A 143,645-nucleotide genomic window follows, 5' to 3' on the forward strand; every position below is an offset into this window, starting at 1 on the left:
GCCGTAAAGTAAAAGCAAAAGCAAAAGAAAACAAAGACCAATCCAACGGTAAAGAGAGAGTTCAAAAGAAATAAAGGAAAAGAAGGAAGGAGATAGGGTTGCCACGTCATTGGCTGGACGCAGTGCATAGGATCTTCACTTCCTTGGCTCCTAAGCATGTCAATGAATGTTTCCAAGTCGTGAACCAAGCGGGAACGAAGTGGAGATGCACTAGAGTTCGCTGCCTCGTTAAAACGCCTTCGGTAAACCCATTGGGACAAACCAGAAGTAGCAAAAAGAGTACAGCTCCTTCTAATGACTTAGAGGTGTTTTCACACTAGCGCGATGGTGAAGACACGCGAATCAAGCTTCCCAAAGCTGGTTGCACCCAAGGCTCTTCTTTGGTGGTGCTAGCCATGATTCCTTGGTGTAATGGTTGGAGCTTGGCCTGGAGCTGCCCATTGGATAACCTTGTACTGCTCCTCCTTGATGATCCTTGGGGACTGAATGATGCCACGTTGGTGTTCCGGGTCAGATACTTGCCGCCTATGCTAGCTGCTGGACGCTACTACTGATTGTCCCAGCATCCAAAAAGTGTTCGAGTGCGGCTCAAGCGGTCCTGGCCGAGTGTCTGAGAGGTGTCTGATCCCGTGCTCACATTAGAAACGGTACCTTCTTCGGCTGAGAAGACGAAGAGTCACACGCATCGTGATCAACCTCTGTGACCGGGGGTGTGATCACATGATTTCTAGGAGCCTGAACCGATGTCGTCTGTTCCTCAAGAGGTTCATAGACCACCATTGCAGTGGTTGAATCAATCGGTACATCAGTCGACGGTGGAGTCGGTGACGATATTGGACTTGGGAGATCCTCCTCCAAACTCGAGTCATACATCGGGTGTACCAAATGAGCATTACACTAAAGATTTATTTCATGGTGATTAGAGGTTAGAGAAAGAAAACAGTTGTGATGAAGCAATAGAAGCTTAAACGATAAAGGATTGAAATCGCAAGTGAGGAGAGGAAAACTCCAAAACCCTAAATCCTCTTTTTATATATTTCCAATCGACTTAATGGGCTGTGCGAACTGTGCCTAAAAAGATATTAAAACCCTGAAACACTTAAATAGCCCATTAGTGCACACTTAACTCGTTTTTAAGAACACGACTCTATGGCATTTGTTAAACCACTTCATCTCATCAATGATAAAGCACTAAGAATTCACACATTTTTTTATTTTGAAGTTTAACAAGTTCATGAACAAGACTAAAGTTACGCACAGCCATTTACTGTGAACTCGCATAAGGGGATCCAGATCAAATATAATCACATGCGAGCAAAATTTCATACATGTGCTGTGTCAACCACATGTTCAGAACTCTTGCCAGAAGCTATCACAACCTTTTGAATTGTTTAAGATCAAGGCCCTGATGTTTGTGGATAGTCTTTCACACTGGCATGCCTTTAGTCTGTAGACTCACCCCCAACATGTTAAGGTAGCTGGAGATTATCTCTTTGAAGAGCACATCCTTTTCTTCTTTTTTTTTTTTTAATTCAGCTATAACTCAGCCTTTTGTTAGTTGCCTCACATCCTTGTTGTTCAGTGACATCACTTGACTTTTCAATCACTGATTCCAGACCAACCAATCCAACAAGAAATTATTCCTGATGGTGTATGTGCATGTCTCTACACAGCTCTTTAACCTCCTTAAATCCTGACAACATTTAACAGGGTGGACAGACCGGCATAACAGGCAGCTATTTACCACAGTTGCTTCAAGAGTGCTGATCTTCTATATATTTTAGGATGTCCATGATCTGTCCTCGCATTCATTCCTGTCTCAGATCAACACAGCTCAAGCAAAGAGGTTAGAACTCACAACCACCAATGGATTTTCTTAGGTTTACAAATCTGTTGAAATCCAAAGGCTTAGTAAACAAATCAGTTAACTAAAATTATGTGCTCACATGGTCAATCTCAATCAGTTTCACCTCAACCAGTTCACGAATAAAATGGTGTCTAATATCAATATGCTTAGTTTGTGAATGCTGAACAGGATTCTTTGATATGTTAATTGCACTAAAATTATCACAATGAATTATAAGAGTATAAGAATCCATACCATAATCAGAAGACATTTGCTTCATCCAAATGAGCTGAGTGCAACAGCTCCCTAAGGCAATGTATTCAGCCTCAGCTGTTGATAGGGAGACACTGTTCTATTTCTTGCTATGCCATGATATCAGGCTGTTACTAATGAAAAAAACATCCTCCACTTGTGCTACGGCGATCATCTACTGAGCCAGCCCAATCCGCATCACAGTACCCACTCAGGCTGGTGTTGGTATCCTTGGTGTAGTAAATACCAAAGTTCACTGTCCCTTTGATGTACTTGATGATTTTCTTCACCGCCAGTAAATGTGACTTCTTGGGCTTAGCTTAATATCGTGCACAGATCCCTACTGACAAACATATGTCTGGACGACTTGCCATCAAATACAGCAAGCTACCAATTATCCCTCTGTATAGTCGTTCATCTACGTCCTCCCCCAACTCATCTTTTGAAAGTTTGTCATTTGTGCCTATGAGAATCTTTGCTTCTTTACTTTTGTCTAATCTAAAACGTTGTACCAACTCTTTAGCATAGGTGCTCTGAGATACAAATATTCCTTCAGTCGATTGTTCTACTTGCAGACCCAAAAAATATATCAGTTCTCCCACCATACTCATTTTAAATTCCTGAGTCATGCTTTCCACAAACTGATTCACCAGAGGTTGACAAGTTGAACCAAAAACGATGTCATCAACATAAATTTGGAAAAACATCAGCTCGTTGTTGCCGTTGAGAACAAACAATGTTTTGTCTACACTTCCTTGAATATATCCCTGATTTATGAGAAACATCGTCAATCTCTCATACCATGCTCTTGGTGCCTGCTTAAGACACAAAGCTTTCTTAAGTCGATACACATTCTCAGGATGCTGTGAATTTTCAAACCCTTTTGGTTGCTCAACATAGACTTCTTCTTGTAATATTCTAGTCAAGAATGCACTCTTTACATCCATCTGATGTAGAGTAAACTTGAGAGCATAAGCCATTTTGAACAGAAACCTGATAGACTCCAACCTTACTACTGGAGCAAACATCTCATCAAAGTCAACACTCAATTTGTGAGTATCCTTGAGCCACTAGGTGTGCTTTGTTTCTCAAAATGCATCCACTGCCATCACTCTTATTTTTGAAAATCCACATCGTTCCTACTACGTTTACATCAGCAGGTCGTTGAGTGAGTTCCCACACATCACTTCGTGCAAATTGTTCCAGCTCATCTTGCATTGCAGTAACCCAAAATTCATCCAGAAGAGCCTCCTTTTGATTCTTTGGCTCAATAGTTGAGACAAAACATGCAAACTGAACAACATCAGAATCCTGAGCTACAGTTTCAGGAACAGCCTTCTGCTTCTTTCCAGCCAACTGTGCAAAATCAATCTGCTTTCTTCTAGTAACTCTACCCCCTGAATCTTGCCAATAATATCATTAGGGGAGTGATTCCGATGTACCTGAGAGGATGGAGAAAGAACATCATGCGACGACGACAGCTCGTCCGATGCAGCAGGACTTACAAGTTCTTGTGGAGACCTCTCATCATCAGTTACCAGATCCTTGTCTGATATGACAGGAACCATTGTTACTCGCTGGAACAAAATATCATCAAAGACAACATTGACAGTTTCTTGAACAGACCGTGTGCGTTTGTTGTATACCCAAAATGCAGTGTTATATCCGGAATAACCCAAAAAGATTCCCTCATCACTCTTGGACTCAAATTTTCCCAATTGATCCTTATCATTCAGGATATAGCAGAGACATCCAAACACATGAAAAAGCTAACTGTGGGAGAATTCCCTTTCCACAGTTCATAGGGAGTCTTATCAGTCCTTGGTCGGACATACACACGGTTGATAATAAAACAGGCTGTGTTAACAGCTTCATCCCAGAAACGGTGAGAAACTTGGTTCTCATGCAGCATAACATGTGCCATCTCCTGCAAGGTCTTGTTCTTTCGCTCTACAACTCCATTTTGTTTTGATGTTCTTGGTGCAGAGTACTGATGAGCAATACCCTGATGGGCACATAACTGATCAAACCTGTCATTCTGGAATTCTCCTCCATCATCACTACGAATAGTCTCGATGGGCCACTTCTCACTTTTGATCTGCAAAGCAAGTATTTGAAAACACTCAAGTGTGATAGATTTGTCGCGAAGAAATCTCACCCAAGTGTAACGAGTGAAATCATCAACCATAACAAACATGAACCGCTGTCCAGACACACTTTGAACTTGAATGGGTTCCATCAGATCCATATGGACTAGTTGTAATGCAATGCATGATTTGTTCGGATATCTAATAATGACCCATGAGAGATTTTGATCTGCTTTTCCTTGTTGCAAGGACCACATATGAAATGTGGATCACACCTCAGCTTTGGAATTCCTCGTACAACCTCTCAATTTGCTAGTTTATGCATTGTGTGAACATTCAAATGTCCAAGTTTCTGGTGCCACAGCTCGGTGTCCAACTCAGCATATGCGTTGAAGCATTGACTTCCAACTTCCACATGTAGCAGTTATTCCCAGACTGTCATCCTCTAAATTTTACAGCCCCTTGCTGATCAACTACTCTGCAATCCTTCTTAGTGAAAGTAACGTCCAGACCTTCATAACACAGCTGACTGACACTGATCATATTTTCCTTTAAACCATCAACCAAGAACACATCCTTCAGATGTGGTTGAGATTCACCACCACTCGTACCTTTGCCTCTGATTGTACCTTTTCCCCCATCTCTGATAGTAACTCTTCCCCCAGCAACATATTCTACATGGGATAAATTATCAAAGGCACCAGTCATATGCCTGAAGCATCCACTGTTAAAGTACCATTTAGCCTGATCAGCCTCTGATTTTCCAGTTGTGTAAGCCACATGACAATAGAGATCATCTTTCCTGACATACACTTGATTACTTCTCCTAGAATTTGAATAAAACATATCATGTTGCATCAGATTCGAGACTCGATTCTGTAATCTATCGCACTGAGCCTTGTAGTGATTAAGGTGAACGCAATACCAGCATCTTGTTCTTTTGCTAAGCCGAACAGGTCTCTGTGTAGGCTGCTGATAATTGTTCGAGACATACAGCTGTCTCCGTCAAATCTCTCTAAACGTATCCCTGAAAGTAGATTGATATCCATTATGAATATGCATACCTCTCTGTTTCGTATCCTGCTTCCTTGGGACCCTACCAGACTGACCATTTGGTGTATGCATTCCCTTTTTACTTAGCTTTGCCCCAAACTCCAACCCTTTGACAAATTGAGTGGGCTTATCAGCATCAACACCTTGATATCCTAGACCCCACTTCACATTGCTTGATCTTCCAGTACTGAGTAAGGTGTCTAGATTTTTAATTCCTTTATTCAACATCCTGATATTCTTCAGTTGTTCCTCCAGCTGCTTCTCAAGCCTTAGGGCATCTCCAATCCCACTCTATTTTAGAGTCAAATCTCTATTATAGAGCAACATTTTCTCCAACCCTACTCTATATTTTACTCTAAAATAGAGAAAATAATAGGATTGCTCTATATATAGAGCAACTCTATTCTCACCTCTATTTTTTTACACTAACTTTATTATAGAGGTGAAAATAGAGTAATACATTGGAGGAAAACAGTGCTCTATTTTTGAGTTACTCTATTTTAGAGAAAAAAATAGAGAAATACAATGGAGATGGTCTTAGAGACTTGGCCTTCTCTTCACTCAGCTCTTTAGAAAGCATCGAGACATTTATCTGCAGAGTATCCCTTTCAGAAATCAGATCGTTGTTTTCTTGGGTTTTCTATAACATTGTTTTGATGAGAAGTTATATCTGATCGTCAACTGACAAGTCTGCTGATTGCTCGAGTGATTGCCCATTACACTTAACCGCAAGGCAGTATATACGGGGTCGAATCCACAAGGACCAATGGTACACTAAAGATTTGCGAGAGTCGTAAGTAGCTAAAGCGAACGAAGGATAGTTTGTTTGGTTTCAGAAATTGTTAATAAAAAATGCAAGGAAGAAAATGATTAAATTTACGGGATTAAAAAATTGGGCCATAGGGTATTTCAGAGATCAATGACTAATGAGAAAATGAAATATGAAATTCAATCACTAAGAACCGTTCTAGAACATGAACACTATAATAGACTAACCCTCTTTCAAGGCATTAGAAACTAAATTTGACTATTAGTTTGCTAAACTTTTATTTGCAACCTTCTAGCTAAATTTGCATTACAATCAAGTTCATTAAGTTCACAATGCGTCCTAACATCAACTTTCGCAGGCTAGAAATACAATGCTCAAATCACACTCAGTCAGACATTTTATCGAACACTTTTGATGCATAGAAAAACCTAGAGTCTAAAACAAGGTGATCAGTCCTATTTTAGTCTAAAACAAGGTGATCAGTCCTATTTTAGTCTAAAACAAGGTGATCAGTCCTATTTTAGCATTAAGATCATGTGAATCAAAGAACCTAAGGATTAAGAACTCCAATAAATAATTAAAACATCAATTCATTGAATCTCCTAATTGGAATCCTAAACCCCAATTGGAGAACTACTCACACATAGCAAAAGAGAAAACAAAAATCATAGATGAAGAAAACATGATTAAATTGCAGAAATAATAAAAAAGGGTTAGAAATCTTCTCCTAATTGTCAGTGAGGATGAATCTCTAGAATCCCAAAAGAATGGCTTACAAAAAAAGTCTCAGGTTGCAGAAAGAAAGCATAGAATAAAACTTAGGGTTTTTCTCCCAGAAAATAAAAGGTATTTATAGAGTTCTCTAAATAAGGTAAAAAAAGGGTAACGGCCTAGTCAACACATTTCTCAGCCAGACAATTTTTTAGGTAGGCGGGTTTTAACGTGAAACTTACCGGTTCATACTATGTTTCATACTACTTGTCTACCCAATTGTTCTAGTAGACAGTGCATCGTTATCCACCCATCCGTAGATATATGCACAAGAGACTTAGCAGCTAAGGTTTTCAACCCATTTCCGACATCCAAAACACTTTCAGCGAGCATGGTTGTCACATAATCAACACTTTTATGGTTGAAGAAGCATGCAATATGAAGAAACAGATATTGATGTTTCTCCAACAACTTGTCATATCCCACTCTCAAGACATCCTCAACTTTTCTATCAAGATTAGTTTTTATCCCATATAACTGAAGCCTCCACTCATCCTCGCTCTCACCATAAAAAGAATAACCCACAACACAAAGGCCCAATGGAAGATAACCGCAAAGCTTTGCTACTTTTTCTGAAAGCTCTTCAAAACCATCTCGTGGAGTACTTTGTTTGAAAGCAGATAGACATAGGATCTCAAGAGCTTCTTCTTCGGTTGGAAGATCTACATGGTAGATATCGTTGATCCCATGTGCCTTCAAAATCTTCTTATCTTCTATGGTAACGATGATCTGACTTCGAGGACCGTATCAAGAAGTTTCTCTAGCCAACACCTCTAGTTGCTCTAGATCATCCACATCATCAAGAACTATGAGCACTCTTTGGTTATGTAGCCATTCTTTTATTGCACCTAAATGGTGTATCTTCATATCATTTTGGTTCAGGATCTTGGACAGGAGCTTTTCTTGCAAAGAAATCTTCGAATTATAGTCATCAACACGAATCTTCCCCATGAAACATTTAAGTTGAAAACTACTAGAGAGTTGGTTGTATAAAGCTCTAGCCATGGTAGTCTTACCAATCCCTGCAGGACCCCAAATTCCAATTATCTTGACTTCATCACTTTGCACGCGTAACAAAGAGTTCAATTTTGCCAAGTGAGCTTCAAGACCCACCATCCCGTCAAAATCCCTTGAAGTTGTAAGATTAAGTTTGTTTGAAACATCTGTAGCAATCTTTTGGATCATCTCTGCTTCGTTAGCCCTAAGAAAAGCAAACAAAATCATGTTGGTGGGTCTAATTAAATGAGAGAAACTCCTCCGCTAAAGCATGGATTAAGAAAGATAAAAGCATTATGATTCATGAATCAAAAGAAACAACGAACCAGTTTAGAGAGTGTTCCCCAGCTATGGTTGCTACATCACTCAACGCATTGCTCCATCTCTGCTTCACTTCGTTGGTTTTCCCTTCACATGTTTTCTTGAAAGTACTTCCGAAATCTCCCGGCTGTTTTCGTACACCAGACGGATCCACTTTGTAAAAAATAGTCAACAAAGCCTGCCCTGATGCTTCTTTGCACTTCAAGATCTCCACCAACTCATCTAAACACCAGCCAGAAGAAGCGTACTTCTCCGAGAGCACCACAATCGAGACTCTAGATTCACTAATAGCTTGTATGAGCTCAGGTCCGATCGTATGGTATGGCCTCTCTCGATCTCTTGATCCTTGAACGTAGTGATCCCTTTGCTTTCGAAGTGACTGTGTAAATGAGATAGAAATCCAGTACGGACGTCTGGGCCGTGGAAACTCGAAAAGACATGGTATCTCTTGATGTCCGATGACGAAGAAGAAGTTTACGAGAATTTTAAAATTCTACCATAGAGCTCACATTTCTAAAAGTATCATCAAAGCTAATTTGAATTCGATGCAAACTAAAAAACCGAAGATTAAAAAAAAGAAGGCACCTAAAATCATTTGCTTTGACTCTGAGACTTGTTGAAACTGTGCTATTTCCAGTAAAGCTCCTCCCCATCTCGTCAAACTATACAAAAAAAAAAAAAAAAAAAAAAAAAAAAAAAAAAAAAAGAAAAAACCACACATCACACCATAGCAATTGTGATTATATTAGCTGATGAGGATTTAATAAACCAAAATAAAACAACATACAATTTCTTTCATTTGACTATGAACCAGAACTTGATTTAAGCATCCAAAAGTCGGGTTCTTCGTTATCGCATCTTGGTTTGGTTACTTGTGTGTTTTGTCGGTCCTTCCTTCCGCTTGATAGAGGTTCTCTTTCCACTTGCTCAATCAAATTTACTATCAACATCAACACATTGAAAGCCATGAATTACGACAAGCGGAAGACATAAGATTTATAAACAGATTTCAAACTGGGGTCAAACATTATATCCAAATAACCAATAGATTCTTCTTCTTCTTATTATTATTATTTTATGTTCCACACCATAATTATTACGTCATTACCAAACTACATCAGACAGCATATCAGTTGTGATGTTATAGCAGAGGATTTTAACAAAACAAACAAACAAAAAAACAACAAGATAAATTATGTCTGCTTGAAACTTGGTAGGAACCATCGAGCTCTGGCGAGTTGTTGCTCGGAGGAGCAAACAAACTTGTGGAGTGGCTCCTCCATTTCCTGTGTCTCTAGATTAAAGACACAAATTTGAGTAGTGTTATTTTCATAACAAGTAACATTGTAGTAGATAGAGTTTCTCTTAAAACCCACAATGTCATCACTAGCGAGGACAGTGATGCCTAGATCAAAAAGCATTGCCTCGTCGCCCAAAGAATCAACTTGTTCATCATACTTGTTCAAGAAACCTGCCTTGTAGACGCGGAAGGACCAGAGCTGTACCCGTTGTCCAAACTTGACCAATTGTTCAACCTTGAGGACATCTCCGGTTACTGTGACTACAATTTTTGTGGCCCTAATCCGCCATGAATCACTTGGTTGATAATCAAGTAGAGAGGTGCCGCAAGTAACACCACAGTGAAATGTTTCTTGCGGAATCTCTCTGGAGAAATCGAATATTTTGATATAACCACTAGTATCACCAAAATAGTTATTTCGGAATCGGAAGTAGTAAAGCTTGTGATCTTTGTAAACCATCTGAGAAGAACAACTAGAACCTAGGGGAATTTGAAGCTGATTCCAGAACGCATCTCCTTTCTTGGAATAAATCACACTGCACCAATGGCCAAGTCCCCATACAACTACATACTCTTTAGTTTGCTCGTCAATCCAAAACACAGGGGAATGCATAATATCTTTAATACCTTCGAACCTCATTGGGAAGGGGTGATCGTTTCCGTTTGAGATACAAAACCCACCTTCCGAGTTTCGCTCCAGCTTTGTCGTTCCAAGTTGTGACTCCACCGGAGGTAAATAGATCCACTCGTTGGTAAACAGATTCAAAATGTAGAGATCAGACCAATGGTCTATCATAAGGAACCAGTTTCCACATGTTGCTAAACAATAGCTCTTTGCGAATATGAACACCTCAGCTCGCATTCTGTAAAGCTTGCCTTCTTCCTCGGGATTGAACAGCATGCACCAATGGTTGTCGATATTGTCGTCTTCGTCTGGCAAGAGAAACAGCCAAGGGATCTGCTTTTTAGCCAAGCATCGTCTCGCAGCGGAGTACCAAGACCGACATACGGATTCCACTCGTCGTGAATCAGCAAAGCCAAGGCGTTCGAACACTGAATTAAAGAGATCTGAAGGAAGCTCCGACCAGGACCTGGATGAATTGCGTAACTGCTTCATCTCCAAGGCAAATTGACAATATTCTGACCCGACTATTAAATTAGGGTGTGTGCCTAAACCCTCAAATAGTATATTCAAGCCCATTACCCTACCATAAGGTTTTTTTTTTTGGACAAAACCATAAGGTTTAATATGGACCTGAACAACCGACACGTGATTACTTGAATTTTTTAATCGTGTCGGTTAAATATGGCTGTTTAGGCCCTGTAAAAGCTTAGAGATTAACACGCATCTTTTCTTAAGTGTATCATATATACGATGAGGTTACCATCGTTCATCCAATCGATATTATTGAATTGACGTTTGTGATGATTTCTTGTTTGTGTAACAGATTCCACATGATGAACCTCTAATAATTTGGTCCACTATAAGTAAAGAAACCAAGTCACTAATCCATTTGAATATGAACATTACTCGCATTGATGATCTTCCCACTACAATTTGTTGGTTTAAAGAGGAATGATATATTTGCTTAGATCCAGATGTAACTCAACACACAACGATGACAGAGACATGTTTTATGTAAATCATTTTTTTGTTACATATTTTAGAAATGTTTATAACAATTAAAATCCTCTGCATTGGCTCGGAATGATCCATTGCGGGTTCATATTTTTCCGGCCTTGGAGAAATAGCTTTAGGTAATGCACCTTACTCTTTGTATTATTACAACAACTTGCATGTACTGTAGCTATCTCGCTTTGATTTTGTGGGTTTGGTTGACAAAACCTCCCAAAGTTAGCATCATCCAACAAGGTTACTTTCATACCAAGGGACTGGATTACATCGTTGCGCTTGACAATGTCACACAAGGATTGGTTTCCAGTTGCAGGATACAAAACCCTCTCTACGTTCAAGGTCTTGAGCAATGCTATGTTTATATCATTGGACTTGGCAAAGAAGAATCCTCCTGTGTTTTCCACTGATAAATGATTTTGTTGATGTTGATCACGCCCGCAAGCCACTGAGATTGGATTTTGTTGGTGGCAATGCATTAGAGGATTTCTTAGCCACATCACATCTGCTTCCTGAAGCCAAATTCAGAAAAAATAAATATTAATCTGTGTTTTCAAAACTGTTAAAAAAAATTAAAAAACACAATAATCATCAATCAACTCACGGTGAACATTATGTTGTAGCCGATTTTTAGAATCTCTTCGACCAAAAACTTCTTGCTCCAACCGGTAACGAGACCATCCGGATCTAAAGATTCTGACTTTTTTGTCGAGTCTCTATAAAGATAACAATGTGGGTGGGCACGAAGACAATATCTAAGAGCTTGATCATCTAAAGCCACAACGATCAAATGGTTCAGCAAGTGTTTGGTTCTTTCTCCAATCCGAAATCTTTCAAGGAACAGATCAAGAATGGATTCAGGTTTTGCCCATTCTTGATCCACCATGGTAATAATCACTACCCTGTCTTCGTTAGCTACTTTTTTTAGTAGACTCGATAGGCCTGGAAATTCCTATGACCAGAATTACCAAAATCTATCAATAATAATGTTAATTACATAATTAAAAAAGCATTATAAATGGGATATTCATAATTTTGATCTTACAGGTTGAAGATGTGAGAATTCTGGTCCTCTGATAGTATTCATGTATGGAGCACAAGAGAGATGATGAGACAACAACCAGAGAATGATCAAGAGAAGGCAACATATGACAAGGTACGGTGACTTCACTATCCTTGCAATCGTCATTTTTTGTTCTTCTGAGTTTTGACTGGCAAAATCTTACAATATTAAAAACCTTGAAAGTCCAACATACTGTATATGTTCTTTTGTTTTGTCATATTTGCATTAATGGTGATTACTATGAATACTTTGAATAGAGAAGAAGGTGGATAATGCAGAATCTGGTTGTAATCATTTCCTTTTGCTTCCAAAACCATATTTGTAAAGTAAATAATGGTTAGATTTTACATTAAATTGGGCTTCTTTCTTTTATAACAAATTACTGCATTTTGCACCTTCCAGAACTTATCACCCAAACTTTTTTTTTTTTTGACTCAATTAGAGATTGTCAATAGAGATCTTTTCTCAAAATTTACTTTCACTTTTTAATTATTTGTATCATGTAAAACTTTTTATGATATAAAATATTGGGTAATATTAGTAGATAGCACAAATATGGAGTAAAATTAAGAAAATACCACAACAACATCTTTTTATAGGAAAATACCATAGGCCCCACGTTTTTTTAGAAGTAAAAAGACACAATCACCCTTTTTTGTTTTTTTGTTAGATAGAAATAGTGAAAGATGTGAAGTGACCTTAGTGCAGTGGCAGGAGGTAAGTCCATTTGTAGAAGGCACCATCACACCCGGGATCGAGTCCCGGCTCCTACGAATGTAGGAATTTGGCTAATGGGCTGGCCAGTTGTGGCCCAATGGTTGACAAAAAAAAAAAAAAAAAAGTGAAAGATTTGGTGTGATTTTTTAAAATAGCATGTAATATTTATATTTTACATGTTATATTGAACTAAACAGCGTTTACTTGTAAACCCAAACCGACAAATAATCTCGTTTTAATTGTAAAATCTAAACCCTAATCATCTCATATGTGAACCCAAACCGACATATAATATGTGAACCCAATATGTGAACCCAAACCGACATATAATTTCGTTCTAATTATAAAATCTAAACCCTAACCATCTCATTTGTGAATTCAAACCGACATATAGTTTCGTTCTAATTGTAAAATCTAAACCCTAACCATCTCATTTGTGAACCCAAACCGACATATAATTTTGTTCTAATTGTAAAATCTAAACCCTTTATTTGTGAACCCAAACTGACATATAATTTTGTTCTAATTGTAAAATCTAAACCCTAACCATCTCATTTGTGACCCAAACCGACATATAATTTCGTTCCAATTGTAAAATTTAAACCCTAATCATTTTATTTGTGAACCCAAACCGATATATAATTTCGTTTAAAAAACAAAAATGACATGATATTTAAACAAATAACATGTAATAACATGTAATGGGTATAAAAACAAAAATTACAGTAGACTGTGGGTCCTATGGTAATTTCTTAATTACTTTTGATTTGTGTGGTATCTAGTGCATATTCCCTAAAATATTTGATTTGTCGAAAAGAAAAAATCATTTGTTTTCTGATTTTCAGATTTTTTTCCAAATATGTATTAAATTACTTTCTACATTAAAGTGGGTTGACTATACCGACCGCGTATAGTCAAATTCCCTCCCAGAGTGGATTTATTGACTTTTTTAGATTACACTGAATGCACCCTTTAGAATGTCTCTCTTATGTTTTAAATAAATTACACCTTGCAATATATAAAAGAGAAAGTGACTTATGGCAACCCACAGATAGCCAATAGGGAAACAAAACCAATCATTTGGACTTAAACCGAAATATATATTTAAACCGGTGATGATGTCTCAGTAGCAAATGTTTAGAACTTCGATTAATTAAAATTGGTTGATAGATAAGCAATGTAAAAATACTACGTAGATAAGATTTGACATGTCAGACCCAAAATATATCTGATGAAAATGGATAAGAACACTGTATATATATTAATGTAATAATGTTGAAACTTGAACGCATTCGTTTTCTTTTAAAATGTTCTCGACCTTTTGTTTCTTTATATCAAACTTGAGTTTTGATATGACTCACATCTATAGACAACGTTACGAATATATACTTTTTTCTTTAACAATGAAGTTCTAGCGACATTAGGTGCTATATAGTATATAACATGTTGGAAAAAGTTTTTTCTTTGCTGACGTGGTATGGGTGAAAAAAAAGCGACTAAGGTTTTTTGCTTTTTCGTCAAAATTGATGCTGCCGGTGGGTTCTCCAAGTCCTCCTGCAGTGGTTCTCCTGTCGAAGGAGGGGGGGGGGGAAGATGTGCAGGTTTGTCAGAGGGTTTGGTGGAGGCGTCCACCGGTGATAATCAGGTTGAGGAAGTTTCAAAGGGGGTTTCGTCATCGCTTCAGCCTACGACAAACGGGAAGCACTCCTTCCTGCAACGTATGTTCACTCAGCAAAAGTTTGCGGTATCAAAGGTTGATGGAAAGGAGAAGGTTGTAGTGCCGAAGGAGGTGTTTGTTGGTGCAAAACCTCTGTGGGAAGATTTTGTCATTGGCAAATTTCTCAACTCTAAAGGTCCACATGTAGGGAAGATTCACATGATCATGAATAAGATATGGCGGTTGGAGGAACAGACGTCATTGGTTGATGTTTTTGCTGTCAATGACTCTACAGTGAAGTTTCGCATCAGGAATGAGGGAATGCGACATCGAGTGTTGAATCGGGGAATATGGAATATAACAGATCTATCTATGATTGTCTCCAAGTGGACTCCCTTTGCCGAGGAAGCTTAACCAGGTATGAAGTCGGTTCCATTATGGGTTACCCTCAAAAAAGTTCCTCCTACCATGTTTACGGACAAGGGCTTGGAGTTTCTCTCCAGTGCATTGGGGAAGCCACTTAGGCTGCATCTCAAAACAGAAGTGTGTGTTAGTTTTGATGAGGCCCAAGTTCTAATAGAAGCAGATTTGACTAAGGAGTTGCCTCGGGAATATGTTTTTACGGGAGAGGAAGAGGAGGAGCTCGACTCTGTGATTCAGTATAGCTACCCTTGGTTACCGCCGCGTTGCACTTGTTGTAAGAAATGGGGACATCTCGCTACAACTTGTTTAACCTCCGATGCCTCAGTCGGTTCAGATAAGCAAGCTCAGCTGGACTCCCCTACTAAGTTTGTTAGTGAGGAGATTAGTTTAGTCAATGATCAAGCTTCTGCAAATTTGACAGTTGTCGTGATCTCGTGTACCGATACTTTTGACACTTTACCGGTCTTAGAGGAGGACACGATGGCAGATGACTGGATCACACCAAAGTCTCAGCGAAGCAGTCCGGGGAAACGGCGAGAGGCGCCTATTGTTGGTGATGCCTCCCTTTTCAAGAATTCATACTCTGTTCTGGGAGAGGAAACAAAGATGTTGGACGAATCTGAGACGGCTCCGGATGAGGCTGCAGGTGAGGTACCTATAATGACTTGTTCAGAGGGTAACAATTTCATTATACGCCAACCTGCTAAACGAGGTTCCCAATTGGATGTTCCTCTGCGAATAAACAAGGCTCAAACCTTCCTGCTCCTTTTGCTAGGGATCCTCCTAGAGATCAGAGTAAGAAGTCTCAATTCAAACATTAATGCCAGGGTTCTGCTGGAATGTCTGTGGTTTAAATAGATCCTCAAAACATTACGTAATAAAGCAGTGGGTGGAGGAAAATAAGTTTCAGTTTGGATGTTTGCTTGAAACTCGAGTTTGGGAAAAGAAGGCTTTATGGTTGGGAAGTCATTTGTTTCCCGGTTGGTCTGTTCAAACAAATTATGAGTATAGTCATCGGGGACGCATCTGGGTCCAATGGAAGGACAGTGTGAGGATGGAACCTTTCTACAAAATTGAGCAGTTGATAACATGCTCAGTGAAGCTTGATGATCAATCAGAGGAGTTTTTTTGCTCTTTTGTTTATGGTTTAAACACAGCCAAGGCTCGTAAAGTGCTATGGCAAGAGCTTAAGGATCATCATGACTTGCCTATTTTTCGGAATAAGCCATAAATCCTCTTTGGTGATTTTAATGAAACTTTGGATATGTAGGAACACTCACAATTTGATGTCAATCCGATGCTAACAGGAGGCATGAGGGATTTCCAAGCCGTATTTAATCAATGTTCTCTCTCGGACATGGCCTCTCATGGTCCGCTTTTTACCTGGTGTATAAGCGAGACAATGATTTAATACTTAAGAAACTTGATCGTGTGCTGGTGAATTCAGATTGGGAGAGGGTGTATCCGCAAGCTTATAATGTCTTGGCAGCTGGGGGTTGCTCTGATCACTTGCACTGTCGCATCATGTTGAAGGGCGATGGTGATAATATTGGTCCAAGGCGCAAACCTTTTAAGTTTGTTAATTTGATGACTGAAATGGAGGAGTTTAAACCGTTAGTTGGTTCGTACTGGCAGGACACCCCCCCCCCCCTCTGTTCTTGTCAACTTCCACACTAGTCCGGTTTTCGAAGAAGCTTAAAGGTTTGAAGCCAGACATACGTTCTTTTGACAAAGCGTCGCCTTGGTAATTTGGTTTTAAAGACGAAGAAGGCTTTAGAGGTCCTATGTTAAAAACAAAATGCCAAATTGACTAATCCATCCTCTCAAGCGATGGAAGAGGAGAATGCAGCTTACACTCGGTGGGATTTACTGGCTGGGTTGGAGGAGAAATTTCTTAAGCAGAAGTCAAAGTTGCATTGGTTGAAAGTAGGTGATAAGAACAACAAAGCTTTTCACAGAGCGGCTACAGTTCGGAAAGCGCAGAACACTACCAAAGAGATACATTGCCCTGATGGTCGAGTGGTTGTAAGGGATGAAGATATTAAGATTGAGGCAGAGAGACATTTTCAAGAGTTTATGCAGCTTATTCCGCCGGGTTTTGAGGGTTCTACGGTTGCGGAGCTTGAGTTACTGTTGCCATTTTGTTGCTCTATTGCTGATCAACAAGTTCTAACTCGAGTTGTCTCAGGAGAGGAAATCAAGCAGGTTTTGTTTTCCATGCCAAATGACAAGTCGCCTGGGCCTGATGGATTCACCTAGGAGTTTTTCAAGACCCCTTGGGAGATTTTGGGTGCTGAATTTGTCTTAGCAGTGCAATCTTTTTTGCCAAAGGATTTTTGCCGAAAGGAATTAACTCCACAATCCTTGCTTTGATCCCCAAGAAAGTTTCTGCCATGGAGATGAAATATTATCGACCCATTTCATGTTGTAATTGGATCTACAAAGTGATCTCAAAGATCATTGCTAATAGATTTAATAGGGTGTTGCCTAAGTTTGTCTCTACGAATCAGTCTGCTTTTGTGAAGGATCGTTTGTTGATCGAAAATGTGCTTCTTGCTACTGAAGTGATCAAGAACTACCATAAGAACTCCCTCTTTGGACGTTGTGCTATCAAGATCGATATTTCTAAGGTGTTGATTCTGTCCAGTGGTCCTTCCTCTCTAAAGTCCTCTCTGCAATGTAGTTTCACCCTATGTTCATTCACTGGATTATGCTCTGTGTTACCACTGCCTCGTTCTCGGTTCAGGTTAATGGTGAGCTTGCGGGGTTTTTTAGGAGCTCTTGGGGGCTTTGTCAGGGTTGTGCTCTGTCATCATATTTATTTGTAATATGTATGGATGTCCTCTCCAAGATTCTTGATAAGGCGGCTGGTGAGAGGTTGTTTGGGATTCATCCTCAGTGCCACAATCTCGGTCTTACTCACCTTAGTTTCGCAGATGACCTAATGGTTCTTTCTGATGGTAAAGTACGATCCATTGAGGGTATCATAGGCGTTTTTACTAAGTTTGCCAAGATGTCTAGTCTATCTATCAGCATGGAAAAGTCAACACTCTATGTGGCAGGCAATGCAACACCTCTCCCTGATTCTGCTCGGTTCCCATTCACTATTGGTTCTCTCCCGGTTTGCTACTTAGGCCTCCCCTTAGTCACTAAGAGCCTTACCAATGCCGACTGTTTTCCGTTGCTGGAACAGATTAGACAGAAAATTGGCTCATTGACGGTTCACCATCTCTCATTTGCGGGTCGGTTTAACCTGATATCCTCAGTTCTTTGGAGTGTGTGTGATTTTTGGATGGCGGCTTATCGCTTGCCTAGGAAATGTATTGCGGAGGTCAACTATATGTGTTCACCTTTTATTTGGTCCGGGCCAGAGATGAACACTCGCAAGGCGAAGGTCGCTTGGGAGGTTGTTTGTAGACCACGGAGTGAGGGTGGTCTTGGGTTGCGATCACTACAAGAAGCTAATACCGTTTGCTGTTTAAAGTTGATCTGGCATTTGGTCTCTCATGGTGACTCTTTACGGGTGAAATGGGCTCACTCAAATCTGTTGAAGGAGGCGTCGTTCTGGTCAGTGACCTTAGGTTCTTGGATCTGGACTAAGCTCCTAAAGTACACGGATATGACTAAACCTTTTTGTACGGTTGAAGTAGGCAATGGTGAGCAAACCTCGTTCTGGTTCGATAATTGGTCTGGTATGGAAACGCTCTCGGAGGTTGTAGGTGATCGAGGTGTTCTTGAACTTGGGATACTATGGCAGAGCTCCCTGGCGGAGGTGTGGGCTCAACGTCGACGTCGACGACGACACCGTTCTGACAACCTAAATGCAATTGAGGATGCTCTGCAGTTGTCCAGGCAACAAAGTCAGCAGAGACCGGACAGAGTACTCTGGCGTGGTAAGAATGATGTGTTTCGTCCCAAGTTCATCACTCGGGATACTTGGAACCATGTTCGCACCACATCTAATGTGGTTTCGTGGCACCGAGGAGTTTGGTTTGGTCATGCTACTCCAAAGTTCTCTTTCTGTGTGTGGTTGGCGGTTCTTGATCGATTAGCAACCGGTGCTCGTCAGGTTGCGTGGAATGGGGTGGCTGCGGGCGCTTGCATTTTTTGGCAACTCACCATGGAAACCAGAGACCATTTGTTTTTCGCATGTGATTTTGCTTCTGCTGTGTGGTTGGCACTTGCAAAGGGTCTGCTTAAAACGCAGTACACGAATGTTTGGTCTACTCTCATTGCTCACATCTCAAACCCTCAACTTCCTCTGGTCGAGGATTTCCTTATCCGTTATGTGTTCCAAACTACTACTTATGCAATTTGGAGGGAAAGGAATGGGCGGCGGCATGACACTGCACCGACGCCAGTTTTAACCATCATTGAGTGGATTGAATGGCAAGTTCGAGACCAGCTCCTTGCAATAGGCCAATTGGGGAATCGAAGATATGATGAGGCTTTTATGGTTTGGCTACAATCTCGCTGTTAAGGGTAGTTTTTAAGTAGTTTTCTAAGTTAAATGTTTTTTCAGCAAAAGTTGCACAAGTTGTAAAACCATTTATTTTTTCTTTGAATATAATTTAACATTAAATTCAAAAAAAAAAAATATAGTATATAACATAAATCATCCCTTAAAAATTTGAATTAACAAAGACTCTAATTCCCTCCCAAAAGAGTTCTTGAAACCAAGTAAGCGAAGTTATTACAATTTGGTGTTACAACTATATATTAAAAATATTGTACATTTTCTTGAAACATTATATTAGTCATGTCATTCTAAAAAATAAAATCAGATGACTTATATAAAGTTAGTTCTTTATATTTCCAAATTTCTTTTGAAACGATCATATATATGTGCGTGGGATGATTGTTTAAAAAGGTGAGAAGATGGCAAAATCATGACTAAGTGGGTAGTGTATACATATGTTTGAAGAAAATAATGTGAAATTTGTGCATGTTTTAATAGCATGCTATTGAAAATTATATTTTTATTATCAATTATGCGTAAAACCTCATTTTCAATTATTTAAACTTTTGCCACCATATAATTTCTACAAACAAACCTCTACCATTTGATTATTTAGCAAATTCACCAATAATTTTTTTATTACAGTCTGACTGATTGCATATATTTACAATATTGTCACTGCCATTAATATATGGTCAAGTTTTCAACACACTATTATCGTGCATTATCAATTAATTAACTATATTTTAACCCAAGATACACCGTGGGACAATTTTTTAAACAAAAATTTTTAAATTTTAAGTTTTTTATATTTATCAATTTTCTGTATTTTGTTTAGTGTTTGAGATTATATAGATGTATTTTGATTGTTAATTTTAAGATTGTATAACTATATTTTGACTGTTTAAGATAATCTAATATTCAAAATAATGAAATGATGATGGCATAACATCTTTCGTTTAACTTGTTGTATTTTACACTAAAATATTTTGTGTAGACAAACCCGTAAAAAAAAATCATGTTAATGTAAACTCAAACTTGCTCTATCACATCGGCTAGAATATAAATTTTCTTTTATAAAGTTTATTAATATTTTGAATATTTAAATTTTCAATATTTTTTCCAAAATCTTAAACAAATCAAAGATTTCAGCGTCAAACGTTTTTTCTATAAAATATTATCTAATATTGAAATAATATTCAGTAATTCCTTTAGAAAACTAAATAATGGGATTAATTTTGAGAAAATATTTTCGGGCTTGTTGAAGAAGCCTTATAGTGTAGAGTATAATCTATATAATCTTTTGTTTTTTTTTAAAGCTGTTATTTGAATGGTAATTTCTTTCTTACTTAAATTATTTTTAAAGATGTGTTATTTTTTAAAAATAGAAAAATAACTTTATTTTGTAAATTTATGTAAACCCACGTATAAAAACTTAATAGATGATTGGTTGGGTAATGAGGATTGGCATGGGTTTTACCCGAATTCGAAGGTAGAATACTTGGAGATGATTGGTTCTGATCATTGTCTAATTTTGACAACCTGTCTGAAGATGGATAGGCGATGGCTTAGACAATTTTGTTTTGACAAACGTTGGTTGGGTAAGGAGGGTATCGTAGGTGCGATTGAGTCCGGGTGGAATCGTACAAGAAATTTCCGGATTCCTGGTTTTGTGGATAAGATAAGGAATTGTAGGAACTCGATTTTTTGGTGGCGGAAGAACAATATAAGTTCTGGTCCCTCGCTCATTTCTTCCTTGAAGGTGGCTCTGCACGAGGCAAAAATGGATGATTCGATTTCACAGGAAGAAATTCGGGGTATTGAGAGGAAATTAAAGGAGGCGTATCATGATGAGGAAATATACTGGCAACAAAAAAGTAGGAAGTTCTGGCTAAGGGTTGGGATAAAAATACTAAATATTTTCATGCCTCCACTAAACAGAGGCGGGTAAGGAATAAGATTGTTGGCTTATTTGACATTGATAATGTCTAGAACGAATCGCCTTCGGGTATGGAGCATATTGCTACTAAGTACTTTGAGGATCTTTTTAAGAAGTCGGCTGGTAGTGGTATTTCAGAGATGATTCAAGAGATTAATCCACTGATTACGGATAGTATGAACAGAGATCTTACGAGGAATATTTCTGAAGCAGAAGTCCGTAAGGCTCTGTTTGCGATGCATCCGGAGAAGACACCAGGACTTGAGGGTATGACAGCTTTGTTTATTCAACAGTTTTGGTCTTCTTTGAAAGGGGACTTGGTGGCCTTGGTTCAAGATTTTTTCGAACGGATCGTTTTGACCCTCGTTTAAATGAGACTAATATCTGCCTTATTCCTAAAGTTGATAGACCGCAGCGGATGGCAGAATTTAGACCAACCAGTCTTTGTAATGTGAGCTACAAAATTATTTCAAAAGTATTGTGCTTTCGGTTAAGACGGTTTTGCCTCTCCTGGTCTCAGAAACACAGTCAGCCTTTGTCTCTGGTCGCTTAACTACAGATAATATTCTCTTTGCTCAGGAGATGTTCCATGGGTTAAATACTAACCGACAGTGTCAGACGGAGTTTCTGGCATTCAAGACGGATATGAGTAAGGCTTATGATCGAGTTGAATGGGATTTTTGGAGGCGGTTTTGGTTAAATTGGGATTTGCCATTAAGTGGATTTCGTGGATAATGTGGTTTGTATCTTATGTGTCATATCAAGTTTTATTGAATGGTCAGCCTAGGGGTTCTATTCTCCCACAAAGGGGTTTACGTCAGGGGGATCCCTTGTCACCGTATTTGTTTATTCTTTGCATTGAGATTTTGATAGCAAACATTAAAAAGGCGGAACGGATAAGAAACTAACGGGTATCTCAATTGCCCGGGATAGTCCTACTATCTCGCATTTGTTATTTGGTGATGATAGTCTGTTTTTTTGCAAAGAAGAGGCAACTGAGTGTTGGAAGGGAATGGAAATAATAGGTGATTATGGTAAAGCCTCAGGACAAGAGGTTAATTTGGAGAAATCTTCTATTATGTTTGGTAAAAAGGTCCCATCTGATGTAAGATCTCACTTAAAATCGGTTATTGGTATCTCTAAAGAGGGCGGCATGGGTTCGTATTTGGGTATTCCTGAAAGCCTCCAGGGTTCGAAAACTAAGGTTTTTAGCTATGCTAAGGATCGAATGGATGATCGCGTAAATGGTTGGTCTGCGAAGTATTTATCGAAGGGGGCAAGGAGATTATGATTAAGTCGGTGGCGATAGCACTTCCTACCCATGTTATGTCGTGTTATAAACTACCGCAGGAACTGACATCCAAACTAACGAGTGCTATCTCTACCTTCTGGTGGAAGTCGAATGATAAGGCCCGTGGTATGCATTGGGTTGCTTGGGATAAAATGTGTAAAGATAAGAGTGAAGGGGGTCTAGGTTTCCGAGCTCTGGATCAATTTAATGATGCTATGTTGGCGAAACAGTTTTGGCGTCTGATTCATTATCCGACTTCCTTAATGGCTCGGGTAATGAGAGGTAGATATTTTCGGAATAAGCATCCTCTTATGGCAAAAAAACCATATAATCCTTCTTTTGGATGGAGAAGTATCAATTCAACTAAGGAACTGGTGGAACAAGGCGCGAGATGGGTGGTAGGCTCTGGTTGTTCAATCTCGGTTTGGCGTGATCCGTGATTACCAGATATTCACCCAAGACCTGCTAATGGTCGAGGTCGATTGTTGCTCCCGAGCTTGATGGTTAATCATCTAATTAATCCAACTACAAAGGATTGGCATTTACCCATACTAGAGGAGTTTTTTGATCCGGTGGATATACCGATTATTCGGAGTATAGCGATCAGTAAATTTTATAGACCAGATCGATTAGTATGGCATTTTACTAAGTCAGGTAAGTATTCGGTGAAATCAGGCTATCGGTTAGCTCAAGAGTTAATTGAGGAAGTTGAATATGGACCCACGTGTGTGGCTCTTCGAGCTCAAGTGTGGAAACTTGAGGTTCCCTCGAAGGTTCAACATTTTTTCTGGCAGATTGTTTCTGGTACTCTCCCTGTATTGGAACGGTTTGCACATCGGGGTGTCCGATGTAATACCTTGTGTAAACGGTGTGCTTCGGCGACAGAGTCCATCAATCATGCTCTTTTTGAGTGTCCGCGCTCGCGAAGTATTTGGGAGTTGTCTCCTATATCGCTAGATCCGAAAGGTTTTCCATATGCTTCTATCTATGCGAATTTAGATTTTATATATTGGCGGCGGCATCACAGTCGGGGATTTCTAATATCATTTCTCGTCTTCCCTGGATAATTTGGTCAGTCTGGAAAGATAGGAATAAAAAGGTTTTCCAGGGAACAGAGGCAGAGCCGGTGGATATTTTAACTCAGGCGACTAATGATAAATTATCACAATCCTCAGGATTTTTTGGAAGACAGAGAGCCTTCTCCCCGATGTCAGATTGACGGGTCATAGAAAAGTTCGGATGCTCTCCAGGGTTTGGGGTGGTGGTTTTGCAATGGTGATGATTTGACGCTTCTAGGAGCCCGGATCCATAGATGAAGTCTTACTCCCTTACACACAGAGTTTCAAGCTCTGATCTGGGCTATGGAGTCTCTGTTGGCAGCAGGGGTGGATTGTCAAGTTTTTGAAACGGATTGTGCAGAATTGCTCGCGATGGTGCAGAAGCCCGATGACTGGCCCGCTTTTTCGAACCTGCTGGAGGAGTTTTCTTTGATAAGATCATCCTTTCCTTCATTCACCCTGCACTGGATCCCACGAGAGTCAAATGCAAGGGCAGATTGTCTAGCGCGTTCTTCAAGATCTTTAGTTTCCGAAATTTCTTTTGTAAACTATTTTCCTCCGGTTTGGGCAACCAATTTGGGAGTTCTCTTTTAGTTTATTAATGTATGGTTGGAAAAGAAAAAAAGAAAACTTAATAGATGTAAAAATATGTTTATAATAAAACTTAAGTAATAAGGATCAATTTTTAAAAAAATTTAAATAATAAGGTACAATGATTTAATTACACATCAATTTTAAAGGAAATACAAATGCTATTTTCTTTTTCAACATTAATTTGAATTAAGAAGTATGATTAAAAGTTATAGCAAAACCAATATTACTTTTGGATGTTAAATAACAATACATAAGAATATATGGCATTATGAAATACATAAAAGCATATGACATCATGAAATCAAATATTAGAATTGATAACATTAATAAAAATAATTAAAGAGTATTTAGTAAAAATGACAAAAATATACATGAAGATTATTATCACTATTGTGATAGTGGTGATTGCTACTCGATGGCGAAATCAAGCTTCCAATAAGCATAAACACATTTTGGAGACACTACATAAAAGTTCACCGATATTGCTTTCTGGAGAAAATATGTGTACAAATTTTTATTTCATTATTATTGTTCATCTGCAAAATTAAATTTTAATTAATGTTAGTTTTTCAACTTTTTAATTTAGAAAAAAAAGTTTTAAAAGAATATTATTTTTGTGAAGTAATCATCATTATCTTCCATTTGAAACTAATATCTGCATCTATTCCAGGAAATTTAGTAGCAATATCACAATAATCAAACTTTATTTATATGCATTTACAATTATACAAAAAAAAAAAAAAAAAAAAAAAAAAAAAAAAAAGAGGAAGAGAGAACATACCATCGTGAAAGTCTTTGACACTTACTTCTCTTTATTTATAGGGAGAGGAAATGTGTCCAGCAATTTAAGTTTTTGGAAAAGATAATATTGTTTCTTTTATTTTTATATAACAACAATTTTAACATACCAAATATAAGTTTTTGATTAAATATTTTCCTATTTTAAAATCAATTGAAATCTCTAGAGAGTTATTATTGTTAGTGTAGAAGATAAAATTAGTTAATTATTATTAATATAATATATTTTTAAAATCAACAATTGAAGTAATTTTTGAAATCAGTTTTGTAAAAGGAAAATAGAAAGATGTTGTAGAGATATTTTATAAATATGATGTTAAATGTAAAGATTTTATAAAAATAAAAATTGTTTTAGGAAATTATAAATTAAATGCGTAGAGATAATTTAGGAAATAATTGATTTGTCGATATTTTATGTATGTTTGTTAGTGTAATTGAATTTGATTTTCCATATTTTATTTCTTGATTTTTTGTAAATATGTAGGGATAAATTTTGTAAATAAAAATTTTAATAAGCAAAACTAAAAGGATATAACCCAAAATGTACTTAAAAAATGTATATATAGATAATATTATTGGTATACAAAAGGAACATTTGAAAAATAAATATTGGGTATGACCCGAAGACTAAAAAAACTGGTCATTCTCTTGCATATTCTGATCAACTAAACCTACCTAATCCTTAAATAAATCTTATCGCCAATGTTTCTCTAGTTCATGTTAATTCCTGAAAAATAATATTAATTTGTTTTTAAATCTTTTGGTCACTATCACCCCATCCCCCAAGTCGAGGAATTACATAACAAACATGTCAAGAGTGTACGTATCTGGTCGGCCATAGGCGGTGAGTCGACGCCGTGTTCAATATTACCATCTCTTTTTTTTTCCCCAGTTTTAAAACAATATTATCGTCAATTAATATCTTTGCCTAACTTCATACTCAAAAGGAAATATGCACATCTCGATATCTAATTATTTTAATACCGCATTATTCAAATTCATCGTGAAGAGACTTCTAATTTGTTATAAATATAATAAGTGTTGGAAATCATGAATTTGGTATGTTGTTACGCTTTCGCATAGATTAAACTTTACAAAATTTATCACGTTGACTAACAATCCAACCTAGCAGATTTTGGAATAGAAACATGCGTATTGGACCATTGGTTAAAGATGGGCGGATCGTTCCATAAACAAATCCATTGCACATGATAATGTTTTGTGTGTGTATTTAATGTATCTCTAACTGCTTGTGCAATTGGTTCATTCAACATTTATCATGAATATATGGATGCATCTCTGTTTGTCCAAAATGTATACTCCATTTGTATTAGAAAAGACGATTTTCTAGGAAGTTCACATAAATTAAAAATATATATATTTAATGTTTAGCTATATATGAATTATTTCTTTATAATAATATATTTTCATAACTATTAATTATTTGTAATTCATCAAAATTTTATATTCTTGATTAATGATTGAAGTTTACAATTTTCTAGTATTAATTGATAAAAATTTACAAAAAAAAATCAAATTTTCTAATACAAGAAAAATTATATAAAATCATCATTTATACAACTATAGAGAGAGTATATATGTATATCTTTCAGTTGCCGGTAATACGAAAATTAATCTTGCGAGAGCTCTTACCATATTTCCGATTTCTACGTGTTGCTGTTTGGTTTGTATATATATTACCTTATAATTAAACAAAATTTATACACTATATGTAACTTCTGCTTGTAATTATAAGTGTGTTTAACTGTTTGTGTTGTGATCAGTAATCTTTTCCTTTTATCATGTCAATCATGAGGGAAAGAAACCAAAAAATGAATAAAAAGCAAAAAACAAAAACTCACATGAACCTTGACTAGATACGTGTCTCATTCATGAGACCAGCCAGTTGGGATTAGATCTGATCACAAGATCGTCGTCAAATAGGGACTCTACATATGGATCACATGGTTTTCGCAGATGGCACGTGTGTAGCTTCTTTCTGCATTGGCCCCATTCCTGACCAAACTTATGTACAACACATTATTTGGTTGGCTCAATTTGACGTTTGGGGCCCGAATTTCATATTTAAATCACGTGCGTGGAGAATAAATTGATTAGAGATAAAATATTCGTACAAGGAAATTAATTGTAAAAGTGGCTGTTAGATTACCTCAAGGGTCAGAATTATTCAGAATTATTCTGAACGTTGGATCTTTGAGATGATCGAACGAGTGTGATTAGTTTAACGTGTTTAAAGGTTATTGGTCACAAAGGTTTCTGCTGATCTGTCAAATAATGGCTGAGTTGTCGCTTGACACAAGTCACCAGTTTAACAGAAGATGTTGTGGTTACTTGGTCTGTACGCAACCAAATGGCTGATTTATGGATAACTAAGTTTATGAATTAGAAGAAACACAAATTATTACGACATCTTATTTTCCAATTGGTAATTTATTTATTTTCTTCATATTTTCAAAGTGAATGAAAAAGTTTTAAGCGACATTTAAATTAAAACGGATGATATTACATGGGACAAGAAAAAAAGAGAAGCTACTTATTTAGGGTATTGTGTAATATTATAAATTTAATGAAAAATAAATGAATTGGAAATAAAAGAAGAGTGTCGATTTCTTGTTTTTGATCTACCATATCCATGTGTACACAAGCAACCGAAACAAAATATTGTTTATGTCCTCTAGTGCAAATTGTAGAGTATTCTATGATTATTTATGGACGATATAGTTTGAATATCATTAATTTATAAATGAAAACAGAAAAAGATTTGTCTAATGATGCCTTGGAGATCCACATGCAACCGTCTATGTCGATCCAAAAAGGAAAAGTATGGGAGCGTTGGTCTGTGCAAGAACTTCATGAAAATTTGTTAAAACTTTTTACTTTTAAATGATTGATGATATATTTGGTAAATTAATTAACTTATGTTAGAGAAATTTGGAAAATTAGTATTTGGACTTCTACATGCATTTTTGATTTTTGACAGTTTTTAAAGCTTTTTTTTTGGGGTCAAAATACACTTTTTAAATCTATGATATGAATATTTGTAATTTTCTAATTAAATGGTTTTCGAATTTGGTTTTTGGTTGATTTTTTTGCTATACATATATGATACATTTATAAAGTTTGTTGTGATATGTGTATATGTACATATAATATGATTGTGTACATATATTTTTAAGGATAAAACTGTCATAATTAGTGTAAAAAGTGTTATCTAGGAAAAAAATGTCATAATCACTGATGATGTCTATTAAAACTGTTATTATGCACAATACTTTACTTTCTAGTACTGTTACTTTTTCTACAAAAAGAATGTAAAAGGGTGAAATGTAAGAAATGGTAAAGTGAAAAACGACGCGCCCAAAGATTTTGGAACTATCCACGTAAACCATTTTATGATCTGCCACAAAACTCTTAATTCACCTAATAGTGTATATATATATTTTAATAAATAGTGGATACAAACAAACAATTTAGTACAGTGTTATATAAGAAACTAGAATTCCTTCCTTCTTTCAACTTTACGTCGAAATCACAAATCGATTTATGATTTGTATATTGAGGAAAATAGAAAATTGAGTATTAATAATAGCTAGATAATAGCCATGGGATAATAGTCAATTTCTACACACACACACACAAAATGGATAGTATCCTTTAGTGGATAAGATTTATAAGAATAGATTAATGCAGTAGAATTATTTTATTTTCTTTCGTTCTTGTTCAACTTACGTAAAAATCACAAATTATTTTTTTCTGTATTATAAATAGATAAAAACGAGTAAAAATTTAGTATAGTTATATATAGGCTTATAGCTAGAGAAAAAGTTGATTTCTAGTAGTCTCTACGCATAACAAAATGGACTATACTTTTGGAATAAATAAACAAATATAGGGTGGTATACAGAATTATACTTTATAGCTAATCGATTTCAAAATTATATAATGTATTCTGGTTGAAAGACGAAGCTAGAGAATAGTAGATTCCTATCCTACACACATATATATGATAATATGAACCTTTAATCGCCACATATCATGCCGTAATTTACCTTTTTTTTTGTTTGGTTATATATTTTATGTGAGTAGGCAATATTATATAGGCCAATGATTGTCTTATCTTTAGTGAGAAACGCATATGGTACCCATCCACCCACTGTGACTCCAAATAAAATTTATATTAAATGTGATGTTTTATACAAACCATACATACAATGGTGTATATTGATTGATGCATGCATGTATGTATGTGACTATATGTAGAGAGAGATCTATAAAGCTTCATAAAAGTGCTTCTTCATCTAGAAGAAACGACAAAAACTCGCAGAGAAATCCAAACCAAACGCTCTTGAAGACCTAACAAAAACCTGCTTTTGTTATTCTTCTTTCTTTTGTTCTTTCTTTCTTGAGTGGTCCTATTGTCTCTTGAGTTATCGATGGATGAAGATGGAAACTTGCAGATTAGTAATAGTAATTACAATGGAGAAGAAGAAGAAGTAGATCCAGAGAACAACACTTTGAACCAACCTCTCCTTAAGAGACATAGAACACTTTCTTCAACTCCTCTTGCTTTGGTCGGTGCCAAGGTTTCACACATCGAGAGTTTAGATTACGAGTATGTCTTCTTTTTCTTTCAGATCTTGATATCAGAACAAATATATTCCACTTATTTTTTCTTTATAAATAAATGGATGTATTCTTGATTTTCTTTTTTTTTCTATATAGTTTCAATATAACTCTGTTTTCAGATCATTTTTGTCACTTTTAAATAATATTTTTGATAGACTTTTTTTTTTTTGTCTCAATCTCTTTCCAGAAAATTATGATATTTTACTCTGTTTTCAGATAAATCTTTATTTTGAAAAAAAAATTATTCTTGATTTTAATCTCTTTATATTAATCTCTTTATATAAAGTTTAAATATTACTCTATTTTCAGGTGATTTTCGTTTAAGAAAATAAATAAAATTGAATGGATTCGTGGCAAATCTTTTTTTCATTAAGTTTTAAAATCTTTGTTCTTATTTTCAGAACAAAAATTGAATGAAAAAATTAGTGTGATGGAGACATATGAACTGTTCAATTTTTCTCTCACATTTTCAATTTGCCGCAAGCAATCATCATCCAAATCTTGAACAATATCAAGAAAATTGGGTTACCTTTTCTTTATTGGTAGTATGATACGTCTTGGTCTCAATCTCTTTCAATAAAGTTTTAATCTTTACTCTGTTTTCAGATAATCTTCATATTTATAAAAACTTGAAAGTAAATCTTCAGTGATGGAGACATATGCATTAGTGCATAATTCAGTAGGAATTTTTTAACTGCAGAATAAACGAGAATGATCTGTTCAAGCATGACTGGAGAAGCAGATCAAAGGCTCAAGTCTTTCAATACATATTTCTAAAATGGACATTAGCTTGTCTTGTCGGTCTCTTCACTGGTCTCATCGCTACTCTCATCAACCTCGCCGTCGAAAACATCGCCGGTTACAAACTTCTCGCCGTCGGCTACTATATCGCTCAAGATAGGTAATTGACACATAAGCCAAAATCTTGAAAAAAAAAAAGAACAAAAAAAAATCAAGAAGTTGAGTTACCTTGTGTGCTAAGTCTATGTTTAAAATAGGTTTTGGACAGGTCTGATGGTCTTTACGGGGGCGAATTTGGGTCTGACTTTGGTGGCAACAGTACTTGTTGTTGTCTTTGCTCCTACGGCAGCTGGTCCCGGGATTCCTGAGATCAAAGCTTATCTTAATGGCATTGACACTCCCAATATGTTTGGTTTTACCACCATGATGGTTAAGGTTTGTTTCTTAAACCTTCTCAGTTCCCGCGAAGTTAATGTGAGATCTTTCATTTGGCTGATGGATTTTGCGGTTTTTGGATTAGATTGTTGGAAGTATTGGAGCAGTTGCAGCTGGACTTGATCTTGGTAAAGAAGGGCCATTGGTTCATATTGGAAGTTGCATAGCTTCTTTGCTTGGTCAAGGTGGTCCAGATAACCACAGAATCAAATGGAGATGGCTACGTTACTTCAACAACGATAGAGATCGAAGAGACCTCATTACCTGTGGATCTGCCTCCGGAGTGTGTGCAGCTTTCAGGTCACCAGTAGGAGGAGTGCTATTCGCACTTGAGGAAGTCGCTACGTGGTGGAGAAGCGCTCTCTTGTGGAGGACATTCTTCAGTACAGCCGTTGTGGTGGTTGTATTGAGAGCGTTCATTGAGATTTGCAACTCCGGGAAATGTGGACTTTTCGGATCAGGAGGACTCATTATGTTTGATGTGAGTCATGTAGAGGTTAGGTACCACGCAGTGGATATAATCCCGGTCACATTGATTGGAGTCTTTGGTGGCATTCTTGGAAGCTTGTACAATCATCTTCTTCATAAAGTCCTCCGGCTTTACAATCTCATCAATCAGTAAGTGTTAATGATCAGTGAAAACATTCAAGATTTGTGTCTTTACTTAACATTGTTTGGTCAACGTTTGTGTGTAGGAAGGGTAAGATTCACAAGGTGCTTCTAAGTCTTGCGGTGTCTCTATTCACATCGATTTGCTTGTACGGTCTTCCTTTCTTAGCGGAGTGCAAGCCTTGTGATCCATCAATAGATGAGACATGTCCAACAAACGGAAGATCAGGAAACTTCAAGCAGTTCAATTGTCCAAATGGTTATTACAACGATCTGTCTACTCTGTTTCTCACAACCAATGATGATGCAGTCAGAAACATTTTCTCTTCAAACACTCCTAATGAGTTTGGTATGGTTTCTCTCTGGATCTTCTTTGGCCTCTACTGCATTTTGGGGCTTATCACATTCGGTATAGCGACACCGTCCGGTCTCTTCCTACCGATTATTCTCATGGGTTCTGCATACGGTCGGATGCTAGGCACAGCAATGGGATCTTACACAAAGATAGATCAGGGTCTCTACGCGGTTCTTGGTGCAGCTTCACTCATGGCTGGTTCAATGAGAATGACTGTTTCACTCTGTGTTATATTTCTGGAACTCACCAACAACCTTCTTTTGTTACCCATTACAATGTTTGTGCTCTTGATAGCTAAAACAGTTGGAGACAGCTTCAACCTGAGTATTTACGAGATCATTCTCCATCTAAAGGGCTTACCTTTCTTGGAAGCAAATCCAGAGCCCTGGATGAGGAACCTCACTGTAGGTGAGCTTAATGACGCTAAGCCTCCGGTTGTAACACTTAACGGAGTTGAAAAGGTTGCGAATATAGTCGATGTTCTCAGGAACACAACGCATAACGCATTCCCGGTCTTGGATGGAGCAGATCAAGCCACTGGTGCAGAGCTCCATGGTCTGATCCTAAGAGCTCATCTTGTTAAAGTTTTGAAAAAGAGATGGTTCTTGAATGAGAAAAGGAGAACAGAAGAGTGGGAAGTAAGGGAAAAGTTCACAGCAGTTGAGTTAGCTGAGAGAGAAGATAATTTCGACGATGTGGCAATCACAAGCTCAGAGATGCAATTGTATGTTGATCTTCATCCTTTGACCAACACTACACCTTACACAGTGGTGCAGAGTATGTCAGTGGCTAAGGCTTTGGTACTGTTCCGGTCAGTTGGTCTCAGACATTTGTTGATTGTTCCCAAGATTCAAGCTTCAGGGGTAAGTTTTCTTTTTTCACTCTCTTGATTCAAGATTCGAAGAACACTATACTAAACCTTTTCCTGTGTTTGATCAATATGTCTCGTGTTTTTTGCAGATGTCACCTGTGATAGGGATCCTAACAAGGCAAGATCTAAGGGCGTATAACATTCTACAAGCATTCCCGCACTTGGATAAACACAAAAGTGGAAAACTTCAATGAAGGTTCACTCATTGGTTTGTGTGATTTGTGTTTCTTTCCACATTCTTAGTTGATATTTATTCTGTCCAGTTTTGCTTGCATTCTTTCTTCAAGACCAAAAAAACAAATTATACTATTTATTTCGTAGATTTGTGTTTTCTACTTGTAAATCTCTATTTTTTTCCCCACATTATCAGTTCAAAAGAAGAATAAAAACAAATTGAATACAGAACAAAACTTTGAAGCTTGAGAGTGGTTACATGTTTTGAGTTTGGTTCTCATCAGATTCTGAGGGGTGTGAATTTGAAGATATTACATTAAAGCAAGGATTTTGAAATTAAATTTAGTAAAATTTAATTTTGAGTCATTACAAACGAGAACTCTCTTTTTAACTCTTATCAACCACCAATCTATGTACAAATTAAATCATAATTCAATTGTCAAAAATGACTAAACTTTTGGGCCAGCAGCTAAGCTCCATACACGCAAATTCCCACCCTTGTCTCCACTGAATAACAATCCTCCAGGACCAACTGTGAGCGTGCTGATCGTGTGCGTAGAGAACATCTTTCCTCTTTCTTCAAAACTGTGTATAACCCAAGAGATACAGAAAATATTAGTGATAAGTTGATTAAAGATTAGAGTACAATACAATTGTAGATTGTTAAGCTTCACTTACGATGGTAGGTCGCTGATGCCAACTGTTCCATTTTGGTAAGAGCAGAAAATGATCGGTTTGGCCTCTGCATCGTGCATCCCACAAAGAGCATGAACAGCACTCTGTTTCAAACAATCAGATATGCTTTTTGTTAAAACCAAGTGTTGTTTTTATGAAAAATGGCGTAAGTGTAAACAAATCTTTACCTGTTCTTGTCTGCGTGTATGAGTAACTTTGAAAACATCATTTTCAGAACAAGCCCAAACTTTAATGGTCCCATCCAAGGAAGACGATATCAGACACTTGTCCCAACATAAGAGTGACGTGACAGTGTCAGTATGTTGTTTCAGGGTCGTTATACATTGCAGGGTGTTAAGATCCCACACCTGGCGAATCACAGGAAACAGAATTGATTATAATGTTCATTCGAAATAAGATTAAAGCTGAAATCAATTAGTAGCAGTCAGATTCTTACCTTTATTGTTTTATCGACAGAACCAGAGTATAGTAGTTGACCTCCAACAACAAAACAAGTGACTTCACCACTGTGATGTCCCTCGAGAGATGTGATGTATTTGAAAGGATCAGACTCAGAGTCGGTAGCTTTCCAGACTGATATACTGCCAGACTGCAATTCCAAAATAGCGAAAAAGAACTTAATTTAGAATCATCAAAGAAGCGGAGGACTAACACATGTATACAGAGATAGAGAACACGTTATAATGCTTACACTTGTTCCAGCAAAGAGCATCCCATTTGCAACAGTCATTGCATGCAACTGACCAACCGCCCCGTCAAGATGCAAATCTTTACTGGTTTGAACATTAAAAGCCTGCAGGATTGTATAAACAAAAACGTTAACACCACAACCAACATAGAATTAAGTAGAAAGCATATTTTGAGTCAAGAGACGGCTTAAGCTAACCTTTACAGCGTTTTGCAAGCCAAGGAAAACCCATGGGCCTTCACTGATTAGAGATCCTGCTTCTGCCTGGAGGTTTATGGTATGTACACACTGACCAGTATGGCAGTCCCAAATTCGCAATGTACCATCGCTACTGACTGAAAAGAGTTTATCTGAACCCTCAGGGAGGGCGATCCCCTTTATATCCTTCTTGTGTCCTTCAAGAGCAGCTACCATGGCCAAACCAGGGAAACAAGACCAAGAGTGTAAGAACTGGCACTGCTCACCCCTCTTGCAGTTTCCAGCTTTCCAATACTTGCATACACTCTTCTTGGGACTGCTGTGAGCTCTCGACACCGGACCTCTGGTGTCTGAAATAGGTGAGCTTCTTGGCCCATACGTCGCATTCTTTCTCGGCTGATTTGGCACAACAGAACATCCTTTGCCTAAAACAGGTGGCTTTGTTGACCCATTGGCTTCATACTTCCTTGGCCTGTTGCCCTCTGGAGATTTGTACTCTTTAGAGGTCCAAACCAGATTCCTCGACACCTTATTTGGACTTTTCCTCATTGTATTGTCATATGGAGCGTAAGGTCTTCTGGAAACTACATCTGCTGCGAAATCCTGCTGTCTCTTGACTCCAAAAGTCCTTCCCTGTGAGTATCTCCTAGGCGCCTCGTAATTCATACTAAACATTGAGAAAATACCAACTTTAGAAGACTGAACCACAGAGTCGAGCACTGTTGCTTCATCCATGATGATCCATACATAAATTGTAAGGGTAACAAGTCCAGAAGCAAGGAGTCTCTGAAGATAATCAAAAGCACCAATCCTCTGACTGTAACCCCAAATTCAATCCAGGTATCATAGAGCACCACGTCCACAGAAAAAAAGCCAACTAAATATCTAATTTCAATCACACCATTCAGAACTCTAAACCTAAATACCACTAAAAACGAAAGATCTCCTCAATTCCAAACAAAGCCATAGTCGAAGAACGATCGATCATCGAGTTTCCAATAGAAGTAGGAAAATCATCACGAACAAAAGTATCAAACCCTAATAACATACAACAACGAAAAATCCCCAAGAAGAGCGATCTAGCTTCCGAAGAATGTACAATAAGAAGAAAAACTCGGATCCATCATCCGAACCCTAGCTTTCCCTCATCCTCATCGGTGGAAACCCTAAAATTCTGGGTGTCGATGCGAAAAGGAGGATCGAGAAGACGGAGAAACCCAACCCAAAGAGAAAGCACGAAGAAGACATCATCATAATCGCGTAGTCGAAATAGAAGCAAACCTGAGTAGAATCTGGAGAGATCTTCGATTAGGGCAAGAGCGCTTTGCAACTCGATCGGAGAGAGCGAAGAAAAAAAAGTAAATTTTGAGACGGAGGCTTAGGTCAAAAAAAAGGTAACGAGTCGAGAATGAAATCGAACAGTAGGGTTGCCGCAGGTGAATGGTGTATTTATAGAATTGTAGATGCTGGATGAGCGGTGGAGGTTACACCATACTTTATTATTGGGCTTAACTTAGGCCCATCATTGTTGGTCCATTTAATGTTTTGTTTTAAGTTACCAGCCTATCATTAGGTGGTCGCAAACCCTAAGATTAATTTTAAAATGTTCAGGTTTTTTTTTCTCCTTTTCTTCCAAAGTTAAAGGATGATATAAATGGTCAAATTGAAAGAACCTGAAAACTTTGAATTACTATATCCACTACAAAGATGGGAGGATATAGCTTCGGTATTTATCACATAATTTTTTTGTAGCTATTTATTGCGACGATTTGTTACTAATTAGTTACAAAAAAAATTAATTAAAAGTATAGTAGCAAAATTGTAGTAATTTGTTATAATTAGTGACACCATTAGATACAAAAAATAGTTTGTGAGAAGTAGCCACTGATAAGCAACTATACTTTTGTGACAACTAGGTGCTTCCCCACGCAACGCGTGGGTTGTGGTGTAGTTGGCACTTTCTTGTTTTTTTTTTTGGTCTTTTTCGTTTTCTCTTTTGTATTATTTCGTTTTAGTTAGGCATATACGGGCTTTGCCGTCACTTTTATTTATACACTATATGTTTATACAATTTCGCTCAGATGTGTATAATTGTGGCGTTTACTTTTTATGAATTATGAAGATGTTGTTTCTTGCTTTTGAGGATCCAATCTTATCATTGACTGATATTGTTTCCAATACATTTATTGTATTATAGATTTTCTAATTAACTGCTTATGTAAACCCTTCATACGTTGATGTTGTAATAATAAGTTATTTTTTTAAAATATCTTCCGTGTAAGTGATTATGTTTGTATGCCCATGTTTTGATCTAATATCAATAAGATCGTTTCTGTTTTTCTTTAGTTGGCTTTGAAACCAATATTGAGTTAAGCAAATAATGGGTCGAATTATGGTGTTAATAAGGAATATAAATTCTTATGTATATATATTGTATATATGTGACTATAAATTTAGCTAACTAAAAAATTATGTAATATCTAAATACAATCTTGAACATATATATATATATATATATATATATTTATTTGTGGGAGGAATGTATGAAATTATTGGATAGAAGTTATTTTTGAGTTAAATGACCTTTAATGTCTTTAAAGTGAGTTAAATATTAATAAATTTTTATATGTGTCTTGACTTTTTTAAAAAGGAATACCAAGTGTTTCCTTCCAAATTTGAAGTGATATAGCATTTTAGTTTTCTTATATGATTTTATGAACTTCAATGTAAAAGTTTTTCAAAGTAATAAGTACACTCACTGATTGAATTATACAATTTGGAGAAATGTTTATTTCGTTTAATCATCTGCTCTTTTAAATAAATTAAATAAGTATGTTGTTATTCCTACAAATAGGACAACATATATTATAGTTTAACCATGGAGTTAAGCAATGGAAATGGAACTTGTGATTGCAAGACAAAATACTTATATGTTACACATTGATCGTTTAAAAATGAATAGGAACATCTAATTCTCAAAGAAAGTTGATTGTTTTGTTAAAACCAACATATGTGAATTTAAATTTAACTATGCAAATTTAAAAAATAAATATAAATAGATTAGAAAGGCAAGAAATATAAAAGAAATATTTTTTTTATATAAATAAAATAAAAATTGAAAACAATGTTAAATATATATAATACTTTCTACATTAAAATATAGAATCAAACTCTTACAAGTTACAACACATATGAGATATAACAACATTTGATATTGGTAGGAGAGGAGGAGAGAATGTTTACTATAAGATGGTAATCCAAATTAGATAATGGAGATGAATCTTTAAAAAATAGAACAATGTAATATCTATATATATAATACTTTCTAAATTAAAATATAGAATCAAACTCTTACAACACATATGAGATATAACAACATTTGATATTGGTGGGAGAGGAAGAGAGAATGATTACTTATAAGATAATAATCCAAATTAGATAAAGGAGATAAATCTTTTAAAATAAGAACAATGTAAAATATATATCATGTAGTCTCTAAAATTAAAATTTAGCATTAACAATTTACAATGATATTTCATTTTTTTTACAACCCATACAACAAAAATAAGAAATCAAAAATAACAAAAAAAAATGAAAAATGATTTGAGGAATTGTAGAAGAGAATGAGAGAATGTGAAAATGAGATAGTAAAAGAATGTCAGTATGAGAGAATGATAGATTGAGAGAATGCTTATTTATATGATAAGAAATGATGGAAGTTACATTTAGAACTATGGAGTTACAATAGTAATTTATTGTGTTTGAATAGAATTGAGTGGTAGAATATGATTAATGCATAATTTATTTTATTTTCAGTTATAATTTTATTTTAATGTGTGAGTTAAATGTATTGTGTTTATTGGATCTTAAATATTATTTAAAGCAATTAGAAAGCAAATAAAAAAAAATTAGAAAACATTAAATGAAAATCAACCAATAAGGAGAGACCAGAACCTTACTTATATATATATATATGATATATTGCTTTAAACTTTGAAATGAGAAATATATTATAAACAATAATTTTACATGAGAAATATATTAATTTAGCCAACCAAAATATGAATATAAGTTTAGCCAACCAAAATAAATAAAAAATATTAAAATTTAACCAAAAATAATTTCTCTTGAAAGATAATAAGTTAGTAGGAGGAATGAATTAATGTACAATTATTGGATAGGAGTTACATTTGAGTTAAATGGAGTTACATGTCTTTAATTATAAATAAATATTTTAATTTTTTATAACCTAAAATAAAAGGAATACCAAGTGGCTGAATCAAAATTCACATGATTTGGTTGTTTGTTGATATAAACTCAACACTTACACATAATATTTCAAAATAAAAAATATTACCTTTTAAGTGACAAACTAAATTAGTTTTCTTATAAAATTATATGAATTCTTCAACCTCAATAATTTTTAAAATCCAAGGATAACTTATATTTTTTTGGTTTTCACTCATCAATTTTAATTTATAGTGCTAGATTTCATACTAATGGTTTCATCTTTAAAGAATTTAGTGAAATGATATTTTTTAAAATTATATTTTATTTTTATATTTAAGTTCCAGTTGAATATGTTTTGTTTTTTGGATCATTTTTTATTTTGATTAAAGACACAAAAAACCAATTGTTTAATTATGTTCCTTTTGTTTTCAAAAACCTCAAATCATAAATATATATATATATATATATATATATATATATATATATATTATATTGATCTCTGCAGATTTAACAATTGGATCACAAAACAAAATAGTCTTTATAAATGGATAAATAGATAATTATATTGATCTTTAAATATTATATTGATCTTTATAAATTATTAAAAATGATACATGAATATGTGAGATAACCAGAGACATAATAGATAATTACATATGGATCATTTCAACTTTATGATCTTATTGTGTGGTGAATATTGTAAGGAAGTATGAAAATAATGACTTATAAGATGTTAATATAAAATAGAAAATGGAGATAAACATTTTAAAAGATTAAAATAAATATATAAGATATACATATCATACAAACTCTAAAACTAAGCTTTTACAATGATATTTGATTTGATTTTTTATAACCCATACAATAACAATAACAAAAAAATACAAAACAAAACAAAAAAAGAGATTTGAGAGTAGTGGAAGAAGATGAGAGAATGAAATAGTGATAGACTAAGAGAATAAGATAATGAGTATTTATAGGAAGAGAAATGATGAAAAATTATATTTAGAAAAAATGAGAGTTACAATTCTAATTTATTGTTTTGTTTTAATACAATTGATTAATACAACTTAGTGGAGAAATAAAGTTAATGCATAATTTATAGGGAGAAGCTATAAAGATTTCAGTTTTATATTATGTGAGTTAAATGTGAAAATTAATTGTTTTAAATTTGTGTTTTAATATAATTTTTTTTTTGTTAAAATTGCATTGCCAAGTGGACCAATAAGGAGAGACTGAAACTCTACTTTTATATATATGATTGTAAACATATTTTACTAATTTATTTTGAGGTAATTAGTTACACTTAAGTAAGGACATTGTTGTAACAAATATACCTACTATTATGATTAGTAACTTAATTTGTAGTAACTAGTTACTAATTATTTTTGGAGTAAATAGCTACAGAGAAGTAACAGTATAGGTATAACAAACTAGGCAACAACCTGCACATAGTGCGGTAAATATTTATTTAATGTTTTTACTGTAATTTTTATTTACAAAATCTATTATATTTATGGGTAATTGAAATATTTTAAAATTCTATTGTGTAGTATATATCTATAAAAAATTTTGTATAATAATTAAAATTTAACCCGTGAGAGTTATTATAATATCAATCTTCTATTATTATATCATATGAACAAAGGGTTCTTAAAATTTATTTTAAAGATTTTATGAATATATAATTAAAGGATATAATTAATTTAGAAAGATAATATAAAAATTTAATTATGGGTGTTAATTGTATTTTTGGAAAAATACAATGGTAAATAAATGTAAATATTTTTAAAAACTAATGACAAATAAAAAAAAGAATGTCATGAGCTCTATAATGCTGACACCTCAGCATTTTTGCCAAAATGTTCCTCTATTAATATATAGGGGATATACTCACTACTTTGTATACTAACAAAATTGAAGTAAATAGTTCCAATAATTCTCACAAATTATTGTTACTATTTAAAGGTGTAGATCATTTATAATGATGTTAACTTCAGTACACTAAAATAGATATGTGATTTTTAACATATTGTAACATTTTAGAATAATTTTACTGTAAAAGATAACAGTAATAATTAAAACAAAATAAGAAAATCATGAGGCATAAACAGAATAACAAAAATCATGTGGCATTACATAATTGTTCATTGTTTTAGCGAAGCAAAAAAAACTTAAAAAGACTAATAAAGCTTAAACAGAATAACAAAACTACTTTGAAGCACCCGTTCTACTGAAACCATAGTCCCTGAGTAAAGCAAACATAAGAAAAAATTCTATTAATGTCAAATTTGAGTATTGCAAAGCACATAAAAGAGAGAGTATTATATATAGGTGCAATTTACCTGCAAGTGCAATTGTTAGTGCTAGCAAGTTGGTAGATAACTTCATTCAACCTATCCACTCCATCTTCCAATTCACTCATCTTCACCAACTTAGCTTCTAAATCACGAACTCTGATCCTCAAGCCAATTACTTATGTTCCATCATTGGATGTTGTTGTGGTGCGAATCTGAAAAAATGTTGACGGAGTGGGACCAAGTCCAACACAACGAACACGACCAGGCTGTTCACTCCCAAATACTTGAGCGAATTCATCAATTGAATTTGAGGTAGTGCTGTTCCGAGATGTGTTTCCATCGTTTTGAGTTATCTTCTCTTCTAGTTGCTCCTGAAAGTAAAACAAATTACCAGAAAACTTAGCTAACTACTCAATGAAGATTCAGTAAAAGGAAAGCATAAATAAGAAGAGAAGATAAGATTATAGTAATTTAATAAGAAAACTCACCGATAGTTCTCTAGCTTGTTCATTAACAAAACTTCCATTAGCTTTTTAGCGTGTACACACAAACATCTCTCCACGGCTGGGACGTTTACCCGTCTTGAGAGTCTAGACATTTATACAAGAAAAATCAAATAAGAAACAAATGAAATAATAAAGTACAAAGAGCACTTACAATTTCTTTAGCCTTCCGAGCAATACTTTTTCCCCTAAAGTATGTGGAGTCTTGTAATGGCTCCTACTCTTCACATTTTGAGCTCTCAACTTCTGAAACTCGATGAAGATGTAAAAAACTTAAGAAACTCATAACATTATATTACAACACAGTAAGATGAGTGGTATCTTACCTTAGCTTTTTCATCAAACTGCAATTTCACAAAATCTTGTCATTGCTCTTTTGGAATAGAATTTGGTCGAAGCTCTATAGCTTCCTCTGGAGTGTTATGGCGACAAATTTCCCACAGACGAGTTTTATGACTTTTGCACTTTTGACTTAAACTTTTCAGCACAAACTTTTTGATCTTTTCATTAGAAGGATCCAAAAAAAACTTAGACTGCATATAAGTTTGAATAGAGATATATAGTTAAAAGTCATGTTGATAGTTGTACATTCTAGAAAATTTGACCATTATTATACCTGAATATTCTCCCAAGCCTCATCCTTTCGCCATATTGGAACCTTTCTCCAATCCACATAATTTATAGGAAATTTTTTGACATCAGTACTTAACATACCAAGCCAAGTACCAAATAAACCTCCACTTCCTCCTTCAGGTTGATTATGGGGACCAAACTCAAGGATGACTTTACGATTCTCCATTGCCCAAAAATTTTGTGCAGTAAGGTGTTCCTGAGTTACAATTCCATCTGAACCTGCAAGAAAAAAACATGGATGTAAATTTGATAATGACTATTATATTTAGAAGTTAAGACTGTGATATTGTACCTATCACATTAACCACCCATTTTCCTTGCTCACGCCCTTGTGTATGCAGAGTATTTGAAGTATTCTGACGAAGTTCCTCATGAATATCATTTGTTTCATTATCTGTTCCATCTTGTGTTTCGTCGGAGTCATAGGTAGACATCCACATTACTTTTTATATCTCCTTCTATATTCTCTCAACTCTTCTCCGGCGACTCTTCATATGGTCGCTTCTCAGTAGTTTTCTCTTCCTTGTCCTTCTTCCATCTTTCTTTCTCAGTACGTAGTTTTCTCTTCTTTGTCCTTCTTCCATCTTTGAGGTAGGGTTTTGAAAACCCAATTTTCCATATAAGCACTTGTTTTTTTCTTTTTACATCTTTAGGGTAGCTTAGATGCATGAAGTTCATAGATCTGATCATCTCTGTAGTTTTTACATTTATATGGATTATGAAAGCTTTTGTTGTTTCATAACATTTATTTGGACCATTACTGGTACAGTGCTAAACATGGATGTTTATTTTAGGGTTTCCTTGTGAACTAATATGTTTTTTTTTTTGTTTGATGGTTTGGGGCGTGGAAGATGTATCCCAACGGTTCTCAAGGTTCATTCGGTGCTGCTGGTGTGGTGGGTCTGGTGGTGGAGGTGGCCGTGGTGGTGAAGGTGGCCATGGTGGTGGCCGTGGTGATGGTCGTGGAGTTGGAGGTGGTGATGGCTGTGGAGGTGGAGGTGGAGGTGGTGACGGCCGTGGAGGTGGAGGTGGTGATGGACGTGGAGGACGTGGACTTGGAGGTGTTGGTGTTAATCGTGGAAGAGGGAGACTACCACCAGGACTAGGAATGGGTCATGGGCGTGGAAAAGGAAATAACCTAGGCCAAAATACAATTGACGCTCTCCTTGCTCAAGAATCCCGTAGACTCATGCCTGTTCTTCATCCTGAGAGACAAAATGGAGCTATGTGGTGAGTATGTGAAGTGACTTCAGAAACTATTTAAGTTTTTGAATTCACATTCTTTCTCTTTATAAGCGCATAACCGAAGTGAACCGATGTCAAGTAGGTTAAAGATATAAAATAGATACTCTGTTTCGTTATTGCTTTGTTATTTATTTCTCCTATATTGGTGGGATTGTATCACCCACCTCTCCACGTACGTTTCTTAGTGGTAGATTTAGCTAATAATTTATTTGCTTCATGGTGTTATATAAAGACATCGCTAGAGAACGAAGAGGATATGAACCCACATATTATTAAGAAACTTGTGTTCTTCAACGTTTTTGTGTTCTCAGGATTGGTTATGATAACCCTCCACGCCTAGCAATAGTTGCTTCAATCCGAAGACACTTTGATGGTCCTTGGTACAACATAAGTTCTGTTCCCGGTGATGCTCTCATCCAGTGGTGGGGAGATTTTATTGTAAGTTCTGATCCGTTTCACACCTTCTATGGGATGCTTGAAATCATAAATTTGACTGACTACTAACAGATTTAGTTCTCTCATTTGCAGCAAGCATTTTACTGGGATCCTATTGATGGTGCAGAGGTTTACCGACTTTGGTATCATGTTGTGGCTGCTCGTCTTAGAGACATGATCTCTAAAGCAAAGATTTCTGGTAACAAGCCAGAATGGATAAGTGGAGGGATCTGGGAGGTTATGTTGGAGTATTGGAACTTAGATGAGGCTAAGAAGAGAAGCAAGATAGCTTCAGAAAATAGAATGTCAGCTAGGGATGGATATGGGCCACATGCTCATACAGCAGGTGCTAGATCTTTTAACCAAGTCAGCGACCTAATCGTAAGTTTACTCTGTTTCTCATGTGATTCACTTTACGTTCAGTATAAGTCTTTTAAGTTATCCTTGTTTCAACACTATTATGTTTTGTTTGTTTGTAGAGACAAAGAGAAGGCATTGAGCCTTCCATGTTGCGTGTATTGAGGGAGACTCATCGAAGACGTGACGAGACTTATGTGGATGGACGGGCACAGTCAATTGACGAAGAACTTCAAAGACAAACGGAAGCCATCTCTCAAGCTTCCATCTGCAGTCCCAATAATGGCTCAGAGATCACACAGCTTGATAAAGATGAATTGTACTTGAAGGTAACAGTTTCAGTTCTTACTCAATCCTCATTGTTTTAAACGTTAAATTGCCTATTCCCTAACAGTTTCAACTAGCTAGATTCTTATACTACAAACATATAAAACATAATTACCTTGTTAGACACAGTAGTTAAAAAAAGTTTGTAGAAAACATGTAGTAGCAAAGATTTGTTCCTTTAATTGATTAAAATAGGGTGTAATTGTTCAATCTCATTTTTGAAAAATAAAATAGCTTCGTTAGTATACTAAACGTATTTGTCTCAAACTGTTATTATTATATTGCTGTTCTTTCGTTTTCTCTTTAGCTTGTTTAGCTTGTTAGTATTTGACTCAAACTCATTTTCTCTTTAGCTTTGTTAGCTTCGTTAGTATTTACGTTCATACATAAGAAGAGCTTGGTTAGGAATGTTATCAAGTTATTCTCAGGGACCAAAAGTTATGTTAAGTTACCAACTGTTTTAAATGTCACTAGGTTAAACCCGCGCTACGCCGCGGGATACTTTGTAACTACTTTCAGATATATCGAATTATTAATTTTTTTTTTTTGGAATTGGATTAATTGTAAAAATATGGTTTATCCAATAGTAAAATATAAAAATGCACTAATAAAATAAAAAAATAAAGAAATCTCAAATTTAGTATGATTTATAAATGTTTACTTTTAAATCGAGTAGACTTAATTATATAAATAGCCTAACTAATCCTAATGTATGTTCTTTTTTCTTTTCTTTACCTTTGGTGAGAGATATATTAGTGTAGTTTGAATTTGTGGTGTTTGTTTTTGTATTTTATACAAATTTAACAACATAATTGTTATATAGTATTTTTATTGTTATAAAAGTTATTATTTGTAAAAGTACATAGACATATTTTTACTTCAGTCTCGTTTGTGTATTATTTAATATTATTAGGGACCTTTACAAAAAAACCATTTTTTATTACCCTTTTGCAAAAATAACTCTTGTTGTCCATTTTTAATAATATACTTTTTCAATATACAAAATGACTAAATTCTAAACTCTAAACTCCAAATATTAAATCCTACCCTTTAAAACTATATCTTAAGGTAAAACAGAGAATTCAAGCCTAAAAAAAAATATATACAAATCAATTTAACACATTGTAATTATGCGAAAAAGGACAAAAATGAAACTGACCAAAAAATGGTAATTTTGAAAATGGTATCTGTATTACTAACAATTTCTCATATTATTAGCAGACCGATTAGGTTAATTGTCAAAGTAATTTTTAAGTCACTGATTTTAAACTATAATATAAAACCTTCAATTTTGGAACTTATATATTGTTCAATTTATCATTAGTTGGTGTTCTTATATATAAAATCACTATCAACACTAATCTCAAACTTTATTTTATTTACTTGTTGTAGGAGATATATTAGTGTAGCTTGATTTCATGGTGTATTATTTTGTAGTTTATACAAATTTAATCACATAATTTTTATATAGTTTTTTTTTGTTCTTAGAGAAGTTATTTATTTCCTTCTTTTTGTTCTTTTTTAAGAATCTAATTGTTTTGTTATGTTTTGTTTGATAATAATTCCATGTAAGTCAATATACACATACTTAGTTTTACTTTAGTTTGGTTTTGTGTTATTCGTGGTTATTCTTAATTTATATTCTATTTGTATTATATTATTATTTTCTTTGTATTATATTTATATTTTACTAATATGAATTGATTGCTTTTATTATTATACTTGGTTAACATTAGTATATTTTTCTAAAGTTGTAAATGATTTATTAATTTATTTTAAATTTAAGCTATAATTTTAACCTTTATTTTTGAAAATATTGATAGACATACAATAATTAATATACTTGTTTGATATTATTATATTTTTGAAAGTTGTAAATGATTTATTAATTTAGTTTAAATTTAGGCTATAAATTTAAACATTTGTTATTGAAAATTATTGATGATGTTTATTATTTTATATAATTTAATTGGTTACACAATTTAAATGATGTGTTAGTTTCTAAAAATTTGGAAAAACTGATTTGGAACAAAAAAAATAATTATTATTGGCTGAGAGATATGAGCTGTATTAATGAAATGTTTTCATTCGTAAACAAATAAGCTGATGTGTCAGCTTCATATTCCACCAAAATGCTGATGTGTAAGCACTAAGGAGAAACGTATTGTGTTTTTATTGTATTGATTGGTTTGTTGTTCTCTTCTAACAATGTTCTATCTTTGAAGTTTATGAAAGTGTTTTCTAACTTGTGTTTTTTTTTCAGTATGTACCATCTCATAATGGGAGGATATTTGGTCGTGGAGAACAGTTTTCTACTCTTGAGCGTGGGGAAAGCTCTGTTGGTGCAATAGCCAGAATTTCACTTGAACGTCAACTCTTCACCTTGCAACAGCAACTGGCTGCTGTGGTTGAGCACATGAAGAAGTACTTGCCTGAAGGAGCGACCATCAACTTTTCTTCTGCTCATCCCACACAAAGCACCGGAGCTGGCCCATCTCGCTTCAACAATAATCATGATGCTGAACCTGGTAATCCACCAGAGGAAGATGCTGAAGGTACTCCCATAGTTTCAGATCCTAACCAAGTTCCTAACGAGGCAAACCAAGAAGATGACAATGTTGATGAGGACAATGCTGGTGCAAGTTGGTGAAGTGAATGGTGATGTTAGCCTCTATCTCTTTTGCTTATCAAGTTTTTCATATGTTATCTCTCCTTCTGTTCTCCTTTTGAAACTCTGTTTATGAATGCTTGTTTTTTGGAGGTGGGAATGTATGATCCACCCTGATTGTGTTCTACTTTTGAAACTCTGTTTATGAAACTCTGTTAATTGTGTTCTACTTTTGAAACTCCCTCTGTTCTATGATCTATATAATTGGTTTTTATGGTCTATACAACAAACAATTATCTCTGTTTCTGAATATACTCTGTTTGGGAATATGGTATGTTACCAAAAACATAATACACTGTGTTTGTGAAAATATTCTGTTACCAAAAAAACATGTATCATGTCCATAACATAAAGTTCTATTTGCAACGAGAATCACGTCTGTATTCTGTTACCAAACATAATATACTCTGTTTGTATTTGCGACGAGAATTTGTGAGTAAATAAAAGTTTTTTACAAGTTAATTTGCGACAAAAACATTGTATCAAGTTGTGGCTATTTGTTACAATAACAAACGTCCCTAGATTGTAGCCAATACGTTACAAGAAAACCGTAGCTCTGCGTAGCAAATTAGCAACCGGAAGTTTGTGGGTATTAATAACAAATTGTTACAAAAATTTTGAAACAAATTTGACACAAATTGACACAGTATTATTAATGATAAATGGTAGCAAATTTGTCACATCAAAGTTGTAGTATTCGTAGCTATTAACGACAACTTGGTGTGTGGGAAACTCGTAACAATCTGTTACACTTTTTCTGAGACAAACTTGAAGCAAATGGACACAAGGTCGTTTGTAGCAAATTTGTAGCTTAATTGCTACAACTTCTCACAACCGGTATTTAGCAACTAACCTATAGGCGCAAACACAATTTCGAAACAATTTTGTAGCAACTCAGATTTTGTTACAAATATTAATGCATAGCTACTATATTCTTCGTAACTATACAACACGAAAACTGTAATGCTAGGATTTTATGCTAATAACTTGTTGCGAACAAAAAAGTTTATGAATTGTGATATCAATAAGTGATGAGATATGTATGTTTGAGGAGAGATATACAAATACAGTTAAGGTTCGACTTGGGAAAACCAATTTTTTAAAAACTTTTAGACCATTTATACATATTGGAAATTAATGGCTATCCATATGATATACATACTATTTCACTACGATTTCCAACACAAATCACTAATTTTTACGTATATATGCCTCATGATAGTATAGCGGATTAGACATAGATAATTTGGGTTAAGTTGGTGCTAAGTATTCGATAAATTTTATTTTATTTAATAACTAGGTTATATCCTGCGCATGCCGCGGGAGGTTAAAAAAATGATAAAATGAAAATTAACTATGATATTCAATATTAATTTAAGTTGTTCATATAAGCTAACACATAAACTAAAATATTAAATGCGAGAAACAAAATTATTCTCTATAAAATCATATGAAGTGCAAGCAAAACTTTAAAGTACAATTTCCAAAGATTAATTTTACTTTTAAGTCTCTTTTTTAAATTGCCCTCATTTTAATTTATATTACTTGATTTAGTTATAATTGTTTCATCTTTGTAGTAAAAGCTAGATAGAAAATAGAATATTATATTGTTTTTTTTATAGATAAATTCTTTTGAAGTACATATTTGAATAAAATAAAAAATAGCTTAATGATTTTTATGTAATTATATGTTTAATCAGAAACTAAATATAATGATGAGTATTCTTAAAAAATGTATTACACTTTTGTTAGAGGTAAGAGAGAGTTAAGAAAATTTGATTTGGTATTTCATAATTATATTACAAAATTTTCTTTCCTTAGAAGTTAGAACATTACATATTTTTAAGAATCAAATAAATATATATATGAATGTGTAAGAAATAATCTAACATCTAAAGTAAAGAAAGAAGTACATAAAAGCAAGAAGAAATAAAATGGAGAAAAATGTAAAATATATTATTAAACTCTTACAAGACATTAAAAACAAAAAAGCAAAGAAAATATTTAGGATTTGAGATATGATGGAGAAGGATGTGAGTATGATTATTTATAGGATAAGAAGTGATGGAAGTTACATTTCTCAAAAATTAAATTAGAGGAGTATAATTATAATTGATATGGTACTTAACTGAAAGTGAATGGAGAAAACAAACAGTCAATTCACAATTTATGTAATTTATGTTACAATTTAGTACTAAAGTGTATATTTAAAGTATGCATTAATGTATATGATTAAATATGTTGTATTTTAGGTTTAATTAAAAATAAATATTATATGTTTAAGACACTAAATGGACCAGTAAGGAGAGAGTAACTGAAATTAAAAATATTATATAATATTCATTATATATTTAGGTAAGAAAATATTAAAAAGAGACCACAAAATAAATTTATAAGAAAATTACATGACAATATGTCAAATTTCACAAACAAATTAAATATGAAAATAACTTATATATTTTTAAATTAGATTATAATAATCAAAAATAGAAGAGTGTATTTCTCAATTACCCACATATCATTGTTACGTTTTTTAACGATGTTAACATAATCTTTTTACATATGACACATTTCAAAAACAAATTAAATATGAAAATAACTTATATATTTTTAAATTAGATTATAATAATCAAAAATAGAAGAGTGTATTTCTCAATTACCCACATATCATTGTTACGATTTTTAACGATGTTAACATAACCTTTTTACAAACGAAATATTGATTTAAGATCTCCGTTGTTGATCAACGAAACACCATGAAAACGGAGGTGAGATTAATTAGGGTTTCTACCGGTAATTGAATAAATAAGAGGGGAGGGGTGGGGAAGAGAGAGAGAGAGGCGAGAAAGAGGAGAAGAGGGAACTGTGAGATATCGTCGGTTTTGCTTTGGGAAGTCGAGATATTTTTGTGGCTCATTAACCATTTAGAACCTATTAATAATTAACTTAAACATGAGATAAACAAAAAAAAACCCCAAAAGATTCAGAGGTGCTACGTGGCAGATAGATAGAGCTTCATTAGGGGGTGTAAGCCTACTTTATTATATTAGACTAGATGAATACCTGCGCACTGCGCGGATTATCTTTTAGCGATATGAATAATTACATTTTCACTGTCATATCAGATCATATATTGAGTAGTCAAAAAGGAAAGTACAAACCATGGTGATCAATATCATGTGACTAAAAATTTGGAGTAGCCACCACACACGATTGAATTTTCTTTTTCTCTGGCATTGTGACAGTAAAAAAAAAAAACTGTAGTAAATTTGGCCAATTCCCAAGTCTTATAATATATTCTACCTCTTAAGAATCAAACACAAAATAACCAATTTCTTCTTATTCTATAGTAAAATTACATTTAACAACACACATACCCGCCTTAGATACATAAAATATAAATTTAGAAACAACATCACTCAAAGACAAAATCCTTATGGTAAAGTATTAGTGATAAGATTAGAATATATTCGGTTTTGAGCCTTAAGCAGGCTCTGAGATGTTGGTTTGGAAAGTTATCTCAAGCGCTTCTACGATTTGGTTTTGAACAAAATTACTCAGATTACTCTATGTTTACTCTTTTCAAGGGTGCCTCCACTGTTTTTGTTTTGTTCTATGTCGATGACCTTATTATAGGTGGTGATGACACTGCTCTTATCGCCGAATTCAAATCCTATCTTAGTCAATGTTTTCACATGAAGGACTTGGGGCCATTAAAATACTTCTAGGGTATTGATGTATCTCGAAGCAACGCCGACATCTATTTGTCCCAACGTAACTATGCAATGGATATTATCACTGAATGTGGACTTCTTGGTTGTAAACCAGACATCTCTCTGATGGACCAACATCATAACCTTGCGCGACTTGACGGTGACTTCTACTCTGATCCTCAGGCGTATATACGATTGATTGGTCGTCTTGTTTACTTGTTTGTGACGCGTCCTGAGTTGAGTTTTTGTGTTCATCTCCTTGCGCAATTTCTCAAAGAACCTCGTCAAAAACATTGAGACGCTGCTCTAAAGGCTCTCCGGATCAAGGTCTTTTCCTCAGTTCAGATTCTGATCTCTCTGTTTCTGCTTATTGTGATTCGGATTATTCTACTTGTCCGCTTACTCGACGCTCGTTGTCTGGTTACGTCATCATGCTCGAAGATTCGCTGGTCTCCTGGAAGACAAAGAAGCAAGATACAGTCTCACGTTCTTCCGCTGAGGCAGAGTATCGGTCAATGGCATGGACGTATCAAGAAATACTTTGGACAAGAAAGCTTCTCACTTCTCTTGGGATCACTCAGTCGCGACCTATTCCTCTGTATTGTGATAATCAAGCGACCATTCACATCTCTCGGAATGCCGACTTCCACGAACGCACAAAGCATGTCGAAAACGACTGTCACTTTGTTCGTGACGGTGTTCAGGCACGCATTATTTCAACAGAAAAGATCTCGACAACTAATCAGGTGGTTGACTTCCTCAAGAAGGCATTGGGTCGTCCTCAACTATAATATCTTCTTGGCAAGCTGGGCATTTGAGACCTTCATGCACCACCTTGAGGGGGAGTATTAGTAATAAAATTAGAATAGATTAGATCTTACCAATAGTATCTTCAATGTTGATATGTATGTATAAACTAGAGATATGTCTCTATCCCTAGATTCTCAATTCTAGCTCTGTATAAATACTAGACTTTGGCTCATCGTGAATAATAACTGAAACTTCATAAAGTAACATGGTATCAGAGCCAATATCGATCTGAGCCTAAATTTTTCTCTTCTCTCTTTCTCCAAAGCGTTTTTTTCTTCTCTTTACTCGTTTTCTTTTCTCTTGAAAACATGAGTGAATCGGAGAGTAGTGTTGCTGGTGGGGTTACCACTACTGCTACATCAACTGCTGCTCTTGTCTCCCCTTACTTCTTGCATCCATCTGACCATACTGGACAAGTTCAAACCCTGATTCTGCTTAATGGATCCAACTATGAACGCTGGTCCAAGTTAATGATGAACTCGCTTCGTACCAAACAGAAGCTTGGCTTCATTAATGGATCTCTCAAACGACCGTCCTCTGATGAAGATGAAGCCGAAAAGTGGGACATGGTCAACGCCATGATTATTGGGTGGATCTACAGTAGCGTCGAACCTAAGCTTCGCCCCTCCATTTCTCTGGTGGACAACGCGAAGACTATGTGGGCTGGTCTTCAACGCCGGTTTTTTGTTAGTGACGATACCAGAATCCATCAACTTCATGCTGACAACGTGACATGCAAACAAGGAGGTGACTCTGTTGAAGACTATTTTGGTAAGCTCAAGGTTTTATGGGATGATCTTGCTGACTTCGACAAAGGTTTCTCTTGTTGTTGCTTCCACTGTTAGGTTTTCTCACAATTCAGGTGGCACATCCTCGCCCAATCCTCTTCACTTAGGCATTTCCGTAGTTGTGATATATGGAAAACCTTATGAAAGAGCTTTGATGGTAACTCTAGTTTGTACGCCACCACGTCTATTCGATGGATTTTAAAAAGTCTCATGAAATCCACTGTTATTGAACTGATGATTTAAAAATCTACTTTAAAATCCACTGTTATTCAAAACAGTTTGTGGATTTGGATATTAATAAGTTTTTGGGATTCTAGAGGATTTGAGAGGATTTGTTTAGTTAAAAATACAGAAATCCAAATCTTATGGTTTTAGGTGGGATTTGAAAGAATTTTACCATAAATCATATCAACTTCCCTAAAATCTATCAAAATTCCAAATTTCCTAAATCCCATAGAATTCTCCAAAATCATTGTTTCAATACACCCCCCTTAATCTCTCTTTCAAAAATAACTAATAACACAAGCTTGTGTAGGTTCTTTTGAGACGAGACATACAAGTTCCTCTAGTGTCTCTCTAGTCATAAATTTAAGCTAAAATAGGACCAGCAACCAATGCGTCTGTTTTTTTGCTCGAAGCGGTCAGTGTTGAGTGGTGACTACTGATCTTCCTCGTCGGTGCCGAAGTAAAGATCGCCAAACTCGCCTAAGCCCGGTATAACTCGGAACTCTTGGTTCAGACCCTGGTCTATTTCAGAGGTAACTATCTTCAATGCTGGAAAACGTTTGCAGACACAGTGGATTCCCTCCGGCGCCTGTCAAAAAGCAAGGCCATCAGCCATCATGAGAGACAGAGAGATCTTTAGCTTCTATATTCACGGAGAAAGAGAAAAAGAGATCGATCTTTAGCTTTTGCACTCACCGAGATAAGGTTGAGGAATATAATGTGAGATTCAGGTACTCCTTTCTGTATGAGTAATTCAATGGCTTGATTTGCAGAGTTACCTTTAAGAACAAGCAATGACAAAAGAGACTGGTTAAGAGAAACAAAAATCCATCAATAAGACTAGAATAAATGCGTGCAATGTAAAGAGACTGGTGGTACCTGTGGCTAAGACAGGGTCTAGAAGCAGGACATGGCGTTCAGAGATGTCGTGAGGAAGCTTCTCATAGATAAGCTGATTTAAACGAGAAGAGAAACTTATAAATATTCTTGTTAATAAAAAGAGCAGAGTATTAATTAGCAGACCTGTTTTCCATTGTCGCCATCACGGTGGATGAGAATTTTCCCTATTTTAATTCCTTTGCAACAAGCGCGTAATGCATTTTCCATGCTTTCACCACTAAGAAAAACATACAAACCAGAAAAATCTTAGGAGAGATATTACTGAGTCATGCCTTCCATGATGTAAAACAGTTGGAAGAATAAGCATCTTATCATTATCAAACTTAACTAAATAGAATACCTTTCAAAGGCTCACCTTCGAATAATTGAGACCCCACAAAGTTTCTTGCAGAAATCAACACCGGTATATACAGCTCCTGGTGTGGAAAAGATCAGAAGTTTAAACAACTTAAATGAGAGCTAACTCTAAATAATCTGTGTGGTATCGGTAAAGGCACAAACAAAAAAACTTGTAGAACCACATTGAAGGAGATGGACATCTGATAACCTAGTAATATAACAAAGTGTATACAGTATTGCTACAGGTCATGCATTACCTGTTGGAGTAACTACTTGTTTCTCAGTGAATGGCAAATGACCAAGACCATGCTCCGACCTGAAATGAAACCGATATTAGTTAACAAAAGGAAGCCTGAAAGCTAAGTGACGTTGAAAGAGAAGACACAAGGCAGAGAAATACCAGACGAATGAGTCGATCTGAATAGAATACAAAATCATGCTTTGATATGTCCTTCTCCCGAATAAGTGTATGCATGCCTCTTATCTGCAATCATGATCCTAGAGTGAAACCATTTATACAAACACATACCATCAAAATCAAGTATCAAAGAAAGAGAGAACATACCTGAAATGTTGACTGGATGACGTACACATTTGGGTAGATTTTGCAGAGATCATGCTGCCCAAGTTTTGTGTGGATATGTTGCGTAATCAAATCGACTGCAACGTGATTATCACCTCCTCGAGGTATGATTACAAAACATCCTCAGAAAAAAGTTGAACACATGGGAAGCTCAGAAGATTCAAATAAATCTTTACAGAGGACCATCTCAAAGGATGGAACAAGAACATATACAGTTCTCTAATAAGAATAACAACAGTAAGAAGGAGAAATCAGAGTAGCTAAACAGAGCAGAATTTCCAGGTCCCGTATTCAAAGACATATAATAAAGCCACACTTAACTAAGTAGATGAACTTATGCTGACCAATCCTACAGTATAAATAGAAACGAGGACTAACCTGTTCAAGCACAGAATTAAAATCCCTACCCCTCTCGACTATGTCACGCCTGATTCTGCGAGCAAGCCTTACATCAGCATCTGAAACCATTTAATAGTTTAAGATGACTATAAAAATGTGAAATAGATTCCAATTTGACTAATTCAATAGCTTAAAAAATTATAAGCATTTGTTCTATACTCAGTGGATGATATAAATGGTCAAAGTGAAAGAACCTATAAAGGCATCAGCTACAGAACAGGAGATGGAAAACATTGATTACAATATCATATCCCAGTATACAAAACTAATAAGTAAAAAGGATGTCAAAAGAGTGAAAGACGATGAGTACCGCAGGATATATGCGGGGAAGCGAAAAGACATAGCAGTTGATTGAACTGATTAACTGAAGATAAAGTTGGTCATTACCTGTGTCAACAAATATCTTCATATTCATCAGATTCCGCACTCGTGAGTCATGGAAGAATAGAATCCCTTCCAAAAGTATAACATCAGAAGCAACAGAGGGTGGTTCCAACAGATATTAATATGATAAATAAATGATTGTCAGCAACTGCAACACAGGAATAAAGTCGAAGAGGTGCTAACAAGCATGATTAAAATGGGGCATAGTAATGGGAGACGCGGCTTTAGACAATAAACCACATTAATGGTCTTGGAAACAAAAGTATATGCACCTGACGAAAAGTATCAGATCTACGTTGATGGGTCTTAAAGTCGTAGATTGGAAGAAAGTAAATTATGTGAATCTCAGCCAAAACAATACAGAAGAAAGTGGAACATTGAGAACAAGATTGAAGTAAAGAATCAAACCTGATTAACTAGAACAACACGATGGTCATGAAGTTGCTGAATTATCATATCACAGACCGTAGTTTTAACAGAAGCCGTACCACCAGTAACCCCTTTCAAATGGCAAAATCAAACAAAGACGTCAAAAACAAAAAGAACTGAAATTTATGCGAATTTATACAACTTGTGAAAGCACAAAATGCTACCATAGACAAAGGATCAAAACCCTAGATTTTAAAACGAAAGCAGAAACTCCCAAAATCAAGAGAGTTCGATAAAAACCTAAACAACGGGGGTTGAGAACGAAACGAGGGTTGAGAAATCACCGATAATGAAGGGCTGTTTGGGAGCGTCGGAAGCAGGATAAGAAGAGGAAGAAACAACTGATCGGAGGTGAGAAAAGTGAAGAGAGGACGGTGGAATTGGGTTAAGAAGAAGAGTGAAGGCCATCTGAAACGAAGACCGGAGAAGTGAGGCCCTGATGCCTTCTCCATCGCGTAGTCTATGGAAGAAGAATCCTCCGGCATTGAACTCCGATGAATCGATGGTTGCAGAGTTTGGAATTTTATGATTTTCTTTTTTTTCTTTTTTGTTTCCGGCGAAGAACAAAAGCGTTCGTGCCGTAGTGAAGACACTGGCAAGTAACGAATCTGTCCAACGCAAATATCAAAAAAACCTTCGTCTCCTCTCTTCACTCACTCCCTCTGACTAAACTGATATTTTCATTTACAATAATGTTTTTGGACTTTATATTTACAGTTTTCAGCAATAAATTTTACTATATTAAATGGTGTGTTAATTTAATATAAGCATCTTAGGAGAGATATTAAGCTAATTTAATAAATTTTACTTTGGGGAAAATAATAATAAAAAAAAAAAATCAGAATTTAACTCAAAAGTTGTACTTAATATACCATACATATTTTCTATATAATAAAACAGAAGTAAACAACTTTTTTTTTTCTTAGGACCATATAACTTTTATAAGTTTGTTACAAAAATAGTTTATAGATTAAATATAGGTTATAGATTAATTGATCAATATACATTTAAAAATATCCCAAAGAATCCTTTGAAAGAGAATATTCCAATGATTTACACAATTTCTAAAATAAAATCTTTAGAATTTCATGTATTGTTACATAATATATATTGTTAGGCATAAAAAAGAATAAAATCTTGGTAATTTATCACACTTAATCGTAATTTCTGGGATCATATTATGCATTTAAAAATAGAATCTTACCTTAGCTCAGGTCATATTAAAACATTTTTACCAAACATGTTCAAAAATTCAAATAAAAACAAACAACAAACATAACAATATCTCATACATAAAATTACAAAATTAACAATATAAAACTTACAAAATAAATATTTTTTTGAAACTGTCATATATTTAATATATGATTTTATTGCATAATGTTACATCGAAAAAAACTTTTAAAAACAATTATATAAATTATTTTATTATAAACTTATAATATAAATTAAAAAAATTTCAATTCATGATGTCTTGGTAGCAGGTGTCATCTTATTTTATTTATCATAAGGGAAGAAAATAAAAAATAAAAATAATTTATTTATAGAAAATAAAAAATAAAAATAAAAAAGCAATTGGCATTCAGACGATTTGCAACTCTGATCACATAGGCTGCGCAACCCATGCGCACCATTTCTTCCACCTCAGAGGATTGTTCGACGAGCAACCATCGATTTGCCCGTGCATCACAGCCAATTTTGATTAGTAGTAATGCGCTGCGGTATATATACCCGAGAGATAAAAACCATTTTGTCGATGTGGGACAATTTTCATTCTCACTTACTAAAACTAATTTAATGGGCCTAGATTATGTAAACCTTATTGGGCCTGGGTTCAGTTCGTAAGACGCTGTAACGACGCCGTTCCCGTTGCTCCCCGCACGGCCTGTGAGGAGGAACCAAGATTTGGCTGGCGCAAGGGTAAAGCTCAAGACAAAATGCTGAGGTTCTGATTATCGAAGAGTGGTCTTCTTCAGGATAACGGAACCATTCGTGGAAGAAGGGAGCTGTTGGATTTGGAGGCGGGAAAAATCTAGTTATTCGAGTAGAGTTGATCCGAAGATTTCAGCGATCGGATTGGATTGGATTGGATTCGTTGCTTGCACTACTTTGATAAGAGCGTGATGAATTGATGAGAAAAAAAAAAAGAACGTGATGATCTCTGTTGATGGCGAAATTGGATTTTTGGCAGGTGGGTTGATAGGTGGATGGTGAACGTGATGATCTGATTTTTGGCAATGTTCTAGTGGAACAAAACAATGGAAGCTCACAGGCTCTATTATGATAATTTCACGACTCTGTTTACGAGATGATAATGCTGATTGCTCTTTAGCCATTTATTATTCTTTCTCCAATCTCTGTATTGAAGCAACTGAGATGGGAAACTGGGAGAACTAAAGGGTGAGAGATTTCAGTCCACTTTTCGTCAGTGCTGCTTTGGCCGGAATCATGCCAGGTTGATTAAAAGGTTTAATTAATTCTTCCAGCCAGGCTTAGGGATGTTGTCTATCTACAAAGGCGATCGTGTCAAGCTTATGTCACGGACTCGCGGGGTCTTGACTGAATCACGTTGAGAATAAAATATGAGAACAGTGAATTTGTGTCTCCCTCGGGGGATTATGGTTTTGTCAACCAAATCAGTTCAAATCGTATACGACTCTTTGCCATATACTGACTGATTCAACACCAAACCATTCAAAATTTAACCATATAATCTAACTTTCAGACAATCTTACCCAAAAAATAAATAAAACTTAAATACAAACAATCAACATCGTATCACAAGTTAAAAAACACCAAAGAGCTTCATCTTCTATCAGTCCTCGTCCGGAGAGAAGGTAGTCTTCTTACCGCAGAAGCCGTCGGATTTTTCCTTCTGTTGCTTCAGATTCGGTTCTCGTAGAAGGTTGTCTTCGTACCTGGAATATATATATACCAAAATCCCTTGTGATCTCCCCCATGTATACGAAAAACTTTACCCAGTGTGCCCTTAATAACAAAACTCAAAAACAGATAGTAGTAATTTAAAAAGTCCCTTACCAAAGCTTCTCTGCAAGGTTGTACCTAATTAACAAAAAAAAAAAACAACGTTAGTCTTCTGTTATGACATCAAAACTTTAGCAACAAGCTTAGAGAAACATAAACTCCATATGGGACAATCAAATTACTTGGGTCGAATTGGGTATGAAGCTCTCTCAGCCACGTCCAGAAAAATCTTACGAAACAAAAAATCACGATATCGCAAATTTTTACCATTCTTCTGTTCCAGCGCCTACAGTATAGAAGGTTTAATCAAAAATCGACCTTTCAGATATATGATTTTCCCACACTACTTTCCAAATGAATACTTAAATACTTTTCATCATTACTATAAGCCACTCTCACCTTCTCTGCTTCGTTAGCAGAAGCAAACTCAACAAAGCCACAGCCCACTTGCTTACCCCTGTCGTCTACAATAAGTCGAACACCAACAATTTCTCCAACATCTTTGAAGAACTCGATGCTGTAGAACATGAAATATATCAGTCATGAAAAAAATTCCCACGAACAAAAGAGGAAACTAAAGGTGCTACTTACATCGTTATTATTTTAGTTTCAGGAGGGAGATTGGTAACAAAGAGCGTCTTTTTTCTTACCTCCTGAATTCAGCAGCCAAGTGTGTTAGCAAGGCTTGCATAACAACGAAAAGTAGATTCATCCCCAGATAAAGTTAATTTTCGACTTTGAGGCAACAGCTTTGTTATTAAACGTTAAGCGTGACATTTTTTGATGATAATAAAAACTAGTACTACCTCAACAATATCGGGAGTTTCAGCAAGTCCTTCCATTGCCCCATCTTCTTCTATCAGAAGGCTTTCTTGTCGAAGGTGGTCTTCGAACCTGGATTACCAAGGACCTTTGTGATCTCTCCATGTATACCAAATGCCTCACCCAATGTGCTCTCGATAACAAACTCAAGATGCAAATAGTTAAAGTCCTTACCAAACCTTGTGATCTATACAATACCTGATTAACAAATATTATGGCGTTAGCCTTCTGTGATGGTATCAAAACTCTAGCGATAAGTTACAGCCAGTGTTACATAAACAAATTTCCATAACATTGAAAATTAATTTACTTGGGTGGAGGAAATGGATCCATCTTAGCCGCTTCAAGAAAAATCTTCCCATCCTGTAAATATTCACCGTTCTTCTTTTCCAGCGCCTACAGTATAAAAAGATTTAGTCAAATAACTACTTGTATATTTTTCATACATTACTTTTCAAATGACTAATTAAATACATTTCATCATTACTATAACCTTCTCTGCATCGTTGGCAGAAGCAAACTCAACAAAGCCCCAGCCCACATGCTTGCCCTTGTTGTTAGCAATAAGTCGAACATGAACAACTTGTCCAACATCTTGGAAGAAATTGATGCTTCAAAAATGGAAGATACAATATTACTCATGAAAAACTTGTTCCAAGAACGAAAAGAGGAAATTTAAAGTGCTTCTTACATATCTGATATTATAGTTTGGGGGGTAAGATGGGCAACAAAGAGCGTCTTGGTTGTTCTTACGGAAACAGCCTGAATTTAACAGCTAAGTGTGTTAGCGCAACTCTAAGGAGAAAATGAGTTAAATTGCTTCAACAACAAAAAATTGCCTCGTTCATCCCCAGAATAAGTTCTCTTATTAAAAATGCCAAGTATTTATTCTGAGCCTGAGGATAATAAGAACACGTACGTCAGCAGAAACGGGAGTTTTGCCGTGTCCTTTCATCAACAAAATCTTTTGGTCGTGCAAGTATTCACCATTCTTCTTTTCCAGCACCTACAGCATAATAAAATTTAGTCAGCTATCATACTTTCAAGTAACCACTTGTGTATATTTTTCACCATAAGCTTGTACAAACCACTTTCCAAATTACTACAATACTTTTTTCATCATCACTACAAAACTAGTCTCACCTTTTTTGCTTCGTTAGCAGAAAGAAACTCAACAAAGCCATAACCCACATGCTTGCCCTCCTGGTTTACAATAAGTCGAACACTAACAACTACTCCATCATTATTGCAGAAATCTTTGCTGCAGTTGTGGAGGATGAAAATTTTAGTCACGGAAAACTAGTTCTGAGAAGGAAAAGTGGAAATATAAGCTAGTGCAACTACTTACATATCTGATATTTTAGTTTGGGGAGAGAGATTGGCAACAAAGAGTACTTCCTGAATTTAACAGCCAAGTGGGTTAGCATGACTCAAAAGGAGAAAATGACTTGAGAACAACAAAAAAGTAGTGTTTATTGGACGCGGGCCTGGAATGTTTTGAAGATAACAAGAACAGGTACCTCAGCAAAATCGGGAGGTGTCTCATCTCCTTCTACCAGACGGCTTTGTCGTCGAAGGCAGTCTTCGTTCCTGGAATATAAGAGAAGCCCTACGGATCACTCCATGTGTACCAAAAACTTTCACCGAATAATTGTGCTCTTGATAAGAAACACGAGAGGAAAAATAGTTTTAAGACCCTTACCAGACCTTGTGATCTAAGGAATACCTAATTAACAAAAATAAAAGCTGTCAAGTCTTCTGTAATGGCATTAAAATAACTCTAAACAACAAGTTGCAACCAGTGCTACAGAAACATAATTCCAAAACATGGAAAAATCAGTTTACTTGGGTGGAGGGCCTAGTGAAGAAGCTATCTTATTAGACACATCAAGAATTATCTTGCGATTGAGCAAACATTCACCGTTCTTCTTTTCCAGCGCCTACAGTATAAAAGGTTTATTTTTAATCAGCAATTCTACTTTCAAATAACTAGTTGTATATTTTTTCATCATAAAATTTTAAAATGAATTTGATTTCTATCATTACTAAAAAAAAAAACTAGTATCACCTTTTTTGTTTCACCAGGAGAAGCAAACTCAAGATAGCCATAGCCAGCACGCCTACCATCGTATGGTTTTACAGCCAGTCGAACATCAACAACTTGTCCAACATCTTTGAAGAAATCGATGCTGTAATAGTGGAGGGTAAAATATCAGTCACCAAAAAGCTTGGTCAGACAAGGAAAGTAGGAAACTGAAGGTAGTGCTACTTACATATCTTGTATTTTAGCATGGCGAGACAGACCGGCAATAAAGAGCGTATTTTTCATCAAGGCAGCTCCCTGAATGAGAAAAGGGCTTAAATTGCATAAAAACACAAGAAGTAGATTCATCCCCAGAATAAGTTGTGTTACTAAACAAAAGATGATGATAATAAAAAGAGGTACCTCAACAAAATCTTCGGGAGTGTCATCAAGTCCGTCCACTGTCTCCTATTAGAACACATTTTTTATTTTTTATTTTGGAGATATTAGAAAACAAGATGCTCAATTGAACGAACGTCTACATAAACGTGTACAATAGTTTTATAAATTTACAAAACTTAAACCTTCACTGGGATTAAATTAGCCTGATCAGACTTCTGCAGGAGACTACTAGGATCAGCAAGTCCTTCCGTTGTCTCCTGTTACGAGTGGCCAGCCATTAGAACACAGTGTAAACAAGATTGTTCTCAAACGACAAGAGTAATCAGAGACCATCGTAGGTTACCTTCTCCTCGGATGTTTCCTTATGTCTCTTCAGAATCGGTTTGTTCTCCAAATCATCTTCCGAGTTTCGCTTACCTTAAGAGCAGCAACAGAACGAATTTTAAAATCAACAACCACCTCTTCAGCCAAGTATAAAACATTAGATAGGAGCTAAGGGCCACACAAAACTAACCAACTAGATTAACTTTGGCGGCTGATTCCTTGCTAGAACTGGCCATAGTGAACGTGAAGACAGCGCCGGTTTATTTTCCGGGAAGAGTTGAGAGCAGCAGTAACTAACCCTAGAAATACACCTCGAATGAAGATATTTATAAGACAATACTCTCGTTTGGGCTGGGCTTTTATTGGTTGGATGATGTTTCGTTTTTACTTTCTAAAAAGGCTTATTGATGTTCACTTTAAACCCTCCGCATATTAAACATAATCCGAAATCCAAACCCAAGCCCGATCAGAAATAGGCAGCTCGATTCGAGTTCGGATAGATATAGGATATCTGATCGGATTTAGATAGTACCTTATACCCAAAACAAACTCAAACTAACCCGAACATATATATATATATACTAGGATAGTTGATAGACCCTGATCCGGACCTCTCAGCGTCCGCGGTCACGGCTTCCCTTCGGCCCTATTCTCGGCCGAATATCCATTAACTCGTCCACTTAGCTTTAGCTCGCGGCCTTGCTTGTAGACCTTTATACGCAGCGTAATATCTTATTAACCTTGACCCATCCCTTGGTGCTTAGCCATACAACCAACCAACCCCACAGGCTTTGCACATATTAGGGATGGGGACTTATAGTCCCTTCGGTTCACGGCGATCGGTTGCACTGTCGGCTTCTCGTTCCACTCGTGTCCGAAGCTTGATACCGGACATACCGTCCATTGACCTATCGGTCATACCTTGGTACCTCGGTCGACTCGTCGGTCTTGGTATTAGAGCCAGGTCCGATCGAACGATCCGACCCGATAATCGAATCACCGATCGCCCTCCGACCAGGCCGATACTTCTGACGGACTTGCCGACCACCCGACCGATCTATTCAACCTACGGCTCGTATCGTCGATCCTTAGATCGCCCGATCTGACTAGCGATTGAATCACCAGTCAACCTTCGATCGATCCGTCTATTGATGCAGATCGTCGATGACCTTTCGATCGGTCCGAATCTATGATCGAACCATCGATCATCCTGCGATCAGTCCAACTCCAGGCCGAACCGCCGCTTATCCTTCGATCGGATCGACCCAATTGTCGATTCGTCGCTCGTCTCATCGTACCGTCGATAGAGAGGTAGCGTGCGCATCAGTTCGGACGATGTACCGTAGTACTCGCTGAGCCGCACCCCCTTTTCTTCTTAGGCGTTGATGGACGATGGATGGACGATGGTGGTCGTGTCTGGAAATGAAGGCAACGTCCTCTATTTATAGGGTTCTGGCCAAAGTCTAGGTCCCAAAAGGTACCTGTCCAACGAGACCCTTCGATCGCTACCGTTCGATCGTGTACGTTCGGCCGTGCCTGTCCGGCCGTGCCTGTTTGGCCATGACCGATCGTCTGTGTCGGTTCGGTCATGCCTCTTCGGTCATGCCTGTTCGGTCATGATGCCTGTTTAGTCACGCCTGTCCGGTCGTGCCTGTTCGGTCGTGCCCTTTCAGTCATGACTGTTCGTCCATACCCGTTCATCAGCGCGTCTCATAACCGTCCACGAGCTCCCCAGCTGACCCGCACACTGTCCACTACCGTCCAGCTGGCCGAGCTTGGTCGAGCTTCCTGGCAGCTGGTCAAGCTAGTGGAAGCTGACTGGCAGTTGGCCGAGCCGACGCTAGCTGGCCGAGAGCTGTCCACAGCTGTCTGCAGCTGACTTAACTTGTTCATCGAGCTTGTGGAGCTTGTTAAGCTCATATTCCAGCTAGTTGAGCTAGTAGCTTAGCTACTCAAGCTCATTTAGCTATCAATTCCCTTAAAACAAATTGCCCCTCTTTAGTATCGTGGGACGCGGGCGTTACAAGTCTACCCCCCTTAAAATGAATTCATCCTCGAATTCGGTGGGTCTAGTAATTCTCGACCTTTTGGTCGCTGTTTCCCGACCTTCTGGTTGATGTTTCCTGACTATGGTCCTTCCCGGACGCGGTCTTAATTTCCCGACCTTCTGGTCGATGTTTCCCGACCTTCTGGTCGATGTTTCCTGACCGTGGTCCTTCCCAGACGCGGTCTTAATTTCCCGACCTTCTGGTTGATGTTTCCTGACCGTGGTCCTTCCCGGATGCGGTCATAATTCCTGACCTTCTGGTCGATGTTTCCTGACCTTGGTTCTTCTCGGACGCAGTCCTAATTCCCGACCTTTTGGTCGATATGCTATGTGTTCGACGTTTTGAACAATCGCTCGATTCACGAGGTCATCTTGGCGAACACATTCCCGTTCCCAAGCATGTTGTCGATCTTATCAGAGATTTCATTTCATCCGAACACATAGCATAATCGCATACGTCCTCATAGGATCGCGCATGCTCTGATACCAACTTGAAAGACCCCGACCCGGACGTCTCAGCGTCCGCGGTCACGGCTTCCCTTCGGCCCTATTCTCGGCCGAATATCCATTAACTCGTCCACTTAGCTTTAGCTCGCGGCCTTGCTTGTAGACCTTTATACGCAGCGGAATATCTTATTAACCTTGACCCATCCCTTGGTGCTTAGCCATACAACCAATCAACCCCACAGGCTTTGCACATATTAGGGATGGGGACTTATAGTCCCTTCGGTTCACGGCGATCGGTTGCACTGTCGGCTTCTCGATCCACTCGTGTCCAAAGCTTGATACTGGACATACTGTCCGTGACCTATCGGTCATACCTTGGTACCTCGGTCGACTCGTCGGTCTTGGTATTACAGCCAGGTCCGATCGAACGATCCGACCCCATAATCGAATCACCGATCTACCTCCGACCAGGCCGATACTTCTGACGGACTTGCCGACCACCTGACCGATCTATTCAACCTACGGCTCGTATCGTCGATCCTTAGATCGTCACGTTTACTCTACCTTTAGGACAGTCACGTTTTAAGATTGTCTCTGTTAAGATTTTTTATTAATTTGATAAACATGTAGGAATGAAACTGTGAAGTGTCGTGTTAAAGATAACTACGCTTCTGAATTCATGTCTAAATGGCAATCAAACAGGTGCCATCTCATATACAAATTCGAACCTGAGTTTTGTGTAATGCGGTTTGTGAAGGTCGGAGAATATGAAGGTATGTAACATAAAATAGTTCTGATATAATTGAAGGTCGGAGAATATGAAGGTATGTAACATAAAGTAGTTCTGACATAATCATCATAAGGTAACTAATATATTCACTCTGCAAATGTTTATAGATGCACCATGTATCGAAAACACATTGGCCTCTTCGAAGATCTTTATAAACCACAGTTTGAAGGACTGGTAAGATTTGATTATGTAAAAATAACTTTATACACTTTATATATGATTATGTATGATGTTAAAATAATTTTGTTTTATACACTTAATATATTTACAGGTCTGAGTTTGCTGGACGTTATTACATAAACCATGTAATGGAGCATCAAAGTGAGAGCTCGGAGACTCAGTCATAAAGAATGGACTCAGAAATGAAGATACGGTGGCTTAATAAACTTTTTGTATATGCAAACTTTAGTATAATTTTGAATGTTTGTAGTACCAAATACAATGGTCTAAACGAAAATATATTTATGGGTTGCTTAAAATATTATTTTAGTGGTCTTAAAAAATTACATATTATATTGTCCCAAATTGTTATATCAAAGTAATTAAAATTGACCGTAACAATTGTATTTGGCTCATTCAAAAATTTGTTACGGTCAATTTGGGCTTAAACTTTATAAATGGATTTTAAAATTTCAATTAAACTTTAAAAATAGACTTTAAATTTTCAATTTATATTTTGCATATGTAGATTAATACTATAAAAAATTTATTAACTATTCATTTTATTATTTTAAAAAATGAAAAAAATATTTAATACGAAACTTACAAAAAAAATAATTTATATCTGAACATACGAACTACTATAAAAATTAAAAAAATTAAACAGGTTTTTAAAATATAATAAAATTTTGATTCAACATATTAAAGAATTAAATTAATTTTTTTTTTCTATTCAGTTCCTGCCCGCACAAGCGTGCGGGTAACTCTCCTAATTGATTATAATTGGGTTAGGAATGTAAGGGTGGTACTCCTTTATGTGCTTGAGAAAATTTTCAAATTGAACTCTAAGGTAAGTTTCAATTATTTTGATAAGATAAATGCAATCTAACCAATGCAATCTAATTTTATTTATTTCAAGACAAATAGCATATAAAATTAACCGGAAAAACAAAAAAAAAAACAAAAAACAATCTCGTGGTGTAGCGAGGGTACTATTGTAACGCCCGCGTCTCGCGATCCTAAAGAGGGGCAATTAGTTTTAAGGGAATTGATAGCTAAATGAGCGTGAGTAGCTAAGCTACTAGCTCAACTAGCTGAAATATGAGCTTAACAAGCTCCGCAAGCTCGATGAACAAGTTAAGTCAGCTGCGGACAGCTGTGGACAGCTTTCGTCCAGCTAGCGTCAGCTCGGCCAACTGCTAGTCAGCTGCCACTAGCTCGACCAGCTGCCAGGAAGCTCGACCAAGCTCGGCCAGCTGGACAGTAGTGGACAGTGTGCGGGTCAGGTGGGGAGCTCGTGGATGGTTATGGGACGCGGTGACGAACGGGTATGGACGAACAATCGTGACTGAACAGGCATGACCAAACAGGCGTCATGACCAAACAGGCATGACCGAAGAGGCATGACCGAACCGACACGGACGATCGGTCATGGCTGAGCAGGCACGGCCGGACAGGCACGGCCGGACAGGCACGGCCGAACGTACACAATCGAACGGTAGCGATCGAAGGGTCTCGTCGGACAGGTACCTTTTGGGACCTAGACTTCGGCCAGAACCCTATAAATAGAGGGCGTTGCCTTCATTTCCAGACACGACCACCATCGTCCATCCATCGTCCATCAATGCCTAAGAAGAAAAGGGGGTGCGGCTCAGCGAGTACTGCGGTACATCGTCCGAACTGATGCGCACGCTACCTCTCTATTGACGGTACGATGAGACGAGCGATGGATCGACAATTGGGTCGATCCGATCGAAGGATAAGCGGCGGTTCGGCCTGGAGTTGGACTGATTGCAGGATTATTGACGGTTCGATCATAGAGTCGGACCGATCGAAAGGTTATCGATGATCTGCGTCAATGGACAGATCGATCGAGGGTTGACCGGTGATTCAATTGCTAGTTGGATCGGGCAATCTAAGGATCGACGATACGAGCCGTAGGTTGAATAGATCGGTCGGGTGGTCGGCAAGTCCGTCGGAAGTATCGGCCTGGTCGGAGGTCGATCGGTGATTCGATTGGGGTCGAATCGTTCGATCGGACCTGGCTCTAATACCAAGACCGACGAGTCGACCGAGGTACCAAGGTATGACCGATAGGTCAACGAACGGTATGTCCGGTATCAAGCTTCGGACACGAGTGGAACGAGAGGCCGACAGCGCAACCGATCACCGTGAACCGAAGGGACTATAAGTCCCCATCCCTAATATGTGCAAAGCCTGTGGGGTTGGTTGGTTGTATGGCTAAGCACCTAGGGATGGGTCAAGGTTAATAAGATATTCCGCTGCGTATAAAGGTCTACAAGCAAGGCCGCGAGCGTAAGCTAAGTCGACGAGTTAATGGATATTCGGCCGGGAATAGGGCCGAAGGGAAGCCGTGACCGCGGACGCTGAGACGTCCGGGTCAGGGTCTTTCAAGTTGCACAGGAGAGGAAGAAGAAAGGAAAAAAGGTAAGTGAGGAGGAAGATGCTGGGGAAGATGGGTAGGTTAGAACTATCTACGAATTGATCTCTAAGTTATACACAAGGTTTGACACCGTTGAGAGGAACATTGAAACTGTATCGGCAAATCTGGAGAAGAAGATGGATGAAAGGATTGAAACCAGGCTTGGATCTTTTATGACGGACCTCAAACAGATGAAAGAGCACGTGCTTTCAGAGAGCACGACTGACCAGATTTTAAATTTGGGACAGGAACTAAATAACCTGGGACATGAACAGGAACTTCAGACATCAAAAGGTCCACCAAAAGTTCCGATAATGTCTGATTTATCTTTGTTTTATGGCTGATTTTTCAGAATGTTTAGGCTGAGTTATTATAATTTTAATTGTCTTCGCTATGATATACAGGAAAAGAACTTTTGACTTCTCCAGCTGCTAAGAAGTCTCCAGCTGCTAAGAAACCAGCTGATATGAAAACACGGCCTTCCACGAGGAGAAATGCCAAAGAGTTAGAGGCGGAAGAGAAGGCCAAAGAGTTAGAGGCGGCAAAGAAGGCCAAAGAAGTAGCTGCGTCAAAGAAGCCCAAAGAAGTAGCTGTGGCAAAGCAGTCCAAAGAAGTAGGTAGAGGTAGAGGTAGAGGTAGAGGTAGAGGTAGGCTGCCTAAAAATTCTACTGTTGCTGTTGTTGCTGCTGTTGTTAATCCGTTGAAATTTGTACTACCTGGAGGTTTGAACAAGAGAGAAGCTGGTGCAGAAGCTGGTGCAGAAGATGGTGCAGAAGCAGGTGCAGAAGCTGGTGCAGAAGGTGCTGATGTTTATGATATTACAGACGAGTTTATTGTTGAAGCCAACTCACTTGAACCTGAATCTGAGGATGATGAGGAAGAAAAGATTAGACTTGATAGAATTAAAGCTTTAAGGCTGGAGAGTGTTAAGCTGTCAGCGGATGGGAGTGCATTGAATACACAACAAGATCATCGAAGCTGGAATTTCCCTTATATTGGAGACAACGGACTGATGTGCATGAGGAAGAACTGTTCACCTGGACCTGGAATATATGATCCTCTGGCACCTGTTGATCCGGTCAAGTTGCATAAACTTTTGGAGTTCCTAAAGAGCGCCGAGTATGACCCTTTAGACCCTTTTGCTTAACAAGTTAATAACAGCTTGTTAACATTATATTAACTTGTGTTTATTTGCTTGTTAGGAATATTCTGTTATGCAAAGGCGGAATCGAAATTGAATTCTATAGGGTGCTAATCACCGAACGAAAGGACTGGCCAGTGAGGCCAAGAAGAATATGGTAACTATGTGTGGCTTACTGATGAAGTAAGTTTATCTTAATGTCTTAGTTATTGTTGTCGTTTTCTGACTTACATTACATTATGGTTGCGTTGTTGTTTACTACTCAGTTTTCTATTGTACAACACATGGGCGCGTTTATGAGAGTCCTTAAGTGTAGGTACAAACGAGATACCTTCCCATTCCACAACAAACGCATTGCGTTTATAGACCCGTGGTTCACCAGTGATATGATTCGTGATCATTATAAGATGTTCCAGATTAAACCCAAGTTTTTTACAATGACTGGCAATAGTTATGAAGATTTAGTTAAAGGTTTGATTCCATCAGATGAACCGACTAATTTGAAGTGGATAGAAGATGTGGATCACCTGTATATTGCTCCACAAACTGGAGGCGATCACTGGGTGGCGCTGCACGTGGATCTCATCAGAAGGCATATTGATTGCTATGATAGCATCATGGGACAAGTAACCGAAGACAATGAGCTTAGAATGCTGAATGCTTGTAGGGCGTTTACGCGGATTATTCCAGCAATGATGAACGCGAACGTTCCTCACGGAATTCGTACACCTACTTTCAAACAGTTTACCTTCAGGAGGAGGACAGTCTCCAAGGTCCCGCAAAACGTACAGGTTGGTGACTGTAGCGTGTACGCTTTAAAGTTTATAGAATGTCTAGCGCTTGGTGTGTCTTTCGCTGGAATCTGTGATCAAAACATCTAGGGTATACGTGTTAAAATGGCAGCAGAAATCTACGATGAGTCACCTGATTTTATAAATCAGTTCACGTAAAAAACATTTGTATTTCTTTTGGTAGGACTTGCACTTGGAAATGTAAAAAAACATTTGAATTTCTTTTGGTAGGAATTGTACTTGGATATTGAAAAAATTTGGATTTATTTTGGTAGGAATTGTACTTGGATAAGAAAGTCCTTTGTTTAGTATCTTTTCAATGTTACGGCTGAGTTATGTACTTCACACGGCTGAGTTATAATTAAATATTAAATAAACATATATGTTATGGCTGAGTTATATATTTCGAACAGCTGAGTTGTCTACTTCGTACGGCTGAGTGAGTTATGGCTGAGTTATGTACTTGGTACGACTTCGTTTAGTCTTTTGTGCCGTGCCTCGATATTACTAAAACTGTTGTTGGGGAAGCCCAAACAATAATTCTGTGCCTCAGATTCACACGCGTAATAAATTTATAAAGTTAGCTTTTTCACAATATATTATACAAAATAATTAAAAAATTGAACTCAAAATTCGAATAAAAAATCTAAAAATTTCGACAAAGTGACTAAGTGATGGCTGAGTTATTGACTTACACGGCTGACTTATGAAATATTCGTAAATTTACATTATTATAACTCAACATTTAAATGTACAATTGAATTATGAATATTACAATTATTATAACCAATAAAAAGTAATAATTATAGAGAAAGATTGATTTTTACACATTCTCACCAAAAATGTGTAAAACATACAACACATGACGTTTAGGGGTTAGGGTTAGGGTTGGGGTTTAGGGTTTGAGATGTAGGGTTCAGATGAGTAACATTATTTAATTTTTGGTTTTGGTTCTAATGTGTTTTAATGTGTATGGTTTAAGGTGGTAATATGGATATACTAATATTATTACCATTTGAATATTTTTTTAAAAAATCAAAATTTTTTTTAGTTATTTCCGGTTATGGGTTGGTTATATTAATATCTAACAATAAATAACCCAAAATATATTGTAATTAGGTAGATTAGCCTAATATAACCGAAATTTAGCCGAATATATCCAAAATTAACCAAACATACCAATTCAAAAATATCAAATTGGAAAATTTATTTTATCGGTTTGGTTCGGTTTAGTCGGTTATTTAGTCATTCTAAATTGAGGGTTGGCTGAGATATCGTTTATGACGGCTGAGTTATAATTAATCATGACTGAGTTATTAAAATAGATTGATAAAACAACACAACATAGAATGTTCGTATCAATTCCAAAAAAAAAAAAACTACGGAGCTTGACTAATCTCACAGATACTTGTTAAAGCTCTCAAACTTCTTCTCCAGCGCGTCATATTTCTTTTCCAAATACTAAATCATTTCTTCTTGAATCTCGATGCGCTTCTTGGATGCATCCAAGTCCTGCTTCATCTCATTCTTCTCCTCCTGAATAACCCTAAACTCTTCGTGCACTGCATCAGTCCACCACTTCCTGAAACCGCAGCCTTGACCGGGACCCTTACAAATAGTACATCATTCATATTAGACTAAAAAAAAAGTCAGAAGCAGAACACAAAACTCAAAAATAAGAGTACAAAAATCTTTACATCTGTGATGTCATACGGACAACTGAAATAACGTTCTCCTCTCGTGGTAGGATTATTAGAAGTGGCAACGAGAAGCACCGCACCGCAAGTACACCCGATTGGAACGCCCTTGTCTCGCCTCCGGATTTCGCCGTACCTTATTTTCATATTTGTTTTATTACGATTCAGCTCCTATAGTTCCACAAACACAATATTAAGATAATGCTTTGAGATTTCAGATAGTCCAGAGATCTACCTCAGCTAGTGCTTCAGAAGCAGTTTACTCATCAGCCCTGGAGTTGTCGCCGTAGATATCTCTATTTGCCATCATCTTGACTCGATCTCGATTACTGAAGCAATTAACACCAATTTCACGATGTTAGAATTACCTCAGATTAGGGAATCAATAGGACTGGATGCGTGGGAAAAAACAAAGGATGTACCTATTGGAATAATCTCTAAGCTAGTTGATAGCCAATTCGTCTGGTCTGGTAAGGTTGTTCATTTCCTGCTATGTAACCAGTTAAGGGTACATAAGAAGGAGCTTTGGTTTGTGGTCGGCGGTCAACCTATCAGGTTTGGGTTGAATGAATTTCATTATCTGACGGGGTTAAACATAGACCCAATGCCTACTGAACGGTTTGAACTTGAAAAGGAACACAAAGAGTTCTTCAGATTGCCTGGTGGGCAGGTCCAACGCTACTTGAACTCAGGGAAGCATTAAAAGTGTGCCGGGGATGGGTTAACCTTGATCATCGTAAATGGTTGGGACTGTTGCTTCTTCAACACATTGGACTTTATGATTTGCATAATAACTCTAGAATTCCATATGAAAGTGCCAAAAGAGTTTTTGATGATGAAGCCGTGAAGACTTATCCGTGGGGTCGGTCAGCATTTGAAGCTCTTGTTGATTCCATAAAGATGTTGAACCCTAAGGAAAAGTCGTACACCCTTAGTGGGTTTACACCCGTGTTACAGACGGGCGTATGAGTCCATCAAAAAATTTGGAGAACGGTTTGGGAATGCATCAGCTAAAGATGGTGGCATACCGATGCTTCAATGGGGTGGAAACCGTACACGTTCTACGATGGTGAGGTAAGGTTTATATCTGGTTGAGTGATTGTTTAGTATGGATGAGTTATGATTTAGTTATGGTTGCGTTATTTTTTAGTAACGGCTGAGTTATGTTTTAGTAATGGCTGATTTATGCTTTAGTGTTGGCTGAGTTATTATTCACTGATGGGTCTCATATTCTCATATGTTACAGCTGCGTGTGACTAAAATGGTTATGAAGGATGATGTACGCGAGCTATTTCATACGTGGCCATATCAAAAAGACGACCCAGCAGTTGATCGCCTTATCCAAGACATACATGAGGATAAGTTTGTTAAAGGTTTTTGGGATGTTAAAGCAGCTGTTGATTCTGACTCTCCTCCCGCAAAGAAGCAGAAAGTTGATTCTGACTCTCCTCCCGCAAAGAAGCAGAAAGTCAAGAAGGTGGTAGTTTCCAACAGTCAGGGTGGTGGATCTGGTGAAGGAGCTAAACAGAAGGTGGTAGTTTCCAACAGTCAGGGTGGTGGATCGGTTGGAACTCTCATTGAGTTGGTGTCTAATTTAACCTCAAGGTTTGACATCTTGGAAAAAAACATTGGAGATAGAATAGAAGAGAGGATGAATGAAAGGTTTGAAACCAGGTTTCGATCTGTTGAGAGTGATCTCAAGCGGATGAAAGAGCACGTGCTTTCATTGGGTGTTGGGCAAACTGGCTAAAACACTTTTGATGAGGGGTCAAATTATATATATTTCAAAATAAAGGACCTGTTACCAGAAGACGTTCGGGATGAACTGTTGACACCAGAAAGTCCACCACCAGTTCCAGGAAAAATGCAACAAAACTACTCTATCAACAGTCCTCCGGTAATGTCTGAATTATGCTAATGTTATGGCTGATTTTCCAGAATGTTTAGGTTGAGTTATCATTATCTTTAATTGTCTTCGCTATGTTATACAGGTAGGTGGCAGTGGTATCGCTGGGGTCAGTAGGAATCTGAATAAAGAGTTTGATAAAGATGATCCTCTTAATTTCATTGAGAAGTCTCCAGCTGCTACAAAACCAATTCAACGGCCTAACACGAGGAAAAATGCCAAAGATGAAAAGAAGGACAAAGAATTAGATGCAAAGAAGGCGAAAGATGAGGCGGCCGCTGCGAAGAAGATCAAAGAGTTCGCGGCAAAGAAGGCCAAAGCTGAGGCGGCGGCTGCAAAAAAGGTCAAAGAGTTGGCGGAAAAGAATATTGGAAATAATCCGCCAAAGAGAAGAGGTAGAAAGAATACTAAGCCTACTCACGTCAGTCTGTTGCAATATGTAGAACCTGTTGCCGCAAAAGAGGGAGTATCCGAAGCTGGTGCAAACGCTGGTGCCGACGCCGCTGACAGCAGTATATGTGATATGACAGCCGAGATTATGGCTGAAAACAATATCCTTGAACCTGAATCTGAGGATGATGAGGAGGAAAAGATTAGGCTTGATAGAATTAAAGCTTTAAGGCTGGAGAATGTTAAGCTGTCCCCGGATGTAAGTTCATTGAATAAACTACAAGCTACACAAGCGAGGATTTTCCCTTATATTGGACACAACAGACTGACATGCATGAGGAAGAACTGTTCACCTGGACCTGGAATATATGATCCTCTGGCACCTGTTGATCCGGTCAAGTTGCATAAACTTTTGGAGTTCCTAAAGAGCGCCGAGTAGGACCATTTAGACCCTTGTTAATCACATCTTGTTAAAATTATATTAACCTGTTCTTATTTGTTTCTTAGGGATACACCATTAGGCAAGTAAACACCAAATACTGAATTATATAGGACTCTCATCACCAAAAGAAAGAACTGGCTGTCTGATACATTTGGGTGGCTGTCTGATAAAGTAAGTTTAACTTGATGTCTGAGTTATTATGTTTACAGCTGAGATATAATACATATTGGCTGAGTTATTATGTTTACGGCTGAGATATAATACATAGTGGCTGAGTTATTATGTTTACGGCTGTGTTATAATACATAATGACAGTTGTAACATCCGTGAACCGGAATCCCGGTTTGGGAGTTGCATCGGTCGATGCAGATGATGCATCAGTCGATGCATGTTCGATTCTCTGCGTTTTGACTTAAGTCAAACGCTGCGTTTTGGGTTAAGGAAAACTCTTAGATGCGAGTTTTGTCTCATTCGTGGGTGTTGAGCCGTTTTTGAGAGAAACGAAAAGAGAGAAACTGTTCTTGAGAGTTCTTGGTGATTTCTGGAGATTTGAGTCTGTTCCTGGAGAGATCTGTAGCTGGGATCGTTGTAGGAGCTTCCTAGAAGCGTTTTCTTCCTTGTGTTAGGTTCAGATTCGTCTTGGCAAAGGTAAGTGCAGGACCATGGCTTATCTAAGCTAGAGAACTCTTTAATCTGTTTGTTTTGTGTTGTTAGATGTGTTAGATTGTTGTTATGGACGTTAGGAAGCTTTCTTGTGGCTTGGGATCGAGTTTTGTGTTTACAGGAACGAAGATCCGGCGAGAAGCTTTGGGGAAAACATGATGCTCGGCATTGCATCGGTCGATGCATAGCTTGCGTCGGTCAATGCAAGTGCGAGGACGGCGCGTAAAACTCTAGGGTTTTCGTGTGATGTCGAGCATCCGTCGGTCGATGCAGATTGGGTACCGGTCGATGCAAGTTACACTTGCATCGGTCGATGCAGCTTCTGTGTCGGTCGATGCAATCCCTTGATGTGTCGATCGATGCATGTTTGCGTCGGTCGATGCACTGTCCTGGTTTGTCGAGCGTTGTTTATTGTTTGTTGTTTGATGCTTAAAGATACTCTATTGCTTGTGTGTATAGCCCAGTAGATGGGAGGATTGCCTTACTGAGTGTTTATAAAATACTCATGCATTGTAATATGTGTTTGTGGTGCAGGTAAAGGCAAAGTGTGATCGTGGAATCAAGGCAATGAAGAGGAGGATGTTCTAGGGACTCGGTTTTATGTTGTATGGCAATGCGAGGTTGCTAGAGTTGGGTCATTAGAACATTGCTAGGTTATTGGAGTATTATTGAATATTGATTGGTTATTTTCCGCTGTTGAATGTGTTTGTGGTTAGGTGGCTAGTGGGTATGGGACCACTAGCTGTAGTTTATTTTATTATATTATATTTCTTATTTATTATTTTTTTTTAAAAAGGGTCGGACGTTTCATTTTGGTATCAGAGCCCTTACGGTTCTAGGTTTGGGTTCACTAGGTTTCTGTTGTAGATGTTTGGGATTGCATGTCTTGATTGATTATGTGAGTTAGTCAATTGTGTGTGGCATGGAGTCCTAGAACATCCTCTTCGAGCCGACTGTGTGATTCCATGGTGAGTTTATGTTTCTGTGTTATAATAGAAATTGTTTGCTTAGCCTTCTGTTCATGGTAGTGCAGATGGTTAGAGAGGATGTTGTGGCTGGTCGAGGTCGTGGACGCGGACGTGGTCGTGGACGCGGACGTGGTCGTGGTAGGGGCAGAGTCCCAGTGGTTAGTGAGACCGAGGACCAGAGTGTGAAAGCTGAGGGTGTTAGCGAGTCGCAGGGTGTTCCGGGGGATTCCGTGAGTGTGGCAGGAGGGGGCGGTGTTGATGCTCCAGTGGCCGGTGATGCTCGGGTTCCGGGTGTGGGAGTACTAGCGGGTGGAGTCCCTGGTACTGACTTTGCGGCTATGCTAGCACAGGTGTTAGAGCGGTTACCACCAGTGGTACCGGCTCAGGCTCAGGTAGTGCCACCAGTGGTGGCGGAGGAGCGGCAGCCAGTGGTTGCGGATGTGGGAGCACATAGACGTTATTTGTCTATGCTCAAGGAGATGAAGGATCTGTTCATTGAGAGGTTTTCGGGCGGTACAGATCCTACTGTTGCGGATGCGTGGAGGACGAGTGTGGAACGTAACTTCCATATTCTGAGATGTCCTGAGGTGTTTTGGGTGGACATAGGGGTCTACTATTTGAGTGGTGATGCTGAGTTGTGGTGGAGATCAGTGGCTGCTAGGAGAGTGCAGCGGGAGATGACTTGGGCTGACTTCGTCTTGGAGTTCAACCGCAAGTATTTTCCTAGAGAGGCATTGGATCGGTTGGAGGTGCAGTTCCTTCAGTTGTCTCAGGGGTCACGGTCAGTGCGGGAGCTGCACTTGGAGTTCAGTCGACTTCTTTGTTATGGGGGTCGGGCTTTGGAGTCTGAGGAGGCTCAGATCAGGAGGTTTTATAGGGCTCTACGTGATGAGTTGAGAGTTCACTGTAGAGGGCGGAGTTATGCTACGCGTGCAGAGTTGGTTGAGACTGCAGCAGAGATTGACGAGGATATCCGGGCACAGTCAGTGGCGGTAGCTCCAGCAGTTCAGCCTAGTAAGGCTCAGCAGCAGGGTGGTTCTAGCAGGGGTGGTAGGCATGCTCAGGGAACCAAGAGGAAGTGGGAGGCTACGCAGAAGCCGAGTGGTGCGGGTTGCTTCGGTTGTGGGAGCAAGGATCACAGGGTTGCTAGTTGTCCCAAGAGGAGTGTTCCGACGACAGGACCTCGGGTATGTTATCATTGTAGGGAGACAGGGCACATCAGGCCTTTTTGTCCCAAGTTGTAGCCGGCAGCAGTGGCAGCGTTGCAGCAGGTGCAGCCTGGAGGTCAGCAGGTGGCACGGATTGAGCAGACGCCACGTGCTTACACGACAGTAGAGACTGGTGGAACCAGTGCCGGGGCGATCACAGGTATAATTTCTGGTACTTAATCTTTGTGAATTTAGTAGGGTCAGATTTTATGTTTCCTGTTATAAAGTGTTAGGTTCTCAACACATGAGGTTTGTGTAGGGACCTTGTTGGTGGGCGGGTTTAAGTCCCACGTTATGTTTGATTCTGGAGCTTCTCATAGCTTCATTACTCCGGAGTGTGCAGAGTGTGCGGGGATCAGCGGGGATCCTGGAGAGCGTGCAGGAGTTGTCAGAGTTGCGGGAGGTGAGTTCCTGAGAGTGATTGGACGAGCTAGAGGAATTGATATTCAGATCGCAGGGGAGTCGTGGCCAGCGGATTTGCTTATCAGTCCAATGGAGCTTTATGATGTTATTCTCGGGATGGATTGGTTGCATCGGCATAGGGTGCATTTGGATTACCATCGCGGCAGGGTGGAGTTTGAGCGTTCAGGAGGGAAGTTGGTTTTTCAGGGTATTAGGCCGACTTCGGGGAGTCTCGTGATCTCAGCCATTCAGGCTGGGAAGATGATCGAGAAGGGCCGTGAGGCTTATTTGGTTACTATATCTATGCCAGAGTCAGTGGGGAAGTCTACGGTGAGCGGTATCCCGGTAGTGGAGGAGTTTGAGGATGTGTTTTAGTCTTTGCAGGGATTACCACCATCTCGGTCGGATCCTTTTACCATTGAACTGGAACCAGGGACGATGCCGTTATCCAAGGCTCCTTACAGGATGGCTCCAGCAGAGATGGCAGAGCTGAAGAAGCAGCTAGAGGATTTGTTGAGTAAGGGATTCATCCGTCCTAGTGTGTCACCGTGGGGAGCGCCGGTGTTGTTTGTGAAGAAGAAGGATGGGAGTTTCAGGTTGTGTATTGATTATCGGGGTTTGAACCGGGTCACTGTGAAGAACAAGTACCCTCTTCCTAGGATTGATGAGTTGTTGGATCAGTTGAGGGGTGCTACTTGGTTCTCTAAGGTAGAACTGGCGTCGGGTTATCATCAGATACCGATAGATGAGGCAGATGTGAGGAAGTCAGCTTTCAGGACGAGGTATGGGCACTATGAGTTTGTGGTGATGCCTTTTGGGTTGACTAACGCGCCAGCAGCGTTTATGAGATTGATGAACAGTGTGTTCCAGGAGTTTCTGGATGTGTCTGTCATCATTTTCATCGACGATATCCTGGTTTATTCTAAGAGTCCTGAAGAGCATGCAATGCATTTGAAGGCAGTTATGGAGAAGCTGCGGGAGCAGAAGTTGTTTGCTAAGTTGAGTAAGTGCAGTTTTTGGCAGCGTGAGATGGGCTTTCTGGGTCACATTGTTTCTGCTGAGGGGGTTTCAGTAGATCAAGAGAAGATTCAGGCTATCAGGGATTGGCCTAGACCGCAGAATGCCACAGAGATCAGGAGTTTTCTTGGATTGGCAGGTTACTACAGGAGATTTGTGCAGGGGTTTGCAAGCAGAGCACGTCCTATGACTAAGTTGAGAGGGAAGGATGTTCCTTTTGTCTGGTCAGAAGAGTGTGAGGAAGGCTTTGCAAGCCTGAAGGAGATGTTGACTACTGCGCCAGTGTTGGCTTTGCCTGAGCAGAGAGAACCCTATGTGGTTTATACAGATGCATCTAGAGTTGGTTTGGGGTGTGTTCTGATGCAGCATGGGAAGGTGATTGCCTATGCTTCGCGGCAGTTGCGGGTGCATGAAGGCAACTATCCTACTCATGATTTGGAGATGGGTGCTGTAGTTTTTGCCCTGAAGATTTGGAGATCTTATCTTTATGGTGCAAAGGTACAAGTGTTTACAGATCATAAGAGCCTGAAGTATATATTCACTCAGCCTGAGCTGAACTTGAGACAGAGGCGGTGGATGGAGCTTGTGGCAGATTATGATTTGGAGATAGCCTATCATCCTGGTAAGGCTAACACGGTTGCAGATGCCATGAGTCGGAAGAGGGTAGCTTCGGCTCAGGAGCAGGAGATGGAGTCTCTGGTTGGAGAGATCAGTGCTTTGAGCTTGTGTGCTGTTTCACAGGAACCGTTGGGGTTGGAAGCAGTTGACAGAGCAGATCTTCTGAGTAGGGTGCGGTTGGCTCAGAAGAAGGATTTGGGGTTGTTGAATGCCTCTAAGGATGTGGATTCAGAGTATCAGGTCTCAGATGATGGTACTATCTTGGTGCACGGTCGGGTTTGTGTGCCCAAGGATGAGGAGTTGAGGCAGGAGATTCTGAGAGAGGCTCATGCGAGCAAGTTGTCTATTCATCCAGGAGCGACTAAGATGTACCGTGACCTCAAGAGGTACTATCATTGGGTCGGGATGAAGAAGGATGTGGCTAGTTGGGTTTCGAGGTGTGATGTGTGTCAGCTGGTGAAAGCTGAGCATCAGGTTCGTGGCGGGTTACTGAAGAGTTTACCCATTCCTGAGTGGAAGTGGGATATGATCACCATGGATTTTGTGGTAGGATTGCCAGTGTCACGGACCTTTGATGCTATTTGGGTCATTGTGGACCGGTTGACTAAGTCAGCACATTTTCTGGCCATTAAAAAGACTGATGGAGCAGCGATCTTGGCTAAGAAGTATGTGAGAGAGATAGTCAGATTGCATGGGGTGCCAGCGAGCATTGTGTCTGACAGGGATTCTAAGTTCACTTCGGTGTTCTGGAAGGCATTTCAGGCAGAGATGGGCACTAAGGTGCATATGAGTACAGCTTATCATCCCCAGACAGATGGGCAGTCTGAGAGGACGATCCAGACGTTGGAGGATTTGCTGAGGATGTGTGTGTTGGATTGGGGTGGCCATTGGGCAGATCACCTGAACCTGGTAGAGTTTGCTTACAACAACAGTTATCAGGCGAGTATTAAGATGGCTCCTTATGAGGCTTTGTATGGGAGGCCATGTCGGACACCATTATGCTGGACTCAGGTGGGGGAGAGGAGCATGTTTGGTGCTAGTTTTGTTCAGGAGACCTCGGAGAAGATTCGGGTTCTCAAGCTGAACGTGAAGGAGGCTCAGGATAGGCAGAGGAGTTATGCGGATAGGAGGAGGAGAGATCTTGATTTTCAGGTAGGAGACAGAGTGTACCTCAAGATGGCCATGTTGCAGGGTCGAACAGGTCATTGACAGAGACTAAGTTGAGTCCGAGGTATATGGGTCCATTCAGAGTGATTGAGCGGGTTGGACCAGTGGCATATAGATTGGAGTTACCTGAGGTGATGCGTGCATTCCATAAGGTTTTCCATGTGTCTATGTTGCAGAAGTGTCTCCGTGAGGGTGAGCAGGTGTTGGCTAAGATTCCTGAGGAACTTCAGCCTAACATGACATTGGAGGCGAGACCAGTGAGGGTTCTCGGAAGGAGGATCAAGGAACTTCGGAAGAAGAAGATTCCTTTGATGAGAGTCCTGTGGGACTGTGATGGTGTTGAGGAGCAGACTTGGGAGCCTGAGGCAAAGATGAAGGCAAGGTTTAAGAAGTGGTATGAGAAGCAAGCCGCGACTTGAACTTGTCTAGCTTGGTCCCATCTGTATTCCGTGGCTGGAGCGGGAATGGAGTATTCAGCCCATCTCTCTTGTTACTCGGTCGCTTGGGGTGGTTGGTTGTGCGACTCAGTAACAAGATGAGGTGGTGTTCGGGGTACAAAGTTTTCGTGAGGCGGGGTTTTGGAGGAAAGTTTCCTGAAATAGAAGTTTCCAAAATGGAAAGTGCTAAATATGGAAAGTTTTACGGGAGTTAGAATTTGTCCATTTTAGCGGTGGAGAGCCTTGGAGGGGCTTTTGTGTGGCCTTGGTGGCGGACTTTTGAGTCAGTGTGCCGTGTGCGGCGGTCTTTTTAGACATTGTGTGGTCTTGGTGACGGGCTTTTTAGCCAGAGTGTCTTTGTGACGGTCCTCTTTAGGACATTTGTTTGGCCTTGGTGGCGGTCCGCTTTAGGACATTTGTTTGGCCTTGGTGGCGGTCCTCCTTAGGACATTTGTTTGGCCTTTGTGGCGGGCTGTTTAGCCAGAGTGTCTTTGTGACGGTCCTTCGGGACAGATGGTCTTTGTGACGGGCTTTTTAGCCAGAGTGTCTTTGTGACGGTCCTCTTTAGGACATTTGTTTGGCCTTGGTGGCGGTCCTCTTTAGGACATTTGTTTGGCCTTGGTGGCGGTCCTCTTTAGGACATTTAGTTTGGCCTTGGTGGCGGTCCTCTTTAGGACATTTGTTTGGCCTTGGTGGCGGTCCTCTTTAGGACATTTTGTTTGGCCTTGGTGGCGGTCCTCTTTAGGACATTTTGTTTGGCCTTTGTGGCGGTCCTCTTTAGGACATTTTTGTTTGGCCTTAGTGGCGGCCCTTGGGGCGTGTATATGATCCTTGTGTGGTCATGAGGTATTCCAGTGAGGGGATATGTGGTTGGTAGGACATTGAGATGTTTTACGCGAGCCACGGGAAGGAAACCTGGATAGGGATAGGACTCAGACGTGTTCAGAATCGTTTGCTCGTGACTCTTGGAGGACTTAGGTTCTCCTAGTACTGCTATATTCAGAGACTTTGTGACTTGGGAATATGATTGGTATATCGACTTCGGATGAAGATCCGGGGGCGCGCTGTAGGGTGGCAACCCGAGAGACGAGTTGGATTTTCCTTATATATTATGGCATGCGGGTCTAGGCCCGATGAGGAGTCAACATTATGGCATGCAGACTTAGGTCTGATGAGGAGCCAATAAAAACTCAAGGTTTAGGCCTATGAGTAAAGGAGAGTCCAAAAGTCGAGAGCAAATGACGCCTGGAGCATGAGTCTATCGCCTAGAGGTGACCTTCTATAGATCAGTCGGAGGAGTGCGGGCCGTGGAGACGGTTGCACGGAAGTCCTTGGCTGATGGTTGTTCGGGATTCGAGGACGAATCCAGTTTGGTGGGAGAGAATTGTAACATCCGTGAACCGGAATCCCGGTTTGGGAGTTGCATCGGTCGATGCAGATGGTGCATCGGTCGATGCATGTTCGATTCTCTGCGTTTTGACTTAAGTCAAACGCTGCGTTTTGGGTTAAGGAAAACCCTTAGATGCGAGTTTTGTCTCATTCGTGGGTGTTGAGCCGTTTTTGAGAGAAACGAAAAGAGAGAAACTGTTCTTGAGAGTTCCTGGTGATTTCTGGAGATTTGAGTCTGTTCCTAGAGAGATCTGTAGCTGGGATCGTTGTAGGAGCTTCCTAGAAGCGTTTTCTTCCTTGTGTTAGGTTCAGATTTGTCTTGGCAAAGGTAAGTGCAGGACCATGGCTTATCTAAGCTAGAGAACTCTTTAATCTGTTTGTTTTGTGTTGTTAGACGTGTTAGATTGTTGTTATGGACGTTAGGAAGCTTTCTTGTGGCTTGGGATCGAGTTTTGTGTTTACAGGAACGAAGATCCGGCGAGAAGCTTTGGGGAAAACACGATGCTCGGCATTGCATCGGTCGATGCATAGCTTGCGTCAGTCGATGCAAGTGCGAGGATGGCGCGTAAAACTCTAGGGTTTTCGTGTGATGTCGAGCATGCGTCGGTCGATGCAGATTTGGTACCGGTCGATGCAGCTTCTGTGTCGGTCGATGCAATCCCTTGATGTGTCGATCGATGCATGTTTGCGTCGGTCGATGCACTGTCCTGGTTTGTCGAGCGTTGTTTATTGTTTGTTGTTTGATGGTTAAAGATACTCTATTGCTTGTGTGTATAGCCCAGTAGATGGGAGGATTGCCTTACTGAGTGTTTATAAAATACTCATGCATTGCAATATGTGTTTGTGGTGCAGGTAAAGGCAAAGTGTGATCGTGGAATCAAGGCAATGAAGAGGAGGATGTTCTAGGGACTCGGTTTTATGTTGTCTGGCATTGCTAGGTTGCTAGAGTTGGGTCATTAGAACATTGCTAGGTTTCTGGTTCTATGATTCCTGTTGTTTGGATATTGATTATGTTGATGTTATGATGATATTTTATTATTGGAGTATTATTGAATATTGGTTGGTTATTTCCGCTGTTGAATGTGTTTGTGGTTAGGTGGCTAGTGGGTATGGGACCACTAGCTGTAGTTTATTTTATTATATTATATCTATTATTTATTATTTTTCAAAAAAAAGGGTCGGACGTTTCAACAGTAGGTGGCAGTGGTATGATTTGTTATTGTTTACGACTGACTTATATTACATTATGGCTGAGTTGTTATTTACTACTCAGTTTTCTGTTTTACAGCACATGGGCGCGTTGCGTTTATAGACCCCTTCCCATTCCACAACAAACGCATTGCGTTTATAGACCCGTGGTTCACCAGATCGATGGTTCGTGATTATAAACAGTTCGATATGAAACCCAAGTTTTTTCAAATTGACAGGCAATAGTTATGAAGATTTCGTTTAAAGGTTTGATTCCACTAGATGAACCGACTAATTTGAAGTGGATAGAAGATGTGGATCACCTGTATATTACTCCACAAACTGGAGGCAATCACTGGGTTGCGCTGCACGTGGATCTCATCAGAAGGCATATTGATTGCTATGATAGCATCGTGGGACAAGTAACCGAATACAGTGATAGAAAAATGTTGAATGCTTGTAGGGCGTTTACGCGGATGATTCCAGCATTGATGAACGAGAACGTTTCTCATGAAATTTGTACACCTACTACCAGTCAGTTCGGTTTCAAGAGGAAGAGTGCCTCCAAGGTCCCTCAAAACGTACAGGTTGGTGACTGTGGCGTGTACGCTTCAAAGTTTATAGAATGTCTAGCGCTTGGTGTGTCTTTCGATGGAATCTGTGATCAAAATATTCAGGCTATACGGGTTAAAATGGCAGCAGAAATCTACGATGAGGCACCTGATTTTATGAGTTCAGATTAAATAATGCATTATGTCCTTTGTTTTGTTTCTTTTGTTAGTATGTGCATTATGTACTATGATATGTAATTTCTTTTGGCAGGAATTGTACTTGGATTTGTAATACTTTGATTTATCTATTTTCAAAATTATGGCTGGTTTACGGTTAAGTTATGGCTGATTTACATACTTCACACGGCTGACTTATGAAATATTTGTAAATTAAAATTATTATAACTCAAAATTAAAATATAGAATGAAAAATGAATATTACAATCATAATAAGTAATAAAAAGTAATAATTATAGACAAAGATTGATTTTTACGCATTCTGATCAAAATGTGTAAAACATTCAAAACATGACATTTAGGGGTTAGGGTTAGGGTTAGGGTTAGGGTTAGAGGTGTATGTTTCATATTTCCAACATTATGGGTTTTAATATAACAGTTTGGTTTTGGTTATATTGTGTTTGGTTTAAGGTGGTAATTTATATACTAATATGATAACCATTTTTCAAATTTTAAAATTTTTTGAAATTACTTTTCGGTTATTTCCGGTTATGTGTCGGTTAGACGAATATATAACTATAAATAACCCAAATGTTATCCAAATTACCGTAGCAAGCCGAATATAACCGTAATTAACCGAAAATACCAATACAAAAATACCAAAAGGGGTAAAATTAGTTTTTGGTTCGGTTTGGTTTGGTCGGTTATTTAATCTTATAATTGTAGTAGTGGCTGAGTTATAGTTTATGACGGCTGAGTTATCGTTTAGGGTCTTCACAATAATATGAAAACGTATTCTTCTTTCTTTCATGGGTCTTTCGTTTTGTCAGATTCCTGATAAATTATCTAACTAAAAAAAATCTCGATATCACAAAAAGTGTTGTTAGGGAAACGGGAAAAATCACTAATTCTGTGCCTGCTCAAATCCACACGCATAATCATAAATATAAAAGTAAGGTTTTGGTCTCTCCTTATTGGTTGATTTTCATTTAATGTTTCTAATTTTTTATTTTTTATTTGTTTTCTAATTACTTTAAATAATATTTAAGACTCAACAATACATTTAACTCACACATTAAAATAAAATTATAACTGAAAATAAAATAAATTATGCATTAATCATATTCCACCATTCAATTTTATTCAAACACAATAAATTATTATTGTAACTCCATATTCTAAATGTAACTTCTATCAATTTTTATCATATAAATAAGTATTCTTTCATTCTCTCATTCTCTCATATTGGCACTTTTTTACTTTCTCATTTTCACATTCTCTCATTCTCTTCCACTTCTCTCATTCTCTTCCACAATACCTCAAATCATTTTTTTTTTATTTCTTATTTTTGTTGTATGGGTTAAAAAACAAATGAAATATCATTGTAAATTTTTAATGCTAAATTTTAATTTTAGAGACTACATGATATATATTTTACATTGTTCTTATTTTTAAAGATTTATCTCCATTATCTAATTTTTATTATTATCTTATAAGTAATCATTCTCTCCACCTCTCCCACCAATATTAAATGTTGTTATATCCCATATGTGTTGTAAGAGTTTGATTCTATATTTTAATTTAGAAAGTATTATATATATTTTACATTGTTCTATTTTTAAAAGATTCATCTCCATTAACTAATTTGGATTATCATCTTATAGTAATCATTTTCTCATTCTCTCCCACAAATCAAATGTTGTTATATCTCATATGTGTTGTAAGAGTTTGATTCTATATTTTAATTTAGAAAGCATTATATATATTTAACATTGTTTTCAATTTTTATTTATTAATATAGAAATAAAATATTTCTTTTATATTTCTTGCCTTTCTAATCTATTCATATTTATTTTTTAAATTTCCATAGTTAAATTGAAATTCACATATGTTGGTTTTAACAAAAAAAATCAAGTTTATTTGAGAATTAGATGTTCTTATACCTTTTTGAACGATTAATGTGTAACATATTATACTTTTGAATCAAATTATGGATCCACCAACACTCACTTTTAAATTAAATGGGTTTTAATTTTAGGAGTTGGAAAAGTATAAAAGTTAGTTTGTAACTCCCATAATAATATCATAGTAGTGTTCTCAATGAATTTAATTTAATGTAATAGAACATGTTAAAAATGTATTAGTATGCACTTAATTGCACTTTTGTAACTCTCAAATAGTTACCTACTTACCTTTGATACACCCATTTCTGTATTATCTATTAAAAGAAAGACACATATCTCACTATAACCCTCATGACCTCATATTTCAAATCTCACATAATTTTATAAATTCTACAATATCATTATCTTTCTTTGATTAAACTAATGATATCTTAACTTAATAAAATTTTCAGTTTATTTGAATAAGATATACATGTAATATATGATATATAGTTTAATTATTTATTGCTATATGAAACATTATCTTTCATATAAATCAAAGTCTAGACACAATTAAAGACTTTAAGATAATAACCTAATAAAGTAGTTGCTGTGTATTTTTGTTTTTTATGGAAAATGTATAAGTCTAATAATCTATGGTTAGACTAATACACTGCAAACCTACTGTTTATTTTTGATTTTTTTCTTAATTGAAACATTTTAAATCTCTTTAAGCTATCACCATATATAAATTAGAAAAATGTATAACTAACACCACAAAATAAATTTTATGAAAATATATATCACAATGATTTTGAAGTATGACTACAAGTACAAAAATATATGGCATATGACATGTAAGATATAATATGACTTAATTGCACTAAATATATTTTCATCAAAAAAAGTTTGATTTCTTTACTTTATTTAAATTCATACTACATAGTCTTTAGTTTTTAATGTACACCGAAAAAACAAAATAATAATAATATGTTAATTTATATTATTTTTCAAAATAGAATAGCGATTACGTAAAAACTCACACGTAGCGTGAGCTAGCACCTAGTAAATTCATAAAGTAAGCTTTTTTATATTATGAATTCATAATAAATTCATATAATGAAATTTTTTCACACATTTTTATTTTGGGAAATTACCTAGAATATTACATAAAAGTAGGTTTATTACTAGAATAACACGTTATGATTTTCGACTTACTCAAACAATACAAAAAAGTTTAATTATTACTTCTAAACCAGGATTGTGTGTTTTATTACGGTTTATGCCATTTATCTGAGATTGATTCTTTCTACTTTGATTCATCTTCTTCGACTAAATCATGACATCCAAACAAAAGAAACACCATATTCTTGTTGGAGATTACTGTCCCGAGAGAGAAGAAAATTATCAGAGCCAGACAATCGTTTACGCATAAAACTATGTCTTCTTAAAGACGCTTGTGAGATAAGCCCAATTAAGTTAGATATTTTTTTTGCTTTCGCCTCTGATATTTTTTCAAAATTCATAATTCATCTTTTCACCGTAAAGCCGGCTTCCTCCGACGGTGAAGAAGCATGTGACCGATTTTGCTCTCTCTTTTTTCAATTTAGGTCAATTTTAGGGATTTGGTAGCTAGAACTATGCTCGTTTAGGTGATGTTAGGATTGTCTTCTTAGAGACGAGCCAGACAATCGTCTCTGCTGTTTTGGGTACCCTTATCTCCGCCATCTTGACCTTCTTCTTTGCCTTAGGTTTGTTTCTTTATTTTCCGTTCCTTGTAAACTCGATTTTGGATCTGATTTTGTCTATGTGCAGTCAATACTCGGTTCGATCGATTCTCTAATCGTGGAGTTCTCAATTTACAAGGAATCCGCCGGAGATGAGAAGCGGCGGCTTAGAAATGATGTCATCTTCGTCGGGGATTTTGTCGTCTTCTTCGGCGGCAGCAATAGTAGCGCTTAATCTCAAGGAGGCTACGAATTGGTGGTCGGATGTGAATGAATCTCCGGTGTGGCAAGATCGTATATTTCATATCCTCGCTGTTCTTTATGGGATTGTTTCCATCATTGTTGTGGTACCGTTACTTTTGTCCTTCTCTCGTTTTATAAATGTTTGGTTTGAGATTGGAATTAGGGAAAATCGAAAGATTAGGGATTCCAGGTTGAAAGTGTTGCGGGCTGGTTAAGAAAAGCCCTAAAATTGATTGGTATGTTAGGCCGTTGACGCCATCTCCTTGTTTTTTTTTTGTTGCAGGGATTTCATCAAGTCATTCTTACAGGGTTTTCTCCCGGGTCTTGCTCTGAAGATTTTCTTGTGGATTCTCCCAACAGTTCTTGTGGATTCTCCTGTAGACTTTAGTCTCCTTGATTTTTTATTTTTGTTTTGTTTTGCTTTTACTATAGAATTTTGGATTTCCCGTAGTAGATAGATCCACTCTATGATCTACTAAGCTCAAAGTTATGTTGTAATTTTTATTGTTCAAACGTTTCTTGTAGTTGCTACAAGTTCTTAGAATCCAACATTTTGAAATTTGCTAGCTCTTTAGAATAAATGGCTCTGGCTTTTATTACTACTGCCTTGGAGTTGTTTACATCTTTATGGTCACCTGTCTCACCAGATGCTCAAGGTCATTTCATTTCTCCCTCCTTTTGTTTGTCTCTTTCAGAATTTTCTTTAGTACTTTCTACGTTTTGTCAAAGTACAGCTATTTGTTAAACTCCTTTTCGTTTTTTCAGGGAATGCGCTGTTTGCGTTGAGGAGCTCGTTACGTGCATCCCCTGAACAGCTAAGTGATTGGAACCAGAATCAAGTTGATCCTTGTACTTGGTCTCAAGTTATTTGTGAGGACAAGAAACATGTTTCTTCTGTGTAAGTTTTAATAACACTAAGCTAAATTTAGTGATTTTGGGGTTGAGTGAATATAAATTTTGCTATATTGTTGTGATTTTGCAGTACACTGTCTTACATGAACTTCTCGTCCGGAACCTTGTCTTCAGGGATAGGAATCTTGACAACCCTCAAGACTCTGTAAGCCCCTACTTAGTCTTTTCTTTTCGTCATTGTTTAGTTATATTGAGGGATTCATTGTTTTTTTTTTTGGGGTCGTAGTACATTAAAAGGAAATGGAATTATGGGTGGAATACCAGAATCCATTGGAAATCTGTCTAGCTTGACCAGCTTGGATTTGGAGGATAATCAGTTAACCGGTCACATACCATCCACTCTCGGTAATCTCAAGAATCTCCAGTTCTTGTAAGTGACTCTACTCACTCAGATTTCTTGAAACTTGTGTAACATCTTTGGAACAAAGAATAGCAAAGATCATGTCTTTGTTTCTATGTTTGACCAGGCAGGACCCTGAGTAGGAATAACTTAAACGGGACTATCCCAAAGTCACTTACGGGCCTATCAAAACTGATAAATATGTGAGTGGTTGTTCTACGTGTTTTCTTTTAAATCCTTATCGAGAACATTCTGAGTGTCTTAAATGCTGTTGCTTGAACTACTTTTGCAGTCTGCTCGACTCAAATAATCTCACCGGTGAGATTCCTCAGAGTTTATTCAAAACTTCAAAATACAAGTGCTGATATGAGTCTTAGTGGAATGGGCGACACCTTACTTGCGAGACAAGAGAAAAGTGTTTAGGATAATGGACACGAAGCTTGTGGGTCAATACCCTCAGAAAACAGCGTTTATGATGTCTTTCTTGGCTTTACAATGTATTGGAGAGGTTAAAGTTAGACCATCAATGCCTGAGGTCTTGTCTCTTCTTGAGAAAGTTACAATTCCAAGACATCGAAAGAGTAGAAGCAGAGGTTTTGCTACTAACTCTTCTTCCAAACGGTTTCTCAGACACCCTAATTAAGGACTCAAAATCTCTTTGGCTTTTGGATCGTTTCTTTTGTGGAAATGGAATATAAAAACCTTTATTTTGTTACGTCATTGATAATATAGAAGAATAAAAAAAGCTTGGCCATGATCTATAATTAAGTTTTCAACCATACGTTACATCTTCTAATCTTAACTGAGCAAACCTTATTCAGTTAGTGGCTATTAATTATACACAGTCATCATGATCATTGTTATGTGTAATGTACGTATATAAGAACATGTACATAGTCTACACATATGTGGATTGTATATGTACTAGTAACTATTTGCATGGAGAGACGAAAAGAGAAGTCTAATTGAAACGACCGACCCTTTTATTTTTTTATAATAAATAATAAATATAAGATATTAAAATAAACTACAGCTAGTGGTCTCATACCCACTAGCCACCTAACCACAACACATTCAACAGCGGAATAACATAATCAATATCCAATAATTAACCAATAATAAACCAATATTATAGCAAGGCAATATCTCAATACCAAACAACAAGAAACATGAAACCAGCAACCTAGCAATGTTTCTAATGACTCAACTCTAGCACCCTAGCAAATGCCAGACAACATCCAATCGAGTCCCTAGAACATCCTCCTCTTCATTGCCTTGATTCCACGATCACACTTTGCCTTTACCTGCACCACAAACACAAATTGAGATGCATGAGTATTTGATAAACACTCAGTGAGGCAATCCTCCCATCTACTGGGCTATACACACAAGCAATAAGATCTCTACATGCCACAAACAACAATCAATAAAACAAACCAGGCAATATACAAAGCATGCAACGATCCATCGTAGCTGAAAGAAGGGTGTCGACCGACACCAGATGGTGTCGATCGATACTGACAACCTGGTGTCGACCGACACCCTGCCCGACACTCCCGAAAACCCTAGTTTGTGTCGACCGACACCTCCACATGGCATCGATCGACACTCGCCAAAGTCCCGAGCCGTCCTCACGTTGGTGTCGACCGACACCCCAACTGGTGTCGATCGACACCGTCGTCGAGCAGCGATTTCCTTCGATCAGAAACTCCGAATCTCGCCTCCAATCTTCTCCAATCCCCTCCTTGCACTCCCAGAAGCCAAACCCAGCCACAATAGCGACGAAATACCATAGAGAACTCAAAGAAACAACCACATAAGCACCAAATCACATGAAATCTAGAGATCTTAGCTTAGATAAGCCATGGTCATGCACTCACCTCTTTCAAGAAGATTCTGACCAACAAGAACAAATTCCCTCACTCCTAGCAAGCTTCTAACACCTTCCCAGCCTTAGATCTCCCAAGAACAGCAAGGAATCTCTCAATCTCTTCCCAAAAGCTCAAGAACACTCTCTCTTTGTGTTTTCTCTCAAAAACGGCGAATAGCACAAACAACACGACCCTAGGCCGTTTTCTTCCTCTAAAACTCGATTTTTAGGGATTCCCTAAACCAACCACGCAAACCGGACAATTAAAATTGAACCAACCAAACCGGCCACAATTGGTGTCGATCGATGCCTCACTAGAAGGTGTCGATCGACACCCTTACCAAAATACCAAAAATTGGTTTGCGGGTGTTACAATTCTCCCCCACCAATCTAGATTCTTCCTCGAATCTCGAACAACCATCAGCCAAGGACTCCCGTGCAACCGTCTCCACGGCCCGCACTCCTCCGACCGATCTACAGAAGGTCACCTCTAGGCAATAGACTCACGCTCCAGGCGTCATTTGCTCTTGACTTTTTGGACTTTCCTTTACTCATAGGCCTAAACCTTGAGTTTTTATTGGCTCCTCATCAGACCTAAGTCTGCATGCCAAATGTTGGCTCCTCATCAGACCGAAGCCCGCATGCCATAATATATAAGGAAAAGCCCAAACTCGTCTCTCGGGTTGCCACCCTACAGCGCGCCCCCGGATCGTCATCCGAAGTCGATATACCAACCATACTCCCGAGCCACAAAGTCTCTGAATATGGCAGTACTAGGAGAACCTAAGTCCCCCAAGAGTCGCGAGCAACCGATTCTGAACACGTTTGAGTCCTATCCCTATCCAGGTTTCCTTCCCATGGCTCGCGTAAAAACATCTCAATGTCCAACCAACCACATATTCCCTCACTGGAATACCTCATGACCACACAAGGATCATATACACGCCACAAGGGCCGCCACAAAGGCCAAACAAAATGTCCTAAAGAGGACCGCCACCAAGGCCAAACAAATGTCCTAAAGAGGACCGCCACCAAGGCCAAATAAATGTCCTAAAGAGGACCGCCACCAAGGCACTCTGGCTAAACAGCCCGCCACAAAGGCCATCTGTCCTGAAGGACGTCACAAAGACCATCTGTCCCAAAGGACCGTCACAAAGACACTCTGGCTAAATAGCCCGCCACAAAGGCCATCTGTCCCGAAGGACCTTCACAAAGACACTCTGGCTAAACAGCCCGCCACAAAGGCCATCTGTCCCGAAGGACCGTCACAAAGACACTCTGGCTAAACAGCCCGCCACAAAGGCCAAACAAATGTCCTAAAAAGGACCGCCACCAAGGCCACACAAATGTCCTAAAGAGGACCGTCACAAAGACACTCTGGCTAAAAAGCCCGTCACAAAGACCACACATTGTCTAAAAAGACCGCCACACACGGCACACTGACTCAAAAGTCCGCCACCAAGGCCACACACAAGCCCCCTTTAAGGCTCTCCACCGCTAAAATGGACAAATTCTAACTCCCATAAAACTTTCCATATTTAGCACCTTCCATTTTTGGAAACTTTCCACTTTTGGAAACTTCTAATCCAGGAAATTTCTTCCAAAACCCCGCCTCACGGAAACTTTGTATCCCAAACACCACCTCATCTTGTTACTAAGTCGCACAACCAACCACCCCAAGCGACCGAGTAACAAGAGAGATGGGCTGGAATACTCCATTCCCGCTTCAGCCACGGATTACAGATGGGACCAGGCTAAACAAGCTCAAGTCGCGGCTTGCTTCTCATACCACTTCTTGAACCTTGCCTTCATCTTTGCCTCAGGCTCCCAAGTCTGCTCCTCAACACCATCACAGTCCCACAGGACTCTCATCAAAGGAATCTTCTTCTTCCGAAGTTCCTTGATCCTCCTCTCGAGAACCCTCACTGGTCTCGCCTCCAAGGTCATGTTAGGCTGAAGATCCTCAGGAATCTTAGCCAACACCTCCTCTCCCTCACGGAGACACTTCCGCAACATAGACACATGGAAAACCTTATGGAATGCACGCATCACCTCAGGTAACTCCAATCTATATGCCACTGGTCCAACCCGCTCAATCACTCTGAATGGACCCATATACCTCGGACTCAACTTAGTCTCTGACAATGACCTGTTTGGACCCCGCAACATGGCCATCTTGAGGTACACTCTGTCTCCTACCTGAAACTCAAGATCTCTCCTCCTCCTATCTGCATAACTCCTCTGCCTATCTTGAGCCTCCTTCATGTTTAGCTTGAGAACCCGAATCTTCTCTGAGGTCTCCTGAACAAAACTAGCACCAAACATGCTCCTCTCCCCCACCTGAGTCCAGCATAATGGTGTACGACATGGCCTCCCATACAAAGCCTCATAAGGAGCCATCTTAATACTCGCCTGATAGCTGTTGTTGTAAGCAAACTCTACCAGGTTCAGGTGATCTGCCCAATGGCCACCCCAATCCAACACACACATCCTCAGCAAATCCTCCAGCGTCTGGATCGTCCTCTCTGACTGTCCATCAGTCTGGGGATGATAAGCTGTACTCATATGCACCTTAGTGCCCATCTCTGCCTGAAATGCCTTCCAGAACACCGAAGTGAACTTAGAATCTCTGTCAGACACAATGCTTGCTGGCACCCCATGCAATCTGACTATCTCTCTCACATACTTCTTAGCCAAGACCGCTGCTCCATCAGTCTTCTTAATGGCCAGAAAATGTGCTGACTTAGTCAACCGGTCCACAATGACCCAAATAGCATCAAAAGTCCGTGACACTGGCAATCCTACCACAAAATCCATGGTGATCATATCCCACTTCCACTCAGGAATGGGTAAACTCTTCAGTAACCCGCCAGGAACCTGATGCTCAGCCTTCACTAGCTGACACACATCACACCTCGAAACCCAACTCGCTACATCCTTCTTCATCCCGACCCAATGATAGTACCTCTTGAGATCACAGTACATCTTAGTCGCTCCTGGATGAATAGATAACTTGCTCGCGTGAGCCTCTCTCAGAATCTCCTGTCTCAACTCCTCATCCTTGGGCACACAAACCCGACCGTGCACCAAGATAGTACCATTATCTGAGACCTGATACTCTGAATCCACATCCTTAGAGGCATTCACCAGCCCCAAATCCTTCTCCTGAGCCAACCGCACCCTACTCAGAAGATCTGCTCTATCTACTGCTTCCAAACCCAACGGTTCCTGTGAAACAGCACACAAGCTCAAAGCACTGATCTCCCCTACTAGAGACTCCATCTCCTGCTCCTGAGCCGAAGCTACCCTCTTCCGACTCAGAGCATCTGCAACCGTGTTAGCCTTACCAGGATGATAGGCTATCTCCAAATCATAATCTGCCACAAGCTCCATCCACCGCCTCTGTCTCAAATTCAGCTCAGGCTGAGTAAATATATACTTCAGGCTCTTATGATCTGTAAACACCTGTACCTTTGCACCATAAAGATAAGATCTCCAAATCTTCAGGGCAAAAACTACAGCACCCATCTCCAAATCATGAGTAGGATAGTTGCCTTCATGCACCCGCAACTGCCGCGAAGCATAAGCAATCACCTTCCCATGCTGCATCAGAACACAACCCAACCCAACTCTAGATGCATCTGTATAAACCACATAGGGTTCTCCCTGCTCAGGCAAAGCCAACACTGGCGCAGTAGTCAACATCTCCTTCAGGCTTGCAAAGCCTTCCTCACACTCTTCTGACCAGACAAAAGGAACATCCTTCCCTGTCAACTTAGTCATAGGACGTGCTCTGCTTGCAAACCCCTGCACAAATCTCCTGTAGTAACCTGCCAATCCAAGGAAACTTCTGATCTCTGTGGCATTCTGCGGTCTAGGCCAATCTCTGATAGCCTGAATCTTCTCGGGATCTACAGAAACCCCCTCTGCAGAAACAATGTGACCCAGAAAGCCCATTTCACGCTGCCAGAAACTACACTTGCTCAACTTGGCAAACAACTTCTGCTCCCGCAGCTTCTCCATAACTGCCCTCAAATGCACTGCATGCTCCTCAGGACTCTTAGAATAAACCAGGATATCGTCGATGAAAATGATGACAGATACATCCAGAAACTCCTGAAACACACTGTTCATCAATCTAATAAATGCTGCTGGCGCGTTAGTCAACCCGAAAGGCATCACCACAAACTCATAATGCCCATACCTCGTCCTGAAAGCAGTCTTTCTCACATCTGCCTCATCTATCGGTATCTGATGATAACTCGATGCCAGATCTACCTTGGAGAACCAAGTAGCACCCCTCAACTGATCCAACAACTCATCGATCCTAGGAAGAGGATACTTGTTCTTCACAGTGACCCGGTTCAAACCCCGATAATCGATACACAACCTGAAACTCCCATCCTTCTTCTTCACAAACAATACCTGCGCTCCCCACGGTGATACACTAGGACGGATGAATCCCTTACTCAGCAAATCCTCTAGCTGCTTCTTCAGCTCTGCCATCTCTGCTGGAGCCATCCTGTAAGGAGCCTTGGATAACGGTGTCGTCCCCGGTTCCAGTTCAATGGTAAAAGGATCCGACCGAGATGGTGGTAATCCCTGCAAAGACTGAAACACATCCTCAAACTCCTCCACTATCGGAATACCGCTAACCGTAGACTTCCCCACTGACTCTGGCATAGATATAGTAACCAAATAAGCCTCACGGCCCTTCTCGATCATCTTCCCAGCCTGAATGGCTGAGATCCCGAGACTCCCCGAAGTCGGTCTAATACCCTGAAAAACCAACTTCCCTCCTGGACGCTCAAACTCCACTCTACCCTGATAGCAATCCAAATGCACCATATGCCGATGCATCCAATCCATCCCGAGAATAACATCATACAGCTCCACTTGACTGATAAGCAAATCCGCTGGCCATGACTCTCCTGCGATCTGAATATCAATTCCTCTAGCTCGTCCAATAACTCTCAGGAACTTGCCTCCCGCAACTCTAACAACTCCTGTACGCTCTCCAGGATCCCCGCTGATCCCCGCACACTCTGCACACTCTGGAGTAATGAAGCTATGCGAAGCTCCAGAATCAAACATAACGTGGGACTTAAACCCGCCCACCAACAAGGTCCCTACACAAACCTCATGTGTTGAGAACCTAACACTTAATCACAGGAACATATACAATCTGAACCTACTAAAATTCACAAAGTTAAAGTACCAGAAAATATACCTGTGATCGCCCCGGCACTGGTTCCACCAGTCTCAGCTGTCGTGTAAACTCGTGGCGCCTGCTCAATCCGTGCCACCTGCTGACCTCCAGGCTGCACCTGCTGCAACGCTGCCACTGCTGCCGGCTGCAACTTGGGACAAAAAGGCCTGATGTGCCCTGTCTCCCTACAGTGATAACATACCCGAGGTCCTGCCGTCGGAACACTCCTCTTGGGACAACTAGCAACCCTGTGATCCCTGCTCCCACAACCGAAGCAACCCGCACCACTCGGCTTCTGCGTAGCCTCCCACTTCCTCTTGGTTCCCTGAGCATGCCTACCGCCCCTGCTAGAACCACCCTGCTGCTGAGCCTTACTAGGCTGAACTGCTGGAGCTACCGCCACTGACTGTGCCCGGATATCCTCTTCAATCTCTGCTGCAGTCTCAACCAGCTCTGCACGCGTAGCATAACTCCTCCCTCTACAGTGAACTCTCAAGTCATCACGTAGAGCCCTCAAGAACCTCCTGATCTGAGCCTCCTCAGGCTCCATAGCCCGACCTCCATAACAAAGAAGTCGACTGAACTCCAAGTCCAGCTCCCGCACTGACCGTGTCCCCTGAGACAACTGAAGGAACTGCACCTCCAAACGATCCAATGCCTCTCTAGGAAAATACTTGCGGTTGAACTCCAAAACGAAGTCAGCCCAAGTCGTCTCCCGCTGCACCCTCCTAGCAGCCACAGATCTCCACCACAACTCAGCATCACCACTCAAAAAGTAGACCCCTATGTCCACCCAAAACTCCTCAGGACATCTCAGAGTATGGAAGTTACGTTCCACTCTCGTCCTCCACGCATCCGCAGCAGTAGGATCTACACCTCCTGAAAACTGCTCAGTACGCAACCTACCCATCTCTGTCAACATGCTGAGATAACGAGCATGGACCCTCGCATCCGCAGCCACTGGCTGCCGCTCCTCCGCCACCACTGGTGGCACTACCTGAGCCTGAGCCGGTACCACTGGTGGTAACCGCGCCAACACCTCTGCTAGCATAGCCGCAAAGTCAGTACCAGGGACTCCACCCGCTGGGACTCCCACACCCGGGACCCTAGCATCACCGGCCACTGGAGCATCAATACCGCCCCCTCCTGCCACACTCACGGAATCCCCCGGAACATCCTGCGACTCGCCAACACCCTCAGCTGTCACACTCTGGTCCTCGGTCTCACTAACCACTGGGGCTCTGCCCCTACCACGACCACGTCCGCGACCACGTCCGCGTCCACGACCTCGACCAGCCACAGCATCCTCTCTAACCATCTGCACTACCATGAACAGAAGGCTAAGCAAACAATTTCTATTATAACACAGAAAACATAAACTCACCGTGGAATCACACACTCGGCTCGAAGAGGATGTTCTAGGACTCCATGCCACACACAATTGACTAACTCACATAATCAATCAAGACATGCAATCCCAAACATCTACAACAGAAACCTAGTGAACCCAAACCTAGAACCGTAAGGGCTCTGATACCAAAATGAAACGACCGACCCTTTTTTTTTTTATAATAAATAATAAATATAATATATTAAAATAAACTACAGCTAGTGGTCCCATACCCACTAGCCACCTAACCACAACACATTCAACAGCGGAATAACATAATCAATATCCAATAATTAACCAATAATAAACCAATATTATAGCAAGGCAATATCTCAATACCAAACAACAAGAAACATGAAACCAGCAACCTAGCAATGTTTCTAATGACTCAACTCTAGCACCCTAGCAAATGCCAGACAACATCCAATCGAGTCCCTAGAACATCCTCCTCTTCATTGCCTTGATTCCACGATCACACTTTGCCTTTACCTGCACCACAAACACTAATTGAGATGCATGAGTATTTGATAAACACTCAGTGAGGCAATCCTCCCATCTACTGGGCTATACACACAAGCAATAAGATCTCTACATGCCACAAACAACAATCAATAAAACAAACCAGGCAATATACAAAGCATGCAACGATCCATCGTAGCTGAAAGAAGGGTGTCGACCGACACCAGATGGTGTCGATCGATACTGACAACCTGGTGTCGACCGACACCAATATGGTGTCGACCGACACCCTGCCCGACACTCCCGAAAACCCTAGTTTGTGTCGACCGACACCTCCACATGGCATCGATCGACACTCGCCAAAGTCCCAAGCCGTCCTCGCGTTGGTGTCGACCGACACCCCAACTGGTGTCGATCAACACCGTCGTCGAGCAGCGATTTCCTTCGATCAGAAACTCCGAATCTCGCCTCCAATCTTCTCCAATCCGCTCCTTGCACTCCCAGAAGCCAAACCCAGCCACAATAGCGACGAAATACCATAGAGAACTCAAAGAAACAACCACATAAGCACCAAATCACATGAAATCTAGAGATCTTAGCTTAGATAAGCCATGGTCATGCACTCACCTCTTTCAAGAAGATTCTGACCAACAAGAACGAATTCCCTCACTCCTAGCAAGCTTCTAACACCTTCCCAGCCTTAGATCTCCCAAGAACAGCAAGGAATCTCTCAATCTCTTCCCAAAAGCTCAAGAACACTCTCTCTTTGTGTTTTCTCTCAAAAACGGCGAATAACACAAACAACACGACCGTAGGTCGTTTTCTTCCTCTAAAACTCGATTTTTAGGGATTCCCTAAACCAACCACGCAAACCGGACAATTAAAATTGAACCGACCAAACCGGCCACAATTGGTGTCGATCGATGCCTCACTAGAAGGTGTCGATCGACACCCTTACCAAAATACCAAAAATTGGTTTGCGGGTGTTACACTAATCCAAACCAAAATGCCCCTATCAAATTAACCACCACTAATTAACATTAATCATATCTCTCGTAAATCCAAATTTAACAGAGCTATCAATTCGCTGTCAATACCCCACTTCTCCTAATAGTTTCATCATCACTAATTCCACTATTATTCTCTTTCCATAATAGTTTCATCATCACTAATTCCACTATTATTCTCTTTCCATAATAGTTTCATCATCACTAATTCCCTGTCGCTATCACTTGAGCGTAGTCAGTTTTGCAAGTTTAGGTCCCTCATGATTGCTTAAGGTATCCTGTAATATCTACTTAGAAACTATAAGGAGTAGAAGATGGAGCATTTGCAAAAGATAAAAGAGTTGCAACAGAGAGAGATTTGTTTGGTTGTAATTAATAGAATTTTAGGGTGAATGTGAGATCTTATGTATAACTAGATCACTTAGGTAGAAAATTTCAGTATAACTTGAACTACTTGGTGCAACTGTACTAGAATTATTAAAATAAATTACAATATGGATCATGTGAAAACGAATAAAAAATAGATTTTGGCGGTGGAATATTCATTTAAAATCATCACACTGTGGTAAAATGAACCAAAGACAACATGATATTAGTAAAAAATTATTTGGTATACACATAATTATACATAGTTATCCAGTTGTACTCTCATATCTATAGTTGAACTTTTGCATTTTTTTCGTATTTCCAGTTGGACTATAATATAAATTATTAATTAGCAGTTGACCACAAGATTTATCAGTATTAATTAGCATATACAAGGTTTTCATAACACAATATTCATAAAAACTTGGGTTTCACCTCTTTTGCTTCATTTGAGGTGATCACTTACTAAGTCTTCCTTATACTATAAAGAGTGTTTTATGTGAAAACGATAGTATGTATTAGAAAGTGATTAATTCTTGTATTGTTGATTAAACATGGTTCTTTAATAGTTCAATATGTAAAGAAATTCGTATAAACCTTAATTATCATTTTCATATTTTAAATATAAATGCAAATCTAAATATATATTTAGCTGTACCTAGTTGAACTGAGTATTATATATTTATGTTATCTAAATATTACCCTCTATAGTTAAAATGTAATTTTGTGTGGTTATTGTTCATTAACTCTCGAAAATATAATAAATAAATAAACAATTACGAATTACATAGGTTGTTCTAGTAACATCTCTTACTTTTTCTAGTAACATCTCTTACTTGTTCCATTTCCGGTGAACAACAACGACAATATTAGCTAGGGTTGTAGAAGAAGATATGTTGAAGATGACTACAAAATTACAATAATATTGTTCATTAAAACGGATTTATGGACCTACACTAAGCAAAAGAACGTTATATACGTACACTAATCTCAAGAACATTATGTATGTATAAGTTCATATGTACGTACACGTTCGATTTTAGGTTTAATGAACCCAAAATTACCATAATATCCTCATCTTCTACCTCTAACATACGACTGGAAACCCTAATTTCCCCTGCCTCACTTTATTTTTTCACGACTTATGTCTATTTTTTTGGTTTCACTTGTGGGGTTTTTACTCAACTATTATAGATTTTCGTCTCAACATCTGATTTCTAAATTAAAAACCTATAAAAAGTGAGTTATATAGATTTCCGAAACGATATCTTGCTCTTCCATGGATGAACCCAGAGGAAAGATTTAGGGAAGAACAGCAAACCTGTTTAGATCTTCCTCCAATAAGTCTATCACAACGCTAGACTGTCTTTGCCAGCTCAAACAAATTCGTGTTATTCTGGTAAGACTTTACAGCTGTCAATCTTACTTACTAAATCTACCACAGACATGAAGCCTACCACAACACTACGAAAACTATTTCAAAAAACAAACAAAGTATACCAAAAATATCTGTAACGAGCGAAGGCTGTCGCATAAATCTGTCGCAACAGGCCATTAGTCTACCATAAATATCTTCCCACCCTTTTACATTTATCGCTATACCCACTAAAAACATAAGTCTATCATCAAAGGGCAACTTAATCTACCAAAATCATATATCTGTTGATTTCATCTATGTGGACCGATAAGTGTACCAACACTACAACTAAGTCTACCATCTATGTTGACCGATAAGTGTACCAAGACTACAACTAAGTGTACCAAAAATATCTGACGTACACCTTTAATCAGTCCACCTATATAAATCTACCATCAAAGGATCGGTAGACTTAGTCCCAGTTTCCAATATTTTTTTTTTACTAATGGCATTAGGCGTAATTACGTTTTTTCCCAACACTAGTTTCAGGGGTAGTATAGGTACAGAGTTTATTCTAGTAATTACAAACAATTGTGTGTTACTTTTTTAATAAGGAAGCTTTTATGCAATATTATAGTAACTCTCCCTTTTATTTTTTGTAAAAGTATTTGTCCGACAATTGAATATTAAAATTATTGTAGCTCAAATTTAAATTTAAAATTATTATTCAAAGTGTTACGGTAAAGTGATGGCTGAGTTATCCAATATTGTGGTTGACTTATTGAACTTTATGGTTGAGTTATGATTCCGTAATGGCTGAGATATCGTAATAACGACTAATTTATATTAATATGAAAGTACAACATAAACGAAATCAAAAAAAAAAACACAAAATCATAGTTCATAGTTCATAGTTCATTAGTTCATATAGAAGACGACAAAAAAGTACAATGAAAATCACTTTTTGAATCCGACGTCATCTGGGCCAAATTCTTCAAACATATCGACCAAATCATTCCAAACTATGCTAGTCAGCATCTCGGGTTTATTGCCACCACTCGCCCATATCCTCTTGAGAGCACGTATATGGGATCTGAATAACCTTCTAGCCACCAAATTAAACTGCGTCCAGACCGTTAAAGTATGCTTTGGATCCCACGTGTATTTACGCTACAATTAAAGGAAAGAAACAATAAGAGTATAGAATAATATCAGTATGGTTTGTTTTATTAATCTTACCGCGAGGAGGAGAAACCACCGTCTCTTAAAGTGGAAGGGAATCAAGCGGTACGTTGGCCACGCATGGTGCCAGTTGTGTTGAAGTATTCCTCCAATCGCGATAGAGAGAACATGAAGGAACTTGAACCATGTAACAGTGGTTTTGTCAACCCAGGAACCCACACCAGGGTTTAGAACCGGAATATTCTCCCGACCAGTGGCGCAAATGATCGCTTCGACATATCTAAAAAACTTTCCATCGATGTGAGGAACAACTTCCATGTCGATAGGAAGATGTAAGAGATAGACAGATCTGTGATTTAGGAGAAGATAAAGAGAAACAATAGAAACAAAGAATGAGATGAAAGAGATGAAAGAGAGTAAGACATATGAATGAGGAGAATATAAAGGAAAAACAATAGGAAAAACGAAAGGTCGCGTCTTATTATTAGGTTAACTTATGGTTTCCCGCCAAAATATCGCTTGACGGCTGAGTTATAATATTTACGGGAAAACGAAAGGTCATGTTATGACTGAGTTATAGAGAGTAATGGCTGAGTTATCACAAGAAAATATTTGAAGGTAAATGAATGATATATATGATTTGACTGCTGAGTTATAATATTTACGGGAAAACGAAAGGTCATGTTACGACTGAGTTATAGTGAGTTATGGCTGAGTAATCAAAAGAAACAATATGAAAGTAAATGGCTGATATATATGACTTTACAGCTGAGTTGTAATATATACGGGAAAACGAAATTCATCTTCCAAATAACTTTCTTGTACTCTGGTCCAACCAAATAATATACTATTATTCCATCTCTGTATATATACAAGTATTCCCGTTACTTTTATTACCTCTCAACTACAAACTAGAATAAAATTATTGTTTACAACACTATGTCCTCTCGAGCACCCAAGATGCCAGATCTCCCCGATGACGTTTTCATAAAAATCGTTTCCCTTGTTGCAGAAGATGCTGCAAAAGATCGTTGGTCCTCACTTGGTTCTATTTTAAGGGCTGGTCATAGGGGGAAAAATGCAGTATACAATAATGAAGTTCTAAAGACAGCTGCTATCTATTGCCTTTGTACTGATCCATCAGAAATCAACACATCCAATGCCCCTGATGGTGGCCTCCAAATTGAAGGGCGGCACATGCCTTTCTTCGTCAAATGCTTTGACGCCGGCAACCCCATTGCCATTTACTACGAAGGGCTAAGGGTTGTGGCTGAGGATAGAGATATCCAGCGTGGGATTGATATTCTCAGTCGTAATGTACCGGCCGATGTTTATGCCACCTTAGCTTGTGGGGTACTAAGTATTTGTCAAGGGAATGAGGTTATGGCCGTCCATTACCTCCAGCTGTTTGATGTACATCATTATCCTCTGATGTCTTCGGATACCATGGTAACCGGTAATGATTTTCTGTTTGTGTTATCTCGTTATAAGATGGCCCGGAAAAACTCATACACAGCCTCCCTTCGCTATCCTGACAGCCCGCCACTCCCTTCACCCGCTTGTGCTGTGATGTGTTATTTAGATAACGGTCTCCATCTTCTCAACGGTCTCCATCCTCTCAACTGTGGATATAGTTATCAAATAATGTGCAAAAACTGTTACCTTTGGTGGTTGTCCCTCAAAGTCTCTGAGATCCATTAGGGTTTCCAGCAGTGAATTCAAGTTTTACCTTATCAACTCGTGACTCTAAAGTCTGTTTATTTTAAAATAGTTATTTCCATTTCTTAGGCGAGTATCTTTTTTCATGTATTAAAGGTCCCTATTTTCCACATTTTAGTATCTCCTATCATTTATCGGCTGAGTTATAGTAAAGTTATGGCTGAGTTATAACAACAAACAATCTGACAGCAAACGACTGATTTATACGAATTTACAGCTGAGTTATGGTATTTAAGGGAAAACGAAAGGTCTCGTCAATTCATATAACGGCTGAGTAATAGTGATTTAGAAATCCGTAATGGCTGAGATATCGTAATACCGGCTAAATTATAAATCCGTAATGTAGGATTTTTATAGACTTATAGTGATTTTTACATGTTCTATTATTAGGTTAACTTATGGTTTCCCGCCAAAGTATCGCTTTACGGCTGAGTTATAATTTTTACGGTATAACGAAAGGTCATGTGATGGCTTAGTTATAGTGAGTTTTGGCTGAGTTATCACAAGAAACAATCTGATATATATGACATTACGGCTGAGTTATAATATTTACGGGAAAACGAAAGGTCTCGTCGATTCATGTGACAGCTGAGTTATAGTGATTTATAAATCCGTAATGGCTGAGATATCGTAATACCGGCTAAATTATAAATCCGTAATGTAGGATTTTTATAGGCTTATAGTGATTTTTACACGTTCTATTATTAGGTTAACTTATGGTTTCCCGCCTATTATTAGGTTAACTTATGGTTTCCCGCCAGTGGAATCAATGGGGGTTGCATTCCAAGTTTTAGTATAAATAGGGAAAGGGTTGGAAATGTTCAGAGCATTCCAAACTAGAACGAAACTAGCAAAGATGCCAGTGACTACCCGATCTGCTTGGTTGAAACGAGCCCGAGCACTGACAGCCGCTGGAACTAGCGGTTTCGATCCGGATACGTCGGATAATGCCCCCCCTCAAGAGGAGACGGAGACGTCTCGATCCCGTGAAGGGGATCCTTTGCAAAAGGAACTCCGGATGTACCGAGCTCGCCGCAAGAGACTTGACGCGTATATTAAAGCATTTAGTCTTAAATTCGAGCAAGTCTTTCGGCTCTGCCGATTGGAAGGGACTATCCGAGTCCTGGATGAGCTCATCGCCGAAGGTTTTTTTCTGGCGAAGTGGCGCATGACTCGTCTACTTGCTGAGCATGCCTCGTGCGAAGAACAGGTTTCCCGTATGGTGATGCCCAACTTACCCGAAGGTGATTACAAACCTTTGGGAGAGTCTGACTTCCCGCACAACACAGACGTCTGGGCCTACCGAGCTTGCTTGGAGAGGCTGAGGCGGTACATCAACCACTTGGAGTCAACGGACAATTTCTTCCGCGAAAGCCATGATGTAGAAGGTCCATGTGCCTTCTTGGAAGAGATGGTGACCAAGGGCTCCAAAGTGCCGATGGAAAGGCTTGAATCCTTAAGGCGGGATTGTCAGATCTGGCGATCTGAACTGAGCAAGCTGGTGGTGGAAGAACCGTTGGAGTCCGATCTATCCGGTCCGGCTCCCATTCTGAGACTTCAGGACCGTCCAGAATGCTAGAGACGATAGCCTTCCCATGGGTATTGACCATGAGCCATTCGAGACTTGGCCGTACGGTACGGACGTCCGTACACACGAGCAATAAGGCCGAGCCTCTTTCTGACACAAAGAAAGGAGAAGAAAGTGAAGTCCATCAAAGCCCATCATGTGATCGAGAAGCTTCCATTCTAGCCGTTAGGAAGAAGAAGAGAGAACCGATCACGTGTGGGCAAATTGACTTCGGTGATGTCGCTATCAAGCTTGGGAACTCTCCCTTAATGTCCCTTTCATTTGTTTCGATTTTAGTAAGAGGTTGCCCTAGTTGGCTCTTCTATTTAAGCTTGTATTCACATGTTGTAAACAACACAATAATGGAAAATTCTCTTTCTCATTTCTCTCTACCGTATACACTCGATCTCTCTCAAATTATTCTCTTTACTTCCGCTTAAACTAACATGGTATCAGAGCATGTTTTTTGATCTTTGATTCTTTAAACCTACTCTTGTTTTTCATTATACTCTTAAGTTCTTCAAATACTACCCTCTATTCTCCTTATATACTCTTTCTACTTGATATTCGACTTATTCTACACTCTTGTTTCTCAAATCGGTAACAATGGACAACAACAAACCAGTTGTGACTCCGGTAGTGCTCAAGGGAGCAAATTACTTGTTGTGGAAGAGAATCACAAAGACCGCACTTAGTGGCCGGGGACTATGGATCCATGTTGAGACGGACCAACTCCCCAAGAAAGCTACTAAGGAAGACGGTAAAGAAGAAAAGGAAGAAGACAAGGAGGCTGATCTAGAGAAGGAAGTCAAGTGGTTCCAAGAAGATCAGACCGTGCTTGCCATTCTTCAAAACTCGTTAGACGCACCAATCCTTGAAGCCTATTCATATTGCGAGACGGCCAAGGATTTATGGGAGACGCTAGCGAATGTCTATGGGAATGTGACCAACTTGACTCGAGTGTTTGAAGTCAAGAAGACGATTAATGGCCTCCACCAAGAAGACTTGGAATTCACGAAGCACTTTGGGAAGTTTAGGTCACTATGGGCCGAACTGGAGATGCTTCGGCCGAGCACAATCGATCCAGCCATTCTCAATGAAAGAAAGGAGCAAGACAAGGTCTTTGGCCTCTTACTTACTCTCAACCCGGCGTTCAACGACCTCATCAAGCATATCCTTCGTGGAGACAAACTGCCTACTCTTGGAGACGTTTGTTCCCAAGTTCAAAAGGAACAAGGCTCTCTTGGTCTCTTTTGTGGAAAAGACGACTTAGCCACGGCCAACAAGGGAGTTTACAAGCAGGATGACCGGAAAGTGGTGGTATGCGACCATTGCAAGAAGAGGGGTCATGTGAAGGATAAGTGCTGGATTCTTCACCCTCATCTCAAGCCGGCCAAGTTCAAGGCTCATCTTTCACAAGAAGGGACAAGCGGTCAAGGTGCGGGTGTAGCGAATCAAGGAGATGCGGCGGCCGCAGCCATGGCAGCCTCATTCGGAGACCTTATGAGGAAATCCGACCTGGAGGCCCTCATCAAATCCATTGCTGCACTAATAGATTCTGGTATCACCTTCTTTGCTTCACAGCCTAGTAAAACTCTTGTTGTAGACTCGGGTGCTTCTCACCACATGATAAGCAACCCTAGTCTCATAAACAACATAAAACCGGCTGTAGGTAATGTTATTATTGCCAATGGGGATAGAATACCAGTAAAAGGAGTAGGAGACTTAAAACTATTTCATAAGAACTCAAAAGCTTTCTTTATGCCTACATTCACCTCTAACTTGTTATCGGTTAAGAGGGCTACTACTGATTTAAACTGTTATACAATCTTTGGTCCTAACAGTGTACATTTTCAGGATATTGAGACTTGAAAGATCCTTAGAGGAGGAGATGCTAAAGGAGATCTCTATGTCCTAGAGAAAACTTCATCAAGTCCATCTAATTTCTTTTCCTTTACATCGAACCTTAGTAGTATTTCAAGTGATGTATGGCATGCTAGACTAGGCCATCCTCACTCTAGAGCCTTTGAATTAATGTTACCTAATGTTTCTTTTGATAACTCTAGTTGTGAGTCTTGTATTCTTGGTAAACATTGCAAGTCTATTTTCCCTAAATCTACTACCATTTATGAACATTGCTTTGATTTAGTACATTCTGATGTTTGGACCTCTCCTTGCCTATCTAGAGATAATAACAAGTATTTTGTGACTTTTATTGATGAAAAATCTAAATACACATGGCTTACCTTGTTACCATATAAAGATAGAGTATATGATGCATTTGTTAACTTTCAGAATTATGTCACTAATCATTTCAATGCTAAAATAAAGGTACTAAGATCAGACAATGGGGGAGAATAAACAAGCCACAAACTTAAAGCACATCTAGCAAAGCATGGCATACTCCAACAAACAAGCTGTCCCTATACGCCTCAACAAAACGGGGTAGCCGAGAGAAAGAATCGGCATCTCATGGAAGTGGTGAGGTCGATGATGTTCCAAACCAATGTCACCAAAAGATTTTGGGGAGATGCCGTGATGACCGCATGTTACTTGATCAATAGGACGCCAACAAGAATCTTACAAGATAAATCGCCATATGAGGTATTAAACTAATTTAAACCTTCTTTGGATCACATACGCGTTTTTGGGTGTGTGTGCTTTGTCTTGGTGCCAGGTGAGCAACGAACCAAACTTGACGCCAAAAGCACAAAATGTATGTTCGTCGGCTACTCAACAAGTCAAAAGGGGTACAAATGCTATGAACCAACCACTGGCCGCATGCTTATCTCACGTGATGTGAAGTTCTTCGAACAACAAGGCTACTACGCAAAGAAGGATTGGGACAGCCTGAAAGACCTCTCTCAATCCAATTCAGACCAAGTAACCAACCTGCGGTTCCTCCTAAACCATCTTGGCATTACAGCCCCACCGAGGCTGACCAAGAGAGTAACGATCAGGCCTCTCCGGAACCTGTGCAACCCGTTACACCATCTACCGAAGAGGAAGAACAAGAAAATGCTTCCGGCCGCTTGTTCCTCCGACCGATGAACCTCTTGCTGAAGTGAACCAGGAGGATAGTGATCACACGAGTGCTGACATCGATGCCTCTCCACATGAATCGAATGTGGTTCTCCCTCGACGAAGTGAACGACTTAAGTCTCATAATCTTCCTCGGCGAAGTGAACGACTTAAGTCTCATCCACGGGTTTACTACAATAATCAAGCAGTGGCTTATCCAATTTAAGCTGTGTGTTCACTTGACCTTGTTCCTCAAGACGATGCTGCTTTTCTCACCAAGATCGATGCTCAGTTTGTTCCTCAAACCTATGATGAGGCTAAAGAACACAAGGAATGGCTAGAGGCTGTTGATGATGAGACTGGTGCTATGATCCGTAATCATACTTGGGATGAGGCAGATCTCCCGAAAGGGAAGAAAGCGGTCAGCTCCAAATGGGTTTTCACGATTAAGTATCAAAGCAATGGGGATGTGGAGCGCTATAAGGCTCGTCTTGTTGCTCGCGGCTTCACACAAACCTATGGCACCGATTAAACGGATACGTTCGCTCCGGTCGCCAAGCTCCACACCGTCCGCGTTGTTCTCTCCCTTGCTACAAACTTGTCTTGGGATCTATGGCAGATGGACGTCAAGAATTCATTCCTTCAGGGGGAGCTCAAAGAAGAGGTCTACATGCACCCTCCTCCGGGCTTAGAAGATATAGTCACTCCGGGCAAAGTTATTCGTCTCCGCAAGGCTATCTATGGCTTGAAGCAATCCCCTAGGGCGTGGTACCACAAACTTAGCTCCACGCTTCGCACAAATGGCTTTAAGCGGTCTGAAGCTGACCACACTCTCTTTACTCTTCGGACTACCGGTGGCCGTGTGGTGGTCCTTGTATATGTCGATGACATAATCATCACTGGAGATGACCGAGACGGGATCTCCACCACTAAGGCGCTGTTTCACTCCGCCTTTGATATGAAGGATCTTGGTGAGCTCAAATACTTCCTTTGGATTGAAATCTCTCGTTCACCGGAGGGGTTGTTTCTCTCACAACGAAAGTATACACTTGATCTTCTCAAGGAAACTGGTAAGCTAGGGGCAAAACCGGTTTCTACGCCACTTGAAGAAGGCTACCAGGTCAAGCGAAAGGGGGAGATGAAGAAAACGCCGAATGCTCCGGTAAACAAGTTGGCTGAGCCATATTAGGATGTGGGGAGATATCGTAGGCTGGTGGGGAAATTGATCTTTCTCACCATCACACGACCGGATCTTTGCTATGCGGTGAATCAAGTTAGCCAACATATGAAGGCACCAACAAATTTCGATTGGAAGACGGTAGAGAGGATGCTTTGTTATCTCAAGGGGAGCCCTGGCCAAGGTATATGGATGGGAAAGAATGATAACACGGAGCTGGTAGGTTACTGTGATGCAGATTATGCTGGCGATACAATGGACAGGAGGTCGACCACTGGATATTGTACTTTCTTGGGTGGTAATCTTGTGACTTGGAAGTCAAAGAAACAGAAGGTAGTCTCATGTTCAAGCGCGGAGTCTGAATATAGGGCTATAAAGAAGCTTACCAATGAGTTAACCTGGCTCAAAGGTTTGCTTAAAGATCTTGGAGTTAAATCTGATAAACCGATCACTATGCATTGTGACAACAACGCGGCAATACACATCGCCACAAACTCGGTGTGTCATGAACGGACCAAGCACATTGAGGTAGACTGCCACAAGTTTGAGAGAAGATTGAAGAAGGAGTAGTTCTACCCTGCCATACGCCAAGTAAAGATCAGCTAGCCGATATATTCACCAAGGCTGCGAGCCCTCAAGTTTGCGAATACATTCATGGCCAGCTTGGGCTAGTAAATCCTACACTCCCATGAGTCACTCCTCTAACTCGTGGATATCACGCTCTTTTTCCCTTAACATGGTTTTGTCCCATGAGGTTTTCTATGGTAAGGTTTTTAATGAGGTGATAGCTCACGGGTTCCAAGCTTAGTCATTTCATTAGGCTAAGCTTGAGGGGGAGTATTGACCATGAGCCATTCGAGACTTGGCCGTACGGTACGGACGTCCGTACACACGAGCAATAAGACCGAGCCTCTTTGTGACACAAAGAAAGGAGAAGAAAGTGAAGTCCATCAAAGCCCATCATGTGATCGAGAAGCTTCCATTCTAGCCGTTAGGAAGAAGAAGAGGGAACCGATCACGTGTGGGCAAGTTGACTTTGGTGATGTCGCTATCAAGCTTGGGAACGCTTCCTTCTCTCTCTCTCCCTTAATGTCCCTTTCGTTTGTTTCGATTTTAGTAAGAGGTTGCCCTAGTTGACTCTTCTATTTAAGCTTGTATTCACATGTTGTAAACAACACACTTATGGAAAATTCTCTTTCTCATTTCTCTCTGCCGTATACACTCGATCTCTCTCAAATTATTCTCTTTACTTCCGCTTAAACTAACAATGGGAACTAGTTCGCTAATATGATGCTTGTCGCTTTTTTATTTTATTTATTTTTTTATTTTGGCGAATTGCAGAACTGAATGTAATCAATTCGAATTTAATGGAAAACGAAAGCTGAGTTATAGTGAGTTATGGCTCTGTGTATGTGAGACTTGACGGCTGAGTTATAATATTTACGGGAAAACGAAAGGTCATGTGACGGCTGATTTATATTGAGTTATGGCTAAGTTATCACAAGTAACAATTTGAAAGTAAATGAGTGATATATATGACTTGACGACTGAGTTATAATATTTACGGGAGAACGAAAGGTCATGTGACGGCTGAGTTATGGCTTAGTTATCACAAGAAACAATTTGAAAGTAAATGAGTGATATATATGACTTGACGGGTGAGTTATAATATTTACGGGAAAACGAAAGGTCATGTGACGGCTGAGTTATAGTGTGTTTTGGCTGAGTTATCAATTTGAATGTAAATGAACGATATATATGACTTGACGGCTGAGTTATAATATTTACTGGAAAACGAAAGGTCATGTGACGGCTGAGTTATAGCGATTTATGGATGAGATAGTAACGTTATGGCTGAGTTATAGTATTTAACAGCGAAGGGGTAAGATTTGAAGGGGTAAGATTTCGAAACAGCGCTACCAGAGGCTTGTAAAACCGTAATTGATTGAAGGCGTAATACGCGAAGCGTCGCTTTAGTTTGGTTATAATTACGCGTTGAAGGAGTAAGAATTATGTATTTATGAAGCCGAAGGGGAACTTTTTGTAAACCAAAGCGACGCTTCGCGTATTATAAATACTTTTTGCTCTCGACTTACACATCAAACCTTTGTCTCACGAAAACGTATAAATCATCTCTCGGATTCGACAAATCCTATTACCTTCTTCCTTCAATCCGTCAGAAATGGCCCATCTTTCTTCAAGCCATCTAAGGTCTGGGTTGAAAGATCTGAACAGGGATCTTTCGCCAAACGTCACAGCAGGTAAACGCATAATCTTCAGATTAGATTTGTTTTACTATTAAGGATAAAAGAGATTGAGTGTGTTTGCCTTTTTGTTAGTAACTGTTGATGACGACATTTTCCGTTGGGAGGCTACTTTAATCGGACCGGTGAACACCCATTATGAAGGGGGAGTGTTTAAAATAAGTCTTAATTTTCCGCTTGATTTCCCAAATAATCCCCCCAAGGTATCTGTTTTTGATTATACTCCTTTTTATTTTAGCAAGCATGTGTATTAGGACTCCTCTTTTCGCAGCAACTCAATAGTTTTTTAAATATAATTTCTTGATAATGCAGGTTTGTTTCGTCACAAAAATTTGCCACCCAAACATATCAGATAATGGAGGCATATACTTAAGAGTGTTGAGGGCCGCCTATTGGCATCCCATGTCGATTGTTTTGCTTTTCAAGAGATTAGTGGAGAATTTGATTGAACCAGAGGTCAATGATGAGGACCAGATCAATGAAAATCTTGCCAACCTCTACAAATCTGATAGGACAAGGTTTGAAGCAATGGCTAGAGAGATGACAAACCAATACGCTGGGAGAGGAAACTGAAATACGAACTTAAATAGGTCAAATCTATTTTAAAAACTCTTGAATAATTTATCTTGTATTTGTTCCATTTAATAAAATATTTCAGTCTGTTGTAAACTCCATTATAAAAGAATTTTTTATTATGATTATACTGTTTTAAAACATTATAAACAACTTGTAAAGTCTTTTAAAAAAGCAAATCAAACAGATATATCATTATAAACAACTTATAAAACCTTTTAAACCTTTCTAAAAACCAGATATACTCTTGTAAATGAATGATATATATGACTTGATGGCTGACTTATAATATATACGGGAAAACGAAAGGTCATGTGACGGCTGAGTTATAGTGAGTTATGGCTAAGTTATGGCTGAGTTATAGTGAGTTATGGCTGAGTTATCACAAGAAACAATTTATAAGTAAATGAACGATATATATGACTTGACGGCTGAGTTATAATATTTACGGGAAAATGAAAGGTCATGTGACGGCTGAGTTAAAGTGAGTTATGGCTGAGTTATCACAAGAAACAATTTGAAAGTAAATGAGTGATATATATGACTTGACGGCTGAGTTATAATATTTACGGGAAAACGAAAGGTCATGTGACGGCTGAGTTATAGTGAGTTATGGATGAGTTATAGTGAAGTTATGGATGAGTTATAGTAAATTTATGGCTAAGTTATTAAAAGTGATTGATAAAACACCACTAACAACAACATTAGTTTGCTTGGAATCCATAACCATTAACAACAACATTATGGAAACATAATCCCATCATACACTAGCTCATCCTGCTATCTTAAATAGACCAAACATGATCATATAACCAAAAACTATCACAACTATCATCATCTTCATCCTTGCTTTCAATTCTGATTTTGCATCTTCAACCCTCTCAAATAGCTCTTTCTCAAGCTCCATTTGCATCTTCTTATCAATCTCCATTTCCATTTGTAGTTTTACAGTTTGAACAGAGAAAGACTCTACCTCATCCAACAGTGCCTCATCGACCCACTTGAAGACGTGGTCATCATTCATAAGCTATCAAGATGATGGAGACAACAATTGGAACAAGAACAGATTCAACATAAACCAAATCAACAAGAACAGATTCAACATAACCAAGAACATACTCTACCTTCTTCGCAGCTGCATACCCACAACGGAAGTATCATCGACAAGGATTTGACTCCGATTTCGAATTTTTGGCCACGATTGCTTCTCCACACCAACATCTCTTAGGCACGCCAACAACTGTACCTCGTCCTCTCTCTTGGACATTTGATGCACAACTCGAATCTCCAGATACATTGCTCATGATTTACGAGAATTTGTTTTTTTAGGGTTTAAGCATTCGACATTTGGGGATTTTCATTTTTAAGAAGAAGAACATCACTCGGGTCAACAATTGAATATTAATATTATTAGGTTAACCTATGGTTTCCCGCCAACAATTGAATATTAAAATTATTAGGTTAACTTATGGTTTTCCGCCAAATTATCGCTTTACGGCTGAGTTATAATCATTGCTGGAAAACGAAAGGTCATGTAACGGATGAGTTATAGTGACATATGGCTGAGTTATCATAGGAAACAATTTGAAAGTAAATGAATGATATATATGATTTGACGGCTGAGTTATCATATTTACGGGAAATCGAAAGGTCTCATCAATTCATGTTACGGCTGAGTTATAGTGAGTATGGCTGAATTATCACAAGAAACAATATGAAAGTAAATGGCTGATATATATGACTTTACGGCTGAGTTATAATATTTACGGGAAAACGAAAAGTCTCGACGAATCATGTGATGGCTGAGTTATAGTGATTTATAAATCTTTAGTGCCTGATTTATCGTAATACCGGCTGAGTTATATTAATATGAAACATTACAAAAAGAAAAAGAAAAAACAAGTTCAGAGTTCATAAAGAAGAAGACACGACATTACAATGGAATTCACTTCTAAAAACCGATTAAGAGGAGGAGGAACCAAGAGCTTTTAGTTAATCCCAATCAAGAGGAGGAGGAACCACACACTGGTCGGCATCGGCCTCCGCAATCTCTCTCATCTCCTCTAACCTCTTGTGCTCTGTCGCTAAGTCGGCAAGTTCTCCACCCAAGATTTGATTCAGTTGGGATAGTTGAGCGTCGATTAGTTCCATTTGATGCACGAGGACGGTCTTCTCTTCCTTCTTATTCATATGCTCATCCATCATACGCAGAATTTCTGTGTAGCGATGCTTTGTCTCCGCCTCGGCCGCGGCTCTTGTCTGAGAAAAGGCGTCGGACACGGCCAATAGTGATTCCTCTTCCCACTCGTAATCTGGGACTCTTGCTGGCGATATTGCTTTGTCTGCCTTGCGTTTTTGACATCTACTGGAACCCTCTCCGTCCATAGCTCGGCTATCAAAATAAAAACAACTGTCACCAACTGATAGGTACAATGATTGGAAAATATGCAATAGATTGAGAGGGGATGGAGAGGAGACTTACATATGCAATGATCGAAGGATATACTGATATTGGTTGTAGAGGAGATTTGTAGGTGCAATATATTGTGAGCGGAGAAGAAGGAAACGATACAATGAGTAAGAAATCGAAACGATACAATGAATTAAGAGAATATAAAGGAAAAACAATAGGAAAACAAAAGGTCACGTCGATTATTAGGTTAACTTATGGTTTCCCACCAAAATATTGCTTTGCGGCTGAGTTATAGTTTTACGGATTCATGTGATGGCTGAGTTATAGTTAGCAAAAGAAAGGTCGCGTCTATTATTAGGTTAACTTAGGGTTTCCCGCCAAAATATTGCTTAACGGCTGAGTTATAGTTTTACGGGAAAACGAAAGGTCTCATATATTCATGTGATGGCTGAGTTATAGTAAGGGATGCTGATATATATATATATGACTTGACGGCTGAGTTATCACTAGGAATAATCTGAAAGTAGGTAGCTGAAATATATATATGACTTGACGGCTAAGCTATAGTATTTATAGGAAAAAGAAAGGTCTCGTTTATTCATGTGACGGCTGAGTTATAGTGATTTATAAATCCGTAAATGTCTCGTCGATGCGTCTATTACAGGATTAACTGATGGTTTCCCGTCAAAATATTGCTTAACAATAAAATTAGTCTATTTATTACCTCTCAACTACAAATAGAACCAAGTGACTGAGTTATAATATTCCCGTTTTTAGTCTATTACCTCTCAACTACAAACTAGAATAAAATAATTTTTTACAACACTATTTCCGCTCGAGCACTCAAGATGCCAGATCTCCCCGACGGCATTTTCATAAAAATCGTTTCCCTTGTTGCAGAAGATGCTGCAGAAAATCGATGGTCCTCACTTGGTTCTATTTTAAGGGCTGGTCATAGGGGGAAAAATGCAGTATACAGTAATGAAGTTCTAAAGACAGCTGCTATCTATTGCCTTTGTACTGATCCATCAGAAATCAACACATCCAATGCCCCTGATGGTGGCCTCCAAATCGAAGGGCGGCACAGGCCTTTCTTCGTCAAATTCTTTGACGCAGGCAACCCCATTGCCATTTACTACGAAGGGCTAAGGGTTGTGGCTGAGGATAGAGATATCCAGCGTGGGATTGATATTCACAGTCGTATTGTACCGGCCGATGGTTATGCCACCTTAGCATGTGGGGTACTAAGTATTTGTCAAGGGAATGAGGTTATGGCCGTCCATTACCTCCAACTGTTTGATGCAAATCATTATCCTCTGATGTCTTCGGATGCCATGGTAACCGGTAATGATTTTCTGTTTGAGTTATCTCGTTATTAGACGGCCCAGAAAACTCATACTCAGCTGCCCATCGCTATCCTGACAGCCCGCCACTCCCTTCACCCGCTTGTGCTGTGATGTGTTGTTTGGATTATGGTTTCCATTCTCTCCGCTATGGAGACTATGAAATCATGTGCAAAAAGTGTTACCTTTTGTGGTTGTCCCTCAAAGTCTCTGAGATCCTTTAGGGTTTCCAGCAGTGATTTCCAGTTTTACCTTATCAATTCGTGACTCTAATTTCTGTTTATTTTAAAAGAATTATTTTTCATTTCTTCGTCTAGTTTCCCATCTTTTTTCATGTATTAAACGTCCCTTTTTTCTTCGTCTAATTCTATGTATCCACCTTTTATGCTTCCACATTTTAGTGTCTACTCTCACTTTGAGGCTGAGTTATAGTTTTACGGGAAAACTAAAGGTCACGTCGATTCATGTGACGGCTGAGTTATAGTGAATAACGGATGAGTTATCAAAATGAACAATCTATATGGCTGAGTTATCAAAAGAAAGGTCGCGTCTATTATTAGGTTAACTTGCCAAAATTTTGCTTAACGGCTGAGTTATATTTTAAGGGAAAACGAAATATATTGTTGATTCATGTGATCGCTGAGTTATAGTGAGTTATGACTGAGTTATCAAAAGTAACAATATGAAAGCAAACGACTGATTTACACGACTGATTATATGGCTGAGTTATATTTTATGACGGCTGAGTTATCGTGATACGGGAGGAAATGTCTCGATGATTCATGTGATGGCTGAGTTATAGTGAGTTATGGCTGAGTTATCACACAAAATAATTAGATAGCGCGGAAAACGAAAGGTCACGTCAATTCATGTGATGGCTGAGTTATAACACTTGACAGCTGAGTTATTACACAAAATAAAAATCTCCCTAACTATAGAGCACAAGTTTTCGAATTGTGCCCAACTTGCTTACATCGCGAACATGCGTGTTGCTTCCTAGGGCGTTTATTTTCAGTGGCAACTTCCAAAGATGATTTAATCCTACGCTTCTTTGGCCTTCCTGGCTGGTTCACAACAATCGAAGGCAAGCACTTCTGATTATCCACAACTTCAGGAGCAGGGAATGATTCATCCGGAGGCATGATTGAACCAACCCATCCGTTAACTAAATCGACACTCCTAAATTTCGTATCGCACATGGATATACGAGACACATCCATATGCTCTGCACCTGCGATTGCATGGATGCATGGTATTTTCTCGTGGTCGAAACGACGACATGTGCAACTTTTTATTTCTAAATTTACAACATTCAAAGATGATCCATATTTCACTTGCACACGTACAACATCAATCGTTTGTACCTCCATAATTGCTCCGGTGACACGGTCCTATTAGGGTGTAGAACAAAAAACAAAAACGTTTTCGGCTGAGTTATGAAAACAATTACGGCTGAGTTATTGAAACAACAATGGCTGAGTTATGGAAACTATAATGGTAATGGCTGAGATAAGGAAACAATTACGGCTGAGATATGGTAACTGTTATGGCTGAGTTATCAACATTGACGACTGACTTATGCAAACTTACCTGTAACAGTTTCTCAACACCTCGAGTGAGCGTTGTTAGCTGCGATTTTGCATCCTCTCTCCGTTCCGAAAACCATCTGGTCATCATATCCCGTATCGATTCTAGAAGTCGAACTATGGGAAGACTTCTAGCATTTTACAGTGCATGGTTCATTGATTATGCAATATTTGTTGTCATTAAATTGTACCTTTCACTCGGGAAATGAACACGTGCCCACATTCGGACACCAGCTCGTTGGAGGTATCCATGTAGTCCGGGATGACGTGCTTTAATCTCATTGAAAGCCTCATTAAAATCAGTTAGCCTAAAACACCTTGCCGCTTTTTTCACCAGAGGGAACAAATGTTTTCCTTTGAACTTCACAAAGATGTTCTTATACAAATGGTAAGTGCAAATTCCACGCGAAGCCAACGAATACACTTGACCAATCGCTTTCCCTATTGACTTATGTCTGTCGGAGATTATCGCAAGATCCTTTTTGTCTGGAATGGAAACTTTGAGTTGTGTAAAGAACCGACGCCAAGACTCATCATTTTCAGTGTCAACAACAGCGAAAGCTAATGGGAAAATTTGAAAGTTACCATCCTGAGCTAGGGCTGTTAGAAGCGTCCCTTTGTAACTACCATGGAGAAACGTTCCGTCGCAACAACAACTTTGCGCATGAAAGCAAACCCAGCAATACTCGCACCAAAAGCAATAAAAACATATTTGAATCTATCTTCATCACCTATTTGAAGACGTGTGACTGTACCTGGATTTTCCCTTTTTAACTTGTATATGTAAGAAGGCAACTCGGTAAAACTTTCCTCAGGAGTTCCCTGATCGATCTGCCTTGCATTCAGCAGCGTTCGATATGCCTTCCAATAACCCATCTGTTGACACCAACAAATTAATAAATCAGCCATAATATATATATAACTCAGCCGATACATTCGAATAAGTCAGCCGTAAATAATCAATAAATGAGCCGTAAAAAGTAATTAACTCAGCCTATACATACCTATAACTCAGCCATTATTATCAATAAGTCAGTAAATACACAGTAAAATGTAAATAACTCAGCCTGTACATACCTATAACTCAGCCATTATAATCAATAAGTCAGTCAAAACATAGTAATTACCTTTAGACTAAATTGCTTATTGAAAATGACTCCGACACATTTAGGTTTAACATCCGGACCAAGATCACCAAGATAGTCCCTGTAAAGAACTGCCAGTACATCAGCAGTTGATTGGGGGCATCTAGTAGAACGTTCTGTCACCGAAAATGTGTGTTCCGAATCGTATACACGAACATGAAAATCTGGGTCATCCCCTTGTACAGATGCACGAACTCTCCAAAGACATCCTTTAACCCATCACCTAAAAACCACTTGTTTCGGATTTGAGGTTGGTACATTAAAATCAAATCCATCCCTAACCGAAATAAGTTTCACGTGATTCCTGAACTGCTTTTTGCTCCTCTATCGTTGTCCTACAGCAATTTTTAGCGTTGACACCTCCAACCTAATAGCCTCCGGATTCATCTTCGATCCGGCAAAGTTATCATCTTTATGAGCTTTCTTTTGAGGAGGCGGAGTAGGTGGGTCTTCCACTTTACTCTGAGGCTCGCCCAATACAGAAAACTTCTCGTCATCAGATGACTCACAATCGGAGTCATCGAAAACATCAAATCGGGTTGAAAATTCATCGTCTTCTTCTTCGTCAAATGCTACTTCGACAGCTTCTTCTTCGTTTTCTTTGTCAACGATCTTACCATAATCAAAACAAGTGCCTTCAAATCCCCCACCGTACACTTCGTATGTAGATTCTGCTTTCGAGTCTCTAGCTCTACTAGTTTATGTAGACTTTTTCGCCGAAAACTCTGCACAGAGACGTAGCTCATCATTTTTCCATAGCCCCAAAAAACATTGCAACTGTCGATCATTGGAGACAAAAACTGGTGGAGTATCATGCGCCATATGTTTCATTGCCTTGTTCGAGAACATGTAGCTCAGCTTTAGCTCATGGCTAAACGCGTCCAATCCGTAGTCTTCAAGAACAAGCTTCACAAGCTTGTCGTGTGTTGTGCCTCCATCTATCTGCACAACTATAGACCCTTTATCGTCGGAGTTAAATACATATCTCTGTGTCTTTATCCAATTACCGGACACAACTAGTACCAGAACTGGATCCATGAAAGATAATGAAGAACGAGGTGGAGAAGAAGTAGAAGAACAAGGTGTGAAGAAGAAAGTGAAGAAGAAGTAGAAGAAAAAGGTGAATAAGAAGGTAAATAGTTCACTTATTAACCAGTTGAAGAAAAAGAGTCGAACGACGTTTCGTATTTCCGGAGAAAAAAAGATGATGACATGGAATGCTGACATGGATGCTGCGTCCGACGTGGCAAGTCAGCCATCAAACAATAACATAACTCAGCCTAACTAAAACTCAGCCACAACATGAAAAACATTACAGTAATTAAAAAGCAAAAAAAATTGCTGCCAAACTCAGCCGCTTCATTAACTGAAAATATGTAACTCAGCCGTATCGTTTGATAAGTCAGCCGTAACTGAATAACATTCTAGTAATTAATCTTTTTCTAATAAGTCAGCCGTCAAACGGCTGAGTTGTCGATAAGTCAGCCTATGACGGCTGAGTTATAGTTTTTTTTACCATAACTCAGCCGTAACAACATCTCATAAGTCAGCCGTTTTTCATAACTCAGCGAGGCGGAAAATGTTAACTCAGCCGTGTCGTTGTGATAACTCAGCCAAAATTTTGACAACTCAACCATCAGGTGAAAACTCAGCCGTAACTACAGCTGAGTTATGCGCATAACTCAGCCAGATTTTAATAAGTCAGCCGTCCGCTCTTACTCAAATATTTTTCTGATAACTCAGCCGCAACATATCTATAACTCAGCCGCAACATACTCTGTAACGCGTTACGGCTGAGTTATGGTTACACGTCAGCGATTTCTGACGTGGCGTCTGACGTGTGATGTGTGTGGTTTTTCACTTCAAAATCTTTTACCTTAAAAGACCACACAACTGATGAAAGTGCACAGTTAATCGGTAGTAGTATTTAAGGATCGATCCCACAGAGAGAGAGTTGTTGTTCAGAGAATCCGACGGAGGTCAGTAAGGCTAGGACTCAATAAAAATAGGGTTTTGGTTGTCACGGTTGTAGCAAGCAAATAAACGAAAATAAAACAAGTAAAATAAATGAGACAAGCGTTGGGCATCAAGGGGAATTGCAGGGGTTCAATGATCTATCTATCTAGGACAGTTTAGGGTTAGTTTGTTTATCTAAAACTCGGACTACGAAACACTAATAAACCGTTAACTTAAAGTTCTCAAGCTAACCGTCTAAGATCACTACATCTCGTAACTCAACTGTCGCAGGCTACGACGCATAGATCAAAGCATTTAAAACAAGTTCGACTAACATCCGTAGAATTCCATAGGTAAGGGATATGTGCTTCCTATGTCTCCCCACACATCTAAGCTAGGTCAAGCACACATGCAAGCTTTTGGCAAAGCACACACACTTTAGATCATAGTTAGTTCATGAGGCTAACTTAAAGCATTAAGCAAAGACTTAGAATTAAAGCATAGAATAAACAGATTTAAATCTAACAAACCTTAAAAATTGCCACCTAAACTAAGATCATCTCCCCCCTTTGATTTATCCCTTTAAACCCAACTAGAAAACTACTCTAGCATGTTTAAGGGAATCATCAAAGCTAGGTTTAAATAATTCATAAACATAAAAGAATAAATAGAGAAAAGGGTTTTAGATATTACTTCAATGATTGTCAAACAAAGTGTAAGATCTTCTTCCTTAGAAACAAAGTAGAAGCAAACAGAATAGAAAGAGTTTGGTGGATCTTCAAAGCTTCAAGAGATGGACGAGATAGGGCTGCTGTTCGTGGCTGTTCTTCTGGTCGTGATCTCTTTGGAGGCAGGTGAAGGCACACTCTAAACCCTAGGGCTTAGAAGAGTATTTAAAGGGTTCTGTCTAGGTTTAGGGATTTGTAAGGGTAGAAACGTCTTCTCTTGATAAGTGCATGGCAAGGGCGGCGAAGGAAGCTTCTAGAATGGTGGTGAAGGCTTGGACTGGGCCGCCGTGGCGGTCGGTGATCAGGCCTTCAAATAAAAGCCCATGGGCTTGATGGTTTTTCTTAGGTTGGTTTAAGGTACGTCTCGGTAAATCGGGCATAACTTCCGGATAGTTGGATGGATCGACTTGATTCCACATCAAGGAGAAAGATGACTCTCTCAGCTTTCCATAGACACCAAGTACGTAGAAATGTGAGTTCTGAAAGTTATTCAAACGTTGCCCGTTCTGTAAAGCTCTGAAACTTTCCTAAAACGTATTTTCCTTGCCTTTTGGTCCTTTTTGCTATAAAACCTGTAAAACCTTCTTGAAACCTAAAATACTTGATAATAGACATTAAAGCCTTGAAATCATGTCAAACTCATTCTAAATGCATACTAAAACTATAGCTAAAATGGGTAAAATAATGATGTTATCAACTCCCCCAGACTTAGTCTTTGCTAGTCCTCAAGCAAATAATCAAACTAAATCATGGAAAAGAGGTTTTGAAAAATGGGAATTCACTTATATTTGGGGATATCTTCTTTGCACTCTTCTTCTCCTTGACATTAGGAACTTCCATTTGTAATCCACCATGAGAGTCATCAACTCTCCTTGATCCCACAATTCTTAGAGTTTCCAGAATCTCCATTGTCATCTCTTTACATAAATTAAGCAATAATAAAAAGTGAAATCTTACCAAGGGAAAATCGATCAATGGCTTGCAGACTCTCTTCAAGCCAAGACTTTCTTCATATGATTCCTTTCCTCTCCCTTTTCTCGCTTCTTCTTCTTTTTTTTTTTTTTTTTTTTTTTTTAAATCAAAGGTGTAGGCAAATAATGGGGTCATCGGTAATTTACCTACCCCTCGCTTCCAAGCTTTGTGTGATCATTTGAATCAAGAGTAGAATAATGAGGTCACAGGTAATTTACCTACCTCTCTAAACTTATCAAAATCATCTCATCTTATATTCTCTTTTTTTTTTGCTTTTTTTTTTTATAGTATTGAAGGGAAGAGAGAGGGGAACATACTTTTGAAGAAGTGCAATGTCTTGTGTGGCTTGAATGTAGAGATCTAGTCCAATGTATACCAATTCCCTGGGCTTGAAAATGTAGTCCGGTTTAGGTCCTATAAAAGTTAGAGACAACGTTAGATCATCTGAATATCCATCGAATAGGGACTTGGGGGATTGTTGAGTCAGCTCACAGTCTTTCCAAACTTTGGTTCTGTTGTCAAGCATAATCAAGAGTCATAAGAGTGTTAATCCAAATCAAATAAACCTTTAGAATAAGATCGTAATCCCCTACTAGTTTTGACTCAGTAAAAAAAATGTGACTCGATAAAATGTCAAAATTATTGATGTAAAAAGTGGAAAAAGGTCTCAAGTCAACAAAATAGAAAGTAGCATTAGTATAGGATGGAACATCCTTCCCCCCAGACTTAAATCACACCGTCCTCGGTGGGAGAAAAGAAAGAGATGAGGATTAAAAATCATAAGGAAAAGTGTAGGGTTTAAGAACAATGTCACTTTGATGGAATGATGTTGTGTCGACTCTTAGACGTTTTATGGTTGCCCAAAATTGTCTTAGAGTTCGGCTGTGGAATGAAAGTGTGGTGACTAACCGTCTGTACTTCCTTTGGTTGCTTGACATCGAGTATGAACTAGGCTAAGTTCGTTCGAATTCTGTTTGATATATCTCTAAATGCATCCTCCTTGAAACAAAAACCTAAAACCATCAATAATAATGAGAAACTAAAAATAACAAATGCATACCTAAGTAAAAGAATGGTGATGGTAGGTGGTGAGGATGGTGGTGGTTCGGAGTTGTCTCGCGGCACACGGGTGAATGGTCGCGGACATAAGCAGCAGGTACGGTCAGAAACATTAGCAGCTAACATTGGACGTGGTACAGGGTACATAAGACAGGACATGGCATCGGCTATGGCTGGTATGGCTAGTGGGGACTCTCGGCATCATTCACATGAGGATTGTGATGATCCGTCGCCTTCGGCATTCCTCGGTCACATTGAACATGGCCGGTCAGTAGGTGGTGCTTGCCACTAGTCATGTGGTGCATTGCCAATCCATGGTGACTTCTTTCTTTTCTTTTTTTGGCTTTTCTGTTTTCTATTTTTTTTTTTGTGTTGTTTTTTTTTATAAAAACCTGAAACTAAAATGCAAAACTATCAATAGTAAAGGAAAATAAATCCTAAAAATAAATACTTACTAGACATGGGTTGCCTCCCAAGAAGCCACTTGTTTAACGTCGTTGGCTCGACTTTGGTTGCTTTCTCAAGCAGGGTGAGGAGAGTGAGTTGTCCTTTGACAAGCTCTCTTGGATCTTCCTCCATCAAAGGCATCAGGTGGCTCTCTTGCATAGTCTTCTTCTCTACACCTTCGAGTTGGTGGGTTGAATGGCTTAGCTTCATAGAAAATGTCTCCATTGATGTTGGTGAGAGTCATTCTTCGGTTAGGCCAGTCCATGACGGCTCCGGCTGTGGCTAGGAATGCTCCTCCAAGGATAAGTGGCGTAAACCTCCCTTTCTCAGCATTGATGACTTGAAAATCGGTTGGAACATTGCAGATTCCAACTCTCACATGAATGTCTCGGACCATTCCTTCGGGTATTGTGAATGAGGAGTTGGCGAGTCCTATGCGTATGTCTGAGGGTTGTAAGTGTCTCAAGCCAATCTTCCTTGCAGCATCGGTTGACATGATGTTGATACATGAACCGGAATCACATAATGCATCTTCGAATTTAACTCCATTGATAGAACAAGTGATGAGGAATCGGCTAGGGCTCTCCACTTTGTGTAGTGTTCGCAAATCTTCAGGTTCCAAAGCTTTTAGGAACAGATCTCTAATCTCTTCTACTGATTCTCTGCTTTCCAAAAATAAACGAGCAATATCATGTTGGCACCAAGCATTCATGAAAGACGTACCAAGGGGTAAAGCTTTGACAGCTTTGTTGAACTTCTCCAAGTCCTCCTCGCTAATGCGTCTTCTACGCCATAGTTTTTGTGTCTCGGCTGGTGCGTCTGGATAGAGGGATAGTCTTGCCTCTCTAAAGTGATCCTCCACATGCTCTTCGGTAATATAGCTCTCCATGAAAAAACGCTTCAATGGGAATTTGCTCCATGCTTCTTCGAATGAGATGTGAGGTGGAATAGCTTTCATCAAAGTCTTAAACTTGTCTCTTGGGGGCTCATCCCATCTAAAGACAGTTTGAATCTCTCCAAACTCGGCGGTTTGGTGCTCCTCTCCTTCTTCTACAATCGGCTCAGCTTCTGTTTCTCCTTGTTGAGGGTTAGAAGAATCAGATCCATCATCTCCAATGGATTCATCCTCATAATCGGTTTCATACTCCTCTTCTTCTTCAGCGATTTCTTCTTCTTCTAGTCCTTCAAGGTTTCGTGGTGGTGAGGCTTCAAGAGTTGTTACAGCAAAACAATCCTTGGTAAGGATCGCAACTTCTTCTCCTTGAGAGATCTCTTGCAAATTGGGTGTAGGGTTCTTGGTCTCCATCGAAAGTTGAAGCTTATCTCTCAAAAAATCTTTTTGAGGTTCTTCGGGTTCTAGAGCAGCTTCTATCACGTCGAGATGTTGTGGAGGATGAATAAGGTTACCTTGTGGTTTGTTCTCCACGAAATCTTCTTGTCTTGAAGTAAAAGAAAATTTTCCTTTTCCTAAAAGGAATTTAGAATGTTTTCCTTTTTCGAGTAGGATTTCCTTTTCTTCTTTTCCTTCCTCCTTGTCGGGTTGATCTTCTTCTTCCTTGTGTCCAGCAACACACGAGATTGAGCTCTCCTTAGATTTTTCTTCAAAGTAAGCTTCTCCTTCATCGGTTTGATAAGCTTTTTCTCCAGTCCACTCCTTGGACTTGTTAGGATCGGTTGGATAATCATGTGAGGCTCCATGTTCCTCTTCAGCATCAGCAGGTTGATATAGTTGATCTTCACTCCAGTTGTTGCGTTCGTCTGGGTTGTTGAATAAGGTTTGTAAGGCTTTAACCTTCCACTCTAAACGGCTCTCGATAGTGTCGATGGTGTAGCCCATATTGATAATCTTTGTTCGGTCATCATCAATGTACTCCATGTTGTTTAAGACTTGATTGTTGACAGCATTGATTTGTTCCTCCAAGCGTGTAACATCCTTGGTGATACTCTCGAGTTTAGCTCCGAACTCAATGCTCATCTTATCCAGCTTAGCATTAAAAACTTTATCAGCCTCCTCTTGACTTGATATAAGTTCATCCATCATCTTCATGACCTTGTCTTCATTGTAAGAGCTCCTTGAAGTGATAGGTTTTCGATTGTCATAGAAAAAGTTTTCATTGACATCGACTTGCATGACTTCTTGCGGATCAAGGTACTGGTCCGTTGCGAAGCATGGTACGTCCGCATGGTACGGCGTGTAAGAATGGTCAGCTCGGCGGTAAGCTGATCTAAGTGGTGCTCGGCCTTGAGGTGGTCAAGTGAAAGCACTGCGGCAAGGTTTCCTAAGTGTTGGTACAATGCTTGGTCGAGAGTGACCAATGCTTGTACCTTGCAGCGAGTGGGCTTGCGGACCGGATGAGTCTCTGTCCGTGGCTCGGTAGCGTGACATGAGCTCAGCAATAGTAAGGTTCTCAAAATCTCCTGGGAGAGCGTCGAGGTTCATCCTCAAGGTCTCCTGAAACAATGAAAAATAAAAAGAAAAATTAAACGCAAGGTGTCCTAGACGTTACTCTAGTTCCTAGACTCTTGTAAACAACAATCTTTCCCCGGCAACGGCGCCAAAAAGCTTTGATGTGTGTGGCTTTTCACTTCAAAATTTTTTACCTTAAAAGACCACACAAATGCTGAAAGTGCACAGCTAATCGGTAGTAGTATTTAAGGATCGATCCCACAGAGAGAGAGTTGTTGTTCAGAGAATCCGACGGAGGTAAGTAAGGCTAGGACTCAATAAAAATAGGGTTTTGGTTGTCACGGTTGTAGCAAGCAAATAAACGAAAATAAAACAAGTAAAATTAATGAGACAAGCGTTGGGCATCAAGGGGAATCGCAGGGGTTCAATGATCTATCTATCTAGGAAAGTTTAGGGTTAGTTTGTTTATCTAAAACTCGGACTACGAAACACTAATAAACCGTTAACTTAAAGTTCTCAAGATAACCGTCTAAAATATCACTACACCTCGTAACTCAACTGTCGCAGGCTACGATACATAGATCAAAGCATTTGAAACAAGTTCGACTAACATCCGTGGAATTCCATAGGTAAGGGATATGTGCTTCCTATGTCTCCCCACACATCTAAGCTAGGTCAAGCACACATGCAAGCTTTTGGCAAAGCATACACACTTTAGATCATAGTTAGTTCATGAGGCTAACTTAAAGCATTAAGCAAAGACTTAGAATTTAAGCATAGAATAAACAGATTTAAATCTAACAAACCCTAAAAATTGCCACCTAAACTAAGATCATCTCCCCCCTTTGATTTATCCCTTTAAACCCAACTAGAAAACTACTCTAGCATGTTTAAGGGAATCATCAAAGCTAGGTTTAAACAATTCATAAACATAAAAGAATAAATAGAGAAAAGGGTTTTAGATATTACTTCAATGATTGTCAAACAAAGTGTAAGATCTTCTTCCTTAGAAACAAAGTAGAAGCAAACAGAATAGAAAGAGTTTGGTGGATCTTCAAAGCTTCAAGAGATGGACGAGATAGGGCTGCTGTTCGTGGCTGTTCTTCTGGTCGTGATCTCTTTGGAGGCAGGTGAAGGCACACTCTAAACCCTAGGGCTTAGAAGAGTATTTATAGGGTTCTGTCTAGGTTTAGGGTTTTGTAAGGGTAGAAACGTCTTCTCTTGATAAGTGCATGGCAAGGGCGGCGTAGGAAGCTTCTAGAATGGTGGTGAAGGCTTGGATTGGGCCGCCGTGGCAGTCGGTGGTCAGGCCTTCAAATAAAAGCCCATGGGCTTGATGGTTCTTCTTAGGTCGGTTTAAGGTACGTCTCGGTAAATCGGGCATAACTTCCGGATGGTTGGATGGATTGACTTGATTCCACATCGAGGAGAAATATGACTCTCTCAGCTTTCCATAGACACCAAGTACGCCGAAATGTGAGTTCTGGAAGTTCTTCAAACGTTTCCCGTTCTGTAAAGCTCTAAAACTTTCCTAAAACGTATTTTCCTTGTCTTTTGGTCCTTTTTGCTATAAAACCTGTAAAACCTTCTTAAAACCTAAAATACTTGATAATAGACATTAAAGCCTTGACATCATGTCAAACTCATCCTAAATGCTTACTAAAACTATAGCTAAAATGGGTAAAATAATGATGTTATCAACGTGGCAATGGTATTTTTGTAATTACGTTTTTCCGGTAATATAAAACAGGGGCACGCTGGGTATTTTGAAAATACCCGAAACATTCTAGTAATAAAAAAGTTTTTTTGTAGATTCTGGTAATATTACCTAAAAAGAGTAACATTTAAGTAATTCACCCTATTTATTATTATCTATATATAATAGCAAACTCACTTTTGGGGGTCAAGTTTAATCTAACGGTGAGATTGTTTCTACTATCTCATCTAACAGATTAGAATTATTGATGATCCCAACAGTTGCAAGTTTTTTTCAATAATCGTGTACCCCATCTTTTAATTTTTACACTTTTTTGTTTCACAACTCTTTATTTTCACATCTCTTTGTTTTTATATATATACAGATTTTTATGAACTTTGAAAAAAAAAAATTGTTCTTTGAGTATTATATTATTAATGATGTCACCCTTTGTTAATGATCTCAAAAGTTGCAAAGTTTTTATCCAACAATTGTGTTTCTTTGTCGCACCCCCAATTTTCCATGTTGGCACCCGTTAGTTTTCACACCTTTTTGTTTTGCACCTTTTTTGTTTATATAAAATTGCAATGTTTTGATCCAATAACAAACCTACTTTTGGGGGTCAACTTTAATCTAATGGATGAGATTGTTTCTAATATCTCATCTAACGGTTTAGAATAATTAATGATCCCAACAGTTGCAAGTCTTTTTTACCAATAATCGTGTTTCTTCGTCGTATCCTCATTTCACACCTCTTTGTTTTCACACCTTTTTGTTTATATATATATATATATATATATATATATATTATACACAGATTTTTTTGAACTTTGAAAAGATTTTTTGTTCTTTGAGTATTATATTATTAATGATCTCACCCTTTGTTAATGATCTTAAAAGTTACAAAGTTTCGATCCAACAATTGTGTTTTTTCATCGCTCCCCCAACTTTCCATGTTAGCACTTGTTAGTTTTCGCACCTTTTTGTTTCACACATTTTTGTTTCACACCTCTTTGTTTTTACACCTTTTTGTTTATATTTATATACTGATTTTTATGGACTTTTAAAAGAGTTTTTGTTCTTTGAGTATTATTAATGATCTCACTATTTGTTAATGATCTCAAAATTTGCAAAGTTTCAATCTAACAATTGTGTTTCTTCGTCGCACCCCCAGCTTTCCATGTTGGCACCCGTTAGTTTTCACACATTTTTGTTTTACACCTCTTTGTTTATATAAAGTTGCAATGTTTTGATCCAATAGCTGTGTTTGTCGTACCCCTAGCTTTCAATTTTTGCACTTGTTAGTTATTGCATTTTTTTGTTTCACGTCTTTTTGTTTCACACCTCTTTCTTTTTTTATATATATAAATTTTTATGGACTTTGAAAATATTTTGTTCTTTGAGTATTATTAATGTTCTCATCCTTTGTTAATGATCTCAAAATTTGCAAAATTTTGATCCAACAATTGTGTTTCTTCGTCGCACCCCCAGTTTTCCATGTTGGCACCCGTTAGTTTTCATATCTTTTTGTTTTACACCTTTTGGTTTATATAAAGTTGCAATGTTTTAATCCAACAATTGTGTTTTTTGGTCGTACCCCTAGCATTCAATGTTTGCACTTGTTAGTTTTTGCACCTTTTTGTTTCACACCTCTTTGTTTTCACACTTTTTTTTGTTTTTATTTATATACAGATTTGTAAGGACTTTGAAAAGAGTTTTGTTTTTTCTTTGAGTATTATTAATGATCTCACCCTTTGTTAATGATCTAAAAAATTTCAAAGTTTCGATATAACAATTGTGTTTCTTCGTTGCACACCCAGCTTTCCATGTTGGGAGACATTAGTTTTCACACCTTTTTGTTTTACACCTCTTTGTTTATAAAAAGTTATAATGTGTTGATCCAACAATTGTATTTCAACGTCGTACCCCTACCTTTCAATGTTTGTATTTGTTAGTTTTCGCACTAGTTAGTATTCACATGTTTTTGTTTCACACCTTTTTGTTTCACACATCTTTGTTTTCACACTTTTATGTTTTTGTATATATACAGAATTTTATGGACTTTGAAAGAAAAAAATTTGTTCTTTGAGTACTATTAATGATATCACCCTTTGTTAATATCTCAAAATTTGCAAAGTTTCGATCCAAAAATTATGTTTCTTTGTCGCACTCCCAGCTTTCAATGTTGGCACCCGTTAGTTTTCACAAATTTTTGTTTTACACCTCTTTTTTATAACTTTGTTTATATAAAGTTGCAATGTTTTAATCCAAAAATTGGGTTTCTTCTCGTACCCCTAGCTTTCAATGTTTGCACTTCTTAGTTTTCACACCTTTTTCTTTCACAATTTTTTGTTTCACACTTTTTTGTTTTTATGTATATACAAATTTTTATGGAATTTGAAAAGAGTTTTTGTTCTTTGAGTATTATTAATGATCTCACCCTTTGTTAATGATCTCAAAAGTTGCAAAGTTTTGATCAAACAACTGTGTTTCTTTGTCGCACCCCAACTTCCCATGTAGGCACCTGTTAGTTTTCACACTTTTTTGTTTTACACCTATTTGTTTATATATAGTTGCAATGTTTTGATCCAACAATTGTGTTTCTTTGTCGTACCCCTAGCTTTCAATGTTTGCACTTGTTAGTTTTTGCCCCTTTTGTTTCACACCTTTTTGTTTCACACCTCTTTGTTTTCACGCATTTTTGTTTTTATATATATACAGATTTTTATGGACTTTGAAAAAAGGATTTGCTCTTTGAGTATCATTAATGATCTCACCCTTTGTTAATGATCTCAAAATTTGCAAAGTTGTGATCCAACAATTTTGTTCTTTGAGTATCATTATTGATCTCACCCATTGTTAATGATCTCAAAATTTGTAAAGTTTTGATCCAACAATTGTGTTTCTTCGTCGCACCCCCAACTTTTCATGTTGGCACCCGTTAGTTTGCACACTTTTTTGTTTTACACCTCTTTGTTTATATAAAGTTGCAATGTTTTGAAAACATCCTATTTTCCCATGAGAACTATGATATCGTACCAGATAGAGCCCGAACTTTCACTACGTCTCAGATGTCCCCGAAAAAATAGTTTTCAACCTAGATCCCCATAAATCAAAAGTTGTCATCTATTTGCCCATAAATCTGGGTTTAATCGGTTTATATACTAAACCGGTACAAAATCTCGGTCAAACCATAACAAAACTAAATTTAAAATCTGACTGACCTTATAAACCCGACCCGACCTAATTTTCTAACCCGATAAAAATTTCCCAAATTCTCAAATCTAAAAACCCTAAAATCATCATCTTGTAAAATCATGAGCAATGAATGTATATTGCATTGCGGCTATATGATGTATATGTTTGTGTAAAGGTTTCAAGTGGCCCATAAACCCAGTCAAAAACCTACAAAATTCTCGGCAGCGAAGGCAACCATTGAGATCACTGGAACTTTCGTCGTCTTCTCCGCCAATAGAAGCGCGCATGACTCCCACGTTCCCCTAAGTTTTGAAAACTCAATTATTTGTGTTCTTAACTTATTTTGGAATTGAATAAAGATTCGTAATTTGAGAAATATTTTGCAGATTTTGGCTTTACTCCCAATCAGATTCGTGGTGTTCTTCATTCACTTGGCCGCGATTCTGATCAACGGAACTAAAAATAGTAATGGAGCTGGAATCGTACGTCTACAACAAGGACCACGTGAATCTCCATTAAATACACAGCAAATATAATTTGTCTTTTATGTCTTTGTTAATTTGGTTGATTTGTTTATTTGATTTTGTTGGTTGCAGTGGATTTTCTGGGTTTGTTACCATTCAAGAGGAGAAATTGACTTGTTTTTTTTGGGTTATTTGATGTGAGTGATCTGGTTTGAAATGAGGATTCGTAGAGTTGGTATTTTTTATTTTTGGGTTACGTGATTTTTGTATGTAATTGGGTTGAAATGAGGTTCAAACCGGTTTATAATTATTCTTAGTTGGTTAAACAAACAATAAACCAATTAAATTCATATTTATGGAGAAGTAGATGAGAACTACTTGTTTAAGGGAGATTTAGTAAGAGAACTTTTGATTTATGGGGATTTAGGTTGAAAACTATTTTTTCGGGGACATCTGAGACGTAGTGAAAGTTCGGGCTCTATTTGATACGATATCATAGTTCTCATGGGGAAATAGGACGTTTTCCCTCCAACAATTGTGTTACTTCGTCATACTCTTACCTTTCAATGTTTGCACTTGTTAGTTTTCGCATCTTTTTGTTTCACAGCTTTTTGTTTCACACCAATTTGTCTTCACATGTCTTTAACTTTATATATATACATATCTTTATGGACTTTGAAAAGAGTTTTTGTTCTTTGAGTATTATTAATTATCTCACCTTTTGTTAATGATCTCAAAAGTTGCAAAGTTTCGATCCAACAATTGTGTTTCTTCTCTGCATCCCCAGTTTTCCATGTTGGCACCCGTTAGTTTTCAAACTTTTTTTGTTTTACACCTTTTTGTTTATATAAATTTGCAATGTTTTAATCCAACAATTGTGTTTCTTTGTTTTACCCCTAGCTTTCAATGTTAGTTTTCGTACCTTTTTGTTTTACACCTCTTTGTTTTCACACTTTTTTGTTTTTATGTATATACAGATTTGTAAGGACTTTGAAAAGAGTTTTTTTTTTCTTTGAGTATTATCAATGATTTCACCCTTTGTTAATGATCTAAAAAATTTCAAAGTTTCGATATAACAATTGTGTTTCTTCGTCGCACACCCAGCTTTCCATGTTGGGACACATTAGTTTTCACACATTTTTGTTTTACACCTCTTTGTTTATAAAAAGTTATAATGTTTTGATCTAACAATTGGGTTTATACGTCGTACCTAGGGGTGTCAAGTTGGGTAAACCAACCCAAACCAACCCATAACCATAGAGATTTAGTATTAAATGGATAATGAGTCAACGCAACTCATTAAGCAAATGGTTTGGATCAACCCACAAACTCATTTAGCTTAATGGATTAATGGGTTAAATGAGTTGATCCATTTTATATCATAATCAGAAATTTAGACTTTGTGTATTTTTATAAAATCATCAAAGCTTATGTAATTTTATACATAAACTGTTTATCATAAACATGATATATGTCTCCAATTATTCAAATTTTGATAACCAGAAATCATATTATATAAATACATGTCAATACAAAAAACTATAAATTTTAAAACAAAGTTTCAAGTCACTACAAAACATATGAAGGAAGAGCTTCCAAAACACAAGAAAGCAGAGAACTAATAGCCTCCATTGAGATCGTTGACGAGTAAGGGATTGGACTCCTCTGCACACCTTGACTGCTGCACATGCTCCACACGCACATGAATCCTCTTCCTTATGATCCTGTTGCCAATCTAAAACACCCCCATACATATATGTCAGTAAATGATACACTAAGATAACAGATCACATTGTCATAAATGATAACAGTAAATGATAATCTGAAACTAATCACATTGTCAATAACATCTTAAGATAACAGAGAAACTAATCACATTGTTACTCTCGAGTCCTCGACTCTATCCAAGACCAAAACTTCAAGAACATGACAACTTGAAGTATAATCATTGGGTCTGCAATTTCAGACCGTACAAAAGTATCTATAATATGAAATCAATGGGTCTCTAAAGCTTTTGCAGTCAATAGAGAGAGAATCAAAAACCCAAATCAGAGACAAAACAACGATACTTTAGCTTTCAATAAAACACTACAACTAAAAGATGATTAGAGCATCTTTATAAGAGAAACCAAATCTCATTAACGAATACACACATTCCCAACTTATCCCTCTAGAGAACCTTTAGAGATCAACAAGTTCACAAACAAAACATAGGACCAAAGAATGGCAACTAATTCCAAAGACATCGTATCCAATACTAAGAAATCTCAATCACACAACAAACTGTAAACATCAAAATTCTACACCAAAAACATCATAAAAACTAATCTGCGGTTTTATGTAACTTTCACCTCTGAATGATGGCGGTTTTATGTCTCTGGTCTTGTAGGGCAGGAAGAATCCACAGAAATTGGATCCAATCGAATAATAACAGTCTCGCCATTGTCATTTACAATTTATAAGAGAAAATTTAAGTAATTCAAACTAATCCAAGTAAAGCAAACTGATAAACTTTAGTATTTCTTACCTTCACCATCCACCTTGTAACCATGTATCCAAGAACGGGTACATAACAGAGCTTGGACATTGCTTGGAAGAAGACAACTCATGTATTTGTTAATCAAATGAGCTCCAATACTAAAGGAAGACTCAGCAGCTACGGTGGTTATGGGAATGCTAAGAATGTCCATGGCCATGTAGGTTAAGGCACCAAAAGGATGTATGTTCTCTCTCCAGTAATGCAAAACATTTAGATGAGGATGACTTTTCATATCTAACTTTGGTTCCTCTAAATACATGCGCAAAGCTGACTTGCCTTCTTCAATATAATCTGGGACATCATCCAAATCAAGTATCATTACAATTTAAACACATTAAAAACTTAAACGGTTAAACCATCAAACAAACTTAAACTTACAAGTACAGAAACTTACATCTTGTACGTCTAAGCTTCCTCTACCTCTTTTAGGAGCATAAGACTCTGATCTTGCAGAACTTACAATTGGAGTCAAAGGAAATTTTTTTTTGATATTCTTCAAAGAGTTTATAAAGCGCACTCTCAAGGTGATCAATTTTTGCTTGTGAACTAAATGGATCAAGTTCATCATAACAGCGCTTCAAAAGTCTAAATTTCATCCTAGGATCTAGAACAGCTCCCAAAGCAAGTATAACACTGTTTTTCTCCCAATATTTATCATATTTCAGCCTCATCATATGTATCATCTCTCTAATCATGTTGTCATCATGATTCCTATTCACTTCCAACAAAGACTGAATCTTCCATACATGCCCAAAGTACAAGTTAGATCTAGAATAACTTCTTCCAGACATCAAAGTAGTAATACTATAGAAGGGCATCAAAATCTCATGAATCAACTTTGCTCTCTTCCAATCTTGAGTTGAGGGACAATGTTTGTAATTTTTGTCAACCACTTTAAACCTATTTAAAGCACGCTCATACTTTAAAACCTTCTCAAGCATTAAGTAAGTTGAATTCCATCTATGCTGAACATCCAAAGACAAAAGAACTTCACCATCACCTTCTACACATTCCCCAAATGCAATACGTCTAGACTTTGAGCCTTTAAGATACTTTACAATTTCTCTAATCTTAGTCAATGCACCACTAATAACAAATAAACCATCCTGCACAATAAGATTCAATATGTGTGCACAGCATCTCACATGGAAAAATTCTCCTTTACACAGCAAATCATTATCTAAATTAAGCCTATCCTTTTATATGTCTTGCAATGTTCCATTAGCTGTAGCATTATCCAGAGTCAAACTAAACACCTTTTTCTCTATCCCCCATTCTTTTAAGCACTCATGAATCTTACCAGCTAATGCATCACTAGTGTGAGGAGGAAGTATATCACAAAATGAAAGAATTTTGCTATTCAAAATCCATTTTGCATCAATATAGTGTGCAGTCACCACTATATATCCATCTCCATAAGCAGTAGTCCAACAATCAAAAGTTAAACACACTCTACTATGAATTTTTTCCAACTCAGACCTTAATCTCAGCTTTTCCTTCTCCCAAGTTTTGACCACATCAGCAGCAGCTGTGTTTCTAGTATAGCATTTATAATCTGGGTTTAGATAACTATGAAAATCCCTAAGCTCCTCATATTCAACCACAAGAAAAGGTAGATTATGTCATATAATCACCCTACTAAACTTCTCCCTAGCAATTTTATCATCAGACTTCACCCTCTTTCTTTCTACATCCACATTTAGTGAGCATTTTTCATAATGCCTTTTCAAATTAGATGTTCCACTAGTAGGCTGCCACAAAAAACTCTTTGGACATTTCTTACAATAAGCCCTTTCTTCACCATCATCAGATTTTTCTATTACAAAGTAATTCCACATTAATGACCTCTTATTTCTTTTTGCATGATGAGAAGAACTTACTAGTGTTCTAGATTGTGATGCACTTGATGATGATGATTGTCCAACAATACCACTAGGGGGTTCTTCTTCGTCATTCAATTCATCAATCACTTGTTCTGCAAACCAAAACACAAAAAATCGTATTTCATATCAGCCCAAAACGAGACAATATATAGCAAACTGAGTCTTGATACAATATATTATCAATACGAATCTATATAGCAAACTGAGACAGGGCATAGACAGGGCATAGACAAACTTAAACCACAGCCAGTGGATGGGACAAAAGAAGTTGTTATGAAAGCAGCAGCAACTACAGAGCCAGAGAGATCATGTATCTTAATTGTTAAATGTAACAGAGAAGTGGAGGTATAGGATCATCAGTAAGTTATTTGATTAAATATTCATTGATTGAGGTCATCCAAGCCAGAACGGGATTACAATTCTAATCAATACTACATTCCAATAAGCAGACAAACCACATTTGTTTGCAAAGCCTTCACATATGTAAACAGCTCAGCTAGCATAGTCCGACCAAGCAATAACATCAACCTAAGCAATAACATCAACCTAAGCAAATGGTAAAATCGAATCCAGTGTAGGAAGACATAGAATCTGCAGCAGGGAAACTTGTGAATTGTCAGAAAACAATTGCTTCACTAGGGAAACATTTACATAGACAGGGCATAGACAAACTTAAACCACAGCTAGAACAACAACACCAAGCTAAAACAGTAAAACCCTTAATCCATTAGAGACACCACATCCACTTAAACCACAGCTAGAACAACAACACCAAGCTAAAACCCTTAAACCATTAGAGAGACCACATCCACTTAAACCACAGCTAGAACAACAACACCAAGCTAAAACCCTTAAACCATTAGAGAGACCACATCCACTTAAACCACAGCTAGAACAACAACACCAAGCTAAAACTCACAGCTACACAAAAGAAACAAATCAAAAAAATCTGAAGCATGAAAACGGAATCAATCAAATCACAGCTATGTATCCGATTGTGAATGGAATCAATCGAATCCACAAAAGAAACAAATCAAACAAATATGAACCATGAGAACGGAATTTAAATGGGTTTAAGTGGGAGACGAGATTTAGATCATACCCATGTATCCGAAGTCTGAGTCGATCGAACAAGACGAAGTGGGAGAGAGAGCGAAATCAAAATCGAAAGTATTGATATTTCGATTTGGGGGTGATACATGAAGAATAAGAAATATCTTCGTAAGAAATGAAAGATGGGTTTTGTTCAGAAAGAAAAATTGGTTTAATCTGGTATTCAAAATTAATCAAATGGTTTGGTTTTGGTCAACCCATAAACTCATTTTAATCCAATCCATTTCAAACCAATCCACTAAACTCATAAACCAATTTGACTCATTAACCCATTAATACTCAAATTATCAACTCAATAAGTTTTTGGATTGGTTTGGTTTGAGTCAATCCATTAATTTTGACCCATTTTGACATCCCTAGTCCTACCTCTACCTTTCAATGTTTGTACTTGTTAGTTTTCGCACTTGTTAGTATAGAATATAGAATAAGTCTAAATTAGAAAATGGTTTTCTCCAATGTAAAAGTTTATATCTGACTATAAAATAGAGGTAGTGTTAAAGATATTTGAAATCACTATATTTAAGAGAAGAAATATAATTCAAGTCTAAATATCCAAAACGATTATCCAACTACAAACCATCATTATACAGTCTCAAATACCTTTTTGAAAACAACATTTAAGTGTTTTATTCTGGCATTTTCCATCTTTATCTGTAATTAACACCTTTAATTCTTTTCTGGTTGTGACTCGAGAGAAGGCAACATAAAGCTGTCCATGTGTGAAAGCCGGTTTCGGTAGAAACAATCCAACATGTTCTAGCGTCTGACCTTGACTTTTGTTTATAGTAATTGCAAACGCCACAGTAACAGGAAACTGTCGTAGTCTCATACGAAAGGGAAACTTTGCATCAATTGGACTAACATACATCCTAGGGATAAGTACTCTATCACCAACCTTTTTTCCTGTCAAACTTGCTTCAATTACATGTTTGGCCATCTGAGTAATAATTAACCTCGTACCGTTACACAAACCTCCTTTAGTATCTATATTCCTTAGCAACATGAAGGTGCTCCTATTTTCAACGTTAAAACATGGCTTGGCAATCCAGAAACTTGTATACTGTTTAGAAATTCCTGAGTGTAGATCATATTATCATGAGCACTTGTATCTGACGTTTCAATACTATCAGACCTAAGATATCATCTCTCCTCACCTGTAAATAAAAAAATAAAGATGGAATTTTAGATATGTATTTAATATTAGTATTTCTTAAAATTATTACTTCAATATCCATATTATGAGCTTTGCTTCTCTAATTAAGTCAGCAAGATCCGATTCGGCATCGATAGTACACACATAATATTCATTAAGATTGATTGAAATACCAAATCTTGAATGAGCCGTTCTACCACCTTCCAAAAGCAAAGCAGCTATACCACTTGAAGCAACATTCTGAACAATCTTACCTTTAGACCTTATATCAGCACCAAGAATAGTCCACAAGAAAGTTTTCCAATACCACCAAATCCATGAACAAAAAACATACCACATTTGTCGTGATTCACAGAGTGAATGATTTCTTCATAACCACGTCTTTGCTCCTCAGTTAGCATAGGTAACAACTCATTGTACAATTCCTGTTGTTTATGAGGCTTATATATTCTCTCATCTGCGATAAGCCTATTTACACCTGTGTTCATCATACTATTATCAGTTAAACATATATTTTCTATCTGAGCCTGTGTCGACATTAGACATACAACAGTAAAGTTAAACACTTATTTATAATTTTGTTTTGCGAAAAATAAATTACATTCAATTAACCAAATAACAATTTGACTTGTGTGGGAAAAAACTTTTTTAAAAAGAATTATTGTCTAAACTGTTTTTGTGGTCAAATATATCACTAATTCAATTCTTTTATAAATTTGTGTGGGCAAATATATTTTTAAATAATAGTTCAACTAATTTAATAAACCAAAAAGTAAATTAATTATAAGGCTAAAAAGGATTCCAACAAAAATGTAAATGGAAAAGAATTAACTAAAAGAGAAGCTATAATTTAATCTTCAAAAATAGTGTTTATTTTCCATTTTTTATAATTTAAAATGGGATTCAATTATTTTACTTTCTAATTTTCGTTTAAAAAATAATAATTCTTTTTTTAAAAAGTTTTTTTTTAAAAGTGAAAGAAAAATAATTTATTAAAATTACTCGTTTATATTTTCAATATATATACATTTTAATTGTGAGGACCTTTTGTCTTATTTAGAATCTTTGTTCCTCATTTTGGTGATAGAGTATCCATCCGGAATAACATGGAATTTCCGGAGATTAATATCAACCCTATGAGATTTTGTCGAGATCACAAAAGATTGTGTCATATCATCAAATTAAATGGATATTTGTAGTGTATCCTCTCGAGATTTTCAATTCCTTCTATCCAAACCAAACCGTTATAATTATCTATAGAAATTTAACATTTTAGAAAATATAAATTTTCTTGAAACAAATATTTACAAAAGATTTAAGTATTTATTTTCCATTTAAAAAAAAAAAAAAAAAATTGGATATGAATATTTGATTTCTGTTTTTTTTTCTAATTTTCGTTTTTAAAAGAAAAATAATTTTAAAATTGAAACAAAAGGTCTGTAGAAATTTACTAATTTAAAAAACAGGGATCTTCTCAAAGAAATATTTGTAATATATTATAGTATTTATTTACTATAACTTTTAAATTTTAAATGAGACATAAAATTTAGATTTCTAATTTTTTTATCAAATAAAATGGGAAATTTACTATTTATTATATATTATTTATCCATCTAAAGCAATTTCAAATAAACATTAATTGTAAATTGTTAAAAAAACTCTTCCTAATCTTCCTTAATCTCTTTCCTTCTTGAAAATCTCTGAGATATAAAGTCCCGAATCCAATTAATATTCCTTCCTTCTTCTTTCTATCAATTTAAGAGGAAGAAGAAATATTAGTCACAAATATTTATGAAGAAATATTAGTCACAAAAATTTAGTGAAATATTAGTCATAACAAACATTTAATTTGTTTGTAAATAGAAAGAAATCAAAGTTTTTAGAAAATTACCATTATTTTTTTTTATGAATAGAATCCACCATAATTTTGTGCAACTATAATCATTACAAAAAATATTAGCAACAATATTATTTTAAAAAATTAAGGATTCTGGTTAGCAAAAATTAATACTTGAATTTCATTATATTCAATTTTGTAGATCCACAATTATGATCAGTGATCATCCATGAATTCAACTGAAACAAAAAAATTATGTAATAGGTTACATATAAATAGAATTATAATTTAAATCTTTTTGTAAACAGAAAGAAATCCAAGTTTTTAAAAAATTACCATAAATTTGTTATGAACAGAATCCACTATAATTTTTCTGCAACTATAATTATTACAAAAAACATTAGCAACAATCTTATTTTAAAAAAATAAAGATTCAGATTAGCAAAAATTAATACCTGAATTTCATTATATTCAGTTTTGTAGATCCACAATTATGATCAATGATCATCCATGAATTCAACTGAAACATAAAAATATTTATTAGGTTACATATAAAATTTTATTTCAAATTACTAAACTACAAAACAAATATAGAAAATAATACAACCTATATTTTTTAAAGATGGAGAATCCATAGACAAAGTCTATGATTGCTCGATTTTGCTTTCCAAACAACCACTACCAAAAAAAAAAAACATAAAAAATAGAATCCGATGAATCATATAAAATTGTCAAAAGTTGTGTTTGCTCATTTGCTTGTTGAATAAAAAATCATGGAATAAAAATATGATCATGTTTAACCAAGAGAATAAAATTGAATAACAATCACCACTATAAAAAAACCTAATAAAAACAATTATTAAAAATACTTTACCCATTTGATTTTTTTGCTTGCTTCATCAACTTGTTCGTCCAATCTTGTTTTTGATATACAAAAAAACATCCATGGTCCATGGAAGGTACACCTAAAACACAACCAAACAGTACAAAATGAGTAAAACTTTTGATATGATTCAACATAATAATTAAAAACTATAGCAGCATAAAAATTAATCATGCAAAGTACCAAAGCATATGGATAGTACATCAACATGAAAAAAAAAAAAAATCAAAATCATACAATAGTAAAGTTGATTCATTAGAACCAAAATAATACAAAAGAAACATTATACTCTCAAAATATATGTTTAGCTTTATGAATCCGACTTCTACTGTTTTGGGTGAGCTTCTATATATATATATATAGATTAGAAGAAAAATCGTCATAATTATCTTTACCATTTTAATATTTTAAAAAATAGAAATTTTCTTTAAACAAATATTCGTAATATATGCTAATATTTATCTTTCATTTTCTTAAAAAGAGATATTGTGTAAATATATTAGATTTTCGATTTTGTAAAACAAATTTCATTTTTTTTTTCGTTTTTTATTATTTTTTTTTAAACTTAGAAAAGGGTAAAAAGGTCCAGTTTTGAATCTCATTAATGGCAAATTAGTAATGTTAAGTCTGAGGATGAATGTGGTGCGTTTCAGCAACCTAAATAGAGAAGAAAAGTTTCTCCGAAATATTTTTAAGGGCATTTTTCATTAAGTGCAAAGGAAGTCAATTTTTGTGAGATTGTCTGTGAGCTCTCTCGACTTCTCCTTTAATATATTAGATAAAATTAACTCTTTATATTCCTCTACCAAATTATATATATATATATATATAATCATGTCAAGATATTGTTAGATATCAAAACTTATGTTTACTTTTGCTAAACAAATAAAAAAAAAAGTCTATAATAAAACATAACGCTATACAAAAGGTTGAATCTGGAGCACACAATTGAGATTTTCTAACTTAACGTATCACTATGAGACAAGATAAATTGAATAGGCAGTGCCTATATTAGCTGGAATTAGTGGTTAGGACATAGAACCAGCCGCTTGATCCAACAGTTTCGTGTTTGATCATTTTTTTGTTGATAATGCAGTTGCTAATTTGTATGTACAATACGAAACTGATTTCATACCAAACATGAGTATTCTTGTGAAGGCTCTGCAACCATTGTTGGATGGTCGGACCAGACCTGCCAAGGAGCACATTAGTCTTGACCCTTAAGCAGTCACTGTTTATTATGTTCTTTTTATTTGTACTGAAAGAATAACTTCATATGATCATCAACATAGTTGTTCAGATCATAAATGGTCGCAAACGTTTAAAGATCTTAGGAAAAGAGCCAAATTAAAATGAAAGATAAAAGGATGCCAATGAATCAGAAGAAGGAAAACAATCAAGTTTAATAGAAATAAAGTTTAAATGTGGTAAAGTGTCCACAAAACTTTATTTAGATTGAAATATTCACACGCATTCATTTTACACCATAACTAAACAACAAAAATTACGGAGACGAGCAAATTTTACAATATATAGATTATAAACGTTGCAAACGTTGTACTGGTTTAATTGAATTTACCTTTGAATATGAAGTTTGTAGAAGCACAGACATGAGTACAGCTACATTCGACATAGCTTTATCATCACAGCTCATACAACCTATGCATAAATCACTGTTAAAAATTAACCATAACTGGAAAGCACTATCTAAACCCACAAAAGCACTACCTAAAAAGCAATCAAGTTTGTAATCAGAAGGGGAGTTAAATTAATACCCCTAAGCTAGAACTGGTGACCACATGTCCTATAAAACAACTGAAGTGAGCTATACAAACGTGATCCTAGGTTCTAGATATTGAAAACATCTCTCAAACCACCAGATAATACTAATGACTCTTTATCTACGAATTAACCAAACTCTAGATGACTTTTAGATAAGATTAGAGCTCGACGTGCTTGAAGTGATACTCATCGATTGTCGAGTACAGTGCCGGCGTAAACATCAGCTCCACCCGGTGCAAAAGTCGAAGTGCATCATCGTCACAATTTGTTTGTAGCCAATCCTTCCATCCTAATTCACAGATTATGATGTACCTGTTTTCACAGAAAAAAAAATATAAGGAAAAATTAGTCATTGCTCAAGTGAATAACAACATTCTCTTTACATGTTTTGAAGCAAAATCCTCAATCAAAGTTTCAACATCCAATTCTTCCAAAAACTCATTCTCAATAGCCATCAAAGCTAGCCCATTTA

The 143,645-nt window shown here is 37.9% G+C and overlaps 7 protein-coding genes, 1 long non-coding RNA gene and 4 pseudogenes across 44 annotated transcripts; 4 read left to right on the top strand and 8 right to left on the bottom strand.

Moving 5' to 3' along the window:
• Positions 1 to 6,831: 6,831 nt before the first annotated feature.
• On the bottom strand, positions 6,832 to 8,569 carry LOC109128007 (disease resistance protein RML1B pseudogene; annotated as a pseudogene). The gene is made up of 2 exons (XR_015573748.1): positions 8,101 to 8,569; positions 6,832 to 7,979 (listed from the first exon to the last, which is right to left on the bottom strand). The product of XR_015573748.1 is annotated as a disease resistance protein RML1B pseudogene (transcript).
• A 564-nt stretch (positions 8,570 to 9,133) lies between these two features.
• Positions 9,134 to 10,536, bottom strand: LOC104733920 (putative F-box protein At4g22165 pseudogene; annotated as a pseudogene). Its single transcript, XR_015575474.1, has one exon. The product of XR_015575474.1 is annotated as a putative F-box protein At4g22165 pseudogene (transcript).
• Positions 10,537 to 10,997: 461 nt separating this feature from the next.
• LOC104733921 (uncharacterized protein At4g15970-like) lies at positions 10,998 to 12,380 on the bottom strand. Its single transcript, XM_010453445.3, has 3 exons — positions 12,074 to 12,380; positions 11,633 to 11,980; positions 10,998 to 11,540 (listed from the first exon to the last, which is right to left on the bottom strand). The coding sequence occupies exons 1-3, from the start codon at positions 12,215 to 12,217 to the stop codon at positions 11,079 to 11,081; spliced, it is 954 nt and encodes a 317-aa protein (XP_010451747.2). The 5' UTR covers positions 12,218 to 12,380; the 3' UTR covers positions 10,998 to 11,078.
• Positions 12,381 to 17,281: 4,901 nt separating this feature from the next.
• On the top strand, positions 17,282 to 22,021 carry LOC147933291 (uncharacterized). Its single transcript, XM_087477382.1, has 5 exons — positions 17,282 to 17,518; positions 17,635 to 19,344; positions 21,110 to 21,244; positions 21,340 to 21,553; positions 21,807 to 22,021. The coding sequence occupies exons 1-5, from the start codon at positions 17,282 to 17,284 to the stop codon at positions 22,019 to 22,021; spliced, it is 2,511 nt and encodes an 836-aa protein (XP_087333508.1).
• Positions 22,022 to 24,433: 2,412 nt separating this feature from the next.
• Positions 24,434 to 25,117, bottom strand: LOC147933292 (uncharacterized). The gene is made up of 2 exons (XR_015574064.1): positions 25,011 to 25,117; positions 24,434 to 24,765 (listed from the first exon to the last, which is right to left on the bottom strand). It is a non-coding gene; the product is annotated as an uncharacterized LOC147933292 (long non-coding RNA).
• A 3,758-nt stretch (positions 25,118 to 28,875) lies between these two features.
• Positions 28,876 to 33,095, top strand: LOC104732709 (chloride channel protein CLC-a). The gene is made up of 6 exons (XM_087476710.1): positions 28,876 to 29,660; positions 30,375 to 30,575; positions 30,673 to 30,850; positions 30,936 to 31,468; positions 31,546 to 32,677; positions 32,775 to 33,095. Exons 1-6 carry the CDS (start codon positions 29,482 to 29,484, stop codon positions 32,877 to 32,879), a joined length of 2,328 nt encoding a protein of 775 aa, XP_087332836.1. The 5' UTR covers positions 28,876 to 29,481; the 3' UTR covers positions 32,880 to 33,095.
• A 92-nt stretch (positions 33,096 to 33,187) lies between these two features.
• On the bottom strand, positions 33,188 to 35,855 carry LOC104732711 (zinc finger CCCH domain-containing protein 59). 2 transcript variants are annotated; one of them, XM_010452291.2, is made up of 7 exons: positions 35,723 to 35,853; positions 34,442 to 35,108; positions 34,247 to 34,348; positions 33,992 to 34,144; positions 33,723 to 33,902; positions 33,538 to 33,638; positions 33,188 to 33,444 (listed from the first exon to the last, which is right to left on the bottom strand). In XM_010452291.2, the coding sequence occupies exons 2-7, from the start codon at positions 35,105 to 35,107 to the stop codon at positions 33,309 to 33,311; spliced, it is 1,338 nt and encodes a 445-aa protein (XP_010450593.2). In that variant the 5' UTR covers position 35,108; positions 35,723 to 35,853; the 3' UTR covers positions 33,188 to 33,308. The 2 variants fall into 2 exon arrangements, with proteins under 2 accessions (XP_010450593.2, XP_010450592.2); XM_010452290.2 differs by having other exon boundaries at positions 34,442 to 35,855.
• A 5,157-nt stretch (positions 35,856 to 41,012) lies between these two features.
• On the bottom strand, positions 41,013 to 42,541 carry LOC147933293 (uncharacterized; annotated as a pseudogene).
• A 10,342-nt stretch (positions 42,542 to 52,883) lies between these two features.
• LOC104733923 (uridine/cytidine kinase UKL1, chloroplastic-like) lies at positions 52,884 to 56,391 on the bottom strand. 17 transcript variants are annotated; one of them, XM_087476722.1, is made up of 12 exons: positions 55,994 to 56,391; positions 55,689 to 55,780; positions 55,284 to 55,349; positions 54,876 to 54,930; positions 54,480 to 54,574; positions 54,315 to 54,398; positions 54,172 to 54,230; positions 53,931 to 53,991; positions 53,699 to 53,792; positions 53,555 to 53,627; positions 53,372 to 53,454; positions 52,884 to 53,264 (listed from the first exon to the last, which is right to left on the bottom strand). In XM_087476722.1, exons 6-12 carry the CDS (start codon positions 54,350 to 54,352, stop codon positions 53,109 to 53,111), a joined length of 564 nt encoding a protein of 187 aa, XP_087332848.1. In that variant the 5' UTR covers positions 54,353 to 54,398; positions 54,480 to 54,574; positions 54,876 to 54,930; positions 55,284 to 55,349; positions 55,689 to 55,780; positions 55,994 to 56,391; the 3' UTR covers positions 52,884 to 53,108. The 17 variants fall into 17 exon arrangements, with proteins under 17 accessions (XP_087332848.1, XP_087332846.1, XP_087332845.1 ...); XM_087476720.1 differs by having other exon boundaries at positions 54,480 to 54,592; XM_087476719.1 differs by having other exon boundaries at positions 54,876 to 54,955.
• A 1,954-nt stretch (positions 56,392 to 58,345) lies between these two features.
• On the bottom strand, positions 58,346 to 62,614 carry LOC104732714 (polyadenylate-binding protein 2). Of its 3 annotated transcripts, none has more exons than XR_015574260.1 (22): positions 62,456 to 62,608; positions 62,285 to 62,358; positions 62,124 to 62,198; positions 61,963 to 62,007; positions 61,790 to 61,857; positions 61,585 to 61,705; positions 61,362 to 61,456; positions 61,219 to 61,242; positions 61,037 to 61,106; positions 60,865 to 60,914; positions 60,660 to 60,777; positions 60,436 to 60,522; positions 60,208 to 60,278; positions 60,010 to 60,127; positions 59,827 to 59,912; positions 59,691 to 59,714; positions 59,501 to 59,588; positions 59,286 to 59,378; positions 59,094 to 59,211; positions 58,877 to 58,980; positions 58,749 to 58,772; positions 58,346 to 58,627 (listed from the first exon to the last, which is right to left on the bottom strand). XR_015574260.1 is itself a non-coding variant. In XM_010452294.3 (22 exons), the coding sequence occupies exons 1-22, from the start codon at positions 62,499 to 62,501 to the stop codon at positions 58,525 to 58,527; spliced, it is 1,671 nt and encodes a 556-aa protein (XP_010450596.3). In that variant the 5' UTR covers positions 62,502 to 62,614; the 3' UTR covers positions 58,346 to 58,524. The 3 variants fall into 3 exon arrangements, 2 of the variants coding, with proteins under 2 accessions (XP_010450596.3, XP_087334180.1); XM_010452294.3 differs by having other exon boundaries at positions 59,286 to 59,347; positions 62,456 to 62,614; XM_087478054.1 differs by lacking the exon at positions 58,346 to 58,627 and having other exon boundaries at positions 58,745 to 58,772; positions 59,286 to 59,347.
• A 24,703-nt stretch (positions 62,615 to 87,317) lies between these two features.
• LOC104732716 (putative LRR receptor-like serine/threonine-protein kinase At5g65240) lies at positions 87,318 to 90,167 on the top strand. 16 transcript variants are annotated; one of them, XR_015574648.1, is made up of 9 exons: positions 87,389 to 87,664; positions 87,797 to 87,895; positions 88,002 to 88,260; positions 88,440 to 88,812; positions 88,922 to 89,054; positions 89,139 to 89,213; positions 89,295 to 89,438; positions 89,536 to 89,611; positions 89,701 to 90,167. XR_015574648.1 is itself a non-coding variant. In XM_087478622.1 (9 exons), the coding sequence occupies exons 4-9, from the start codon at positions 88,737 to 88,739 to the stop codon at positions 89,771 to 89,773; spliced, it is 573 nt and encodes a 190-aa protein (XP_087334748.1). In that variant the 5' UTR covers positions 87,389 to 87,664; positions 87,797 to 87,895; positions 88,002 to 88,260; positions 88,440 to 88,736; the 3' UTR covers positions 89,774 to 90,167. The 16 variants fall into 16 exon arrangements, 7 of the variants coding, with proteins under 7 accessions (XP_087334748.1, XP_087334747.1, XP_087334742.1 ...); XM_087478622.1 differs by having other exon boundaries at positions 89,540 to 89,611; XR_015574646.1 differs by having other exon boundaries at positions 87,452 to 87,645; positions 87,797 to 87,937.
• A 21,747-nt stretch (positions 90,168 to 111,914) lies between these two features.
• Positions 111,915 to 112,569, top strand: LOC104733924 (uncharacterized; annotated as a pseudogene).
• Positions 112,570 to 143,645: the final 31,076 nt, after the last annotated feature.

This window comes from Camelina sativa, chromosome 12 (genome assembly GCF_030686135.1).
Source record: "Camelina sativa cultivar CO46 ecotype springtype chromosome 12, ASM3068613v1".
NCBI classification, from domain to species: Eukaryota; Viridiplantae; Streptophyta; class Magnoliopsida; order Brassicales; family Brassicaceae; genus Camelina; species Camelina sativa.

What these genes read in the sequence shown, in the direction of transcription:
- LOC104733921 (XM_010453445.3), bottom strand. Translation starts at nt 12,217, where the DNA reads ATGACGATTGCAAGGATAGTGAAGTCACCGTACCTTGTCATATGTTGC. An exon ending in AATTCTCACATCTTCAACCT is followed by an intron (nt 11,981 to 12,073) that starts GTAAGATCAAAA and finishes TTCTGGTCATAG; the next exon opens with GAATTTCCAGGCCTATCGAG. An exon ending in GCTACAACATAATGTTCACC is followed by an intron (nt 11,541 to 11,632) that starts GTGAGTTGATTG and finishes ATTTGGCTTCAG; the next exon opens with GAAGCAGATGTGATGTGGCT.
- LOC147933291 (XM_087477382.1), top strand. Translation starts at nt 17,282, where the DNA reads ATGGAGATGAAATATTATCGACCCATTTCATGTTGTAATTGGATCTAC. An exon ending in TCAAGATCGATATTTCTAAG is followed by an intron (nt 17,519 to 17,634) that starts GTGTTGATTCTG and finishes TTCTCGGTTCAG; the next exon opens with GTTAATGGTGAGCTTGCGGG. An exon ending in GATATGATGAGGCTTTTATG is followed by an intron (nt 19,345 to 21,109) that starts GTTTGGCTACAA and finishes TCTTCCTTGAAG; the next exon opens with GTGGCTCTGCACGAGGCAAA.
- LOC104732709 (XM_087476710.1), top strand. Translation starts at nt 29,482, where the DNA reads ATGGATGAAGATGGAAACTTGCAGATTAGTAATAGTAATTACAATGGA. An exon ending in TACTATATCGCTCAAGATAG is followed by an intron (nt 30,576 to 30,672) that starts GTAATTGACACA and finishes TGTTTAAAATAG; the next exon opens with GTTTTGGACAGGTCTGATGG. An exon ending in TTACCACCATGATGGTTAAG is followed by an intron (nt 30,851 to 30,935) that starts GTTTGTTTCTTA and finishes TTTTTGGATTAG; the next exon opens with ATTGTTGGAAGTATTGGAGC.
- LOC104732711 (XM_010452290.2), bottom strand. Translation starts at nt 35,176, where the DNA reads ATGGATGAAGCAACAGTGCTCGACTCTGTGGTTCAGTCTTCTAAAGTT. An exon ending in TGCTCTTTGCTGGAACAAGT is followed by an intron (nt 34,145 to 34,246) that starts GTAAGCATTATA and finishes TTGGAATTGCAG; the next exon opens with TCTGGCAGTATATCAGTCTG. An exon ending in ATACACGCAGACAAGAACAG is followed by an intron (nt 33,639 to 33,722) that starts GTAAAGATTTGT and finishes TGTTTGAAACAG; the next exon opens with AGTGCTGTTCATGCTCTTTG.
- LOC104733923 (XM_087476727.1), bottom strand. Translation starts at nt 54,389, where the DNA reads ATGCATACACTTATTCGGGAGAAGGACATATCAAAGCATGATTTTGTA. An exon ending in GGGGTCTCAATTATTCGAAG is followed by an intron (nt 53,793 to 53,930) that starts GTGAGCCTTTGA and finishes TGTTTTTCTTAG; the next exon opens with TGGTGAAAGCATGGAAAATG. An exon ending in AGACCCTGTCTTAGCCACAG is followed by an intron (nt 53,455 to 53,554) that starts GTACCACCAGTC and finishes TTGTTCTTAAAG; the next exon opens with GTAACTCTGCAAATCAAGCC.
- LOC104732714 (XM_010452294.3), bottom strand. Translation starts at nt 62,501, where the DNA reads ATGGCCAGTTCTAGCAAGGAATCAGCCGCCAAAGTTAATCTAGTTG. An exon ending in CAAACTAAAATATCAGATAT is followed by an intron (nt 60,778 to 60,864) that starts GTAAGTAGTTGC and finishes CCACAACTGCAG; the next exon opens with CAAAGATTTCTGCAATAATG. An exon ending in CTGCCAACGATGCAGAGAAG is followed by an intron (nt 59,913 to 60,009) that starts GTTATAGTAATG and finishes TTTATACTGTAG; the next exon opens with GCGCTGGAAAAGAAGAACGG.
- LOC104732716 (XM_087478622.1), top strand. Translation starts at nt 88,737, where the DNA reads ATGGCTCTGGCTTTTATTACTACTGCCTTGGAGTTGTTTACATCTTTA. An exon ending in TGTCTCACCAGATGCTCAAG is followed by an intron (nt 88,813 to 88,921) that starts GTCATTTCATTT and finishes TCGTTTTTTCAG; the next exon opens with GGAATGCGCTGTTTGCGTTG. An exon ending in AAGAAACATGTTTCTTCTGT is followed by an intron (nt 89,055 to 89,138) that starts GTAAGTTTTAAT and finishes GTGATTTTGCAG; the next exon opens with TACACTGTCTTACATGAACT.